We start from the raw sequence: 144,179 nt of genomic DNA on the forward strand, positions 1-144,179 counted from the left end.
CCAAATTAATTCCACAAATATTTACAAACAGGAGGTATTTCCACACGTCACGACTTTATTGGGAATGCACCCAATGCATTTCGGGAAATAAAGATTTCCCTTCATCAGGGGTATCTATAAAAAATCCATAAATACAGCACCATTAATTTTTACAATATTTACAACTTTACATCTGTGCACACACATTATGCCTCTCATAATGCCTCTCAAAAACTTAATGAGCAGTGTTTGTCTTTCCATAACGCTGCATACACATAAAAACTCAGTTTTAACTTTCATGATGGTTCACGTGCTGATTACAACTAAAACCTCTATTCGATTTCACCACTTTTTAAAGAGAAAACACAGCATATCTTTTTGCGCTCTTAGAATAATGCCATTGGCAGCATTAACCCTGTGTCAGTCCCGAAGCTTTAATGCCTCAGATTTATTACAGGCGCGCTCACCGTGACATGTGTAACTTTCTAAACTTCAATCAGCAACCCGAGTTGAATTCATTTGTAGATTTCATCATTATCTTTGTGGCGAGTGCCTCTGCACGTCTTCATTCACTGAGGCTGTTTAAACAAATTCAATCTCTCGCCTCATTCTGTGGCTCCTCCCCATGCCCTCAGGTGTGCAGTCACTTATCTCACAGCTTCTAAATTACGCGCTCTCCCTTGGGTGAAAGGTCAACATTAAAACTTCAGATCCCAGAATACTCTAACCTAGTCTGATTTGCTGGGGTGCCTTTGTCTTGATAGATGCTGCTGGTCTCACACCACTGTCCGTTTGGTGAGCCTGATGGGCCATCAGATATCTGTAATGACTCATCTTCTGATGAGTTAGAGTGATCAGACAGCGCAAACAAAAGAATATCGCCCATATCAGCCTCTGGCAGCTCTAGGGACTTGCTTACATCTCTCACTATTATTGGCAACGTGTGGTGATCTACTTTAAGCATCTCTGGATTGCCAACTACAGAATCTGTCAAGTTTGCACCATATTCCGTCTCCGGAGTTGTCTGTAATGGAGGAGCTTGCCCCCGTGACCTATCAGTGCCCCCTGGAATATACAGTGAAGGATCGCTATTCCCCTGCCCTCCATAAGTCGTTGCTGCCTCCATAGAACAGCCGGAAACCCCTGCATTCCCACGGCTCACCTCTTCCAAGTGCGTGGTTGCGACTACTTCTTCCGTTGAGAGTCCATCCCGCTTAGCACCCTTTACCTTCTTGGCCGCAAGGATAGCGGGGGTAGTCTTCTTTCCAGGCCCCGTATTCCAACTATTCCCAGAATCCATAATCACTTCTTGTAATGGCAGCCACTCCATGTTGTTGTTTCTCTTGGGCATTTTCCACAAACTTCATCGAAATCGTAGCGTCTCCGGCACCGTGCAGCTTGGCTCCTCGAGCGCTCTTTGGGGGGCATCCTTACCTCAACCATTTTTTGCCAATTCCAAAGCAAGGATAGATGAGCTCCTCATGGGAAATACCACACTAGATGCATATACGGGATCGCAGTCCAAGGACCGGGCACCGCCGGTGAACGAAACATGAGTAAAGTCCAAAGCATTTCACACTACATACCGCTGAACACCGTGCACTGTATAAACTCCAATAGCTGGCATTAGTCTTTACTCTTACACCACATCACGTCCAAATAGTTGGGGAGTTGAGGAGGGCGATTGGGTGCAAGTACTCACTCAGCCATCAGAGCGGCCACCATCTTGCCTCTCCAACAAAACACTTCTCTTTACAGCGCAATTTGAATGTAGAACAAGGTTTAGTAAATGGAGCAATGGGAAAAGTTGTTGATTTTGTAAATTTTCAGAATCTAGATGGAATTGAATTTTTAAAGATTACATTTGATGAGATAGAAGAGGTAAAACAGATTGGTTGTTGTGCTCTTCATTCTTTGCTTGTAAAAGACTTGTATCTTTGTAGAAAAGAGTTTCCTCTTTCTTTAGCATATGCAGTAACCATTCATAAATCCCAAGGTTTAAGTGTAGACAGTGCTTTGGTAAATATTGGCACTACAGTGTTTAAAGAGGGCATGGCATACGTTGCATTGTCTCGAGTAAGAACATTATCGGATTTGAATTTGATTGATTTTGACGAGAAAAAGATTAGTGCTGATGCAAAAGTATAATCGTTAAGAAGACTTTATGCTCCTAACTTAGGTGAATATTCAATACATGAGAAACGTGTAGTATGTCCAAAATGGAAATATGAGAAACATTCTAGTGTGATACAGAAAAAGAAAAAAATTCAAAAGAATGATGAAGCTGCAAAGAAAATGAAAATGGAAACCCTTGATGATATTATAGGATACCTGTTAGAAAATAGGTCAGGTATCAACTGCTATGCTAATTTAGTTGTGAATGTTGTCTTTTATCTAGAAGATATTCATCATAAAATTATGGAAAATCGAGAAAAAAGATTCTGTTCTTTATTACAAAAATATTTTTCAAAAGTTGATAACTGATAGAACTAAAATCCATACTGCTTCTGGCATTCGGCATCTTTTGGATATATGTACTAGTTCTTCACAATTTACAATTAATATACAAGATGCACAAACATTTCTTATGTTTATGCTTGCAGTATTGGAAGATGAAGGAATAGAAATTGAAAATGTGTTTGGATTAAGTTACAGATGAGATCATAAATGTGAAGAGTTTTCATTTTCTTCTACCACTGAAATAGACACTGAACAATTCATATATTTCACAATACCAGATTGCAAATCAGTGTCTTTGACCAAATAAGTAAAAACAACTAGTCAAGATATGAAAAGCTCTCATTGTAAATCATTTACAACAAGGGGTGGTGATGGACAGAGTCTCTGAATTAAGCAGAGTACTCTCACCCAGTCAAGAGATCAGGGCTAGATCCAACACCGTTTTTTAGCTCATTGCACCATCCCAGTTTCAGAACCTGGCTGTATGCAAATTAGTCTGTCCCTGGCCCAGTGCATCATGGGAACAGGGCAGACCAGACTACAAAAGCCAATTCTTACACTGAGACGGAAACAAGCTTCCGGGGACCGGTTTCTGGCATTACAGCCGTCTTCGGCCCGGCTTGCTTGAATCCTGATGGTGCAATGAGCAAGGGACTCACATCTGAGTATACCCTTCCACGCTTAGGGTGGACAAAATTATTTACAACAAGGGGTGGTGATGGACAGAGTCTCTGAATTAAGCAGAGTACTCTCACCCAGTCAAGAGATCAGGGCTAGATCCAACACCGTTTTTTAGCTCATTGCACCATCCCAGTTTCAGAACCTGGCTGTATGCAAATTAGTCTGTCCCTGGCCCAGTGCATCATGGGAACAGGGCAGACCAGACTACAAAAGCCAATTCTTACACTGAGACGGAAACAAGCTTCCGGGGACCGGTTTCTGGCATTACAGCCGTCTTCGGCCCGGCTTGCTTGAATCCTGATGGTGCAATGAGCAAGGGACTCACATCTGAGTATACCCTTCCACGCTTAGGGTGGACAAAATTATTTACAACAAGGGGTGGTGATGGACAGAGTCTCTGAATTAAGCAGAGTACTCTCACCCAGTCAAGAGATCAGGGCTAGATCCAACACCGTTTTTTAGCTCATTGCACCATCCCAGTTTCAGAACCTGGCTGTATGCAAATTAGTCTGTCCCTGGCCCAGTGCATCATGGGAACAGGGCAGACCAGACTACAAAAGCCAATTCTTACACTGAGACGGAAACAAGCTTCCGGGGACCGGTTTCTGGCATTACAGCCGTCTTCGGCCCGGCTTGCTTGAATCCTGATGGTGCAATGAGCAAGGGACTCACATCTGAGTATACCCTTCCACGCTTAGGGTGGACAAAATTATTTACAACAAGGGGTGGTGATGGACAGAGTCTCTGAATTAAGCAGAGTACTCTCACCCAGTCAAGAGTTTTCTGCTTAATTCAGAGACTCTGTCCATCACCACCCCTTGTTGTTAATTACTCATTGTAAATCAGGAATGTTGTCAACATTATATATAGAAATATTTGGAAAATATGTCATTTTAATGTTACAACGTTGTAGAGCAAATGGAAGAAAATTTTAAACCAAAATTAAAAGTGTTGTGGCAAGTCAACTATCAATTTCAGGAAGAACTTTATAAGCAGTGGCTATTATTTTCCATGATCTGGACACTATACTGTGTATTTAAAGTGCAATAAAGGATGGGCACATTGCAATGATGCCCATTTGGAATTCAAATGTAGGTTGCCTTTCGAATTACCAGATTCATAACTAATATTTTTTATGCCAAAGTTTTTAAAATATCATTCAGCTTACTGGGAAGATTACAATATCAAAGGATGGTAGTGGTGGTTTAGACCAGTCACACATCAAATTCTCCCAGAAGTACAAAGTTGTATGCTTTCAATTTAGGGTATATAGAGATTACGGTGCCACTCAAGATAACAGAGGCATCCCACTACCAAGGATGTCAGGTCAACAGGTAAAGATACCTGATGTTAAATGTCTTACAAGTTAGTTGTACCTCGGCACTCTAAGATTTACTCTTATGCCATTTGCAGTTTGGTCAATACGTATATGCCAGATGGCCAGTGCTAAATGATCGTGTAACAAGAATTAACTCATGCATAAAGGAACATCATAATTATTGTTCCGAGAAGAGAGAAGAGAACATCATGAAATTAAACATTTGTCTTGTTCCATTTAATGTTGTTTCAATTCAAAACTCTGTAATACCAAACATAAAGAAACTCTAGGCATTGTACTCCAAGAGGTACAAAGACAGTACATAAGATGTTAGCAGGATTGTTATAGTTAATTGGACACTCCATTCATACAAAACCAGAGAAATTCAGCCGTTATATTTAGTTCAGCTAACTATAACTCGCGCCCCAGCAATGCACTGCTGATGACGTCACATATTACATCACTCATGACATGGTCAGTCACATCACTTATGACATCTCAAATGACATCACTGATTACATCACTGATGACATCAACCAGTGACTGTGTGTTTCTGAAAAGTTTAAGTATATTTTATTTATATAAATGCAAAGGTGTATTGAAGAATGAGTGGGTGTTTGAGCGTCTGAATGGGTGATTTAGTGGGTGCATGAGTGACTGTATAAGTGAGTGAATATGTCTTACTATAAGCATGGGTTAGTGACTAATTTGTGTGAATGTCTGCATCAGTCTGTCAGTTGTTGTTTAAGCAGCTACATAGATTGGTGAGTAGCTACATGAGTGTCTATATGGGTTAATGATTGGTTGTCTGAGTACCTGTATGGGTATGTGAGTGTGTGTGTGGGTGGCTGAGAAAATATAACTCCCTACATGGAAGTGAATGGATGTATGGGTTTATGAGTGCATCTGCGAGGGGCTGTATTGGTGAGTGAGTGTGTGTATGGCTGTGTCAGTGAGTGAAAAGATATCTCAGTGGTATATGGGTGAGTAACTACATATGTGAAAGGCAATATATGCAAGTGTTGGAATATATAACTGACTATATGTGAGAGTGGGTGATTGTGAGAGTGGCTGTATAGAAGGAGTGTGTACTTGTGTCAGTGATTGTAGAAGAGAATAACTATATGTTAGTATCTGTATGAATAAGTGAGGTGATTTGTGTATAAATGTATTGGTGAGTAAATGCAGTGTGATTGAGTCTTTGGATTCCTGACTTGGTGTGTGAGTAACTCCATGGGTAAGTGTCAGTATGTAAGTGTCTGTATGGGTGTAGGAGTGCACATATCAGAAGCTGTATACAGTTAAAGTAAAACAATATTAAAATTAATTTAAAAATAACAGTAATTTGTCCTACGTTTTCACCTCTAACTAGTAAGTATAAATAATTTTTGAAAGCAATATACTGTTACGTTTGTTGGACCCTTCTAGTTGCGGTGATATATAGGACTTGTAGGTTCACCAAGAACCCATGGTACCCAGAGCCAATAACTGAGCTGTGCTTCACAGTGGGTTTTTTATTGTACAAAAGGTATATAGCAATTCATTTGGTAAAACATAGAGTGAAAAATAGGTTTCAAGGACACCTATGTATTTACAAAATGGGAACAAAATATAGAGTTTAGAAGCCGTAGTTATTTGCACATCTCCGAAATTGTGGGTACAAATACTAGCATGTGAATCAGAGGTCATTGTTCAAATTGACTTCTTTTTTACACATTGTCTCACATTTGAAAGGCAGAAAGACATAGAATGTCAATTGGAAATAACACTTGTTCTACAATTCTGTACTTTCCTAAGTCTCCTGATACAAATGGTACCTCACTTGTGTGGGTAGACCTAGTGCCTGCGACAGGAAATGGCCCTAAAAGCAACATGGACATTTCACATTTTTCCAGTGAAAAGTGACACTTTTTTCTCAATGTGCCTAGCTGTGGATTTGGGACCCTAGCTTAGCCGGCATATTCGGAAACCTAGAAAACCTGTAAATTTTTAAAAACTGGACATCCAGGGGAATCCAAGATTGGGTGACTCTATCTATGTTATGTTACCCAGAATCCCTTGCAAACCTCAAACTTTAAAAAGAAATCCTCACATTTCTGTGATGGAAAGTTATGGAATCTGTGGGGGGCCACCAACATCCAGCTACTCACCATTCACCAAAGTCTCCCAATAAAAAGTATACCTCACTTGTGTGGGTAGACCTAGTACCAGCAACAGGAAAAGCCCCAAAACGCAAAGTGGACGCATCACATGTTTGGGAAACTGACCCTTTTTGGCAATGTGCCTAGTTGGGGATTTTGGACCCTAGCTCTCCCAGCACCTAAGGAAACCAAGCAAACTTATACATTTTTAAAAACTCCAGAGGTATTTATGATGGGGTGACGTTTTTAGACCCAAAGATATTAGGTACTACTATTAAGAAGGGGACCCCTGGCAAGATACAGGCAGGTAAACAAGGGAAAATGAAAGCAACCAACAACTGGGAAATACCTGCCCAGCACTTTCAAAAAGGCCCTAGGAGAGGGTCATGATACTCGAAAACACACACCGGAGCAGACCAGGGCTGTAATAGACAATCACATTGGGTTTATCAAAGTATATTGCCTCATGGATGGAGGTACTCTAACTCTGTGGAGAAAGACTCAACAGGAATTCTTCTGGTAGGTTCCTTAATTCCCTATTCACTCTGAGGGAGTTGCATTTAGTCTACTAAGGACCTCCTAACTGACAGGATATCTCCTTGTCAAATTACAGTGTGTATTCTGGTTTATGTATTATTTTCTACAGAGTCTTGTTGTGAAGCCCCATTCGTTTAGGCCGGAAGCTGCTCCATGTTGTCTGCATTTTTTAATAATGGGTATGCGACTGAGTGGTACATGTGAACTCTCCCCTTGCATGTTGGATTGGTATATGTTATACACACATCGCTCTTTCTTTCTTATTTTTTATAATTGGCACTGGTTTCGTTTGTAGCACGTAAACTTTCTATGCTCTTTTTTCTTCTAAACACTTTTGACGGTGCTTATCTATATGTTGGTCTGGGACTTTGAAATGAGTTCTGCACGTGGCCTTGAATATGAGACCTTTGGGCATTGTCTATTCTTGCTCATTTTTCTCTCATCTATGTTGTGTAATGATGCACTTTATTCCAGTTTTATTGATTTTGTGTAATACCTTTTATATAAATAGATCACCGTCTTCCCCGGAGCTGATCATGTAGCTATTTGATCTTATTTAATGAAGAATTTTGAGGCTGACAGCATCTGTAATTATCTTGAATGTATGTGTCCTCTCTTATGTTTTTAGGTGTACTGTCCCACACCTTTCGTCCATCTCCGCCCTGATGAAGGTGTAGCCCCGGCTGGGGCAAAACACCGAAATGCACGTTGGCGTTGTTCGTGCGGGGGCAGCTGGATTGTATCTATCCCTACCCCCCTGATGACTTTTTCCAACCTGTCATCCAATCAGTCTGTGGCTGTTGTGTCTACCCTGATGCATTTGTTGATGTGAAGTGTATGTGAAATGTTGGATATCTGATGATGAGTCCTAGAATGTATGATAGTATGATTGTGATGTGTAAATTTGGTGTGTGGGACATGATCTATTTATTAATGTTTTATTAAAGTTTGGCTTGGTTTTGTATCCAACTCGTGTTGAAAAACTGATAAAATGTTACTTGTAAATCTGAAAAAGAAAAAATTAAAAGGACTATATACTTTGATAAACCCAATGTGATTGTCTATTATAGCCTTGGTCTGCTCCGGTGTGTGTTTACGAGTATCAGGACCCTCTCCTAGGGCCTTTTTGAAAGTGCTGGGCAGTTATTTTCCAGTTGTTGGTTCCGAAGATATCAGGTATCAGAGCGCTTTACCTGAGCACCAGTTGTGTTACAGAAGGACACATTCATTTTGTTAGGCACAGGGAGATTAAGTGATTTGACCAGAATCACAGGGTGTTGAGGGTCATTGCCGAAACTCAAACCCGGTTCCCCAGCTTCGAGGTTGACCGCTCTAGCTGTAAGGCTGCATCCTCTCCCCACTTGTGTAGCTCTCACCAAGGTCTGTTACCCAGAATCCTTTGCAAACCTCGAACTTTGTAAAAAAAAGAAATTCCTCACTTTTCTTTGATGGAAGTTCTGCAAACTGCATGGATCTACAAACTTCCACCCACCCCGCATTCTTCAAAGTCTCCAGATAAAAATGGTACCTCACTTGTGTGGGTAGACCTAGTGCCCGCTGCAGGAAATGTTAATACTCTACATGGACACATCACATTTTTCAAGTAAAAACTGATCCTAGCTGTGGATTTTGGACCCTAGCTCAGCCAGCACCTTCAAAAACCAAGCAAACCTATACATTTTTCAAAACTAGATGCCCTAGGGAGTCGAGGCTGGGATAGCTTGTGTGGCTCTCACTAAGTTCTGTTATCCAAAATCCCTTTGCCAACTTCAAATTTTGTAAAAAAAAAAACATCAAATTTTCCTCATATTTCTGTGATGGAAAGTTTTTGAATCTGCAGGGAGACACACACTTCCACCCACCCCTCATTTCCCTAGGTCTTCGATAAAAATGGTACCTCACTTATGTGGGTAGACCTAGTTCCGTTGACAGAAAACGGCTCGAAATGTACTGTGGAGTCTTCAAAATGATTGATAGCAAAACTACTTGGTTTTGCGAGTGGGTCATCTGTATCTTTGGTCCGGGCTTGGCGGCCATCTAGGGAAACTACCAAATGCAGACAATTCTGAAAAATAGACACCAGGGAGAGTCCAGGGGGGTGTGGTTTGTATGGATCTCCGAATGTTTTCCTACCCTGAATCAACCGCAAATGTCAAATGTAGAAAGAACAAAATCTCAATTTTATCACATTTCTGTGTGCAATCACATTTTCTACCAGAATGTGTCTAGTTTTCAGAAATGTCTCGGTTTGGAAGGTTTCAGTAGATGGTGGCAGAGCCTGGGACTAAAAACACAGGTGACTCCCTCCCAGGTAGTTTTGTGATCGATCATTTTAAAGTCTCCACAGTACGTTTTGGCCATTTTCTTTCACGGGCGCTAGGCATACCCACATAAGTGAGGTACTATTTTTATCGAGTGACCTGGGGGAATGCTGGGAGGTATGACATTTGTGGTGGCCCAGTGATCCCACAACTTTTACACACAGAAAAGTGAGGAAAACTTGTTTTTTCAGCTAAGTTTGAAGTTTGTAGGGGATTCTGGGTAGGAAAATGTTGGGAGATCCATGCCAGCCACATCTCTCTAAACTCCACTGGGTCTCTAGCTTTCAGAAATGTCTGGGTTTGGTTGGTTTCCATAGATGGCCACCGTGCACGGGACCAAGGTGACCCCTTTGCAAAACCAGGTCATTTTATCCTAGATGGCGGGGCACGTGCTTTTTTGGTCCTGGGCTCGGCAGCCATATAGGGAAACCTACCAAACCCAGACATTTCTGTAAACTAAACTCCAGAAGGAGTCCATGGAGGTCTAGCTTGCATGGATCCCTCTACATTTTCCTACCCATAATCCCCTGCAAACCGCAAATGTATTCAACATGTCACATTTTTGTCTGAGAAGGTTGTGGGTCCACAACAACAGCACAAATTGTTTACCACTCAGCTCTCCCCTCAGTCTCCTGATACAAATCATACCTCACTTGTGTGGGTGGGCCAAGTGCCTGCGACAGGGAAGGGCCTAAAACCTGTAGAGATTGAGGGGAAACCAAAGTGGGTCCAAAAGTGCAGTTTCTTTATACGTTTTTAGGCTTACTTTGCTTTGTGTACCCACAGAAGTGAGGTATCATATTTTTTGATAGGCCAAGGGAAACGCTGGGTGTTAGAAAGTTTGCACTGGTGGGTTGATCCTACAATTTTCCCACACAGAAGTGTAAGGGAAATAAGACTTTTTAGCTAAATTTGAGGTTTGCAGGGGAATCTGGGTAAAAATACACTGGGGGATCCACACAAGCCAAACAGCCAGTCACGCACAGCCAGGCACAGCCAGTGTGATGGATGAGTGGCGGAGTTGGTGTGGGTGGTGGGCCGGGCATAGGTGCCACACGTGGGTAAAATAAAAAATAAATAAAAGAACTTACCTGCAGCCGACCCCTTCGTGCTCTTCTCCTCTTCTTCTCCAGGAGGCACAGGCTCCCAGAATACCCTGCAGCCAATCCTAAAGCTGCTCTGGCACACGAGAGCGGCTTCAGGATTGACCAGAGAGCCCTCATTTGGCCCTCCAGGACAGACTGTGAGTTTGTGCCTGCTCTCAGCTGTGCTGCTGGGTTACAGAGAGCTTTCACTGGCCATTGCCTCACAGTGGGGGCAGAAATACTGTGGCAATTGTTTTAGAGGGATGGGGGCTTCGGCATGCCTGTTGTGGGCAGCCCCCACCCTTAAATGTATATGAATAAAAGTCCCTGGTGGCTAGTGTGCTTTCTGCACCCCCTGGGGAGCAGATTGAGGGCTATTGCCCCCTATCTGCTCCCCAGGGGGAAAGAAAGACTGTTTCCAAATATGTTTGGGTGGTGGCATGGTCTTGCCCTTTGTGGGCAGCCCACCAACCTCTTTTAAAAAAGATAAATCCCTGGTATCTAGTGGGCTTTCTACCCCCCCGGGGGCAGATCGGGGTAATAACCCTCATCTGCCCTCTGTGAGGGCAGAACGTCTGTGGAGATTGTTTCGGGGTGGGGGCATTTGCATGCCCATTTAAGGCAGCCCCCTACCCCTAAATGCTATAAAAAAAATCCTTGGTATCTAGTGTGCTTTCTGGCCCACCAGGGGCAGATTGGGGGCTACTGAAAGACTATTCCCAAATATATTTGGGTGGGGGCATAGTCTTGCCCTTTGTGGGCAGCTCCCCCTCTCGTCATAAAAAATAATCCCTGGTGTCTAGTGGGCAGAAGTTGCCCAAATGTATTTGGGGGGAACAAAGGCCCTTGCTCAAGAGGCCCCTCCCTGATGTCTTGTGGTGGATTCCTGCATGGAGATTGCCCTCCTGCGTCCATCCCCAGACAGGTGTGGGGTACCACTGGAAAGGAGATATTCTACCCTTTCCAATGATACCTCTCCTGTCTGCCTCTGTGTTCAGGGAGCTGGGATAGCCCCCTGAGCACAAAGGCAGCAAAACTGAAACAAGCCAATTGGCTCATTCCAGTTTCACATTCCCTGAAATTACTTTAGCGAGACGTGCATGCTAATCGTTATTTCAGTGGAAACTACTGTTAGCCTCAGGAGCCGGGAAAGCTATTCCCCGGCTTCCGAGGCTGTTTGGGGGGGGAAGGACATTCCTCTAGTGCCCATACCGAGGGATTTCCTGTGTCATGTGTGCAGATGACCTGGAGCTATCCTACACACATGAGCACTGTAGCGTCGGACAGCTCCTGGCCATCCAACGCATAGAAGGGGTTGAATGTGCAGGTACGTTGCCACCTGCAGTGTAAAACACAGAGCAGCTTCAAAGCAACCACTCTGTTTTTCAGATGAATGCGCTGCTCCCAGGGCAATGTGAGTTCACGGCTGCCCTGGGGGGCAGTGCATGCCATATAATAGGGTGTACTTTCCCTGTTTGCCCCCGGCGCATTTGTTTTAAGGTGCAAACAGAGAAAGTGAGCCCTTCACATAATAGGGCCCATGGTTGCCAATTTATGTGGTCTAATAATTCTATCCACTTCTTTTCTGGGGAGTCTGACTGTCGCTATTCCCGTAAATCTAATTCTGAATATTTCAGTCACAAAACTGTAACACTCAGGAAAAAGATGGGTCTTTATTCTTCATAGCTCACAGATGTCCTGCTACCTAATTTTTTACTTCTGTGCTGATCCTACATACATTTTATAACACTCACATGTTATCTTATATGTGCAGAAAGTGGTATTACAATGAATGAAATCCTATCTCATAAGAATTTTTACTTAGGCAGTCAAGAAAATGTCATGTCATGTCATGTTATGGCATGTTATGTTATGGCATGTTATGGCACATCATGGCACGTTATGGCATGTTATGTTATGGAGATTTGTATAGTACAGCTTATCACCCTTGACAGTATCCAGGTACTCGAGCAGGACTGAAGGCCCAGCTGTGCTCCTAGTTGACCAGCCAGGTCTTCAGTTGCTAGGAAAGGAGAGAAGTGGCATGGCAGACCTGACGTATAGTGGAAGTTGGTTCCAGTATTTGGCGGCAATGAAGGAGAATGCACACCCTCCTGTCTTGTGTCTGTGGATGCAGGGGATTTGTGTGAGGAAGATAGCGGTGGAATGAAGCAGTCTGGAGTTTTGGTAGAGGTGGAGCTGGTCATTGAGGTACTCAGGTCCTGTGTTGTGGAGGGATTTGTATGTGTAGGTGAGCATTTTGAATTTGTAATGTTTCTGGGTCGGTGTACTTTAGTGAGGTAAGGAGTGATGTGAACACTTCTGGGGACATCTAGAATGAATCTGGTGGCTGTGTTTTGGATGGTTTGAAGTCTGTACATGAGTTGGCTAAAGATACCTATGTAGAGTGTGTTGCCATAGTAGAGCCTGCTGATGATGAAGGTCTGTGTGACCATGAGTCTTGTGTGTGTGGGGAGCTCTTTAGAATTCTTGCAAAGCATTCTGAGCATTTGGCAGCAGTATGCAATCACAGCACTGACCTGTTTGTTCATCGTGACTTTGTTTTCAAGGGTGATGAAGAGGTTTCTGGCCTGGTCCGTGGGGGTGTAGAGTTATAAAGGGGTTGGCCCTTGTAACTCATGGACCTGGGTCAGTAAATAAGTACAAGATGAAGGTGGTCCGAGTTAAATAAACAACATTAAATTATTTCATACTAATATACATTTGAATTTGTATTACACCACAATTTCTGTATGGCGGGGTGGGCTTGGGGGTTGGACCTCGGTTCGGTGGCTACCAGCAGGAGTCCCAGGGGGAGCTATTACTTAGAAGACTAGGAACTCTGTTTTGTACGTGTTGAGTTGCATGCAGTATTCTCACATCCAGCTGACCAAGTTAGACATGTAAGCGGCGAAGTTGGTCCTGGTGGTGTTGTTCATGTTGGCGAAGGAAAGGATGAGCTGAGTGTGATCAATGCAGGAGACAAAGTTGATGCCAAGGATTCTTATGATGTGTGCAAGAGGTGCCATGTAAACCTTAAACAAGGTTAGTATTAACATCCAAAACGTGTCATTCTTCAACTGGTTTTAGGAACACTTTATTCAGAATAGAGCCTATAGCCATCAAACCCTCCAAGCAGTGAAGATCCCTCAACTCCCCAACTATTCAGCTTGTCTCTTTTTCCTTCCCATTCTCACCAAGATGACATGCCTAACCTCCCACCCCCTTATGTAATCTCAGTGTACCAATCCTAGTGACATATCTAACGTTCCCAACCTTGCTGCAGAACTATAGTGAGACATGATTGGTCTTCCTTCTTATAATAATAACATTAAGAAAATTAAAAATAATAAGGATAAAATGCATCACGTTACGGAAAAAAACAATCTGTCATCCAGTGTATGAAACTATGAATACAGGAAATACAAATACACATCTGGATACATATTAAGCTCTAAAACATGAGCTCTGGTACTAAATAGAACAATCAAAACATTCACTTTGGCTCAATAAATTTCCCTTCAGCGTAACATAACATTAAGAGGAAAGGTCCGGCGACAGGGGCAAAAGCCAAACACCCTAGGGTTGAGGGCCCAGGACAATGTGCCACCCAACTGCCTCCTCTATCTAAGGAGGACATGGTGGCCATGATGGAAGGTTGGATGGGGACACTGATGACCAACATTGAGTGTAAATTAGACCCCATAAAGCAACATCTAGTCTCAATGGAGCAGGAACATATGAAGATCTCCCTACTCGGACCGGCTGTGCCTCTACATCCAGGTGCGGGCGCCCCTCCTGGTCCATGCTCCGCTAGTACCTCAACCAGGTAGCAGGGTCCCAGCGGGTTTAGGCCTCCACCCACCTTACTTACCTCCACGCATATCAGCGCCAATCTTCTTACACAGCCTACTGAGGTCCCATTGAGTGGAGTAGAGGCATCAAGGTCACTGTGCCCCTCAGTCTGTCCTGACCCAGCCAAACCTCTAGTGGGAGACACAGCTAGGAGTGGGGGGACCCATCTGGAGCCTCATGTACCAGATCCCTCTGAGATAGACCGACACAACGGCTCCCAACGCTACATCTTCCACCTGAATCCTCTTCATATGTAGTGGTACTAGGCAACGTTCTAGCACTCCCTCCGGGTGCTGTTGAGGAATTCGACCAACTTAAGAATAAGGTCCTGCACTGGGTGGATCATAATACATCCCTTGGAATGAGGTTGGAGAAACATATCATTATGGTGCAAAGAATCTCCTGATTGGGGAGGTCAACTAAAAACCTTGCAGGAGTCTGTGTTATTGTTAACTTTAATAGATCCCACCTGGTAGAGAGAACTTTACACTCAGCGTCACCGTATAATTTGGTTGGGGCTGCTTCATCCATTGTGGTCCTCCCCCTAGGGTATTTTTATAGATCTTTCACCCTTGCTCTGACATCCAACAAGGTGGCCACCTGGAGGCCCCCAGTTCATCCTGGGCGTCCTGAGCAGGTTTGCCAGCTGGTAACCCAAGATTTTCCCCTTTCTAACTCCTTTGCTCCATTGGAATCATTGGACACCTGTGATTGACTCACCGATAAAGATCCCCCAGAGACAGCACCATCCCACTGTGGGAAGCTTGGGCCTCCTTTCTATAGAGTCTGGTGTCTGCACAACCTGTAAATATATCTCATGAAACATTGGTGGACTAGCAAACAAGATAAATGACGCAGAATGGAGCACTTTTATTTAAAGGTTTTTCTGTGATTTGCCTCCAGGAGATGTGGTTAACTAATACAATCGTTTAGAATGTTATGCTGCGGTTTAGCAACCCACGATAGAATCTACAGCCAAGATTATTAAAATTGGGTGTCACTACTAAGGGTTGTGGTCATATAAAATTGTACGAAACCAGGAACATATAAATCCACAATTAAAATGCGTGTGTGGGTCTTTTATTGTTTACCCGCGATCGGAAGAGGTGTAGTGTTGATGAACAATAACGTTTTTTTTAAAAAGCGACACACAGCCAATACATCTGACACGTGTAGCGAACAGACAAATCATGGCAGTTGTCTTGCTCGCACCGAAAAGGGTGAGTACATGTGATCTTGTTATCCAATGATAGGAAATGGCTCAGGGAAGAAATAGAAGAAGGGTTATGTGGACGGGTTGAACGCCAATACCGTAAAATAGACATCCGTAGAGCACACGCTCTCCGGATTTTAGGTATGGAGAATGTAGGAGGCTATTTTTAACATACGTTACTGTTGGCACCCTGAACTTACACTTCACTCTCTTCACAACTAAACCTGACTCCTGCAGATAGCCGGGAACCTTTTGCAAAATCATATCATGCTCACATCAAAACCATAGACCAATAGGTCATCCTGAAAAAGCAGCACTTTGTTCAGACCCTTCAAAACCTTCTTCATGAGCCTCTGGAAACATGATACCCCAGAGGCAAGCCCAAATGGCATGCAGGTGAAATGGAATATTCCCAGGGGAGTCACGAAAGATGTGAGGTGTCTAGAATCAGGATGGAGCGTGACTTGATGATAAGTGGAGGAGAAATACATAACACAGACATTTTTTGCATTCTTACTCAGTACCAATTTCTCCAAGATGTCCGGGAAAGGTTGTCTATCAACCCAAATATATTTGTTCAACCCTCTTAAGTCAACATGCGGATCTCTGCCATCATCCTTGGGTGTCAAACTTTTGGCGCAAGCCATTCCGAACAACTATCTCTTCAATCACACCCCTGTTTTTTAGTTTAGTGAATTCTTGCTCAAGTGGTACCAACATCATGTGGGTAACTTTACTAACTATAGACACACTCTCAACACACAACAAAATACCTTTGGGAATTCAGTGCATATTCCATCAGAAGACATTAATCCACCATTACTAACATTTTCTGCTTGGCATTAGGATTAAGGGTTATACCCATCTCCCACTCGTGTCTCCAACCCAGAAGGTTATCTCCTCTTCTGGACACGTAAACTTTTTCCATAGTTTCATGGTCTTCAAATTGAATCCTTATCACAGAATAACAGAGGACATCTATTTTCTTTCCACCATACCCAACTGGATTAATATCAGGATCTTGTAAGGTTATTTCTCCTTTGCCAAAAACCAAATGCCAATTTTTGTCACCAGTCATGGTGTACTGGGATCACAAATCAGCAAGTACCGATATACTCTTCTCATCAACTACAATTTGACACTCGGGTATCTTGCTGTGATCAGCATCAATCATCCCCACATTACTCACACTAAACACAAATGTACCTTCATGTTCTGCTACACAATTCACAATCTGCTTGGAACTTCTGCAAACCCATGTGTAATGTCCTTTTTTCTAAATATTTTGCATATTGCAAACCTAGCACAACACCCTGGACTATTCAAAAAATGCCGCTCACTTCCACACCAGAAATATTTCACCATCCCACTTATGGAATCAACTTACAATTGCTTCTTCTTCACCGCAATGTCCTTGTGATTGTCATTCCTGTCAAAGCCCTTTTTAATACCATTAGTTGACCCTTCCACCGTACCAATCGTTATATCCACTCCAATGGAATCGCCTTTACATTTATCATCACAAATTTCACGTACCCACATACTTCTACTCTCCATCATTTCAACCATGGTTCTGACATACTTCAAACAAGGATTCTCAGACAAGAGTCTCTACTGAACTTTGGGATGGTTAGTGCACCTTACAATCTGGTCCTTCACCAACAAATCAGACAAATGGTTGAAATTGCAAGTGTGAACTAAGGTCTTCAAAGCTCCCACATAACTACCAATCTTCCCATGCTTCCCCTGCACACTCATAAAGAACTTGTGTCTCTCCAACACTACGTTCACATGCAGTCCAAAATGGTTTTCCAACATCATTATTGACATGCCATAAACATCGTTAGGTTCTCCTTCAAATTCCCTAATACCCACTTTGTCAAGACTTTCATGGAAATTTCTGTCTTAAATTCCTAAGTAATGTAAAAGAATTGGCTGCTTCAGGACCGCCAAAAATGTTCAAGCCCCATTGCAATACGGTAGCAATCAAAAATTAGTTTCTATCTCTTTCAAGGCAGAACAAGATCACCCTTGTTGGAAAGAAAATTAGGAGGTTCAGACAAGCGGGTATTCAACAACGTGGCACCCTGACTGTGTGTCAATATAACACGACAAAATCAACACAAGTAAAACAGTGCAACTGCAAAGAATAACTTGCAATTAAAGTCCCAGTCCCAGATTGGCCTCCTGGCATGCCTAACACCATGCATGAAGAGAATACACTATGCCAGCTACAATATTAGTTAATAGAGAAAAGCACAACATGCAGGTGTGCCCATCGCCATGTGGTAAACTGACAATACCTGCCAATATTACAGCAACAAATACCAGGTGTGACTATCACCGTGTAGCAGACCTACTGACTCTGTCAGACTGACAATACTGACAATGATTGCTGACATCACAGGAGAGGTGGAAGCACACAAATGCAAGGTGTATCTATCAATCAGAGCATTTGTATAGCGCGCTACATACCTGTGAGGGTCTCAAGGCGCTAGGGTGGGGAACGCTGCTACTGTTCGAAGAGCCAGGTCTTGAGGAGTCTCCTGAAGGTTAGGTGGTCTTTGGTCTGCCGTAGGCTGATGTGTAGGGTGTTCCACCTCTTAGCGGCGAGGTGGGAGAATGATCTGCCGCCGATGGTAACTCTTCGGATGCGGGGGACGGTGGCGAGGGCGCGGTCTGTGGAGCGGAGCTGGAGGGTGGGGGTATAGAGGCTGAGGCTGGTGTTGAGGTACGCAACTCCGGTGTCGTGGAGTGCCTTGTGTGCGTGGGTGTGAAGCTTGAAGGTTATCCTCTTGTTGATGGGGAGCCTGTGCAGGTCTCTCAGGTGGGGTGTGATGTGGCTGCGGCGGGGGTGTCGAGGATCAGGCGTGCGGAGGCGTTCTGGATGCGTTGGAGCCGTTTCAGGAGTTTGGCCTGGGCTCCTGCGTAGAGCGCGTTGCCGTAGTCCAGTCTACTACTGATGAGGGCCTGGGTGACCGTCCTTCTAGTTTCGGTGGGGATCCACTTGAAGATCCTGCGAAGCATGCAGAGGGTGTTGAAGCAGGAGGAGGAGATGGCGTTGACCTGCTTCATCATGGAGAGTCTGGTGTCGAGAATGACCCCTAGGTTTCGTGCGTGGTCGGTGGGTGTGGGGAGTGCTCCTAGTGCTGTCGGCCACCAGAAGTCGTCCCAGGCCGAGGGGGTGGAACCGAGGATGAGGACCTCTGTCTTGTCCGAGTTCAGCTTCAGTCGGCTGTTCCTCATCCAGTCGGCGACGAACTCTATTCCTTCGTGGAGGTTGGTTTTGGCAGTGTGGGGGTCCTTGGTGAGCGAGAGGATCAGCTGGGTGTCGTCGGCATAGGAGATGATGTTTAGGTCATGCCGTCGTGCGACATAGGCGAGTGGTGCCATGTAGACATTGAACAGCATTGGGCTGAGGGATGAGCATTGGAGTACACCACAGATGATCTCGGTGGCTTCGGAGCGGAAGGGGGGAGGCGGACACTCTGGGTTCTCCCGGAGAAGAAGGAGGTGGTCCGGTACAGGGCCTTCTCTTGGATTCCGGCATCATGGAGGCGTTCTCTTAGTGTGTGGTGGCAGACTGTGTCAAAAGCAGCTGATAGGTCCAGGAGGATGAGGGCCACGGTCTCTCTGTTGTCAAGCAGGACCCTGATGTCGTCGGTGGCGGCGATTAGGGCAGTTTCCATGCTGTGGTTGCTGCGAAATCCGGACTGGGATGGGTCCAGGGTGTTGTTCTCTTCGAGGAAGCTGGTCAGTTGTTTGTTGACGGCCTTTTTGATGACCTTTGCCGGGAACGGGAGCAGGGAGATGGGTCGGAAGTTCTTGAGGTCCTTAGGATTCGCCTTGGGTTTCTTTAGTAAGGCGTTGATCTCTGCATAGAACATCTCGAAGGAGATGTTGATGGTTTTCCGGAGGTGGGGTGTGATGGTGCTGCTGGCTTTGTTGAAGATGTGGTGTGGGCAGGGGTCTTCTGGGGATCCGGAGTGGACAGTGTTCATGATCTTGAGGGTGTCGTCGTCATTGATATTGGTCCAGGCGTGCAGGCAGTTGGTGCGGGTGGTAGTCGTGGGAGTACGGGTGTTGGTGGTTGCCGGTGGTGACAGCGTCAAAGCTGTCTTGGATGTCTGCGATCTTTGCATGGAAGAAGGTGGCCAGGTGGCCAGCGAGTTGCACAGGCCTTGTGACGGTGGGATATCGTTGGTTTTGGAGCTGGGGTTGGAGAGTTCCTTCACGATGCTGAAGAGCTCTTTGCCATTGTGTGCGTTGTTGTCTGTGCGGTCTCTGAAGGCGGTCCTCTTGGCGAGACTGATGAGTTGGTGGTGTCGGCGGGTGGTGTTCCTTTGGGCTGTGTGGCTTTCCGGTGTTCTCTTGCGGGTCCAGTTTTTTTCTATTTTTCGGCAGGTTCGCTTGGAGGACTGGAGGTCTTTGGTGAACCAGCTGACTCTCTTGCTGGTGTGGGTGTTTGGGGGCTTCTTGAGTGGGGCGAGGGTGTTGGCGCAGTCCCTGATCCATTTTCTGAGGCTGCGAGCTGCGGCGTTGGGGTCAGTCGGATCTGCGGGAGGGATCTGGGTGAGGCGGTGGTTAGCTGGTCCTCAGTGATCTTGCCCCAGCTGCGGCGAGGCGTCTGCTGGGTGCGGCGGTGTCTGGTGGGTTTCCGGAAGGTGAAGTGGATGCAGCGGTGGTCGGTCCAGAGGAGTTCGGTGGTGCGGTTGAAGAAGACCTGGGTGCTTGCTGAGAATATGGGGTCAAGCGCGTGGCTGGCGGAGAACGTGGGTGTTGTGACGAGTTGTCTGAGTCCGAGGTTGCCAAGGTTGTCGATCAGGGTGGAGGAGTTGGCATCGTTGTTGTTCTCGAGGTGGAAATTCAGGTCCCCGAGGAGGATGTAGTCTGTGGAGGCGAGGGCTTGTGTGCTGATGAAGTCAGCGATGGAGGCGCTGAACTGCGGTTGGGGTCAGGGGGTCTGTAGATGAGGGTGCCTCTGAGGGTGGTGTTGGGGTCGGTGTGGATCTGGAAGTGCAGGTGTTCGGCGATGCTGAGGGTGTCATCAGAATCTGTCGATATTTTGAGAGTGTTTCTGTGGACGATGGCGATTCCTCCTCCTATTCCGTTGGTGCGGTCCATGCGGGTGATCTTGTAGCCTTCGGGGACTATTATGTGTCCACTTCTCCTCAGTGTTCTTCGAGTCTTGAAGGGAAGGCATTTCTCACTCCCAGAAGGCACATCTTCTACTTCCTGCCATTTGCTCATTGGTTGGATGGAATCTACAAGTTTACTGCTTTTCTCTATTTCAACATTATCCAATGCTGCCATCTAGTGACCACGTTAAAGCTCAACATTTGATGTGGAATTTTTCCTGTGTGTTACTTCTGTGATACACACAAATATTTTTTTTTAAATAACTTTATTTACTCCTGTATTTGAGGAATTTGGCTTTGTTTCTCTTCTGTGAAAAACAAGGCAGTAGTTTCTCATTTTCTGCTCTCTTGCGGAAGTAGTGAATTTCAAGATATTTTTTTTCCTTCTTCTTTTTAGTCATTTTTATTCCACAGGTACACTTTAACATGCAAAGTGTTACTGCTCCAGCAGCTTTTTTACAAGAGCCCGGAGAAGCACCATTAGAATGGAAGTTATGGATTAGATCTATCAAGGCGTACTTAGGTGCCATTGATGGTCAGAGATACAGACCTGAGAGGAAAAAGAATCTGATGTATTACCATCTAGGGTCCGAAGGACAAAATGTATTTGACCATTTACCCCCATATGATCCGCCCCACGATGAAGACCCTGACGAGTTTGAATTAGCTGTAGCACAATTGGACAAGTACTTTACCAAAACAAAGAACATTGTAGTGCATAGATACAAGTTTTTTACAAGGATGCAGAAACCCGATGAAAGCATAGATACTTTTATCACAGCTTGAAAAGTTTTAGCCTCAAAATGCGAGTTTGACAATTTTACATCTCAACTGGTGAGAGATCAACTTGTGGCACGATGCTATTGTAAAAAGATACAAGAGAGACTTCTTACCTGCAAGGATTCCACTCTAGATAAAGCACTTGACATTGCCAAAAGTATCGAATTTTCTATGGATGAGGCAAAGCAACTTGAAACTGCTCTATCTAACTCTACCATTTCAGGTGCTGTCTCCACCAAGCACCCAGGTGCTGTCTCAACCAGGCCGTCTACTGTTGTTCATGACAATGCCATTTGTGACAATATTAGAAGACAAAACATGCCTACGGGTTGGAGAAATTCCATACAAAATAGACAATCTAAACGTAGAATCTATTGCTTTAGGTGTGGCTCATCCTTGCATGTCTCCTCTTTCACAAATTGTCCAGCCATCAACCAACAGTGTGGGCAATGTGGCAAAATGGGCCACTTTGCCAGAGTTTACATGAGTGGCAGAAGAATAAATGTAAGATGTGTTATTAACGAAAGTGACCATTTCTACGATGAGGATGTCTTGAATCAGGAATATGTTGTAGTAGTTAAAAACTGCAATGAAAAACAACTACCATATATTCTTGATCCCGAAGTTGATGTTACTATCAAAACTAATCAGATTCACCTTCTAGTAGATACAGGGCCACACATTGCTATTGTGTTGCAAAAAAAGTATCTTAGATTTTGGTCTCAAAAAAGTTGGCTACCACCTGATGTTTTCACTGTAGCCTTTGAAGGTATTAGAATTGAGTTACTGGGGTATTTCTGGGCTGCCATCAGTGTTCTAGAAGAAACCATCAAAGGCAAAGTGTACGTTGCTAGAAGAAGGATCAATGTTCTCGGTCTCCTTCATTAAGCTGAGATCAGGGTTGACTATCAAACCTGGTTTGGAAAACCCTGTTTCCATTGACAAACAACCTGGTTAAAATCACATCAATTCCACTGAAGATATCAACTCTGCCTAGCACTCAAACGCCCAATGATTGGGAACTCAATATCAGCAAAGTTTTTGAAGACTGTCTTGGCAAGATTACTAATTTTCAACACTTTATAAAAGTTAAAGAGAATGCTAATCCTGTCAAACACAGGTTACACAATGCTCCCTTAAACATTAGAGGTGATCTTTTAAAGCGTTTACAAACATTGTATGATCAAGGTATAATTGAAAAGGTTGAGTCCACTCTCTGGCTTTGACCCATTGTTTTGGCCAAGAAAAGGTCTGGGGACATGAGGATGTGTGTCGACTTGAGAAGCCTCAATGAAGCCATCTGGGTCAATGGTTTTCCCCTCCCATGCATTGAGCATCTTATTGGAAAAGTAGGGTCCTCTTCATGGTTTACCAAACTGGACCTCAAAGCAACTTATCATCAAGTCGAACTTCATCCTCAGTCCAGACACCTTACAGCATTTGTTACTCTGATGGCGTTTTTCAGTTCTGTCTGCTTCCTTTTGGTCTGGCCTCTGCAGCTGCAGTTTTTCAGAGACTTATGACAGAAATGTGTTATCCTAATCCTAATGTTTAGGTCTTTCAAGACGACATTCTTATCTTTACTAAACTTGAAGCAGAACATGATTTAGTTATCGATCAAGTATTTAGTATGTTAGAGAGCAGAGGTGGGACTTTACAGAAAAACAAGTGCAATTTCAAAGTAAAAGAAATTGAATACCTAGGTCATATCTCGCAACATGGCATAAAACCTAAACCGGGTTAATCAAGAGTATCATAGAGGCGCCTGCCCCCAAGAACAAGGAACAACTTATGTCTTTCCTTGGCCTTTGTGAGTTTTATGCAAAGTTCATGAAGGATTTTGCTAAAACTACAGAGTGTTTCAGAGCACTACTTAAAAAAGAGGTAACGTTTACATGATCAGAGGAATGTGAGAAATGTTTTCAATCCATCAAAGATCACATTGTTAAGGCTCCAGCTTTGCACGCCTTTGTGGAAGGTAGGCAAACTGTTGTCACAGTTGATGCCTGCGAGTATGGTCTGGGTGCTGTTCTATCACAATATGCTGAAGGAAGAGAGTACACAGTGGGGTTTACCTCCTGGACTCTTCGTCCTGTTGAAGGGAAGTACTGTGTCATTGAAGAGCTGCTGGCTTGTGTTTGGAGAGTCAAGAAATTCAAGTCCTACTTGTGGGGCAGCTCTTTCCTTCTCAAAACTGATCATCAACCTTTGGTTGATATTTTGTCTGGGAAAAATGTCAAAAGTACTACTGATTGATTGGTCAGGTTGTCAACAAAACTACTGGAGTACACATTTAGTGTGAAATACATCCCTGGAGGAAGGAAAAGCAGAGCAGACTGCTTATCTAGGCTTCACATTTCTGATACAGATGAGCACGATTGGGAAACTGAAAAAGATAAATGTTTTGTAGCATCTATCAATCACAAGAGTTTGTCATTTGCAGAAGAAGAGTGGGTGACTGAAGTTAATAAAGATGCTGTACTCAGGGAAGTTGCTTTTCTGATTAAGAAAGGTTGGCCAAAAGAGAAATGTCTTTCTCCAGACCTCCAAATGTTCTGGAAAATTAGCAACGAGCTTTTGGTTTAAGGCAGAAAAGTTGTTAGGGGTGACAAACGTGTGCCTCCTATGTGCTACAGAGAGAAAATCATTTTAGCTGCTCATTCTGGCCATCTTGGTGCAACCATCACTAAGACAAAGATCAGAACTGATTTCTGGTGGCCTAGGATGGACACTCAGGTTGATGAGTTAGTTAAACAATGTGTATGATGCAATGCTAATGACAACGTTCTTGTACTTGAGGGTGTTGTTGAATCTCCTGTACCTCCCCCTGGGAGAGCCTGGCAGAAGTTAGGTATGGATTTTATTGGGCCTTTCCATGTTCTTCCTACCAACTCAAAATACTTTTTGGTTCTTGTTGACCATCTGTCCAGATGGGTTGAACCTGAATCCATCAGTTTTCCCAATTCCAAAAGTGTCATCAATTGCCTGAATAAGATTTTTCTCAGGGAAGGTTATCCTGAGGAAATTCTTACAGACAACGGTGTCCAATTTGTCTAGCAAGAGATGAATTCCTTTTTGCGCTCTTGTGGCATTAAACACACTAGAACTCCTATTTAACATTCAAAAAGCAATGACAAGACTGAGAGATTCAATAGAGTTGTAGTAGAGTGTGTCTAGCCAGCTTTCAGATCCAAGTCTTGTATTTTCCAAGCTGTAAAAGATCTTGTTTGGTCATACCGCACATGGCCTCATGTTGCCACTAATTTCAGTCCATTCGAACCTATGAGGGGAAGAAAAGCTTCTTCACAGGTTTAACCCTTTTGGATGGGGAAGTCTTTCCACCATGGTGGTGACATGAGGTGCATGTGGAAATCTGCCAACAAAAAAATCACCTGAAACTTGTTTTACAAAAAAATGAACCTACTATTGAGAAAGAAATCCACAGGATTTGAGTTGAAGACTGGGTTAGAGTAAAAAACCCTGTGTCAGTTAGAAAAGGTCTTTCAAAGCTTCTAGATTCTCAGTAGGTAATAGAGATTCACATGAATGCTGTGAAGTTGGCCAATGGAAATTGGTGGAACACCTTTTGTGTGGCTAAGGACCCTTGTTTTTTTACCTAGAAATGTGAAGAATGACAAAATGTTTCAGTGGGGGATGGTGTTAGGAAGAGCACCAGGGTTCATGCCAGATCAAGTAGATTACGAGATTATGTATAAATTTTAATGTGTTTTACTTACATTTGACCTTTGGTTTTATTTCCCCTCTTTCTTTCTGTATTCTATTTTTGTTTTCCATTGTTTCAGTATCTTTTTGTTAAAAGGGGGAGGTGTGTTGGTATGATGCGGATAGAGATCTATGAGAATACTGTGATGTCATCTAGAGTATCGATGAGCATCCTGCCCTGAGTGTTCCCTCCGTGGCAGTTACTGCCTGTGCCTTGGCTGTGCCAGCTGGGATGGCTCTCTGTACCCCTTCAATAACGTCTACTACAGTTTCTATCTACTGCATCCTTTCTACTTTATATCACAAACATCTTAGGGTACAGGGATGCCATCATGGAGCTAGCATGGAGCTAGGAAACTCATAATGACAAGTATATAGCCCATGTATACTCTATGGCTGTCCTGTGCACTTACAAAAGCTAAGAATTTCTCAGATGTTGTAGGGTCATATCTGCTCATGCCGATATGTCCACACATGGGGGTATGCTATACCCTGCCTTAGGGCTGTAAGGCCAGCAGTGGGGTGACTTACTTACACCTCATGCAGTGAAAGTGGGCATGACACACAAGGCTGTGTGCCATGTTGACTCATTGGTTTTCTCTGCTGCAAGACATGCAGCCTGGAATGGCAGTTTGCTTAGTCTTGTTGAGGGTTTTCTAAGTTGGCACAATTTGTGCTGCAGCCCCAGTGGACCCACTTTAGTACCCATGCCCTAGGTACCAGAGATACCATTTAACAGGGACTTACAGTTTTTTGGAAAGAACACTGGTACTGGAAGCCCGATTGGCGGGACTGTAGGAAAGTGCCTGTTTTGACATGGTTAGCCCCCACTTTTTGCTTGATGCCTGATGTGATTTTTGAACTGGAAACCTTTCTTGTCCCAGGTGCAGGGTGATGGTCTAGAATGCCACATATCTAAGGATGACTGGGAAGAACATTTTAGGAAATTGTATTGTTGCTCGTTGGATGTGTCTCATAATACTGCCCCTTTAGTCAGTGGTGGTGAAATGACTAGTTTTAATAGAGGTGAGGTTATTAAGGGAATTGTCGGACTAACAGCTGGGAAAGCCCCAGGGCCTGATGGGATCCCACCGGACCTATTCAAGTCCGAGCCCAATTTCTGGGCACCTATATTAGAGTCTGTTTTTAATGCTGCTGTGAAAGATGGTTGTCCGCAATCATGGGGTGTTTCTACAATTGTCCCGGTCTTTAAGAAGGGGGACAAGGGCAGCCCGCATTGTTACAGACCCATCTCACTAATAGACTCTATGGTTAAAATTGTGGGGAGAATGGTACTGCAGAGACTATCTGATTGGGCAGAGGAAAAAAATATTATGTCCATTGCTCAGTATGGATTCTGTAGCCGTCGTTCTACAGTGCCTGAATCTCTTTTTAATACTAAGTAAGTACACTGTAGTGAAAAGGGGCACCATCCATCTCTCCTTCATGGATTTGTCCTCAGCCTTCGACTGTGTCAACAGGGGAAGGCTGTGGCAGTCCATGAGGGAGAAGGGGTGGATGATGGTCTGGTAGGTTTCTTGGCTGATTTGCATAACAATACCAGAGCTAATGTGAGATACTCCCAAGACCTGCGTGTAACGAATAATTTTAACATTGGAAAGGGTGTTCGCCAAGGATGCATCTTGGCGCCCTTCCTTTTTAATTTTTACATCAATGAACTAGATAACGTGCTTCAGAAAGTGCCGGCAGATTGCCCTAGAGTAGGAAGGCGGGGAATTCCGATTCTTCTGTACGCAGATGATGCGGTTTTAATATCGAGAACTGAGAAGGGACTCCAACCTTTGCTAAACGCTTTTAATTTGTTCATGACAGATAGAGATCTTTTGGTTAACAACTCAAAATCATTTGTCATGCAAGTAGGCCAGCCATCAAGAAGAACTTTCATTTTTAAAATTGGAGAAGCTGTAATCCCTTTAACAAAGACGTTTTCTTATCTTGGGGTTCTTTTTTACACTAAACTCAATTGGGCACCTTATCTTGCAAAAAAGAAAGGAGAACTTGTGCGGGTTAATGCTTCCATTTTCAATTTTGCTGCAAAACTGGGGCAAAAACCTATCTGTGCCATGCTGAAATTGTATAATGCTATGTCAGTGGCAACTGTTATGTACAGGAGTGAAATTTGGGGGTATCTTGGGGGTGAGCACTTGCAGATCGTTGAAAACTGCTTCTTGAAGCGTCTTTTGTGTGTCCCGGTAGGCACCGCCAACTTTTCTGTACATGAAGAGTTAGGGACACAATATTTAAGTGATCTGTTCTCTCTACGTCCCTTGATCTGCTGGCTAAGAATGTGGTTGAACCAGGATATACCACTTACGCATTTGATTGTGAGGGACTTTCTGTGTCAGGATAATGCAATGTGTACCCCTTGGCTGAAATATTTGAAATCTAACTTTGCTAGGCTGGGTCACCTGGATCTGTTTGAACGTCCAAGTAAAATTGTAAAAGGGGATCTGGAGCTCAATAAACGGGCCTTCCTTCTGGACATGAGGATGCAGAGAGAGGAAGTGGAGCTTCAGAAACAAAGTGTGAGGAAATTTGACATGCTGAAAACTTGTGAAACTATAGAACCGTACCTGGCTGGCTCATTGACCTCCCATGAAAAATATCTCCTAACGAGGTTCAGGCTAAATTTATTCCATCATCTGCTGATCAGACCAAAAACAGACATTTTTAACAAATTGGCAGCACCCTGCGGCTGCGACGGAAAGTCTTTGCATGATATGCTGCATTTTATATTTTTATGTAAGTTTTATGAATTCCCACGCAAGCGTTATCTGGTAATACTTTAAAAAAAACTTAATTTTACACAAATCTGACCGGCGTTAATGTATTTACAACTTTTGTATAATGACAGTATCCTCCAAATTAAGGAATTTTTAAAACTGACTGTTAAATTGAGAAACTGTTTGGATCAGTAATGACTCACTGTGAATTTTGCATCATTTTATATCTCCATTATTTGTCTTGATCTTATTTTGTGGAAGAAAGTAGATCTTATTTTTCACTTTTGGCACTTTACATGATATGTATTTACATCTATCTGTGAAATAAGATTTTATACTGTATGTGTACTTTTATATAAAGTTTTTATTGAATTGAATTGAACTGGAAGTAAACTGGACCCCGCAAACTAGGTTCCCAGTGCAAGATCTCTTTCCCAAAACTGTATCATGATTGGCACAACTTCAACCACCCCTGTTAGTCCCTAGTAATTGGCACCTCTGGTACCTAGGGCATGGGTACTGAAGAGTGTCCACTGTGGCCACAGCACAAATTTTGCCACCCCAGAGATCCCTCACCAAAACCATGCAAACTGCCAATGCAGGCTGTGTATCTTGGTGCAGAGAAACCAAAGAGTCGACAGGGCACACAGCCCTTTGGGCCATGCCCTCGTGCAATGCATGAGATATAGGTAAGTCACCGCTACTGCAGGCCTGACAGCCATAAGGCAGGGTTCACTATATCTCATGTGTGGCCCTATCTGCATGAGCTGATATGACCCTGCAATATCTGAGCCAATATTTGGATACTGAAAGTGCACAGGGAAGCCATAATGAGTACATGAGCTGGATACTTGTCATTACGAGTTTCCTAGCTACATGATGGCTTCACTGTATCCTAAGATGTATGGTACCAAACATCTTCTCTTAATAAATCCTCACTGATGGCAGTGCTGGATTTATTAATAAATGCACACAGGAGACCCCCAAGCAACGATGTGGTATCTGCCTAGTCATAGGCAGCCTGCCACCACCAGACATGTTTCTGTGCTGACGTGGTGAGAGCCTAAGCTCTCAGAGGCCAAAAACAAAACCTCCTCTAGTTAGAGGTACTTCACACCTCCTCCAGGCCGGATTGATCTTCGAGAGTGGAAAGCTTCAAAGGTGATGTAGCCCAGGATTCTCTCCCCAGATAGTAGGGGATGCCAACCTCCTGTCCTGCTCCACGTTTTGCAGACGGTCAGGTGGGAAAATTAGACGGATGAGGAGAAGTCACCAGCACCACTAACATGTGGCAGGCGATGTGGACCCTTCTCCTGAAAATCCACCATCTTGAGATGGTGGGAAAACAAATGATCAGGGCTAGGGTAGTGCCCCTCCCCACAGGCATTGACTATTATTTGTCTCCCCCTTTAAAGTCCCTAAATGTAGTATTTAGGTGGCATCCCTGGACCTTGAACCTTAGATTAGATGAACAAGAAGACATGGACAAAGAAGAGCTAAATTGGCACCAAACCCTGCGTGCTGCCTAAAGGACTCCAAGAACCACGGAACTTCTCCAGTCTTTGGGAAATTGCAAAGAACCTCCCTTGGAGTGTAGGCATCACTACACAGCACACCGCAGGCACTGATCCCGCTAAGTCTGGTTTGTCAATTTGCTGCTTCCAAGTGACAGGGTGCAGCACCCAAACCAGAAGATGCACATCAGCTCCAGAGGGTTGGATCTGTCCCCACTCCACATTTGGAAAACCGGGACCTACTGAAGCTGCACTGCACTAATACCCGGGGTACCGGACCCATTCAGCAAACAGCAAGATGAAGAGTCAATTTCAGACTCCAACTACCCCAGAAACAAGCACCCATTGTGCAACATCAAGGCCACTGAGACCCATGTCATAAGTGGCCCAGCTGTACCAAAATCACCTTTCTACGTTGCCTGCTTCTGACTGCAAGGGCAGAAGCAGGCACAGCACCGGGCTGACCTAACTGCTCTGCACCTGGCCCAACCAGCTCTGGTAACCATGATTCAGCTGCACTCCTATGGTCCCAAGACCCTTGCAACCTCCTCCCTCGAGGGTGACCCACTGTATCTACCTTTAAGTCTTTCTGTGCAGTTTCTTTTTCAAAACAATTTTTATTGCATTTTTGTCAAAGAAAAAAAATCAGACTCAAGGCACATTCCGCCAACATGCCCTCACAGGGGTATCCATTAATCAAAGCTCGCAGCTCATATCCACTGGCACACCCCGCGTACGGTCCTGACATATCCCAATATACCCCAGCTCCTTCTGTGGCCATAAGACCCAGGAGTACAGTCTCGAGGAGGCCGAGGTGTAGTTTCCAAGTCCGCTGCGGGTCGTGAGCACCCGGGCCGGCGTTCCTTTACAAGTGTCACTGCGTTGCTCGAATCTCGTAAGCCCCTTTCCCGATCAAGTGTCAGTGTATGCCATCTGTAGGCGGACCCCCGTGGGGCTCCAAGACTTCAAGCTGTGCAGTGTACCAAGAGTCAACCCATAAATATGAAGTAAGCCCCAACTACCCCCCCTTCCCCCAACTCTCACTTCCCTCCCCCCCCACCCTCCCCAGTGTTTTGATGCACTCCAGTAGGATCTTGACCGCATAAAGTACCTCAAAGTTGGAACAAATGCATGGTGCAGTTTCTTTTTAAGTGGCCTACTTCATTGCAGCTCACAAACTACCAAAGCACTCAGCACCCTGATCCTGGCCGAAACTGGTATACTGCTGATCTGCTGCTGCTGGAACATTGAAACTTGTACTGCAACCAATCTAAAATGAGACGATGAAGTTCATGAAAGCTTTGCCTGATTTTATATGCATTTTTCTGCTTTTCTCCAGTACTTTCAATGGTGCACAATTGTACAAAAAGTGATATATTTTGTGAATTCTGAAAATTCTCACCTTTAAAATTACTGTAAATTGAAGTTCTTGGTCTTAAAAATAACACAGAAATTGATACTTATTTTAAATTGGTCTCGGATATATTCTTGAATGGGTGTCTCTATTTTCGCCTGTGTGACTACAACACATGCTTAGCACTACCTTCTGACAAGCTTTACTGCTCGCTAACTCTATCACAAATAGAGCATTAGTATTATCTACTTTTGCCTCTGTAAACCAGTAAGGGACTCATTGGACTCTCAGCACAGTGTACTTTGTTTTATTAAACTATATAGAGAGCCAGCATTCTACATTGGTGGATCAGTGGAGAGGTCTATGGCTGTGCGTTTGCTTTGCTGACACCACTCTGTCAAAAAGTGTCCACATGAATACATTCAAAATTGCATTTAGCCAGTTGTATTTTTTTGATTGGTCTATCTTTCTAAATTTTAACATTAACTGTTAGGACCTTGATTAAGTCCCTGTTTTCAATTGTTAGAATTGAAAGCTGTTACTATAGTTAGGACAAGGAAAAGTGTTAAGGTTTGTTTAACTTTATAAAAAGTCACAACTTTAATCAAAATAATGAGTGACGCCGATATCCAGGATCACAAGCTTGACTGACCCCTTACATGGACCTGTCCTTTGCCAGGTGCAGGAACCACTGTAAAGGTTATGGCAATACTACTGCTGATAATCCAATAATACTGGCGATAACCCAGAACTGGTAGCTCAATCTTTCGAAGATAAGACTACTGAAAATCAGGCTGAGAACGTGGCAGAGTCCATTAACTCAGAGCCAGATGAGGACCCTTCAGCGGAGGTTCTCCTGCTGAAAAGGGTGACCAGGAGATTGAACTTGGAAGCTCAACTCCTGGACATAGACAAGTAAAGAATAGAGATGGGCCTAGGACCTATCTCTGGTGGTAGTAATTTTATACATAGGGAGAGAGACGATTCCTTTGGCTCAAAAATCCTAAAAGAGATTGAACCTAAATACTCAGAGTGTGATGACATCACCAAATTGTTCACTTTTTTTTTAAGGGAGCCTGCCTAGCTAGAAATGTTGTGCAAAATAATTGGGCTTCTTTCTTATGGGTTCTGTTCTCAGGAAAATACTGGGATAGACTTCTATCATTGAATGAGGAAGATGCTGAGTCCTATGATATCATGAAGGGTACCAGGATTGTTGGCTTTTGTTCTCATCACTGGAGGAATACAGGATAAAATTCAGGATGATTCGGAAAACCCAGAGTCAATCCTGGGTGAAATGTGTTGACTTTTCAGTGAAAACATTAGGTGGTGTTAACTGGTAACAATGTGCATGACTATGACAGACTTTACAATTTATTCATGAAAGAGCATCTTCTTCTTGTTAAAATGAGAATTTACATCAGCATCTGGTAAACCTAGGTCCACTTTCTCCTGTAGAGTTGGGGAAGAAGGCAGACTACTGGCTCAAAACAATGGTGTATTTCAAATAAGGAAGAAGGGGTATTAGGAGCTGATAAAGGTTCACTACCTGTGCTCCAAAAGACAACATATGTTTCCAAAATGGGGGGGGACTTTTCCTAATAAGGCACAAAATGTATCTAGAGGAGAGAGGAAGAACTTCTAGGTGCTGAACCAGTTATGAGGGACATTCAACAAGAGTGTTTCTTGTTGTCCTCACACATCCCTGGGGATGTCACGCTTCATCATCAGGTGGGTGCTCCTCATCAGGCCAGTGCTTCAATGCCCTGCAGATCCTCCGAAGGGTCATGTTAGGTGATATCTTTTTGTATGGATGTTGCATATAACAAACACAGCATTTCTCTGCAAAATGTCTGTAATAGACTCTTACACATCTCCCACATTAAAAAATAAATTAAGGGAGTGACAGTATTTAAAACAATCTCTTTGCGAATAATTCAAGGTCATCAGGGAGAGACCCTGCAGAACAGAGCTTGCTCTATCAGGGCTCCCCTGAAAGGCTGGGCCCTGTACCAGAGCCCACTTTGCTCTTGCATTAAAACATCTCTTTCTGGAACATTGGTCCCCCTGTACAGCAGATTACAAGCAGTGGATTCCAATCACTGCCAAAGTTTGTCAGGCCCTCTCATTTTGGTTGGAGGAAAAAATCTGGAGAAGGGAATTTTCTTTTCATACCTAGTCCTAACCATACTGACCACACACAGGAGGTTTTGGGGATGGCAGGTGGTTCTGGTGGGTCTAACAAACCCCTCCCTGGTCTCCCTTGAAAAGGATCAAGTTTTTCAACTGGGGGTGTTATGTGCAATTCTAAAATCTATTTTATTTTCCCCGGGTCACTTGATCCACAAGAATATATTGGTGAGAATAGACAATTAGATGCATGCTGTTATTTGAACCAACAAGGTCGGACAAAATCGAAATCCCTCAATCTGTTCACAACTCAGATATTTGTTTGGCCAAAACGTATGTCTTGGTTTTAAAGGGAGTATAACTCAAGGGGGGAGTTGAGTTTCTGGGCAGAGAGTCTGAGTCACAGTTTGCCGTCTTCAGTGAGGGACTAATTGTCTGCTCAGCCGTTCAACCTCGTTTCCCAGCTGTTCACAATTCCTTGTCTGGATCTGTTTGCCAGTCCAGGAAAAGAAGGTGTCTGACATTTTGTACATAGGAGGTGTTACCCCAGGCTTGGGCGGTAGATGCCTTGCCAATACCATGGCCTCAGGCGTTTATTATATGCATTCCCTCTGATTCCACTGGTACCACAAGTTCTTCAGAAGATCAGAACGGAGGAGGTCAGGGTGATCCTCATTTCTTTATACTGGCTGAGATGGCCTTGGTTTTGGTCTCTTCTGATGATGTCCAAGGAGAGGTTATTTCACCTCTAGGGCAATTCACCACCTTTACCGTTTGTGAGCCTCACTCTTCAGCAGGTCAGTGGTCTCAATCTAACGCCTTGGTTGTTGAACTGTTAGTTTTTCATGGTTTGGGTTGTTCGAGAAAAGTAGCCATGGAGATTCACGCTCCTAGAAAACAGCCTAGGCTTGTTTCTTACAACAAACATTGGAATGTCTTTGTGAAATGGTGTACTGAGCATTCTGCAAAATAACTTAATATTGATCCATTTCTAATTTTGGAATCTCCTAGGTGTGGTTTTCTGAAGGGTCTGGCCCCATCCACTTTGAATGCTCAACGGACAACAATTAGCTCATTTTGCCAGTTTTCTGGGGACCTTTTACAGATTGCTCCATCAGTGTCTAGATTAATTTGGAGCTTTCGGTTACAAAAACTTCCTGTTCACTCTCCATTGCCATCTTGGGATCTAGCTATTGTTATTTGGGGCACAGGAAAATCCACTTTGAACCTTTGATGTCTGCAAATCTGGCCTTATTGTCAGCTAATACATTTTTTTTCTAGTGGCCATACCTTCATTGCCGCAATTGGGTGAGTTTGCTGCTTTGATCATATCATACCGTTATCTCTGGTTTTTTCCTGATCAGCTTGTGTTGAGATTAGACCCCAAATTTGTTCCAAAAGTCTTTTCTTCTTTTCGTTTGTCACTGGAAATCATGTTGCCAGTTTAGTCAGCCCTGGGTCTTCTGTTCCATCTTTTCTAGATGTTAAGAGGGCTTTAACTTACTTATTTGGATCGTACCAAGTCTTTTCAGACTTTCCATTCCCTGTTTGTGGCGCATGATTCTGCAGCTGAAGGTAAAGTGATTTTAAAGACTACCTTAATCAATTACGCAGGCCTATTAAGAGGAAGGGGAATATGTAGAGCTGTTATGTAGTCATCGTACCACACTTTCATCAAGCACTAGTGTCTTGATTTGTCTGGAACAAATGATAGCTCTGGTTCTGCTGTTCTGGCTTCTGCAAAGAAGTAATTGTTGACCAGAATAAAATGTGATGCGTTCAAACGGTAGTGCTTGTTCCTTTAAATCAGACATACTAATGTGTTAGTACTGGGGCGAAGAGAACTCCATGAGGGGGTGATGAGCCCTTTACCTACTGGTCTTCATTACCCCGATTAGGAGTCCTCCTCCTCCCAGTCTACTTCCTTCCCTCCCATTGTTGCATCCCCATTGTTTACTTCTTTTGCGATAGGAGGAGGGTTGGAGGAAGGTTTATTTATATTCAAATGCAGACATAGCAGTAGGACTATTGATATATCCTCTCCAGCTTAAACGTTTTTTGTTTGTAGCGTGAGTATGGGATTTCAGTGAGGTGGTGCCCCATTTCTTAGTACTGAGATGAGAGGACTCGGAATCAGGGTATTAAAGATCACCGGTAAAACAAACGTTCCTTAGAGCTGAGAAGAAAGCTGGAAGACAGGTGGGTGACAGTCACAAGTGAAGTCGAAATAAAGGCTGGTGGCACACGATTGCAGAAGATAAGACCATGCCACAAGGCAAGTGAGGGGATGGAATTAGTCCCGGGTAGATCATGTGACATCTAACATACATCAGATGAGAGAAGGGATTAAAGCATAAGGTCAATCAATGAAGCGATGCAGACATGTGAGACAACAATGAAATAAATGCAAGAACAAAACGAGTATTTATTAAACTTTCTGTTTTCTTCATCATTTATTTTATTATATTAATTCTGTTCAATTCAAAGAACTTTATTCGGTTAAATAAAAAGAATAACCAAAAAAGTACAGTTTATAAATCACACAAAAGTACCACAGTTAGGATAAAAGTTGTAGGTAGGGCTGAGAACATATAAAAATCATATCTTTTTGCAGCGCCAAAAATGCAGGGCGACATCATCTCAGTTCCAATCTTTTTAACACAGGAACAATTCATCTTTTTCTAGGTATGGAATAGAATGTGCAAAAAAAAGTACATGTATAGATGACTGGGCTGATACCTCATCGCATGGGCAGTTACAACGTGTTCTCGACCAATCATTTACTTCAGGAAAACTTAAAGATCTATGCAGTATGTTCAATCTGAAGCACGTTAGCAACAATCTATCAAATCTCTAGTGATTAGCAAGATATATGGTTGTATGTTTACAGAAGCCAAAGTAGGATGGTGTGCTACCACTGTGGTTTTGGCCATTTCACTTGTGATTCTGGATTTGCTCATGTATAACATACATGTATTTTTAAGGTCCTTTCTCGGTACCCTGCACATAGTAAAGGGGTCTTTGTAATATTCTATGTGGCCTATTTGAGTAAAAAAAGTTTTAACATATTTTAGCCATCTGTGTTTGGCCCCATCAATTCCCAGTGCATCCTTTAAAATATGGCGATTAAAAACCGACTCTTCAGTTGTCCAAACCCTGTGCCACAGGAGAACAGGCTGAATCTTAATCACATCCTCTAGGTATGGCAGGCCCAATTCTTTATGACAGATAAATGTTGACGTATTGTCCGGGACTGCCAAAAGATACCTGAGGAAGATTTTTTCTGCCATTTGGAGTGAATTAACTTTAGAGTATCCCCAGATACCTGCTCCATACGTGGCAATTGCTACACATGTTGCCCTATATATGCGTAACAGTTCCCATGGAGGGCGTCTACCCAATTTCCTACTAAAATCTATTAATGCCATCATTGATTTACTAAATAGCAGCCTTCTTGCTTTGATAGCCCTGCTCCAAGAACCTGACTGGTCGAATAGGATCCCTAAGTAAGAAAAAGTATTAGTATTCTCTAATGCCTTAGTGTTAATAAAAATGGTATTTTTCTTTTTGTTTGCCCCAATCCCACAGTTCATAGAGAACGTTTTTGAGCAGTTAATCGTAAGGCCCAAGTTTGTCATAAATTTTGTGAAGGAAGTTACTACCCTTTGGAGACCAATGGGCGTATGGGCCATCAAGACCGCATCATCTGCATAAAGGAGTGCAGGGATGGGGCGAGTAGCTACTAGTGGCAGATCTCTGTACTCCTTGATTAAAGTGCATTCAAGGTCATTTATATATAGCGTAAATAGCAATGGGGCAAGTACGCAGCCGTGCCACACTCCTCTCGATACTCTAAAGTTCTTTGTGCAAACTCCACCCTGTCCAAAGCGGACCCTTGCCCTTGCCCTTGAATAAAGCTGCCTTAAGAAAGAAATTATAGAGTTGTCTACCCCAACCCTTCCAAGATTACCTAAAGCTTTTCGTGGATGACACAGTCAAATGCTGATGTGAAATCAACAAAAGTTAAAAACGGCCTTTACCTTTTAGCTTTGATGTGTTTATCTAAAAGAATATGTAAGTTTAGGCCCTAATCAATAGTGCCAAGGCCCTTGCGAAAGCCGTATTGCAGATTACTTCAAATTAAGTGTTTCTCCACCCACATTTGTAATCTGTATAAAACCACGTACCCTATTATCTTGACTGTGGAATCCAGTAATGAAATTGGGTGATAACAAATTGGGTTTGCCCTATTGCCCTTTATAAAAATGGGAACAATTATGGATTCATTCCAAGATTATAAAAACCCTCTACAACATCAGGCATTAAAAAGTTGTGTTAAAAGTGGTCCCCACAGTGCCATATTGTTTTTAAACAGGTCAATTGGGATACCATTCAGGCCCGGGGCCTTACCGCCCATGCTAGCTGTTATGGCCAAATTAACCTCGCTCAAAGTAAAATCCATTGTAGAGTTTTGAAAAGTGGTTGAAGACTCATTATTGGCCTCAGACACCAAAGTTCCCTGATCATCTAATGTTTGGTTGGTATAGAGCTTAGATTAACGGGAAACCCACTCTGATTCTGAAATGGCGATCGCTATAGTGGCTTTATATTTTTCAACAAAAAAAGGCGCATTAACCGCCTTCCAAAATGCAGCACAGTCTTGATTAATCGATGCCTCGTGCAAGGCATTCCAAGCTTTCCCCTTTAGCTGATTCTTCCTTACAATTAATACCCTCTTGTAGTTTCTTCTGGCTTCCCTGATAAGGTCCTGATCCTTCACTGTGGCTGTTAATACATATTTAAGTTTATTGTAAGCCTTAGTGCCAGTTGTAGTCAAACCACTCTTCACCATGATTGTTATTCCTTTTAGCATTTACCCAGAGAATTTCTTTAATTTGGGTTGAAATTGCTATGAAGTTCTCTATGATTACTGGATGAGAGGAATTTTCATCGAGGAAGGCATCGACCATATTTTTACACCTCGTCAATAATTTGGTAGCAAATTCCTCTGGATTCACTTTTGCCCACTTCAGTGCGTACCCGTTTTGCCTGCTCAAAGTAATATTCTTCAGGAACTGCGTGGATCTGCCTTGTGTATTAAAATCTTGGTTAAACTCCATGATATCGATGCGTAATGGAAAATGATCGCTTAGGGCGATGCCATGAGTAATAACATTCTTGACACGGGGGAATATCTGCTAGATATCAAAATATATTCTATTGTTGAGAAGACACCTCGCCAATTAAAAGTTGGGCTAAATGGGACCATGGGTAAACATAAACTGTTAGCAAACCCCATATCACATGAGAATATGATGTCATTCAAAAGTTGTATGGGAGAAATGCAGAAAACTAGTGTCTTTTCCATAGGTGATCCCGCAGATCCCCTTATCACCATTATGACATAGAAAGAAGTTAAAATCCCCACCCCATATAACAAAGACATCTTTGGTTAGCTTAGTTTGCAAGTTAATCACATCGCTGCTTAAATTTTTAAGTGTTTCCTCCAACATTTCCGTAGAGGCGTTGATGTAAAAATTCAGTATTATCAGACAAGATACCTTATCTACGTGCATGCTAATAATTATGATAGTATCGATTACTAACAACTAGTTCAACTTTCCTTGTTGTTAGGTGATTGGAAATGTAAGTACAAAGATCCCCTTTTGCTCTACCGTGAATCGATCTAATTGCTGGGGTGTGGAATTTTTTAAATCCACTCATATGGATTGGCTCCTCCACCCAAATTTCTTGCAAACTAAATATCTTGTAATTGTTCACATAATCCACCCATACTTTATTGGTCACTTTTGTTTTCAAACCAGCCACATTCCAAAACATAATCCGGCATTTAACATTCCTCGCTTTGCTACCAGTCTTTCCCCCTGCCCCCTCAACATATGAGAGTATAAATTAATTATGGGGCATTGAGGCATGTTCCAAAACATCCACCTTCTCTATATTAATGGCGTCAGCTGCTTCTATATTTACCGATGTCACTTGAACTGGTTGTTCATCTATTGTGACACTGGATCTAGTTATTGAAAGGCCCTAGTTACCAGAAACGTCCAAGCCTTTAGCTATAACAGCTTGAGTGGGGTCCTCAAAACTCAGTCAATCCACTTCTTCGAGATATTTAAGTCTATCGAAGCGGTTTTGAGTAGGAATATTGAACTGCCTCCTGTAGAACGGAGTATGATTTTCCCAATTAGACCTGGGATGATTCCTATGTGGAGGTTGATAGAAATATCCCAAAGGAACAACACTAATATGTGAGCCTCCCATGGAATTATCTCCAATTTTACTCAGTATCAATCTCACTACATTTGGGGTTTTGAATGACAACACAACACAACACAGTCCCCTTGGAGGTTTTTTGGCCCTCTGCTTCGCCATCCCACTCTCCTTGCCATCTTAAACTCGTCAAATAATTTCTCATTTAGACCCGACCTGGAACCAAGCCACTGTAAGGACTTGTTCCTTAAGTTCTCCCAGGATTCTACCATCTCATCTGCTAATGTTGGGACTTTAACTAACACCACTGTATACGGTGTAACAGCTGGCGGTAAATCTAAACATGTGGTGTGTTGTGTCCCCTGATTCACGGTCGCTCGATTAGTATTTACTGATGGTGGAATAAATGTGGGCTTAATCACAGCTGGTGCGATTATTATTTTAGTGGTCATCATTAATTGTGTGATCAGGCAAACGCATTCTGTCAGGTACTGGTGGCTGAAGTATGTCCAAACATTTGGCTACGGTTGCCTCCATAGTGCCTATTCTGGTTGTCAAACTGCATAGACTTTCTCTGATCAATGTATCCAGAACATCCAATGTTAATTTTAAGTTTCCCACCTCACTCTGTGCGCGCATATTAGAGCTAATTCATGATTTTTCCCAGTTTTCGGATTTATTAGCTGGTGTGGACTTTGTCCTCTTGGGGGCCCTTTTGCAGGTTTTATAGGAGTGCCTCTCAGTTGAAGGGCCCGGATCCTCTGAAGTACTAAGGCAATTATCCATATTCCTGGTGCGCTTATTTCGTGGTTGCTGTTGCACATCGTACTCCTGCTCGCTGCCTGACAGGTGGTCGGAATGTTCACCACACAGCCATTTGTACCCGATGTGCTTCTCTGTGCCTCAAATAGATTGGAACTAGCTTTCACTGTAACACTCTCATCCGCCCCAGGGTTTAGAGCCTCTTCGACCGTAGTGATCTGCCGTTCTATGGCACCTGCAGCTCCAGTGAGATCATTAAGAAGGGACTGGCGGGAATGTTCCCCTGATTTAGCTATTTTTTGTTCTGAATGCTCATCATTTTTCTCTTCCCCATACTGTGTTTCTCACATAAAAATCACGGATATCAAAATATAATGCAAAAAACTTTTACAAAAATCAGAAGGGAAGATAGAGGTCGCTATATCAGTAATTCTCAGAAATCTTTAAGTCCTTCGGAAGCTCCCTTAGAATTGAGTAACGTCAGAGCAAGAATCGAGGTTGGTTCAGGGTCAACAAAAAATGACTACAAAGTTTCTTTCCGTATTACTTCTTTATCAAGGTTATCTCCAAGTCACAGTACCTTGATACGTAGGTGACAGAGCTGCGGCCCAGCCCCAGCCCCGGCCTCGGTCGGTCTATACCGGGCCCTTCTTGGCCCAGTTATCGCCCGTGCCGAGCCCGCGCGCGTCCTGCATCGCGCGTCAGCGCGCTGCCTTTCAAGCCCCTCCAGGGGGTCTGGGTAGAGTGCTTCCGTGCATTGGGGCCGAGGGCTGGGCAACAAAATACAGTTCCACAAGAGCGGTTTCAAGTGTCACAGGTAATAATGCGTGTGAATGACACGAAAACATATACCACTTTTTCAGATTCTTATTCGTAAGCTCTGGTCAGCAAACAGAGTTCTTTCAATGGGTAACGTATCTTCTTTTGACGAGCTATAATGTATGCTGCAAAAACATACAAATAACACTGAAGTGGAGCTGTTAAACTTATTTTGCTTCCGGTTTCCAGGCATTGGCAAATGTTAGGAATATTTTTTTCCCAATCCAAGTTGCCTTTGTCCAATAACAGTAAATCATTTTGAGCCACCTGTTCTGTCATGCTGGATAAGGTTTGGGTACACTTCTATTCCATATGGCAAAACAATTTCATTAAGCAGAAATCCAGAAAAAGTGAATTCTTTAACACTTAAACCTCAAAAGTTAATCATCCATCTGTAGGCACTCATTGATTTCATTAAGCCGTATGGCTCTGTCATTTTCTCAAATAGTTTACACGGTGCATTGTTTAAATGGGAAACATATTTCTTCGGCATAACGAGATTTTTGAAACCTCTCCAAATCTCTTCCGAACAAGTTATTTAAAATGTAGCAGCCATTTATTAAATATATTCAGTTAGAACATATCGTGAGCCAAAGCAAACAGAAACCATGTGTCCTTTATCATTGAAAGAAACAACAACGTTAGGATTGAATTGGCGCAAAACAAGAACTCATTTTACTGGTTCGATTGTGATGGAAAACAATTTAAAAACAACGTATCAAACATTTCTAGTGAAGAAAATTGTATAATATACATGAGATGAGAAGTGCATTTGTTAGTCGGGATAAACGACACTATTACCTGCAAACCTCACTGGTTACGAATTTTGAAAGATACTGTCACCCAATTATGTTTTTGAGCCAGCAGTGCTTTTTTTTTTTTGCAGATTTATATAGCGCAAACTCTACTCAAAAGTATTAGAGTTGTTGTACATGAGCAGCAGATACGTTACACAAGAACTCGTTCATCTTTTTGTGGTAGGCACGGGGAGATTAAGTGATTGGCCCAGAATCATATGATCAGGGCACAAGTCCTAAAAAAAGAAATGGGGGGACTAACCTAATTAATCAGTTAATCAGTATACTAGTGGCATCACGGCACATGACATCGTGGCGCATGACATCACACCATGTGACATTACAGGAAGTGGCATCACAAGAAGTGATATCAGATCTTAAGCCCTCACATATATGTTTAGCAGGTCTATCATTACTACATTTGAGCACATTTCGACTATACTTGCAAATCCTCCTGATTTAGACAGAGGATTCACACTTTTGTAAGCTTCACATAAACCAATGTTGCCTTTTCTCAGCATACAGCTTTCTCTAACAAAAGTGCTTTAAAAGAAAAAATAGTGATATTTAAAATATTACAACGCCTCCTCAGGGGTAGTAAGCGCTATATAAATCCTATTTATGTTGTGCAAATACTAGGAAAGACCAACACATCTGACATTCTAACAGTGCATGCATATCTCCTTAACCGAGCCTGAACAAAGTGAAAAGCTGCTTCTCTTAAGTATGTGTGAAGTGCTAACAAGGTGTGAACCTTTGTTTCCCTACTGCTGCATTTGCTTCTAGGTGTGAGGCTCCTGACTGCGGCCAGCAAGGAGACTCAAACAAAAGGAGGCCTGATGACCATCTCAAATTCGACCTTTGTTATGGGCCCAGCCGGACTCAGAAATAAGAGAGCTCCATCCGGTCCCCGCCTGCACGTTGTTGCGACTGAAAGCAGATAACAACGTGCAGGTGCTGCTGAAAGTGTCTCGGTGTTTGGAAATTACCCCGGGATGAATTCAGCGTCTTTTTAAGTGGGGCCCAACTTTTTGGCAGGGTGGAAGGCGTTCACCCTGTGAAAAAAGTGGGTGGACACCGTCCACCCATGTGTTCCCCCGACTCGTGATCTGCATATGATGTGGAGTCGACCCGAGGCTCGAACCTTGGTTTCCCAGCTCCAAGGTCGGCAGTCTAGCCGTGAGACCACATCCTCTCCCCTGTGTTAAGCACCCTGGGACATTTAAAACATATTCCTCTGGTATTTGCCGTACTGGTAGAATCTTGGTATGCCCGGATGGCACGTTGACAAACTCCACTGTGTGGCAGGCACCTGGTGTGAGAAGTTGGCCTGGCATATGATGTCCACTATTCTAGTGGGCACCTTGAACCAGGCCAAACGACCCTTATTGATGGTAGGTTTGAAGTCAACCTTATAGAAAGCTATCCTAGTGGTAGCTGTGGAGAGCAGCCTTCAGGCTAAGACTTAGAGGCGAGTTAAGCGAGTTGTTTTACCAGTTTATAATCTCTTGAATGATCAAATAAAAGTTCACCACACAAGGTATATATCAAATATATATGTATTAATTCTAAACACAACCCCTCTGGACTCTTCATGAGGTCAGAGGTAAAAGTACATTACAAGGTACTTAATTAGCATACAATAAGTTGCACAGTATTCTTTATGCCCTGGGGGCCTCACAAACCATATACTAAAATAGTGGTATAAGAACCACGTGAGGGATAGAAGTCAGGCATAGGGACTGTAGAACCGCTGGGGCAACCAGGAACCACCCAAGGTAGAGTCACATGAGACCCACGGGGGACTCGTGCAGTGTCTAAACACACAGCAAATCACCGTTGACTTTCTATGGAGAACGATCAAGTTACAATTTTAAAGATTAAGGACACTTACAGGTGAACTACGATGGATCCCTTTTAGGCTTAGAGACTTTGAGAGTCAAGACCCACAGGAGCACCAGAGTACCCGTGTTACCTCACCCACGGAATTCGGGAGCATAGGTGTATATTGGTGTCGGGTTTCGTAGTCGATTCCAATGAAGAGCTGCGAAGAGATGCTGCAGGCAACCAGAGGAAAAGTGTCCGGGTGGATCCAAGGGTGGATCGGAGATGTGAAGAACCTGAAAGCAGAGGGGATAGAGTCTGGGTCACTAGCCAGTGACCAGGATGGTGACAGAAAGATGCCAGCCGATGTCGGGTACTTTCAAGTGAAGTAGGTGAAGCTTGAAGCTTGAAGCTCTTCAGCCACGAGGACCAGGAGGCGTCGATGATGACCAGGAGCTGGATTAAAGCCTTCCCACAAAGGATGTCAAGTGCTGCGGCATCAGAATCCATTGAACCCAACAACCCTTGGCAACAGCAACCCATGCAAGATGACAAGATTGGATTTGGTGCAAACCAGCAAGGTCTGAGGGACTCACCCTTTAGAGGGGAGTCCGAGCACATCTGGAGCAACCAGGATAGCTCAAGAAGCAAAGGATTCTTCTTTGTGGGGGCCCACTAGCCAACGGACTAGGAACCGCAAAGGAGCCTCAAGCTGCGGTGAAGAAAGGGGACTCACGGTTCACCCGTGGAGTGCTGGCCTCTGTACTTTGGTGCAAAAGGTCCTTGGGGCAGGGTCTTCAGATACCCCAATGCACAACTTCGGCAAACTTCGGGAAGTAGGTGCAGTCGGAAAAAGGCAGAATGTCCAGGAGTTCCGGTCCCGCGTCTCTCATGGGATTGGGCGGGAGCCTCAAAAATGCAGACTGGCAAAGATGCTTCGTTGGTGCCTGTTTGAACAGGGGGGTCACTCCTTGACCCCAAGGGAGATTCTTCAGTCTTCCAGACAAAATGAAATGTTGAAGGTCCAGGATTTCTTCTTCAGAGGTTCATCCAGGGTTATCTAAAATCCTAGGGACTGAGTTCCTATACATATAAGTTTAGGGGTTGGGCTAACTCTAAGGTCGCACCTATGGGTGGACCTGGGGAGGGGGTGGTTACGCCCCTTCCCCTTTGTCCAGTTCTGCGCTAGAGCTGGGGCTGAGTGCCCCAGCAACCGGTTTGAACTGGGAAATGCATGGAGCACCTTGTGTGCCCCAGGCAGTGTCTGAAAAACATTCACTGAATGAAACCCACCCTGCTCCAATACACTAAAGCCTGTCTGGGGAGGTGCTGGCACCTCTCTGGACAGGAAACCTATTGTCCAGGCCTCCCCTGCTGGAGTTTTGTCCAGCAGCAGGAAGTCAGACTCGTGTCTGTGGCAGCAGCATCCCTTTTATGATGCTGGGGCTCTGTTTAACTTAAATGTCTTTTCCCTCTAGAAGGGTGGAATGCTACCCCCGCCGCCAGAATTGGCGGGGCTAGTATTCCAGATCGTTTGTCACCTTACACAACATGTTTTGATAAAGCGAAACCAAAGTTAGTATTTAACCGGGAGGTTCATAATGCAGTTAAGAGTATATGGTTTGGCTATACAACAGAACAGCTATAAGTAGATATTTCTGAAAGCCGCAGAGGGGCTCAGCTCATGCTAGGGCACCCCCTCACACAAAACCAAGCAGTCTGCCTTCAGGATTGTCAAGGCCTGCCATAGGAGTGACTTATAGGGTAATATGTGTCTATATGTATGGGTAGATATAGGTATACTATATCTAAGTAAGGGGTGCTTACACCACCTTACTCAGGCTGCAAGTGCAGACCTGTGGTGTCATTTTGGAAGGCTCACCAGGGGTGGTATAAAAAAGTTGCTTCAGCCCCTGGTAGGCCTCTGGGGTCCCTATGCCCTGGGTATCTAAGGTACCATATACAGGGAATCCTAAGGGTGACCCAGTAACCAATCTGTTATGCACCTAAAGTATATGGTATCAATTTAGAGAGAGAACAGCTAGGCTGTGGTCCTGATTAGCAGGGCCACAGCCATACTAAAGTCGACAAACCAGTAAAACACAGCAAAAAGTGGGGGTAACCATAGGAAGCAGACCCTACTCTCCTACACCTGGGAGCCCCACACTCAGCACAGCGACACAATAGGGTACAGAAGCAAAACTTCTGACCAGGACCATGGCTGCCAGAGCACAGTTCAAGGCCATGTGCATTCCTCACAAATCCTTCCACCGAACAGGCCCTACCATCTTGTTCCCCTTAGTAGCTCCGACAAGAGCCCTCCGCTCTAGCTCACTGCATCTCGCAACTACTACCAAAAATAACAAAGCCCGATGGGGCGGCCGCTCCTTTTCCCACACCGCCGCGAGGCTCTGGAATTCTCTCCCCCTAGTCCTTAGAGAGAATAATAACCGGATGTCATTTAGGAAAGCTCTGAAAACTAATCTATTCGCAAAAACGTGCTGATCCACCCTATAGCTTGCCACAGTAACCAGTCAAAGCGCTGCGAGGCCTCCGGGTAGTTACACGCTATATAAGTGCAATTTTTCATTTAATTTCATTTCACACTATATACATGGGTAGTATGTGGTGCAGATAGCTGGATATGTGTATTCACATAATTCATTGTTGCTTAATTCAAAATACCCATGATGATACTGATGTGCACAGATCATGGATGGGGTCTCCAGGAGTGTGGGGGAACGAGAGCGGGTGGCACCCCGGTTACTTTAAACTGAATTATTTTTTTCATGATTAAAGCCTAGGCTTCATGGTTCACCTAGCGGGAAGTTCTGCTTTTAGTCACACGCTCGTCAAAGCGAGAACTTCATCAGATTACCTATCGATGATCCGCTTGGTAACCGCATCTGTAGTTCGTTATGTGAGTCTGATTCTGTCTCTATGTTGATATTGTGGAGACTCCTCCTACAACGATTTGACAGCAGGCTCTTGTCTGAAGAGTAATGCTCCACCAGTTTTGTGGAGTCGTCTAAATTGAGACTTGAATTCCAAAGGTACATTCAATTATTGATTTCATTGTCTTAGGTGGCCTGTTATACAGCCTTCCACTTCTGGTTCTTGGATGCAAGTATTGTGTTGGTATCCAAGGGCCCAAGGTATGTGCACTGTCTCCTTAAATAGAGCGAGAAGAATAGACTATTAGGTATTTTACAAACACACGATTGGGAACTGAATGAAGTGCGTTTTCAATTCCCCTGCCAAGTAAAAGGCCCTCACCTAAATCACCGTGAGACAGATGGTTAATTTTTCCAATGAATGTGTGCGTTTTCTGTCTATATAAATAAATCCATCAACACAACCAATTACATTTTTTGAATTACATTTTTTGAACGGCTGTGTCAAAGCTTGTAGCATCTCGACGGGAATACAGCAAAAGAGTAAGAGTGCCTCGTTCTGTGGGCGCTTTAAGCGTATTTGCGTCCGCATGTGACCCCGTGTCCACCTAATACTTCCGGGGCCCACAGAACGAGGCATTCTTACTCTTTTGCCACATTCCCGTCGAGACGCTACAAGCTTTGACACAGTCATTCAAAAAATAGGTAAGAAGGTGCGCATCATTAGTAATTGAAAATATGGGTTAGTGCGCTCTAATATGGGGGTACAAAGAAATCTTGAGCCGTACTGAGAATGCTACCTACGCGATAACAACCTGATCTGGTAGAACGAAGAAGGCATTGAATTATGTGGGTAGGCACCATAAGTATTAGATAGAGTTTTGTGCATAATGGAAGGTAACTGTACGTTTTAAGAAAAACAGGATTAATGTAAATTGTGAAGTAGACGCACGGGAAAGTGCGCTTTAGTAAAAGAAGGCATGAGCGTTTAAATAGCACGTATCGAGATGCGAGAAACATCGCTATATGTGATAGAAAAGAAAAAAGCAACCTTTAAATAGTTTAAGTACGGGCAGGATCCAAATCGTTAATATTTCCTTGTTACAATAAAACAAACAAGGGGAGCAACAAATGAAATAACGTTGGAATGCGCAATATAAATAAGACAAAATGCTGCGCAGTAGGAAATATAAATGCATGTTTTACATATTTCGCAATTGGGGAGAACACATCACGAGCCTTAGTATAAATGTAAAGATTCCTATTAGGGACTCATTTTGCACCTTAAGCACATTTACGGGCCTTAGTTTACATTTTAAAGATTTCTATTTGGGCCATAAGGAAAGGGACTTTTTATTCATCAGCCCTTACTAAAATAGTGAACTGTATGTATAAATTGAAAGAAAATGTATAATTGAGTCAACTCTGATTATAGCATATGTTGCTTTTCCAGAATCATACACTGTGAAATCTCCGAAAGTAAGGAGGGTGATGATAATAAAACTACCAGTAAATAAAATAACTGATGTGATCGATTTTGAAAAAAAAAGCAACGACAGGTGAGCTCACCCATTCACGAAATAGGCACTAGAAGAAGATGTTTATTAGTAAACAATGGGGGCCTAAAACGTGTTTTTCTTTGTTCTTATTCATCAGGGAATACATCCATTTTTAATGAAGAAAGGAACTATGCTATAAATTTAACATTTGAAAAAACAACAGTGGGTGGACAGAATGCAGAACATTGTCATGCATTTACCCCAGTACAGAGATCTGGGCCTGAATCCATAGTTTTTTGCTCACCAAGCCACCCCAGTTCAGACATGGCCAAATGCAATTCAGCCTTGACCCTGTGCCTCATGGGAACAGTCCAGCCCGAACTGCCAAGCCATGTCTTCCCTGGACCGGAATCAAGCATCCTAGGACCGGTTTCTGGCTATCAGCCGTTATCAGCCAGGATAGCTTGACTCCAGTGGCGTGGAGAAGACAGGACTCACGTCTGAGCATACCCGTCCCACTCGGGGTGACAAATGCAAAAACAACAGTGGATGGACAGAATGCAGAACAATGTCATACATTCGCCCCAGTACAGAGATCTGGGCCTAAATCCATAGTTTTTTTGCTCACCAAGCCACCCCAGTTCAGACATGGCCATATGCAAATCAGCCTTGACCCCCTGTGCCTCATGGGAACAGTCCAGCCAGAACTGCCAAGCCATGTCTTCCCTGGACCGGAATCAAGCCTCCTAGGACCAGTTTCTGGCTATCAGCCATCATCAGCCAGGATAGCTTGACTCCAGTGGCGTGGAGAGCACGGTACTCACATCTGAGCATACCCGTCCCACTCAGGGTGACAAATGCAAAAACAACAGTGGATGGACAGAATGCAGAACAACGTCATACATTCACCCCAGTACAGAGATCTGGGCCTAAATCCATAGTTTTTTGCTCACCAAGCCACCCCAGTTCAGACATGGCCATATGCAAATCAGCCTTGACCCTGTGCCTCATGGAAACAGTCCAGCCAGAACTGCCAAGCCATGTCTTCCCTGGACCGGAATCAAGCCTCCTAGGACCAGTTTCTGGCTATCAGCCATCATCAGCCAGGATAGCTTGACTCCAGTGGCGTGGAGAGCACGGTACTCACATCTGAGCATACCCGTCCCACTCAGGGTGACAAATGCAAAAACAACAGTGGATGGACAGAATGCAGAACAACGTCATACATTCACCCCAGTACAGAGATCTGGGCCTAAATCCATAGTTTTTTGCTCACCAAGCCACCCCAGTTCAGACATGGCCATATGCAAATCAGCCTTGACCCTGTGCCTCATGGAAACAGTCCAGCCCGAACTGCCAAGCCATGTCTTCCCTGGACCGGAATCAAGCATCCTAGGACCGGTTTCTGGCTATCAGCCGTCATTAGCCAGGATAGCTTGACTCCAGTGGCTTGGAGAGCACGGTACTCACGTCTGAGCATACCCGTCCCACTCGGGGTGACAAATGCATAAACTACAGTGGAGGGACAGAATGCAGAACAGTGTCATACATTCACCCCAGTACAGAGATCTGGGCCTAAATCCATAGTTTTTTTGCTCACCAAGCCACCCCAGTTCAGACATGGCCATATGCAAATCAGCCTTGACCCTGTGCCTCATGGGAACAGTCCAGCCCGAACTGCAAAGCCATGTCTCCCCTGGACCGGAATCAAGCATCCTAGTACCGGTTTCTGGCTATCAGCCGTCATCAGCCAGGGTTGCTTGACTCCAGTGATGTGGAGAGCACGGGACTCACGTCTGAGCATACCCGTCCCACTCGGGGTGACAAATGCAAAAACAACAGTGGATGGACAGAATGCAGAATAATGTCATACATTCACCCCAGTACAGAGATCTGGGCCTAAATCCATAGTTTTTTTGCTCACCAAGCCACCCCAGTTCAGACATGGCCATATGCAAATCAGCCTTGACCCTGTATCTCATGGGAACACTCCAGCCCGAACTGCCAAGCCATGTCTTCCCTGGACCGGAATCAAGCATCCTAGGACCGGTTTCTGTCTATCAGCCGTCATCAGCCAGGATAGCTTAACTCCAGTGGCTTGGAGAGCACGGGACTCACGTCTGAGCATACCCGTCCCACTCGGGGTGACAAACGCAAAAACAACAGTGGATGGACAGAATGCAGAACAATGTCATACATTCACCCCAGTACAGAGATCTGGGCCTAAATCCATAGTTTTTTTGCTCACCAAGCCACCCCAGTTCAGACATGGCCACATGCAAATCAGCCTTGACGCTGTGCCTCATGGGAACAGTCCAGCACGAACTGCCAAGCCATGTCTTCCCTGGACCGAAATCAAGCATCCTAGGACCGGTTTCTGGCTATCAGCCATCATCAGCCAGGATAGCTTGACTCCAGTGGCGTGGAGAGCACGGGACTCACATCTGAGCATACCCATCCCACTCGGGGTGACAAATGCAAAAACAACAGTGGATGGACAGAATGCAGAACAACGTCATACGTTCACCCCAGTACAGAGATCTGGGCCTAAATCCATAGTTCTTTTGCTCACCAAGCCACCCCAGTTCAGACATGGCGATATGCAAATCAGCCTTGACCCTGTGCCTCATGGGAACAGTCCAGCCCGAACTGCCAAGCCATATCTTCCCTGGACCGGAATCAAGCATCCTAGGACGGGTTTCTGGCTATCAGCCCATATCAGCCAGGATAGCTTGACTCCAGTGGCATGGAGAGCACGGGACTCACGTCCGAGCATACCCGTCCCACTCGGGGTGACAAATGCAAAAACAACAGTAGATGGACAGAATGCAGAACAATGCCATACATTCACCCCAGTACAGAGATATGGGCCTAAATCCATATTTTTTGCTCACCAAGCCACCCCAGTTCAGACATGGCCACATGCAAATCAGCCTTGACGCTGTGCCTCATGGGAACAGTCCAGCCCGAACTGCCAAGCCATGTCTTCCTTGGACCGGAATCAAGCATCCTAGGACCGTTTTCTGGCTATCAGCAGTCATCAGCCAGGATTGCATGAGTCCAGTGATGTGGAGAGCACGAGACTCACGTCTGAGCACACCCGTCCCACTCGGGGTGACAAATGCAAAAAAAACAGTGGATGGACAGAATGCAGAACAATGTCATACATTCACCCCAGTACAGAGATCTGGGCCTAAATCCATAGTTTTTTTGCTCACCAAGCCACCCCTGTTCAGACATGGCCATATGCAAATCAGCCTTGACCCTGTGCCTCATGGGAACAGTCCAGCCCGAACTGCCAAGCTATGTCTTCCCTGAACCGAAATCAAGCATCCTAGGACTGGTTTCTGGCTATCAGCCGTCATCAGCCAGGATAGCTTGACTCCAGTCGTGTGGAGAGCACGGGACTCACGTCTGAGCATACCCGCCCCACTTGGGGTGACAAATGCAAAAACAACAGTGGATGGACAGAATGCAGAACAATGTCATACATTCACCCCGGTACAGAGATCTGGGCCTAAATCCATAGATTTTTTGCTCACCAAGCCACCCCAGTTCTGACATGGCCATATGCAAATCAGCCTTGACCCTGTGCCTCATGGGAACAGTCCAGCCCGAACTGCCAAGCCATGTCTTCCCTGGACCGGAATCAAGCATCCTAGGACCAGTTTCTGGCTATCAGCCCTCATCAGCCAGGATAGCTTGACTCCAGTGGCGTGAAGAGCACGGGACTCACGTCTGAGCATACCCGTCCCACTCGGGGTGACAAATGCAAAAACAACAGTGGATGGACACAATGCAGAACAATGTCATACATTCACCCCAGTACAGAGATCTGGGCCTAAATCCATAGTTTTTTTGCTCACCAAGCCACCCCAGTTCAGACATGGCCATATGCAAATCAGCCTTGACCCTGTGCCTCATGGGAACAGTCCAGCCCGAACTGCCAAGCCATGTCTTCCCTGGACCGGAATCAAGCATCCTAGGACCGGTTTCTGGCTATCAGCCATCATCAGCCAGGATAGCTTGACTCCAGTGGCGTGGAGAGCACGGGACTCACATCTGAGCATACCCGTCCCACTCGGGGTGACAAATGCAAAAACAACAGTGGATGGACAGAATGCAGAACAACGTCATACGTTCACCCCAGTACAGAGATCTGGGCCTAAATCCATAGTTCTTTTGCTCACCAAGCCACCCCAGTTCAGACATGGCCATATGCGAATCAGCCTTGACCCTGTGCCTCATGGGAACAGTCCAGCCCGAACTGCCAAGCCATGTCTTCCCTGGACCGGAATCAAGCATCCTAGGACGGGTTTCTGGCTATCAGTCCATATCAGCCAGGATAGCATGACTCCAGTGGCATGGAGAGCACGGGACTCACGTCCGAGCATACCCGTCCTACTCGGGGTGACAAATGCAAAAACAACAGTGGATGGACAGAATGCAGAACAATGTCACACATTCACTCCAGTACAGAGATCTGGGCCTAAATCCATAGTTTTTTTGCTCACCAAGCCACCCCAGTTCAGACATGGCCAAATGCAAATCAGCTTTGACCCTGTGCCTCATGGGAACAGTCCAGCACGAACTGCCAAGCCATGTCTTCCCTGGACCGGAACCAAGCATCCTAGGACCGGTTTCTGGCTATCAGCCATCATCAGCCAGGATAGCTTGACTCCAGTGGCGTGGAGAGCACGGGACTCACATCTGAGCATACCCGTCCCACTCGGGGTGACAAATGCAAAAACAACAGTGGATGGACAGAATGCAGAACAACGTCATACATTCACCCCAGTACAGAGATCTGGGCCTAAATCCATAGTTCTATTGCTCACCAAGCCACCCCAGTTCAGACATGGCGATATGCAAATCAGCCTTGACCCTGTGCCTCATGGGAACAGTCAAGCCCGAACTGCCAAGCCATATCTTCCCTGGACCGGAATCAAGCATCCTAGGACGGGTTTCTGGCTATCAGCCCATATCAGCCAGGATAGCTTGACTCCAGTGGCATGGAGAGCACGGGACTCACGTCCGAGCATACCCGTCCCACTCGGGGTGACAAACGCAAAAACAACAGTAGATGGACAGAATGCAGAACAATGTCATACATTCACCCCAGTACAGAGATCTGGGCCTAAATCCATAGTTTTTTGCTCACCAAGCCACCCCAGTTCAGACATGGACATATGCAAATCAGCCTTGACGCTGTGCCTCATGGAAACAGTCCAGCCCGAACTGCCAAGCCATGTCTTCCTTGGACCGGAATCAAGCATCCTAGGACCGTTTTCTGGCTATCAGCCGTCATCAGCCAGGATTGCTTGACTCCAGTGATGTAGAGAGCACGGGACTCACGTCTGAGCATACCCGTCCCACTCGGGGTGACACATGCAAAAACAACAGTGGATGGACAGAATGCAGAACAATGTCATACATTCACCCCAGTACAGAGATCTGGGCCTAAATCCATAGTTTTTTGCTCACCAAGCCATCCCTGTTCAGACATGGCCATATGCAAATCAGCCTTGACCCTGTGCCTCATGGGAACAGTCCAGCCCGAACTGCCAAGCTATGTCTTCCCTGAACCGAAATCAAGCATCCTAGGACTGGTTTCTGGCTATCAGCCGGCATCAGCCAGGATAGCTTGACTCCAGTCGCGTGGAGAGCACGGGACTCACATCTGAGCATACCCGCCCCACTTGGGGTGACAAATGCAAAAACAACAGTGGATGGACAGAATGCAGAACAATGTCATACATTCACCCTGGTACAGAGATCTGGGCCTAAATCCATAGATTTTTTGCTCACCAAGCCACCCCAGTTCAGACATGGCCATATGCAAATCAGCCTTGACCCTGTGCCTCATGAGAACAGTCCAGCCCGAACTGCCAAGCCATGTCTTCCCTGGACCGGAATCAAGCATCCTAGGACCAGTTTCTGGCTATCAGCCGTCATCAGCCAGGATAGCTTGACTCCAGTGGCGTGAAGAGCACGGGACTCACGTCTGAGCATACCCATCCCACTCGGGGTGACAAATGCAAAAACAACAGTGGATGGACACAATGCAGAACAATGTCATACATTCACCCCAGTACAGAGATCTGGGCCTAAATCCATAGTTTTTTTGCTCACCAAGCCACCCCAGTCTAGACATGGCCATATGCAAATAAGCCTTGACCCTGTGCCTCATGGGAACAGTCCAGCCCGAACTGCTAAGCCATGTCTTCCCTGGACCGGAATCAAGCATCCCAGGACCGGTTTCTGGCTATCAGCCGTCATCAGCCAGGATAGCTTGACTCCAGTGGCGTGGAGAGCACAGGACTCACGTCTGAGCATACCCGTCCCACTCGGGGTGACAAATGCAAAAACAACAGTGGATGGACAGAATGCAGAACAATGTCATACATTCACCCCAGTTCAGAGATCTAGGCCTAAATCCATAGTTTTTTTGCTCACCACACCACCCCAGTTCAGTCATGGCCATATGCAAATCAGCCTTGACCCTCTGCCTCATGGGAACAGTCCAGCACAAAACCCCAAGCCATGTCTTCCCTGGACCGGAATCAAGCATCCTAGGACTGGTTTCTGGCTATCAGCCGTCATCAGCCAGGATAGCTTGACTCCAGTCGTGTGGAGAGCACGGGACTCACGTCTGAGCATACCCGCCCCACTTGGGGTGACAAATGCAAAAACAACAGTGGATGGACAGAATGCAGAACAATGTCATACATTCACCCCAGTACAGAGATCTGGGCCTAAATCCATAGATTTTTTGCTCACCAAGCCACCCCAGTTCAGACATGGCCATATGCAAATCAGCCTTGACCCTGTGCCTCATGGGAACAGTCCAGCCCGAACTGCCAAGCTATGTCTTCCCTGAACCGAAATCAAGCATCCTAGGACTGGTTTCTGGCTATCAGCCGTCATCAGCCAGGATAGCTTGACTCCAGTGGCGTGAAGAGCACGGGACTCACGTCTGAGCATACCCGCCCCACTTGGGGTGACAAATGCAAAAACAACAGTGGATGGACAGAATGCAGAACAATGTCATACATTCACCCCGGTACAGAGATCTGGGCCTAAATCCATAGATTTTTTGCTCACCAAGCCACCCCAGTTCAGACATGGCCATATGCAATTCAGCCTTGACCCTGTGCCTCATGGGAACAGTCCAGCCCGAACTGCCAAGCCATGTCTTCCCTGGACCGGAATCAAGCATCCTAGGACCAGTTTCTGGCTATCAGCCCTCATTAGCCAGGATAGCTTGACTCCAGTGGCGTGAAGAGCACGGGACTCACGTCTGAGCATACCCGTCCCACTCGGGGTGACAAATGCAAAAACAACGGATGTATGACGTTATCACGCATACTATTACTCCGCAGACCATTACAACGCGACTTTTACTCCGCATACCGTTACAACGCATAGCGCCTTGGGGCGCTGGATAGTGGTAAGTATAATTTTCTATTCCAACACCAGTCCCCGTGGACACTAGGGAAGGTGTTGGATAGAAAATTAAACTTATTCCCTATCCTACAGCGCCCCCCAGCGCAATGCGTTGTAACGGTATGCGGAGTAAAAGTCGCGTTGTAATGGTAGTGCGGAGTAAAAAATGCGTTGTAACAGGTGTATACCAAAAACAACAGTGGATGGACACAATGCAGAACAATGTCATACATTCACCCCAGTACAGAGATCTGGGCCTAAATCCATAGTTTTTTTGCTCACCAAGCCACCCCAGTTCAGACATGGCCAAATGCAAATCAGCCTTGACCCTGTGCCTCATGGGAACAGTCCAGCACGAACTGCCAAGCCATGTCTTCCCTGGACCGGAACCAAGCATCCTAGGACCGGTTTCTGGCTATCAGCCATCATCAGCCAGGATAGCTTGACTCCAGTGGCGTGGAGAGCACGGGACTCACATCTGAGCATACCCGTCCCACTCGGGGTGACAAATGCAAAAACAACAGTGGATGGACAGAATGCAGAACAACGTCATACATTCACCCCAGTACAGAGATCTGGGCCTAAATCCATAGTTCTTTTGCTCACCAAGCCACCCCAGTTCAGACATGGCGATATGCAAATCAGCCTTGACCCTGTGCCTCATGGGAACAGTCAAGCCCGAACTGCCAAGCCATGTCTTCCCTGGACCGGAATCAAGCATCCTAGGACGGGTTTCTGGCTATCAGCCCATATCAGCCAGGATAGCTTGACTCCAGTGGCATGGAGAGCACGGGACTCACGTCAGAGCATACCCGTCCCACTCGGGGTGACAAATGCAAAAACAACAGTGGATGGACAGAATGCAGAACAATGTCATACATTCACCCCGGTACAGAGATCTGGGCCTAAATCCATAGTTTTTTTGCTCACCAAGCCACCACAGTTCAGACATGGCCATATGCAAATCAGCCTTGACGCTGTGCCTCATGGGAACAGTCCAGCCCGAACTGCCAAGCCATGTCTTCCTTGGACCGGAATCAAGCATCCTAGGACCGTTTTCTGGCTATCAGCCGTCATCAGCCAGGATTGCTTGACTCCAGTGATGTAGAGAGCACGGGACTCACGTCTGAGCACACCCGTCCCACTCGGGGAGACACATGCAAAAAAAACAGTAGATGGACAGAATGCAGAACAATGTCATACATTCACCCCAGTACAGAGATCTGGGCCTAAATCCATAGTTTTTTGCTCACCAAGCCATCCCTGTTCAGACATGGCCATATGCAAATCAGCCTTGACCCTGTGCCTCATGGGAACAGTCCAGCCCGAACTGCCAAGCTATGTCTTCCCTGAACCGAAATCAAGCATCCTAGGACTGGTTTCTGGCTATCAGCCAGCATCAGCCAGGATAGCTTGACTCCAGTCGCGTGGAGAGCACGGGACTCACATCTGAGCATACCCGCCCCACTTGGGGTGACAAATGCAAAAACAACAGTGGATGGACAGAATGCAGAACAATGTCATACATTCACCCCGGTACAGAGATCTGGGCCTAAATCCATAGATTTTTTGCTCACCAAGCCACCCCAGTTCAGACATGGCCATATGCAAATCAGCCTTGACCCTGTGCCTCATGGGAACAGTCCAGCCCGAACTGCCAAGCCATGTCTTCCCTGGACCAGAATCAAGCATCCTAGGACCAGTTTCTGGCTATCAGCCGTCATCAGCCAGGATAGCTTGACTCCAGTGGCGTGAAGAGCACGGGACTCACGTCTGAGCATACCCATCCCACTCGGGGTGACAAATGCAAAAACAACAGTGGATGGACACAATGCAGAACAATGTCATACATTCACCCCAGTACAGAGATCTGGGCCTAAATCCATAGATTTTTTGCTCACCAAGCCACCCCAGTTCAGACATGGCCATATGCAAATCAGCCTTGACCCTGTGCCTCATGGGAACAGTCCAGCCCGAACTGCCAAGCCATGTCTTCCCTGGACCGGAATCAAGCATCCTAGGACCAGTTTCTGGCTATCAGCCGTCATCAGCCAGGATAGCTTGACTCCAGTGGCGTGAAGAGCACGGGACTCACGTCTGAGCATACCCATCCCACTCGGGGTGACAAATGCAAAAACAACAGTGGATGGACACAATGCAGAACAATGTCATACATTCACCCCAGTACAGAGGTCTGGGCCTAAATCCATAATTTTTTTGCTCACCAAGCCACCCCAGTTCAGACATGGCCATATGCAAATCAGCCTTGACCCTCTGCCTCATGGGAACAGTCCAGCACAAAACCCCAAGCCATGTCTTCCCTGGACCGGAATCAAGCATCCTAGGACTGGTTTCTGGCTATCAGCCGTCATCAGCCAGGATAGCTTGACTCCAGTCGTGTGGAGAGCACGGGACTCACGTCTGAGCATACCCGCCCCACTTGGGGTGACAAATGCAAAAACAACAGTGGATGGACAGAATGCAGAACAATGTCATACATTCACCCCGGTACAGAGATCTGGGCCTAAATCCATAGATTTTTTGCTCACCAAGCCACCCCAGTTCAGACATGGCCATATGCAAATCAGCCTTGACCCTGTGCCTCACGGGAACAGTCCAGCCCGAACTGCCAAGCCATGTCTTCCCTGGACCGGAATCAAGCATCCTAGGACCAGTTTCTGGCTATCAGCCATCATCAGCCAGGATAGCTTGACTCCAGTGGCGTGAAGAGCACGGGACTCACGTCTGAGCATACCCGTCCCACTCGGGGTGACAAATGCAAAAACAACAGTGGATGGACACAATGCAGAACAATGTCATACATTCACCCCAGTACAGAGATCTGGGCCTAAATCCATAGTTTTTTTGCTCACCAAGCCACCCCTCTTCAGACATGGCCATATGCAAATCAGCCTTGACCCTGTGCCTCATGGGAACAGTCCAGCCCGAACTGCCAAGCTATGTCTTCCCTGAACCGAAATCAAGCATCCTAGGACTGGTTTCTGGCTATCAGCCGTCATCAGCCAGGATAGCTTGACTCCAGTGGCGTGAAGAGCACGGGACTCACGTCTGAGCATACCCGCCTCACTTGGGGTGACAAATGCAAAAACAACAGTGGATGGACAGAATGCAGAACAATGTCATACATTCACCCCGGTACAGAGATCTGGGCCTAAATCCATAGATTTTTTGCTCACCAAGCCACCCCAGTTCAGACATGGCCATATGCAATTCAGCCTTGACCCTGTGCCTCATGGGAACAGTCCAGCCCGAACTGCCAAGCCATGTCTTCCCTGGACCGGAATCAAGCATCCTAGGACCAGTTTCTGGCTATCAGCCGTCATCAGCCAGGATAGCTTGACTCCAGTGGCGTGAAGAGCACGGGACTCACGTCTGAGCATACCCGTCCCACTCGGGGTGACAAATGCAAAAACAACAGTGGATGGACACAATGCAGAACAATGTCATACATTCACCCCAGTCCAGAGATCTGGGCCTAAATCTATAGTTTTTTTGCTCACCAAGCCACCCCAGTTCAGACATGGCCATATGCAAATCAGCCTTGACCCTGTGCCTCATGGGAACAGTCCAGCCCGAACTGCCAAGCCATGTCTTCCCTGGACCGGAATCAAGCATCCTAGGACCGGTTTCTGGCTATCAGCCATCATCAGCCAGGATAGCTTGACTCCAGTGGCGTGGAGAGCACGGGACTCACATCTGAGCATACCCGTCCCACTCGGGGTGACAAATGCAAAAACAACAGATGTATGACGTTATAACGCATACTATTACTCCGCAGACCATTACAACGCGACTTTTACTCCGCATACCGTTACAACGCATAGCGCCTTGGGGCGCTGGATAGTGGTAAGTATAATTTTCTATTCCAACACCAGTCCCCGTGGACACTAGGGAAGGTGTTGGATAGAAAATTAAACTTATTCCCTATCCTACAGCGCCCCCCAGCGCAATGCGTTGTAACGGTATGCGGAGTAAAAGTCGCGTTGTAATGGTAGTGCGGAGTAAAAAATGCGTTGTAACAGGTGTATACCAAAAACAACAGTGGATGGACACAATGCAGAACAATGTCATACATTCACCCCAGTACAGAGATCTGGGCCTAAATCCATAGTTTTTTTGCTCACCAAGCCACCCCAGTTCAGACATGGCCAAATGCAAATCAGCCTTGACCCTGTGCCTCATGGGAACAGTCCAGCACGAACTGCCAAGCCATGTCTTCCCTGGACCGGAACCAAGCATCCTAGGACCGGTTTCTGGCTATCAGCCATCATCAGCCAGGATAGCTTGACTCCAGTGGCGTGGAGAGCACGGGACTCACATCTGAGCATACCCGTCCCACTCGGGGTGACAAATGCAAAAACAACAGTGGATGGACAGAATGCAGAACAACGTCATACATTCACCCCAGTACAGAGATCTGGGCCTAAATCCATAGTTCTTTTGCTCACCAAGCCACCCCAGTTCAGACATGGCGATATGCAAATCAGCCTTGACCCTGTGCCTCATGGGAACAGTCAAGCCCGAACTGCCAAGCCATGTCTTCCCTGGACCGGAATCAAGCATCCTAGGACGGGTTTCTGGCTATCAGCCCATATCAGCCAGGATAGCTTGACTCCAGTGGCATGGAGAGCACGGGACTCACGTCAGAGCATACCCGTCCCACTCGGGGTGACAAATGCAAAAACAACAGTGGATGGACAGAATGCAGAACAATGTCATACATTCACCCCGGTACAGAGATCTGGGCCTAAATCCATAGTTTTTTTGCTCACCAAGCCACCCCAGTTCAGACATGGCCATATGCAAATCAGCCTTGACGCTGTGCCTCATGGGAACAGTCCAGCCCGAACTGCCAAGCCATGTCTTCCTTGGACCGGAATCAAGCATCCTAGGACCGTTTTCTGGCTATCAGCCGTCATCAGCCAGGATTGCTTGACTCCAGTGATGTAGAGAGCACGGGACTCACGTCTGAGCACACCCGTCCCACTCGGGGAGACACATGCAAAAAAAACAGTAGATGGACAGAATGCAGAACAATGTCATACATTCACCCCAGTACAGAGATCTGGGCCTAAATCCATAGTTTTTTTCTCACCAAGCCATCCCTGTTCAGACATGGCCATATGCAAATCAGCCTTGACCCTGTGCCTCATGGGAACAGTCCAGCCCGAACTGCCAAGCTATGTCTTCCCTGAACCGAAATCAAGCATCCTAGGACTGGTTTCTGGCTATCAGCCAGCATCAGCCAGGATAGCTTGACTCCAGTCGCGTGGAGAGCACGGGACTCACATCTGAGCATACCCGCCCCACTTGGGGTGACAAATGCAAAAACAACAGTGGATGGACAGAATGCAGAACAATGTCATACATTCACCCCGGTACAGAGATCTGGGCCTAAATCCATAGATTTTTTGCTCACCAAGCCACCCCAGTTCAGACATGGCCATATGCAAATCAGCCTTGACCCTGTGCCTCATGGGAACAGTCCAGCCCGAACTGCCAAGCCATGTCTTCCCTGGACCGGAATCAAGCATCCTAGGACCAGTTTCTGGCTATCAGCCGTCATCAGCCAGGATAGCTTGACTCCAGTGGCGTGAAGAGCACGGGACTCACGTCTGAGCATACCCATCCCACTCGGGGTGACAAATGCAAAAACAACAGTGGATGGACACAATGCAGAACAATGTCATACATTCACCCCAGTACAGAGATCTGGGCCTAAATCCATAGATTTTTTGCTCACCAAGACACCCCAGTTCAGACATGGCCATATGCAAATCAGCCTTGACCCTGTGCCTCATGGGAACAGTCCAACCCGAACTGCCAAGCCATGTCTTCCCTGGACCGGAATCAAGCATCCTAGGACCAGTTTCTGGCTATCAGCCGTCATCAGCCAGGATAGCTTGACTCCAGTGGCGTGAAGAGCACGGGACTCACGTCTGAGCATACCCATCCCACTCGGGGTGACAAATGCAAAAACAACAGTGGATGGACACAATGCAGAACAATGTCATACATTCACCCCAGTACAGAGGTCTGGGCCTAAATCCATAGTTTTTTTGCTCACCAAGCCACCCCAGTTCAGACATGGCCATATGCAAATCAGCCTTGACCCTCTGCCTCATGGGAACAGTCCAGCACAAAACCCCAAGCCATGTCTTCCCTGGACCGGAATCAAGCATCCTAGGACTGGTTTCTGGCTATCAGCCGTCATCAGCCAGGATAGCTTGACTCCAGTCGTGTGGAGAGCACGGGACTCACGTCTGAGCATACCCGCCCCACTTGGGGTGACAAATGCAAAAACAACAGTGGATGGACAGAATGCAGAACAATGTCATACATTCACCCCGGTACAGAGATCTGGGCCTAAATCCATAGATTTTTTGCTCACCAAGCCACCCCAGTTCAGACATGGCCATATGCAAATCAGCCTTGACCCTGTGCCTCACGGGAACAGTCCAGCCCGAACTGCCAAGCCATGTCTTCCCTGGACCGGAATCAAGCATCCTAGGACCAGTTTCTGGCTATCAGCCATCATCAGCCAGGATAGCTTGACTCCAGTGGCGTGAAGAGCACGGGACTCACGTCTGAGCATACCCGTCCCACTCGGGGTGACAAATGCAAAAACAAAAGTGGATGGACACAATGCAGAACAATGTCATACATTCACCCCAGTACAGAGATCTGGGCCTAAATCCATAGTTTTTTTGCTCACCAAGCCACCCCTCTTCAGACATGGACATATGCAAATCAGCCTTGACCCTGTGCCTCATGGGAACAGTCCAGCCCGAACTGCCAAGCTATGTCTTCCCTGAACCGAAATCAAGCATCCTAGGACTGGTTTCTGGCTATCAGCCGTCATCAGCCAGGATAGCTTGACTCCAGTGGCGTGAAGAGCACGGGACTCACGTCTGAGCATACCCGCCTCACTTGGGGTGACAAATGCAAAAACAACAGTGGATGGACAGAATGCAGAACAATGTCATACATTCACCCCGGTACAGAGATCTGGGCCTAAATCCATAGATTTTTTGCTCACCAAGCCACCCCAGTTCAGACATGGCCATATGCAATTCAGCCTTGACCCTGTGCCTCATGGGAACAGTCCAGCCCGAACTGCCAAGCCATGTCTTCCCTGGACCGGAATCAAGCATCCTAGGACCAGTTTCTGGCTATCAGCCCTCATCAGCCAGGATAGCTTGACTCCAGTGGCGTGAAGAGCACGGGACTCACGTCTGAGCATACCCGTCCCACTCGGGGTGACAAATGCAAAAACAACAGTGGATGGACACAATGCAGAACAATGTCATACATTCACCCCGGTACAGAGATCTGGGCCTAAATCTATAGTTTTTTTGCTCACCAAGCCACCCCAGTTCAGACATGGCCATATGCAAATCAGCCTTGACCCTGTGCCTCATGGGAACAGTCCAGCCCGAACTGCCAAGCCATGTCTTCCCTGGACCGGAATCAAGCATCCTAGGACCGGTTTCTGGCTATCAGCCATCATCAGCCAGGATAGCTTGACTCCAGTGGCGTGGAGAGCACGGGACTCACATCTGAGCATACCCGTCCCACTCGGGGTGACAAATGCAAAAACAACAGTGGATGGACAGAATGCAGAACAACGTCATACGTTCACCCCAGTACAGAGATCTGGGGATAAAATCCATAGTTCTTTTGCTCACCAAGCCACCCCAGTTCAGACATGGCCACATGCAAATCAGCCTTGACCCTGTGCCTCATGGGAACAGTCCAGCCCGAACTGCCAAGCCATGTCTCCCTGGACCGGAATCAAGCATCCTAGGACGGGTTTCTGGCTATCAGTCCATATCAGCCAGGATAGCTTGACTCCAGTGGCATGGAGAGCACGGGACTCACGTCCGAGCATACCCGTCCCACTCGGGGTGACAAATGCAAAAACAACAGTAGATGGACAGAATGCAGAACAATGTCATACATTCACCCCAGTACAGAGATAAGGGCCTAAATCCATAGTTTTTTGCTCACCAAGCCACCCCAGTTCAGACATGGCCATATGCAAATCAGCCTTGACGCTGTGCCTCATGGGAACAGTCCAGCCCGAACTGCCAAGCCATGTCTTTCTTGGACCGGAATCAAGCATCCTAGGACCGTTTTCTGGCTATCAGCCGTCATCAGCCAGGATTGCTTGACTCCAGTGATGTAGAGAGCACGGGACTCACGTCTGAGCACACCCGTCCCACTCGGGGTGACAAATGCAAAAAAAACAGTGGATGGACAGAATGCAGAACAATGTCACACATTCACCCCAGTACAGAGATCTGGGCCTAAATCCATAGTTTTTTTGCTCACCAAGCCATCCCTGTTCAGACATGGCCATATGCAAATCAGCCTTGACCCTGTGCCTCATGGGAACAGTCCAGCCCGAACTGCCAAGCTATGTCTTCCCTGAACCGAAATCAAGCATCCTAGGACTGGTTTCTGGCTATCAGCCGTCATCAGCCAGGATAGCTTGACTCCAGTCGCGTGGAGAGCACAGGACTCACATCTGAGCATACCCGCCCCACTTGGGGTGACAAAAGCAAAAACAACAGTGGATGGACAGAATGCAGAACAATGTCATACATTCACCCCGGTACAGAGATCTGGGCCTAAATCCATAGATTTTTTGCTCACCAAGCCACCCCAGTTCAGACATGGCCATATGCAAATCAGCCTTGACCCTGTGCCTCATGGGAACAGTCCAGCCCGAACTGCCAAGCCATGTCTTCCCTGGACCGGAATCAAGCATCCTAGGACCAGTTTCTGGCTATCAGCCGTCATCAGCCAGGATAGCTTGACTCCAGTGGCGTGAAGAGCACGGGACTCACGTCTGAGCATACCCGTCCCACTCGGGGTGACAAATGCAAAAACAACAGTGGATGGACACAATGCAGAACAATGTCATACATTCACCCCAGTACAGAGATCTGGGCCTAAATCCATGGTTTTTTTGCTCACCAAGCCACCCCAGTTCAGACATGGCCATATGCAAATCAGCCTTGACCCTGTGCCTCATGGGAACAGTCCAGCCCGAACTGCCAAGCCATGTCTTCCCTGGACCGGAATCAAGCATCCCAGGACCGGTTTCTGGCTATCAGCCGTCATCAGCCAGGATAGCTTGACTCCAGTGGCGTGGAGAGCACAGGACTCACGTCTGAGCATACCCGTCTCACTCGGGGTGACAAATGCAAAAACAACAGTGGATGGACAGAATGCAGAACAATGTCATACATTCACCCCAGTACAGAGATCTAGGCCTAAATCCATAGTTTTTTTGCTCACCACACCACCCCGGTTCAGTCATGGCCATATGCAAATCAGCCTTGACCCTGTGCCTCATGGGAACAGTCCAGCACAAAACCCCAAGCCATTTCTTCCCTGGACCGGAATCAAGCATCCTAGGACCGGTTTCTGGCTATCAGCCTGGAGAACCGGGCCTTATGGGCCTAGCGGCGCAGGGCACGCTTGAGATCTCCCAGTTTACCTGCCTTATCAGACAGAGATACGAGACATTCAGTTAGGCGTAGGAAATCAGGTTTATTAGCTGCAGCTAAGCACAGTTGTCCAAGAAGTTACAGAAAGTAGATTCTTAGGAGACTGCCACTTCATTCCATGGCGAACAGTCTTTTATACCATACATATTTACAATACCCACTCCCAAAACATACAAATCTGACAAATGAGAAAAGTTAGAAAAGAAGCTATTGAGTATCTTGAATACGCCCTTCTTTCAGACCCCGTGTTTTCCCCTCCCCTCAAGTTAATCAATGCTAGTGCATGTAATTCAATTTGCAGGTGGCAGGATGTATTTGTGAGCCTCAAAGGACAGTTGTGTAACAGGAGAATACACAGAGAGAATAGTGAAGGCCAGTTAAACAAGATAAAATAAAGAAAGAATGGTGGGACCCAAACAGAAAACTGAGACAAGGATCAATCGGTCTAGACATGGATTAACTAACTCGGCCAGTCCCTGACACCAGTTTTATAAACAAGGACAAAGGGTTACTTTTTAACAGGAGAGGCGAGCAGCTGAAAAAGCAAAAACTCTATGTTCGCCGTGTCGCCTGAGTGAGGGCAACACAAAATGGCGGCTGTCACAAAATGGCAGCTGACTAGGAAGCGAAGTCAAAAATCACGGAACCTCAGCCCTCCTTTTTCTATTACTCAGGCAAAACACAAAGGACTCACGCTAGTCTGAGTCAATGTCAATGGTCATGAGGTCATTGAGCTGTTGCTGCAACATCATCTTAATATTTTATGTTTGCTGTGACACAGGCTTTGGAACACACAAGGTGGCACAAAGACCACAGATGGCGGGACCACATTGCAAACAGAGGCAACAAGAGAAAATGATGGCTAAAATCATTCCAAGGAAAGTTAACACTTTCCATCCCCATGTGGACAGTAGTCCCCAAAACCATCCCATCACAGACCAATCTCCTGAATCCTGATGAATAGACTCGGAAATCACATGTAACGTAGAAATGGCTTGGTATACTGTAGGGGTATTATCAGGAATGTAAATGCAGCAACTAGACCCAATCAGTTTACAAACTCCTCCTCTATCAGCAAGAACAATGTCTAAAACCATTCGGTTTTGTAAAGTCATGAGACGATCCGCCTGAAGTTCAGCCGTCAAGTTACTCAAGGCTCCGGAAGTTACATTTATCGTAGCCTCGACAACGCGAACCAACTGTCTAATATTTCCGCTATTGACCATTGGGCCCCAAAAGGGAAGAAACCCTTTAATAAAGTCTCCTTCCTCTTGTCCAGCTGTGTCTCCAGGATCAATAACCCCTCTATCATGTCTTTAACTGTGGTATCCTGAAGGAGGAGTGTATGTAGGGGGAAGAAGAAAAGCTATATAACATGTTCCTGAAAAATAGGCAGGAAGCCATGTATAGGCCCTATCGTGACAAACAAAATCTGTACCTTGAGATGGTACTAACGGAGAAGAAATCAAGGGAGAATAAACATAGGTATGTGAACAAACACTCTTTTCCTGTTTCTTCTTATTATTCTGACCAGTTACTTGCAAACATAGAATACCTTTATGAGGTACAGTCCAAATTGGTAAGGATCTTCTTTCTTTAGCCCTGTCAAGGAGGCTAGTAATGTAACGAGTCACATTCCAACCATCATATGCTCGAAACTCGTCCACGGGAATCTTACTAATGTCGGCAATTTTAGCCATAGTCACTTTTCCCTTTATCAAAGGACTATGACTATAGGCTGATCCTCCAGTATATATATCACCAGGAGGATATCGAAGTTGGTTCTGGTATGCATTGGAAAACATAGCCCAATAAGCCCAAGCAGAACCTTCATATGAAAACGGGAGAACTAAATATGGCATCCCTTTCTCAGCCTTATGGGGCATAAGCCCGCAAACCCAGTGTTAACTACCAGTTGATGCTGGTGTAACAACTGGATGAATGAATTGTTAAAAATTTCTGGTCTCCTAAGTTGTTCGTGGTCTGGGAGTGTGTAGAACTTATGCGGAGAGTTAGTAGAAGAAGAGGGCAAAGGAACAGAAGTTGGAACAGGTGCTTGCTGCATAGCATGGATAACTCATCCCACACAAGCTAATAAACTACATAAACACACTAGAATACATAATGCTACGCCACATCGACTAAACAACAGTTTCTTGTACTTGTTTCTTTTTACAATCATAACATCATTCCCTTCCATCTCAGTATCCATTTCTCTAAAGGCGTTGCTCACGGTAATCTTCCTAGATCACTTATGTGTGATTATTAGCCGTCCTATGACACTGCAAGTCCTGTTGACCTTGTCACTATTCAGGTCACAGCCTAAGACTCCTACCGTCACCCTGCAACTTGATGGATAGTGGAAAGGAAATGTCTTTTCAAAAAAGTAATCAAAGGAAAAGAAAACACAGTTCAATTTTCTTTTGACAACCTAGGTCTTAGGTTGTACAGTGTCTTGCCAGGTATCGTTTGGTCCCGGAACAGAGTCTCTGGGTTAGTCGTGTCCAGTTTTAGATGTGGTGGTACAGCTTCTTGTAGCACATCAACATCTTCTCTCTCAGAGTTTGTCCAGTCCAGGCGTGCACTACTAAAAGGTACAAATCGGGGAACTTTCTCACATTCACTATCGCCAATGCCTTCTTGAACCCACTGATCATAAGGTAAAGGCAACAATGACCTGCCGGAGTTGGTGTTCCCTTTCCTGGATTATGCATTAAAAAAACAATACAATGCTTCACCACATTTTCCGCACATTTAGGAATACCTTCATTCTGCCATACTGGAGCCAGAAGCTTACATATTCCTATCTCATTGATATGAGCTAGACCATGCGCCATAGTAACTACAGGTAGTACGTAGGCGTCTGGTAACAACCATCGTTGGTGTTCCGACAATTCCGTCCAACATCCTGTCTCAACCAACATTCCCATACTTTCTCTCCACTTGCTTAATTCCTTCTCAGTCACTTCAGCTTGAATCATTTTCACACTTTCTACTGTGTCCTCACACATACCTCCTTCTCTGACCCAATTTGCAGGGCCTGCAACATACATATGGCTCTTAACGTTCTTCGCTGTTTCTTTTGCTACTTCGTCTGCAAATGCATTCCCACAACCCACATCATCAGTGATCCTTTTATGGGCGCTGCACTTTACAATCGCTATTTGGGTAGGCAAGGCAAGTGTTTCAAGAAGGTCAGTAACCAACTGACCATGCTGTATTTTAGTCCCATGGGAAGTAAAGAATCCTCTTTCCTTCCACAAGCGACCGAAACTATGAGCCACGCCAAAGGTGTATTGGCTATCAGTGTAAACAGTCACTCTTTTTCCTTTTGCCAACACACACGCTCTCGTCAGTGCAATCAACTCAGCTGCTTGTGCTGAATTGTGTGTAATACGTGCAGTTTCTACTACTGTATGCAAAGTGGTAACAGCATAAGCTACAGTCTATCACCATTAGGAAGCTTAAAACACGAGCCATCTACCCATAGGATCCCATCCGGATCCACGAGTGATGTATCTTTTAAATCTATTCTGCCTTTAGTTTCCTCCTCCATTTGGAGAAAACAATCATGCTGATCTTGTGTACCCTCCTCTTCTGGAGTAGGTAACAACGTTTCTGGATTCAAAACATTGCATCGTTTGATGTGTATGTGGCTTGCTAAAAGCGTCAACTCATACCCAGACAAGCGAGCACTCGTGAGATGTTGCGTTTTCGTTCTGTTAAAAAGAGTATCTACTGCATGTGGTATCATAACAACAAGAGTGTGATCTAATACCAATCCAGCAGATTGATGAATAGAGATCGCCGCTGCTGCTGTTGCTTTGATTCAACTAGGCAGTGCCTTGACGATTGGATCCAAAGTAGCCGAAAAATAGGCACATGGCCTTTGTTTGACTCCAAATTGTTGTGTTAAAACTGACAATGCACAACCTTCCCGTTCATGCACGTAGAGTGTAAAAGGCTTACTATAATCTGGAGTACCCAACACAGGAGCAGAACACAAAGCAGTATGTAGATCATAAAAACTCTTCTGACATTCGTCAGTCCAGGGAAGAGGTTGGGGTGTGTCTTTCAGAGTAAGTGCCAACAGAGGTTTAGCCAATAAAGAAAAATTCTGGATCCACTGTCTGCAATAAGAGGTAATGCCCAAAAAGGCACGTACTTCCTTTTGCGTGGATGGTACAGACATTCGTGAAATTGCATGAATACGTTCTGGGGTCAATCGCCTTCCCTCCTTTGACAAGAGATGACCTAAATAGGTAACTTCTTGGCGGCTATATTGTAACTTAGAAGGTGACACCTTATGCTGTAAATCAGACAAATGCCGTAAAAGCAAAACAGTTGCATTTTTACAGACATCTTCTGAATCAGCAGCCACTAACAAATCATCCACATACTGAATAAGAGTAGCACCTGGAGGCAAAGAGAAAGCGTCCAGCTGGGACTTCAAGGCTTGGCTATAAATGGAGGGACTCTCACAGTAGCCTTGAGGTGCACGTTTAAATCTAAAGCTTCGGCCTCCGAGAGAGAAACTAAAGAGATCTCTACTTTCCTCAGCAATAGGAATGCTAAAGAAAGCATTCTTGAGATCGATAACTGAGAACCAAGCAGCCGAAGCAGGTATCATTGTGAGCAAAGCAGTAATATCTGGGACAACAGGAAACTGAGGGACAAAAATGTTGTTGACCTCTCGAAGATCAATCACAAAACGATACACAGGTGGTTTAGAGGGATCCGTATGTTTAAGCACAGGCAAAACAGGACTATTGCAAACATTTCCTCTCGTTTCTTCGACAACACCTTTCTGAACTAAATCATACACAAGAGCCAACAGAGCTCTTTCACCATCACTAGAAATCTTGTATTGAGGAATACGTGGCAAATGAACATCTGGCTTGACAGTGATCACGTAAGGTGGGATTTTGAGCAAACCAACATCATTCGGACCCGTGGCCCAAAGCGTAGCAGGAAGTGAACGCAATTCAAGTGGTAGTTGATCTTTAGACAGATACATAGGAGAAATCAATTTATCTCCCAACGTAAGATGTACACCAGAGGGGGAACAATACAACGTTGCATGTAAACATTTCAATAAATCCAAACCCAACAAATTCTCACCACAACCAGTCGTTAAAATTAGCGGGGCTTCCAAATCATAAGGACCAATAGAGATGGGCAAAGGACACGAAACTGGGTTACTAACTGGGGCACCAGAGAATCCTACGGAAACATTCGTTAAGCCAGACAAAGGTGCCCCAGGGAGTTTGGAGTGAATAATAGAACTTCTCATTGCACCAGTATTCAAAAGAAACGGCTCTGAATCACCCAATGTAACAACGTTAACATAAGGCCCATCCTGATCCACTGGAACTGATACCACTCCCTTGCTTTGTCTTCGGCTGTCCTAGCTAGTGGAAAAGTCAGAATTTTCATTCTCAATACAATAATCGTCATTGTAATATTGTGCAGACTGAGAATTATGCTGATCAAAATAATTCATAGTATTCTGAGGGGGTAAGGAACGCTGTCCTTGAGACGGCGCACCTCGCCCTCTACCCCTAGGTGCTGACTGAAAACCACCACGGCCTCGTGGCCCTGATAGTCCACCATTACGCTGCAATAAAACCGGACAACTATTCTTGAAATGACCTTCCTCTTTACAATAGGCACATTGATTGGGACCCAATGGAGGTCGCGGAACAAAAGGTGCAGGTCTCTGTAACAATCTCTGAAACAGTGGAGGTTGTTGCAATTGACGCTGAGCAGAATTAGGGGGATAGGCTTGTTGCAATAGAACCTTCGTTTTCAACTCTTTAGTCTTTTTCTCTACTTTATCCTTTTCTTCCTTATCCCTATTCTCGTAATACTGAGCAGTAGCTAATATCTGTGCAGATGAAGAAACAGCCCACAAACTTTCGGAGTCTTTCAATTTATGCGACAATTCAGGAAGTAAATTAAATCTAAATTTATCCACAAATAATCGCTGTCCACCCTCCGTACTCATATCTTGACCACTGTGGTCGATGAACGTTTCCTCGAAACGAGTAAAGAAGTCAGAGACACTCTCATCTTTCTTCTGTTTACACACAGCTAACTTATCCCAATTAACTCGGAGGGCAGGCATCATCGTTTTCATTAGAGCTATTATTCTACCAGGCAATTCAGTGATCAAATCATTGGGTTCAGCACCACCTACTTGTGCAGTATTGGCGGCAGTTAAAGCAGCCCAATTACCACCTAAAGCTTGATCGTGGACCTCCTTACGAATCCGAGCCCATAATGCTTGAGGGACTACATTTCCCATCAGCAAATCAATATCTGCCAAATTCATAACGCACGCATCAACAGTCTGGGACAACTCTTTATAATACCCAGCAGGATTCTTACGAGGGTCCGGTAGAGACTGTTTAAGCGCCAGAACTTCAGATCTTTTCCAAGGAATATGTACCCATATAGGCTGAAAATGAGCAGGGATAGGCGGAACATTACCTGCCTGTGGAACCACATCCCTCCATATAGGAGGAACTTCTCGCATAGGATAGTGTTTCACTTTATGCCTTTCCGCAGGATCCGGTTCAAGAGAAGCTTGAGAGAAAAAGGAAGACCTGAAAGCGATAAGAGTTTGAACAGCCTCTTCGACATCAGAACCCACAATAAGACCCTTATCAAAGTTAGCCTGTATATCAAACAAACCCTGTGGAGGTAAATCCAAATCCATATCACCCCATCCTTTAATCAAAGTATTACACATAACATTAAAAACATATCTCTGCCTGGGCGCATTCCACTGGAGAAAAGTATCAAAAATATCGCGCACGCTATACTGTGGACCACTCATGATCCAATTATGAGCGAGAGAGTCTAACCTAATTCGTTCATCAGTATCCCGAATTTGACTACGGGATTGTCTTCGGGACGAAGCAGGAGTCAAATTGAGAGACCCGAAGAAAGGCAACAGAAGACCGGAAACGGTATCAACTAATCGTTGACGAGCCGTAGGAGAATCAGACAGTAAGACTGGAGACAACGTATTAAGCACAGCAGGAGAAGAACTATCAGTGGTAAAAGAAACTGACGGTGAAGGAGACTGAGGTATAGAAGTCGGTGGCAAAGGATGTGGGGGTGGAATTACTGGAAGAGGCAATTGTGGAGGAACCGGAATAACTGGTTGGACAACGGGTTGCTGAACAACAGGTTGTAATGGAGGTGCGTTATGTTAAGTTATGTTATGTTAAGTTTTATTTCTATAGCGCACGGCTACTCAATGAGAGTGTCCCGGCGCTTTATTTAGGCAGCTCAGTGTAAAAAAACATAACACCATAAAACAAAAACAGACAGGGGAAAGAAAGACCTACTAAAGGTTAAAAAGCCAGGTCTTAAGGCTCTTCCTGAACAGGAGCAGATTAGGTGTGCGCCGCAAGGCCAGGGGCAAGGTGTTCCACAACTGAGGGGCCCTCAAACTAAAGGAGCGACCCTCGGTACGGGCCTTCCTCACTCAGGAGACCACGGCCAAAAACAGAGATTCCGACCGCAGGGATCGAACCGGGCGATAAAAGACGAGCCTGCGCTGTAAATACGTTGCTCCAGAGCCAAAAAGCGCTTTGTGAGCCAGGGTCAGCGCTTTAAACATAATCCGCTTCCGGATGGGCAGCCAATGAAGAGACTGTACCAACCCGGATGCTCTCGCTCGCCTATGAAGGCCAAAAATGGCGCGAGCCGCAGAGTTCTGCACAACCTGCAGCCGCTGAACAAGATAGTCCGGAAGACCTAAATACAGGACGTTAGCATAGTCCAGTCTGGAGCCAATTAAGGCTTACACAGTGATCTTTCTATGCTCTTCTGTGAGCAGAGGTAGGAACTTCCGGAGCATCTTAAGAATGCCAAAGCAGGTGCCCGTCAAACCAAGAATATGTGATCTCAGCGTCAGATTATTATCAATCTTAACTCCCAGGTTTTTTACCACCTGGGATGTCTGAGCAGGGGGACACATATCCATTGGCCACCAGGCCAGCCAGTCAGGGTCCAAGGAACAACCAAAGAACAGTACCTCCGATTTGTTGGAATTAGCCTTGAGGCCGTTCTGCTGAAACCATTTGAAGACCATCCCTAAGCAGCCCCGAATGCTCTCTCCATCAAAAGCCTGATCTTTCCTACACGTGAAGAGCAATTGAGTGTCATCAGCGTAGGACACAATCTGGGCCCCAAAGGACTCCACCAGTGCCGAAAGAGGGGTCATAAAGATGTTAAAAAGAGTCGGGCTCAACACAGAACCCTGTGGAACTCCGACTCCCAAAGGCGGCATCTCGGCGGAGCTCGGGGAGGCCCAGACCGTTTGTCAGCGGCCCTCAAGAAAAGATGTAAACCAGTTGAACACCGTCCCCCTCAGACCGATGTCATAAAGTCTGGCGAGGAGTGCCTCATGGGGGACGGTGTCAAAGGCCGCCGACAGATCAAGCATGACAAGCATGGCCTTAGCACCTAATACATAAGGTGGAGGTAATCGCAACAGATGAGACATTAAAGGATCTTCGTCAAGATCTTTACTCTTTGTGGGAGGAGGCAACACCGGATAACATCTAACTATTGCCATGCGATGGTGTCGTTCTGAAATGTCAGTCATTTGATCAATTTCATTATTTGTAAACTGTTGAGCAGCCTGTAGGATCGTCATATCATGTGCTTTCTTATCTTTCTTTGCCTGTTTAATTTCTTTCGGTTTGGCTTCCTTATGCCATAGGCGGAAAGAGTCAAACATTGCCAGCCGGGCTTTTCGCTTAAATAAAATTGCTTCTAAATTGTCTAATATGTCAGGCTCAAAGCTACCATTTTGTGGCCACTGCAGAACACCATCTTTCTTCGTATATCGAATCCATGTATCATTAAAAATAATAGGATCAAGACCATGTTTTGAATAGAGATCATAAGTGGGAGTTCCAACCGGAGGAATTGGACAAGAGTCCTCTAGCTGGGAATCCCTATTACAACTAAAACAGCAAAATTTCTTAAATTTACTAAGTCCAGGCATTTCGTAACGAACTGGACTAATCTCTTTTTTTTTAAATTATATTTATTGAAGTTTATGTCAGCAAACAGATACATGATAGCTCATACAGAAAAGAAAAGAAATACAATCATCTTTCAAGTATAACCATTACAAAACATTTACACAAATTAAAAATGTCTTATGAGAGGTCCTCACTATTATATTACAAGGTGTTTTTTTATGGCTATATGTGGAGAAAATCATAAAATGTCTTCCAACGTTTCTTAAAGTTACCAACCTATCCATATTGCAATGGGGTGCCATAATGTAATCCCCTGTTCTTTCCTTCGAATACCCTTAGTACTGTACGGTGCCATCTCGAGATGATATGTGGAAAGCAGTCTAGTTTGCCAATTAATAAAAGTTGGCGGTAACTCGTCCAGCCATTGGGAGGTGATACATAAACGGAAGATGGCCATACAAATAAACACAAATCCCTGCACAGGGGGAGACCAGTCATTCACCATATTCTCTTGACAACCCAGTATCACCAATGTTGGTGAGATTTGTATTGGTATATGCAGATTGACCGTAATAAAAACCTCTATGTCTTTAATAAATTTGGAAAGTTTAGCACAAGTGAAGAACATATGAATGGCATCTGCCGCATATAAACCACAACGACTACAACTGGTCCCCCTTCCTGTATTCCACTAGGCCAATTTCCCCGGTGTATAATATAATCCAAAAATGGACAAAATGCTGCGATTTTAGGGGACCATTATAAAGAACATTCATTGCAAGGTCAATGCTTCTTATAAAATTAGCCCCTTCTAACCCTTTAATCGTCCATTTCCTCTCACATACTTCTAAATCATCCCCCATTTTAGCTACAAGCAGTTGATAAAGGAACCCCATTTTAGCCCTTGATCTAAGTGCTCCCACAATCTCGATTTTGTTTACTATAATCTGGACTGGACTAATCTCAAACTTCAAAGGGTTTAAGGCAATTATTACAGCACAAACATACTTACCCCTCGGCTTCGACTAATGCATTTGTCGAATAAAAAAACTAAACAAAAGAGTGGGAGCTACCCATGTATACTTAACTAAATATTTTCTTACGCCAACAGGTGTCCGTCTAACGTCTCGCGAAACCAATCATCACCAGAGGGCCAAGGCAGGGCGACAGTCAGGGCAGCAGTAGTCTGCAGCCATCGGAAAGGAGTAGCCGTGCTGAAAAAGACCTTCGGTCCACTTTCGACATACAGGGGTCGCTTGACGTGGTTCGCGAATCCTCCAGAATTTTTTTGCGAGGCTCCTCACAACCTTTGGGCTGAACCTGTCAGGGACTGTCCGGGACTATGTGGGGAACACAGTCAGGGACTTGGGCAAGGACTGGGAACTGGGTAGAAAACTTACACAGGAAGAGGAATACAGCGCTGCCCAAGATCATACAGGAGTCAGAGGAGAAAAAGGGATCCAAAGGGGAAGCATGTACAAGTGAACAAGATGGGTAAGACTTAGAAAGGAAGGGCACTCACAAAGCAATTTAGCATTCATAATAACTACACCCAGGATGAATGTGCAAGACATATATATGAAACAACATTAACAATAAAGAGGGGTGTGGGGTAAAGCACTCAGGAGCTCCACACGGGAAGACTGAAGCTAAGTAAGTTTCTTACCCACAGTTGCTGTTACAGATACTGACTGCAAATACCCACATGTAGGATATGCATGCAAAGGCAGGGTCTGTGGAGCTTATACCCATGGTGATATTATAAATGTAACTCAAAAACAATACTCACAGTGAACAAGAAACACCCCCTAGGTAGTCAGCTGTGCCAACGGATCCTGGCGATCAAACAGGAACATGCAAGGCAGTAACAGCAAGGGGGTAGAACTAAAAACAAGCACAATAGACAAGGAGCTAGCAAGGAAGAGTGCTTAACAGGAAAGGAAGGAAATCACAGGGCACACTTGGCTGAAAGCAGGTAACAAACATACAAGGCAACAGAAGCAAAATAGCAGAATAGAAAGACAGCAAACTAGGAACTGGAATCAAGGAATTGGGAAGAAAGGCAGGGACTGGAGAGGGATATACAGAAGGGGAGGCTACAGGGGAATACTAGAATAGTGCAGGTCAAAGAATCAAGAAAACAAAGCATAGAAGGCAGTGCTGGGGCAGGAACAAGAAGTGAGCTAAGGCTCAGGAGTCAAGGTAGCACTGCAGACAGTGCAGGTTCAGGAACAAGGGATTACCAAAGCTTCAGGCATCAAGGTAGCACTGCAGGAATGCTAGTTAGAAACAGGACATAGCTACAGCTCATGAGTCAAGAGAGCACTGCAAGCAGTGCACATCAGGAACAAGAAATAGCTGAAGCCAGGAACAAAGAATAATTATAGCTCAGGTACTCAGGAAACAAGAGCACTGCATGCAGTGCTAATTCAGGCACAAGAAGTAGCTATAGCTCAGAAACTCAGGAAACAAGGTAGCACTGCAAACAGTGCTAATTCAGGATAAGGGAAACTGCCGTAGTTCAGGAACAAGGAATACTGAGGCTATGGGGTCAGGGTAGCACTGCAGGCAGTGCTAATTCAGGAACAGGGAAAACAGCAGCAGGTCAGGAAAAAGGCATAATTAAAGCTCAGGAAACACTGAAAACAAGAATAGCAAAAGCTCAGGGAACTCTGGAAACAAGGATTGGTCTCCCCTGTAAACAGCTACAATGACCAACCTTGGTCTGAAGGGAGCTGGGGCTTAAAGGAGCTCACAGTAATCACATGCAGCTGGTGTGAGCAGGCTAGCAGCAGCCAGCCACAGGTGAGCTGAATTCCTCCACCCATCCTTGGCCTGCAGGGGTGGAGACAAACCAGTGAGCAGGGAATTCTGGGTAATGAAGTTTCAGGCATGAGTATGCTGGCTTTAAGTCTAAGCCGGCTGGCTTTCACAAAACCCGGCATGGATTGGGAATGGATGTCAATTCCCAAATAGTGTCCAAATGGCTGGAAGTCAAGATATGCATGCAGGGGAGTGTCAGGAAGCATATTAGAACACTGGAGAGTCCCACAGTTCAGCCCCTGATGGTGGACACGAGAGCACAGAGAGCGAATCGTGACAGAACCGCTACCACTGAAGTCGCCCCACGTTTCCGACGCCAATTGGAGAACCGGGCCTTATGGGCCTAGCGGCGCAGGGCACGCCTGAGATCTCTGGGTTCACCTGCCTTATCAGACAGAGACACGAGACACTCCGTTAGGCGTAGGAAATCAGGTTTATTAGCTGCAGCTAAGCACAGTTGTCCAAGAAGTTACAGACAGTAGATTCTTAGGAGACTGCCACTTCATTCCGTGGCGATCAGTCTTTTATACCATACATATTCACAATACCCACTCCCAAAACATACAAAACTGACAAATGAGAAAAGTTCAAAAACAAGCTATCGAGTATCTTGTATACGCCCTTCTTTCAGACCCTGTGTTTTCCGCTCCCCTCAAGTTAATCAATGCTAGTGCATGTAATTCAATTTGAAGGTGGCAGGACGTATTTGTGAGCCTCAAAGGACAGTTGTGTAACAGGAGAATACACTGAGAGAATAGTGAAGGCCAGTTAAACAAGATAAAATAAAGAAAGAATGGTGGGACCCAAACAGAAAACTAAGACAAGGATCAATCGGTCTAGACATGGATTAACTAACTCGGCCAGTCCCTGACACCAGTTTTATAAACAAGGACAAAGGGTTACTTTTTAACAGGAGAGGCGAGCAGCTGAAAAGGCAAAAACACTATGTTCGCCGTGTCGCCTGAGTGAGGGCAACACAAAATGGCGGCTGTCACAAAATGGTGGCTGACTACGAAGCGAAGTCAAACATCACGGAACCTCAAGCCGTCATCAGCCAGGATAGCTTGACTCCAGTGGCGTGGAGATCCTGGGACTCACGTCTGAGCATACCCATCCCACTCGGGGTGACAAATGCAAAAACATCAGTGGATGGACAGAATGCAGAACAATTTCATACATTCACCCCAGTACAGAGATTTGGGCCTAAATCCATAGTTTTTTTGCTCACCAAGCCACCCCAGTTCAGACATGGCCATATGCAAATCAGCCTTGACCCTGTGCCTCATGGGAACAGTCCAGCCCGAACTGCCAAGCCATGTCTTCCCTGGACCGGAATCAAGCATCCTAGCACAGGTTTCTGGTTTTCAGCCGTCATCAGCCAGGATAGCTTGACTCCAGTGGCGTGGTCCAGGGAAGACATGGCTTGGCAGTTCGGGCTGGACTGTTCCCATGAGGCACAGGGTCAAGGCTGATTTGCATATGGCCATGTCTGAACTGGGGTGGTGTGGTGAGCAAAAAAACAATGGATTTAGGCCCAGATCTCTGTACTGGGGTGAATGTATGACATTGTTCTGCATTCTGTCCATCAACTGTTGTTTTTGCATAAATTTAACATTTAGCACCATAAGAGCAGGGTAAGTGCTAAGTGCTTGAAGTCAAAGGATTGATTAAAAACATTTTTTTAATAAAAAGGAAGGATTATAAACAAATGTATTTTTGCTTTAGAACAAGAGCATTGGGGTGCCCACGGATTCCCAAGACTGTATGCAGGGACACTACTCTGTGTTATAAAATTACAAGGATTGTGGAATACAGCTACCTGGGTCAGAGAATGTGAGCAGTAGATTGTTAAGGCGGAGATGGGGTCTTAATACCGTGGCACGAATATTAGCGTAAGCAGATGGATGGAGGACTGTAGTTAAATAAGGGGCATTAGTGAATAATAGTGCTTAACACTGACAATGTACGTAAAGCGTATAGATAATAATGCATAAAAAGTGGATGTATATTAGAATGTAAAAGTGAATATGTGTTTGTAATCTTTTCACAGAATACACTATGTTTTTAAATATTTGTCCTGAGGAAGGTGGAGAATAAAAGACAGCAACCACGAAACGCTACGACACACGAAATATCCCTTCTTGGGAGAGGGTTCGAATTTCGACACATTTATTATATTGTATTTCTTTCTTTTTTGTATAAAGAAGATTTTAACTATTGGAAAGGTTTTTAATAAGCGTAGGAAATAGAATTTATTCATGAAATTGTGTTTTTTTAACTGCATTACATGATTATGTTTAGGAGATGGATACAATAATGTTGGAAACTGCAAACATATATGCATTATGATTGTTTTTCTTGATATTCAAGATCAATTTGAAAACATATTTTAAAATAATATTTTTGTAAACGCAATATACATTGTCAGGTTAATAATGTTAGTGTATCTAGCCCCATTTAAGTCAAGATCTGGATACCGTGATAGGATCCTTGGGTATGAATGTGTTTTTTGCCTATTCTCAATTAAGTGAGGGTATGAGATAGCCAGCTTTCATAAATACTGCAAGTAGAATTCGCTTGTGGGTTGAATGAATGATAAATGTAAACAGACAGCTCTCTAATGAGTGGGAGCATTAGAAAAATCATGATCGGGGAACAATTTTAATATTACACTGTTAATTTACCCAGTTCCCTCTCGGGTTATAAGGGTCACTCTCTTTTTATTGTAATTTCTACATGATGGAAATCACAAATTTCACCACCAAAAATGCCTTTTGTACATGCTGAAATGTCCTTTTGCCTTTACTAATGGCCTGGAAATGTGATGTGTGCTGTTATGAAATGCAAAATGTCTTAGTACATATGTGTCTAAATCTACAGAGTAAAAAGATAGACTGATTTGTGGATGTATCAGAGGTACATGTCCTGCATGTGCAGTTCATTTTTTAGCTTGTTATATGGTGCTGTGCAAGAGAGTTCTTCTTATATGTAATGGGACTACAAGACACATTAGAGAAAGACACATCTTAGTTACACTAGTACATGTATTTGCCTGTCTGTAACACAGCACTGAGAAAGAGGAATCATATTATATGTTCTGAAACCACAAGACATATTACATGAAGGCACAATAATTTACCTTGATAAAAGATTAAACCTGTTTGTTGCACAGTAGCAATAGAGAGAGTGATTAATTGCATGTCTTCCATGCCACCATAGAAATCATAGTTGATGGCTCTAGTCAACCTGCCTAAAATGTGTTTGCCTGATCTTGTAAGGCCGGGACCATACTCTGTCACAGAAAGTTAGAATGGTGCGTACCACATATAAATCCCTAGAGTCGCAAACATGGCTTTAAGATGTGAACTGTTAATTGGCAGTGGTGAATCCATTGCCAGTATGTGAAAAAAAGAATCTAGCCACCCCGCTTACCACTGAACAGCCAACACTCCCAGCCCAGGGAGGGGACATGAAAATCCTGTTGAACAAAGCAGAATGCAAATGGATGACTCTCTGTAACTCGGTCACTTCTGGCCTGAACACTCTGGATGAGTGGAACAACACAGTCACCACCTAGCCACTTGGTACTACATTCCCACTGTCACCATCCATATGTAGTACCTTCGCTACTGCGATACCTGCTTGGACTCCCCCGGCTTCATCTCTTTGCCTCCTCCACTAGAACCTGATTATGTTAGGCATACTATTGACATACACCCTGTTTATAACGTGCATCCACTGCCTTTAGGCTGCGACCCTAACCAGATGTGTTGGCACGTCTCATTAACTGTTGTACTAATCGTTATGCAGCTGCTTTGTCATTCTTGACATCATTCACCACCCTGGCTTCTGAAACCCTGCGAGTACCAGTCCAATAACTGGCTGTTACTTCGCCCTGGGTTCTTAATCTAATGCCTTTATACTGTGACCTATACCAGACATGTTGCCCCGGGATTTACTCTCCTGCTAACTTTGTTACTCTCCTGATAATTGTTATATTGGTACCAAATGTATCTCAGAAGTTTTGGACGCCGTGCATACCTAATCATCAATGTCATAAGTCATCATGTAAATAGGCTATGTCACTTTAAAGCTCATACCTACCTGCAAACCTCTTTACTCTCCTGCTAATTGTTATATTGGTACCAAATGTATCTGAGTTTTGAAAACTGTGCACACCTAATCATTAATGCTATATGTAACTATGCAAATATGCTCTGTCACTTTAAAGCTCATGCCTGCCTCGGGTCCTGCATCTTGTTTTTTCTGACCCGCCCACTCCGTTCCCTCCCCGCCCCAGCTCGTCATCAGGCCACGCCCCCTCTCCAATCATCTTTCCAGGCTCGGACGGCCCAGTGATCTCCTAACACGGAAGCCTCCTCCAGCCTTACCCTCGGCTGGCTAGACCGCTCGGCTTCACTCCGAACATCGACCCCGACTGATCCAGGTAATCCCCCTCTACCACCACTCACGCTATTCTCCCCCGGTTGCCCGGCATGTGCCCACCTTGAATTGGCCCCTTTATTCTTCCAGGTCCAACCCACCTAATCTACTTGACTGCCGCGATCGACCCAGACGCCCGCTCCCTAAACGCTCTGGTCTCCAGTGTTTTCAGGTATTTATCTTTTTCCCGCGCCACCCGCACACCCCCGCCACCTCCTGATAGCTTCTAATTGCCAACCTGGGCTTCCCGTTTTTTACAGATCCCCTGCGACTCTATGCTCATCCTCGCTGGATCCCACCGACCGGACCGAGGCTTTTCTCCAATACAGGTACCATTTCACAGACGCACGCCTGCTCCACGTGCTTTCTCCCCCCAGGGGACGACCACGCGTACCTTCCTGGCCGGACCTGCCACACGTTCAATTCTCTCCCCCCCCCCTGCCCCGACTGGGTGTTTTTCCTAAGCCGGCCCTTCCACCCGCACTCGCACTCCATCAGAGGCAAATTACGTAGTTCACACGCGTAACTTTCTTCTAGCAAAGCCTTACCGCTTGAGCATGCCATTGCTTATACCCGACCCGGGCCACATTGCTTCCACCCGAACCGAGTCACATTATCTGGGCACTGCAACCAAGGGCTGATGCACCTACAACGACCCACTCGCCCGCCTGACACCACTATATGGTCTCTTGAGTAACTACCTAGCTCGGTAATTGGATCTTATCTTGCAGCGCCTCCACCACGAACCAGGCTGATCCCTTCACCTATTCACTTCCTGATATATACTAGCCACCCACCCTCAGACATTTACTATTTAATGTATATCAGACCAATGACCTACGATAGCCATAGCCTACATGGTTGTCATACCCAGCACTCCAACTCGGCCCTGCCATTCGCGGGTTCTGGCCCGAGCCCTCCGCCTCTCAGACCCAGTACCTCCGGGCACTGATTGTACTTGTTAGTTCCCCACCACACTTGTTCCCTACTCCCGTGTGCCCCCGCCCTTTGCTGCCTCCATTCCCAGCGCAACCCTTACATGTCCTTTTCGCCCCACAGCACCGAAAACGAGATAACCATGTCCTGAAGATGGTCCCAATTGATCAAGGACCGAAACGTCGTCGACTCTACAGTGCTACTATAGGTGTATCTTTCATCGTGGCTCTATTGAAATTGTGAATTGTGATATAAAGTCACTATAACTTTGTCACGCACTGAGCCACTCACTGTACAATTATTTCACCTTGTTCACATAACGCCGTTCACGCTGTCTACCCCCTCACTTGCGTCGCCACAGACCACTTGTATATATTGAGCACCAAGTTTTTTCGGTTGTCATATGAATCTTTCAACTTTGTGCTGTTTAAACTGTTTGAATATGACATTACCCTTTTTTGAATACTAGAATACAAGAATAATTACTATATCGAAGTTATCTGAATAAGTGTCTCCTTTTTTCATGTCCGTGTAATGCTTTATGCATACAAGAACAATTGTCTTTTGAATTTCACCTGTTGGGATATTGTATTTTCTTTATACCACAGAACAGTAGCACACTTTTGATAAAGCTATACAAAAACAAAGGTCTTCAACCCCTACTTTCTTTGGAGTCAATCAGTACTTTCTCACAATTCACTTAGTTATGGGATATGTCTCACAGATCAACCCTGTACATTCAATGTAATGTAGCGTATACAAAATCCAGAAAGAGCAACAGAAAATCGGCGTTCTACAGCAACCGATGCGTGTTCGCCATCTTAATGTCCGTATACAAAGGTATAGAAAGCGGACTGCATTGGATTTGCCCACACCGAATCCCAAGTCATGGAGACACAATTCTAAAAGTACCGGCATGTCAGATAGGGGAATATAAATTGGTGCAAATGAAACTCCGCAGTTGATATAACATTATTGAGCGCATTGCGGAGTTTTCAAAGAGGCGTTCAAACTTTTAAGAGCCGCCATCTTGGATTGGGTATTATTTGGTATGTCCGAGGGGACGCTGTCCAATAATATTGGAATACCCCATTTTTGATAATGGTTACACTTTTGATAAAAGCATATTGTTGATGTCTGGATTTGGTGCTTGATGTTTTGATCACTTAACAGTAATCCATTTACTCTGGTTCCATCTTCCTCGTCTCAGTCCTTACTTGTTTGAGGTATCTGCACCTTTCAGACAGGTACCTTACTTCCCACCTTAATAAACTGCCCTAGGTTCTGACAGTGGGAGACGCCCCCATCCAATGCCTCAGGCACAATGTAGCCAGTGCAGGTACACCAACCAGTCTTGAACATACTTCTCAGGATTTAAGTAGGCACAGACCCATAATACCACTCTTCTGTAAAGGCTGGGAACAGGAGGAGGGAACTTGACCTTTTCAGCTAAAGTGTAGTTCATTGTGTATCATCTTGCCAAGAGGAGGTTATAGATTTCAAGAATGGAAGCATGTGAACAGTTGGTAAGTCCAACCTGCATTCTTCCTTACGTTAGGAACTCAAAGCTAATATGGTTGGTCCTAGTGCTGTATGATAAGCATAACTCTCACCCCGATATGTGTGCAAGCTGCTGTGCTATGATGTGCAGTCCTACTGACATGCCTATGAAAGATGATCTTTTGATACCCATTTGTTGCACCTTGCCTTGTCACCTTTGTTCCAATGATTGATTATTGTGTGTCCCATGCATATGTTCTCTTCATTCGACCCTGTTCTTCAAAAAGACCTGCAAGGCCTCTGCAACAGAATTCTACATTTAATGTTCTTCTTCCAAGTAACTGATTATCATGTGGGATCAGTACACCTGAATTTACTGCCATTTTTCAAGAGGCCCCTGATTATGTCAGGCCCATGCACATGCACCTTGCTGTCAGCAGCATTCTTTAAGTCAATAATGATCATATAAGCCCATGTACTGCCCATTGCATCTGCACTTCTTCCATGACTAATGTTGCATGAGTGTAGAAACTAGAACACCAGCACCTCTCTTCAAAGGACCCGCTTCTCTGATTCCCACGACAAGGCAGCAACAACTTACAGGTTCACATTCCCACATGCCATTGCTTGTTCATTTCTCTGGCCAGGAAGCCAATGCTGCATCCAAACTAACACAACAAGAAATGTGTGAACAGATTCAAAGCTGTTTGATCCCCAACACACAGCTCCAGCGACCTCACCCAAGAGCCTGGTTTGTTCAATATTGTTCATGCTAAACACTTACAAAAATGTACTGTGCTGGGATTTTAAATAAATGGGTTCTACCCCATTTGTGTATAGTAGCCTCTGTTTAGCTGGGCACTAGATAAATAATGAATTTGCTAAGCTATTCCCGGCAGGGGGCTAAATAGTACAGATTATTTACTATGTGACCGGTGTCCTTTCAAATACTAGAAAAAGGTAATTGTTTACCCAGCAAATGGCTAAATAGTAGATTCTGCACTATTTGGAATGCAGCTGTGGAAATAACAAGGACTTCATATAACCAGCGTCTGCTACATAGCAGAGATTATGTATTGTTTGACAAGCAATCGAGCAAACAGCACAAAAAAATCACTATTTATCCAGGCAATGGATAAATAGCACATATGTTGCTCTATTTATCCACTTGTCATGCAAATTGCCCAGAAACTTCGCTCTCCAGACGTATGTGGAAAAACAGACATTATATACAATCTGGCCAGTAGCCAAACAAATAGCAAATAAACTTCATTATTTTTCTTGCTGCTTGCTAAATATCAGTACATGTAGACCAGTAGATTTGCGGACAGCAAATAGATTTCAATACTTACCCGACTGCTGGCTAAATAGTAGACAGTAAGAACGGATTGGCTGGGTGGAGTCTCACCACAGCCCAAGATGAATGCTTCCCCATGACTTCTACCCAATTCGGGAGACCGTGAGGCCTAAACTACTACTTCCAGCACCCTCACCTTTCAGGAACAGTGGGTAAAGCTTCATGACACCTGAGGCACCCAACAAGACCATGTAAGCAACACCCCCATCTGGCTTTCACCTCTCCAGTGGCTCCTATTGCCCAACATTGAGGACTGACTTCGGTATCCGTCTTCATTGCCATGCATGCCACCAATTGCTGCAGCTTTATCTGTCCCCCCAAGACCTTCACATTACCAGGGGGGGCATGTGCAGCAATCACAGATACCTCCCCTAGCTATGGAATCCCATTCACTGGACACACATAGGGCCTCCCGTTGTGCAACTGATCACAGCATACCAGGGATCCCAAACCCTACCTACCCCAACTAAGGCCATATTGCAAACCAGGAAGGGCAGCAAAGAGCGCTGCTCCACCCTTTGAACATGAACCAGCCCTGACAGATGGTTCTGTTATGCATGATAATTCCAAAAAGATCTGGCACCACTAGCCCTGCAGCCTCGCAGCTATTAACCACTCAGCCAAAGCCCAACCCCTTCCCTATCCCCCATACTGCTCCTACTACTAGAATTGTTTTATGTTTACCTGGTTGAGCAAGGTATCCATGCTTGTGAATTTTGGACACCTGAGGCACACCTGAAATCTCTACCGGGGCCATCTACCTCTCTGTCTATCCCACCTTTGGACTCTGGACTACCTCACCTACTTAGGCCTTCATCGCAGAGGCTGTTTGAAACAATGGGGGCTCATCCTTCTACTACTATCTTCTTCATCTAGGTCTGTACAGTGCCTCATGCTCTGTGATGGGCCTTGGGCCTGTGAACTGCATCCCTTTCTTGGCAGCTGGCCCCAAGCTAGGCAGGAGTTCTGGTTGTCTTCCTTCCTTACCACTGCCTACATTAACAGGACAGCTAGCTCATTTCCTACAGATAGGACCTGGCCTACAAGAACCTCCCTTCTCTATTACACCTCATACTTAAATGACAATGGTGGCACCTACATTTTCAGTTGCCTGCTCTACCACAGCACCAGGCCTTCCCACCACCACATCCAATGGCAATATTATTACGACCTGCCCACTATTCCCCTCCCAATGACATCTGACTAAACCTTCCAAGAAGCTCCTATTGACCGAGGTGGTTGGAGGGAGACAGACTACCCCTTCCCCAGCTGCACAATATCACAAACCCTGGTAGAGACCTACTTGATACCATCCTTACAGAAATCACCACAAACAGAGTCCATCTCATTGCCATGGAAACAAAACTCCCTGACGCAAAGACCATCAAAACTAACATGTAATTAATCCATGCCAAAGTGGCCTATTTGGACCAATGCCTCCTTGCGATGGAGGAGAAAATAGTAAAGTTTGAGACCTTGTGCTTGGGTATGTGGCACAGCAAACAGAAGCTGATTGATCTTGAAGGTCATATTCTGAGGAATAACAGAGAAGATGGATTCAATCAGACATGTTAGCCTTTCTACTCAAGTTTATTTTAAATGTTTATCATTCACAAACCCTCTTGAAATCCAAATGTCGCTACGATCCTAGCAGTTGTCCATGGAGGAGGAGAACAAACTTTGCCCTATTATAGCATGCTTCCTGCAACATACTAACACCCCTCAAATTTTCCTGGAGGCAGGCAAACACGGAAGTACGACATCGAAGGGAGAAGGGTCCACATAACAGTTTGACAGAACGGCGGACTTCTCTGCAGACACCAATGTTCAATGACGAGCTATTTTCACTCTAAGGCCACAAAAAAAGGATATAAAATATTGACTCCTGGGACGGCTGTCATGTGGATCGCCGTAGATGAATATTCTAGGGGTTTCCATAACCCTACAGACTTTCTGGTCTCCTTGGGCGACACCAGCATGGACTTTGTTGTCTCTTAATCGAAAGACTCAGGTGTCACCACTACTGCCTGAAACAACCCTCGTGGCAAGGGCAACATGATCACCCATTCCAAACACAGTTGGAGAGGGTGATAAGACCATAGAAGAATTGACCTCTGAGATAATTCAAGAACACCTTTTAATCCCTCTTCCCACCTTAATGAGACCTCTGCTTTATCCCCCAGGAACTGAGCTGTGGGCTTTGCATACCTGGATCTACTGCCTCTGGGACAGGTGAGTATTGCACCTGTGAGGGGGCCTTGATCCTTTTACTCCCTCATTTTGTTGGTATTTGCCCATCCCATTCATAACCCCCTCTTGTATCTGCAATCCCCCTTTCCCCTTGCTTGTTTCCTTTCCCCTCCACTTTCTTCTCCTTTCCCCCTCCACCCCCTCGGGGAGATATGTTTCTTGCTGCACAATGTTTTTATTTTTGAAGCACTATTTTAAGTGGTTGTGGACCAGTCTTCTATTTCTCCTCGAAGATGTTATGACCAATGTTGTGAATGATATGGTTTACCCCACAATCAACATTCGGTTGGAGAGAAGCATGCAGAAACACTATGCAGGATGGTTTAAAGCCAATAATAAATCCCTGTCCTACATTTCTCCACACCATGATGCAAATGAAATGCATATTCAAGTTATAGGTCTAAGGACCATATATAACCATGTTCTGTCTGGAGCAAAGTGTGCTCACTGACGAAGATGGGTGAGTGCTTCCACTCAACAATAACACACTATCCGGGTAGCCTTGAAGTATAAGGCCTCCATACATATTTCTTCGGTCCTGACAAAGGTCAAGGACCCATAGGTGCTGTTCCATGCCAAACCATGTCGTCTCGACCACTGGGTGTCATGGACCAGTGACTCATCAACTAAACACTGGTAATTTGAATCCACTCACCACTGTCAACATCCAGAGAGTCTCCCTCCTGGTAGAGGTTTTGCTGTCACTTGCTGAACGGGACACTCAAGTGACAAGACCCAATGATGCCATCCACCGAAGCACATTGAGCGGAGATTACATACACCGCAGTCTGTGAACATGTGGTTGAGGATCTCTAAGACAAAAAGAAAGCTCTGAGACTCGGGTATTGATATTTATGTCGTCCATTCCCCCCTTTCTGATTTGCTACCACTTTGATACTTGTCATTGGCCCCCCAACACCACCCATGCCCCCACTTCCCTCTTCCCCTACAACACATATGGTGTCAGATAGGGCTTTAACTACACTTTTAAGGTCCCCAATCTATTCAAGACAGACACCACTTTTTGAACACTGCATGCAACTGCAGCCCACAGTACCCACAGCACACCAATGTTTTCTTGTTTGGAGTCCCTGCCATATTCCCTCTTGGACTATGGCCACAGATGAGCCCTATCCCTCTAGTCTGGAAATGCACATTTCTACCTGCATCCACCTTCAAGACCCCAGGCATAAGCCTCCATACCCCCTGCAGATGTACGACCCTGCTACTGCCATCATCCCCTTCTGCATGGTCTGACTGACTGGGACAGAAGGTATTGATGCAAATATAAATGACTAGAGTTCCTGGCCTCTCCCTACCTCACACCTTTATGTGGCCTGCTCCTAAGCTTCACACCACCATCTACACCACAAACACCATTTTTCAATCTCTTTCTCCTTCTCCAGTCTTAGTGCTTTTGAACCCTTTTTCCTGGCCATTGTCAGTACCCAAAGGCGACTCTGGACCCTTGAAAAAGTTGAGACCCGCCATTGATAGCCACGACCACAGTACGTACACCTACTGTTTCACACATTCATACCCTCTCACCTTGACACGATCCACCAACTCTCTCCCTTGCCTACTGCTTCTTCTAGTGGGACATTTTCTCACTCACTGCCCATTCCCTTACACCCCCTCCCACTCACCTATCTAGTGTCTGTGCCAAATCGCACCCCCCTTCCCATTGACTTTCTGCAACAATCTTACAACCTCAGGAGTAATCAATCACTACCCAACCCATCCCTGCCCCCTCACACATTACCACACCTAGGCATGACCACCACACCACCACACCTGTAAATATGGATTTCCAAGCGCTGACCATCATTACACTCAATGTGAATGGTCTGACAAACGATGTGAAATGTAAAAATAAATTGTCCTATCTATCCTACCAAGAGACATACATCATTCTCATACAAAAGACACATCTCTCGTTAAAAGAAATGGAGAAATTCAAGCAAGACTAGGTGGGGAAGGAAATTTATAACTGCAGATCATCTGACACCTCTGCCGCACCTACACCCCATGGCACAACACTGACCTCTAGGAAAAGTAGCATGCCCATCCTTATCCACAAAGCCCGCCCCCTCTACAGTTATCCAAGCATGGACAAATCGCAAAGGATATTATGTGCTCATGAAACTCAGAATCCGCTCTAAAATAGTCAACGTGGAATCCTTCTACATCCCTGATGGCACCAAACTCACTTTTATGCTCAGCCTTCACAGACCACTGTCTGTGCTTAATACCTTTAATGTTGTGATAGTGGAGACTAGAATCTGGTACCAGATGCTATACTGGACTGTACAGATCCCCCAGACAAGACCGATGATAAGGATAGTGCCCTCATGTGTGATTTCTGTGTTCACTACGGATTGCTTCATATTTGCCATCTTCACCCTGCAGAAGAGGACTATTCATTTCATTTCATTTTCTTTACTTTGGTGCATTAGAACCATAATAGATACATAAAACATGAATTCACATTATTACAAGGTCCATATAAGGAGGCTGACAAATTGATTTTACAAAGTAAAACAGGTACAGGTAGGAAATTGTTACATTTAAAAACTTAATTTAAATAGATTAAAAAGGGATCAAATAAAATACACGTGCAATTCATTACTTGAGTCCCTAATCATCGAAATTTTCTAATGCTGCTAATTTTAAAATATATATATTAATATATGTACACATCATAATTCTGGACATAATTAGCAGCAACCTTGTGTAACGAATTGCTCCAAATATCCATTCATAATATATAATTTCTCTAAAATTTCAGGCCCACTTTAGCACGTACAAAATGTATTGCTAGTAGAAATCTACTAACGCCAAAAACTATCACCTGACTAGTGTCAGGTTTTAAAATTCTTTCCGCTTCTTTATATGATCTCACTCCTAGATTCAGACAGAGAGGTTTAATCCATTTTTTTCTGGCTACCTCATAAACTGGGCAAAAGAAAAGAACGTGTGACTCGTCTTCTTTTGTTTTACATGAGCACATGGTACATAGATCTTTAGACTTTTCTATGTGGTTACTTGACCACCTGGCTACAATCATATTTGTTTTCAAAATTCCATACCTATATTTCATATATAGTGTTTTGGCCAAGGGTGGCTGTACCTCATCCAAAAACTGCTCAGAATGAGCACTATCTTTGAACGCGAGGAACTTGCTTATCAAGGTTTCAATACCCTTTTTGAGTTTTGGGTCAATGCCAATGGCTCATCCCAAAACTGCGCTAAACCAATCCTGTTTAGCCATATAAAAACATGTTTTAACCATATATTGTTATTATTCCGATCTAATTCCATTATTTCTTGTAGACCATCTCTATAGTCTACCAACTCCGGTGTGGACCAGAGTCTTACCCAAAATGACAATGGTCTCAAGATAGTATAAAGATCCATATGGTTCATATTCATGTCAATCATGATTGGTATTAATGGTGTACTTATGGGCAATCTTAGGAGTGCTCTATAAAGTGTATTTTCACTAGTTGCAAAAGCATTTTTACTCGAGGTACCCCATATTTCTGCTCTGTATAGCGCTGCAGACTGAGCTTTAAATTTGAAAACCTCGAGTGCCAGGGAAACAGCCTTACTATGACTGTTCCTGTGTCTTTTCGTAATTGGTAGAATATTCTGCGTTAGAATCATTTTCTACTTGGGTTTTCCATGATAATTTTGAATCCAATGAAACGCCCAAGTATGTAAAATTCTGTATGTGTTTCAGCTTTTGACCATTTAAAAACAAATTTCCCCTAAAGGTTTTATGGGGATTTATGGCCATGTATTTAGTCTTATTAGTGTTAATCTCAAGGCCCTTTCCATTGCAATATGTTTGGAATGAGTTTAGTAAACATTGTAGTCCACTGGGCGTTTGAGATATTAATATAGTATCGTCTGCAATAAGGGGGGCTGGTACCCTTTCTCCTCTCAATTTCAGTGCATCATTTTTGCAGCCCTCCAAATATGATGGGATGTCATTAACAAACATTGAAAATAATGTGGGTGCCAATACACATCCTTGGCGAACCCCCCTCTTTATAGGGATCGGGCTTGTCAGTTCGCCCCTTGGGCCCAACCTAACGTTTGCATAATTATTTTTGTGCAACCTGATGATCTCTTGCAAAAGACTAACTGGCAGCTCTTGGCAATTTAATGACTCCCATAACAATTCACGAGGAATAAGATCAAACGCAGCCCTGAGATCTATAAAAGCAACATACAGAAGCCCTTTCTTATTTTTACATACTTCCAACATAAACAACAAAATCTAAAAGCCTGGTCTATGGTACTTATTTTGGGTCTGAAACCTGCTGGAACTTGGTGAGGACAGCATTTTCCTCGATCCATGTGTTCATGCGATTTAAAATATGCCTTGCAGAGATTTTTTGTAAAATATCCATTAAACTAATTGGGCGATAGTTAGCTGGATCATTCCTGTCGCCCTTTTTACGCCCTTTTTAAAAATTAATACGATTTCCGACCCCCTCCATGTTTCCGGAAAATCCACGCCGGCTGCTACAGCGTTGCATAGATAGTTAATATAGGGGCCCCAGACACTAATTTCATGCTTATATAGGTCGCCCGGAATTTTATCCAGTCCAGGTGCCTTCCTATTTTTAACTGCATTAATAGCTAATATTGTTTCATCAAGATCAAATTCTAGTTTAGCTTCACTAGGGCGTGACAATAGCTCATCCTTGTTTATCACCCCGACGTTATCCGGTGCTCTATATAACTTGGTAAAGTGCTCAATCCAAGTTATCTCATCAAGGAAAACATCCTTAACTACTCCTCCCATTTTTTTCCCTTTGGCCACTAATCTCCAAAAGCCCACTTGATCCTTATTTTTGGGAGCAAAAATCAATTCTGACTAAATTTCCTCGTCCCAACTTATTTTTGCCTTCTCTTGTATTTTCCTATATTCCCATCTGGCATCTTTTATTTCGACCATATTATTTGTTTTTATGGTTTGAAGTAATTTGGCCTTTCCATTACGACAGTCCTTTTGGCATTTTTGTTACCAGCGATAATAATGATTTAAAGAACCCCTTGTGTAGGTCTACGAATATACTTTCTTTGAGTGGTATAGTCAAATATCCACAAAAAGTATCAGCAAATGTACTGTAAATTTTTGCTAATACTTCGCCATGCTCCAACATGTAAGCCCATTTTAGTGAACGCCGATTATTACTGGCTAGGACATCATCAAAGCTTGCATGAGCTACTTCATTATTCATAGTTCATAGTGGTGGCTCCCCCAGAACCCCCGGCAAGCAGCGGTGGTAGTTCCAGCAATCAGGCAGGTGCGGGCTTAGCAGTTCAAGCCGTGACGTGTCAATGGCAAAAGATAAGTGATATAGAGCCCCCGCTCCTGGTGGGGCTCGTGCTTCCTTATAAGTGCCTCCTGTGGTGTCCTAGCGCGTCTCTGACGTGGTGGCGTGGTGCGCTCCGCGAAGGACACTGGGCAATGCAGCCAGCTGACTCGTGGCAGTGACGGCTCCCCCCAGAACCTCCGGCAAGCAGCGGTGGTAGTTCCAGCAATCCGGCAGGTGCGGGCTTAGCAGTTCAAGCCGTGACGTGTCAATGGCAAAAGATAAGTGATATAGAGCCCCCGCTCCTGGTGGGGCTCGTGCTTCCTTATAAGTGCCTCCTGTGGTGTCCTAGCGCGTCTCTGACGTGGTGGCGTGGTGCGCTCCGCGAAGGACACTGGGCAATGCAGCCAGCTGACTCGTGGCGGTGGCGGCTCCCCCAGAACCTTCGGCAAGCAGCGGTGGTAGTTCAAGCAATCCGGCAGGTGCGGGCTTAGCAGTTCAAGCAGTGGCGTGTCAATGGCAAAAGAAAAGTGATGTAGAGCCCCCTTATTCCTTTTTCTCTGATGCCCAGGGTACACAATCCCACTTGAATTATTTATTCGTGTCCCGCCCAGTCTCCCCAACAACCCAAGACTGTACCATTCTGATGGCTCCCTCTCGGAAAATGCCCCAGTCTGATTGGACTTGCATGTCACTCTTTGAATTCCTTGGGGTTTTACTGAAGCCTGTTATAGATCACTCCAATATGAAATGAGATTGTAATCCTATATTTCTGCTTACCTGAAGGATAATCAAGGCACTGACACATTGGCCAAAATTCTATGGGCCACCGCCAAAGCCACCCTTTGAGGGCAACTGATGAGAGACCGAGCTCTAGTTAACAAACAGCAAACACAACAACAATTTATCCTATAATGAGACACCAAAATACACACACATGAGTGTGCACTGCTAGGTCCTCAGCAGCCAATATATGTGCACTAGAGAATGTTAAAACTAAACTCAATTTGCTATACACATCAAAAGGCAAATAAGAATTCTACAGACTCAAAGCCTATCATTATGAATGTGGCAAGAAGGCAATTAGACTACTGGCTGTGCAACTCCAGAAAATGAAACTCACAATAGCCATCCCAGTCTTCAAAAACAGTTCTGGTCGTACCGTCACAAACCTATATGGTAGTGCTGATGCCTTTGGGGCCTTCTATGCTAACCTATATAGCACCAAAACCAAGATGTTGAAGCTTTTATTTGCCAATATCACCCTGCCCAGCCTCAATAGTTATGGCAGAGCTTTTATGGATGGGACGACCAGCAAAGAAGAAGTGGCACTGACCATCTCCAACTTCCCATATTACTAAGCCCCTATAAAGGATGATTTCTAAGTGAATTTTTCTACTCAGTCAAAGATGGCGTGGTGGACATACTTCACTCTGCCTTTCAGGAAGCAGAAAGAATGGGGTCTATTTCCCATGTGTACAATAAAGGTGTTATCACAGATATACCACAAATACAGGAAAAGGCCCCCTATTCTGTAGCAGTTACTGCCTGCTCTCCCTCCTGAAACTACACACACAGATCCTCGAAAGTATCCTGGCTACACAATTTAAACAGGTTATTTCAAGCCCGATATATGACACACAGGTGAGATTTGTTTCTGGAAGGTCCTCTCATACCCATCTACGCACCCTAGCCAGTAGCCCATCTCCTGTGGTGCTCCAAGGATTCTTTTGAGGCTCTGTTCGCCCTCTCCCTCAACGCCAAGAAGGTATTTAACCTCATAGACTAGGGGTATCTGTTTAGCGTCCTTCACTGACTGGGCCTGGGGTGAGATTTCCTCCCAAATGTCCATTGTCTCTACACCAAACCTACATCCCAAGTCAACTGCTGGGGGTTGCTGCCTGATTCTTTTCTGCTCTGTAGAGAGACTAACACACAAGAACCTAGGAGGTCTATAAGCCAAGCAAATTGGTAATTGTAATAACATTAATGCTTAATAGTGTACATCAATTGCTGTCCTGGTAGTTGTAATTAAGCATGGGCGGATTTTGCGAATTGGCAATCCGCGAACTTGCGTATTTACGGATTCGCAATCCGCAAAATCCGCGAACTCTCGCGAATTTGCGTTTTTTTTTGTGTGTTCGCAAGGGTTTCTGCCAGTTCGCGAGGGTTGTGTACCAGTTCGCAATTGCGAACTTACTTGTCGGCTCGCAACGGCCGCGACTATGTTGTTTCTACGTCTGGTTCATCATCACAGGTTCACAGCACCCTCTGTTTCACCACTGCCACCCTCTGGTACACCCATGCCACCCTCTGGTACATCACTGCCACCCTCTGGTTGGTTTATCACTGTAGATTATGGGGGTGAAAAAAAGCAAGCACACCTGCCCTGCTTCAACTGACATGAATTAATTTGGGGTTGATTAATGTGTCACTGAATTTAAACTTCCAGTCTGGCTGGCACCTGCTTCCTTATCTGTAATTTGCTTTCTGTTGCAGTGCAATTTTTTTTCACAGGACCTTTGCGGCCTACTTGTAGCTATTCTCTGAGCCTGCTGTGAGGGTCAGAGCAGGGTCATAGAATAGTTGCAAGCAGGCAACTGAACTCTGAAGGGGCCCCTCAGGAAGCACTACAGGGAATGGTTACTAATGATAAGATTGAACTTTTGCACCTGCTGAGTGCTTTCAGTTTTGTCTGTAATTGCTTTCTGTTGCAGTGTAATTTTTTTAACAGGACCTTTGTTGTATACTTGTAGCTATTCTCTGAGCCTGCTGTGAGGGTCAGAGCAGGGTCATAGAATAGTTGCGAGTAGGCAAATGAACTCTGAAGGGTCCCCTCAGGAAGCACTACAGGGAAAGGTTACTAATGATAAGATTGAACTTTTGCTGAGTGCTTTCAGTTTTGCAAAAATCCAAATATCCAGCAGCATTCACAAAAAGTAACCCTTCCAGGTCAAGATCCAAATCAAAGTGACAAGCACATGAAGAAAGCACTGGGAGGAGCCTGCTGGACAGGAACAGGAAGTTGGAGACTGTGGGGCACTTCCTTCCTCCCCCTCCCCAAAATGGACTCCTTGCAAAGAAAAAGTCAAGGCAAATGTCAACTTGAGGAGTTATTCTGATAAAAATCATAATGTTCAAGGTTTATGCTGCCTGCTGGTGGATTTCTTGTGCGAAATTCCAAATTTTGCAATCTCGCAATTGAGAGATTGTCGCTGCCCGCCGCATCTACGTGTTCGCAAGTGTTTACTCCCGCGAAATTGTATAGTATTCTAGTTGGCAAGTGCGACCAAGCAAAAAATCCGCTTCGCACGGATTTTACGAATTTTCGGCAAGTTCGCGAGAGTTCGCGGATTGCGAATTTGCCGAAAATCCGCAAAATCCGCGAGCGGAACGGATTTTACGCCCATGCTTAGTTGTAATAGCTTTTTGAATTGCTGTTGATGTTTTCACAACATCATTTTGGACATTCCGAATACTCGCGCCGCTGGAACTACAAAAATGGACGTTCTGACGTCATTTTGTAGTTCTGCGGATGGATACGGGCGCTCGACGCTCCGAGTGAAGTGCGGAGGGTCACGCAGAGTCTACAACGCAAGTAGGCATCCTCGTGTGAGTTTTTACTGCGATTTTGGTAGCGCTAGGGTTATATGGCATAAAATACCCTTTACCACTAACTTTGAACAGAGTTTCGATATTTATTAAAGACTTGCACGACTATTTTCGAAACGAAGGAAAAGTAGTTCCTCAGTATGTAACACCACACCTCCTCCACGTCGGTGCCTCCCCCAAGCCTCAGGCGAGTTTGGTGGCACCGACGGAGAGGTAAGTTCAGTACCTGTTGTCTGTGGGTTGTCTGTGAGTTGGGTAATCTTGTAGAAACAGAGATTACTAGGTAGGACCACACATTTTTTCCTGTCATTTCTTGACAATTCAGGGGCTTTAATTTAGATCTGTTAATCAAAAAGGGATACGAGGGGAAAAAAAGGCTATCTAGGGCAGTCCCCCACTCCACAAGTCTACAACAAGAAGCCCTCTTAGCCTGCATGTAATGAATCTCAGACTCAGTAACTTACGGGGTCATGCCTCCCGTCCACACACCAAGTGGCCAGATCAGGTCAGTGCTGCGTTACAGGTCCAGACATGCGTTCAAACATACCAAAACCACTGTGCACAGGATACAACACATAAAGAAAATATGTGTGAGAGCAAGGAAAGCACCTCACGGACGTAACACCCGAGGGGGTTCCCGGTTTATGTATGTCCGGTTTACCCACTTCTCATCATCGGTTGCTTTCCTTGCAGGGAGGATGAAAATGTGCAAAGGAAGATGTGCACAAAACAGGATAGAGAAACAGGAAGGAAGTGTACAAATACACTACCTAGTAGGATAGAAATATGTGTTCAAAACTAGCAAGTACCTACACCCAACACCAACAAAACATAAAAATATATATAAAATAGTGTGGTTTGGCTGGCTGAATCAATTTTATTCTGGTGCTGCCAAACTGCACTGTTTAAAAAAATGGTTAAATTGATACCATTTGATGTTGTAATTGGACCAACATGTTTCATTGCCTTGTCATTGGCAATTTCATCAGGGCAAATGGTTGGGTCTCTTATTCATAATCCTCCATTTGGAAACCTGTGCACATACATACATAAAAACAACAGAACACAGCTGTGGTAAGGTGATGAACCAGTGGGAGTCTAAATATATCTCACACTCATACCCTTGGCTATTACCTTGTGCTCGCAAACACTGGGAATACCGGCGAGCATCAACTAGGACGGCGTGTCAGCTGATCACGAAACCGTCTTGGAGACTCCTCAAGGTGAGTCACCTGCATAGAGAGACATAATTCGCCCGTTTCATGTATCTCAGAGTATTCGATCTCATTCATTATTCACATGTTGCTGCTTGCGCAAACAAGTTGCCTATAATGTACCAACAAGTAGCTGTTATAAGTCGGTTTTGCAAAATCCACAACCATTGTCAGGTCGGTAAATAGTGACGCTACATAAAAATTGTGTCGCCATGTGGGTTGTTGACTTCCTCCCCCCTACAACAGTTACACGGAGCTTCCGCTCACCTTTTATACTCACTCAGTATGCGGGGAGAGCGCAAAAGCATAACCCGCTCGAGCGAAATGCCCGGGGGGTGCGCGCCTACCAGATTCGTAATTGACGCGCATGGACCGGGACGCGGAGCCAACGCTCCTCACTTTAACATACCACTGCCGAGTCCCTCCGGCGCTTCCGACGTCTCGCAATCCAAACGTGGATTGGGACGCGGAAGTAGCCCGGGGGGGACTCCGCCCCTCGCGCTACCTGGCGGCCATCTTGAGTAAGGGGTGAAGTCAGAGTCAGGAATGACCTGACTTCATTCGTGTTAAATGTTAAAAGTGAGGCGACCCAATTGAAAGAATGAAGGCAACCCAATTTAAAGGACTAAATCAGAGGTCTTACACTGTTTATTCTTAAAGAATAAAATTTAATAAACCGTCCAGCGAACCTGCGCGACAAATTGGTACATACAAGGACGACGACTAGTAACCTTCAGACCAATTCTATCCCGGCGGGTCACTACCCCTGTGGTGGCTGCTCTGTATGTCCACTGACCACTGCAACCAAAGAAGTTAAACTACACAATGGCAAAACGTGGTATCTGACCAAATTCAGTAACTGTAACACCACACACGTTATCTATAGGATTACCTGTACGTGCGGGTTGCATTACATAGGCCTCACTACACGTAAAGTGAAAGTGCGCATTCAGGAGCACCTTAGTACCATCCGAGCGAGAAAACTCACCACACGTCTGGTCCAACATTTCATAGAAAGAAACCACGGGCCCAGTGATTTGCAATGGACAGTACTAGAGAAGGTGATGGGTAACACACACAACCTAGATGCAATACTTGCCAAAAAAGAAGCACGCTGGATTTATTCTGAGAAGGCTGACAAAGAGGGTCTTAATGACTCTATCGAATGGAATAAAGTGAGCAGGCGGTAGATATATTACAGGCTTGTCTTAAATATTCCAACCTGGCAGCAGCTTAGACTCAGCATGGCTATTTGTATTGTTTCTCTATGAATCATCAATGCAATGGGGTGGCTGTACGGCAGTCAGAACGTGACATTTTAGCATTCTGCCTGGCACGAGTATGTGCTTTGATCCCTGATGGCCCCGTTTCCCTTGAATGTCTACTTGCCGGTGGGCTCCGTCTGTAACCAGCACCGGCACACTCGATTGGTTTGGTCACAATAGTCGTCCACTGGACGGTTTATTAAATTTTATTCTTTAAGAATAAACAGTGTAAGACCTCTGATTTAGTCCTTTAAATTGGGTTGCCTTCATTCTTTCAATTGGGTCGCCTCACTTTTAACATTTAACACGAATGAAGTCAGGTCATTCCTGACTCTGACTTCACCCCTTACTCAAGATGGCCGCCAGGTAGCGCGAGGGGCGGAGTCCCCCCCGGGCTACTTCCGCGTCCCAATCCACGTTTGGATTGCGAGACGTCGGAAGCGCCGGAGGGACTCGGCAGTGGTATGTTAAAGTGAGGAGCGTTGGCTCCGCGTCCCGGTCCATGCGCGTCAATTACGAATCTGGTAGGCGCGCACCCCCCGGGCATTTCGCTCGAGCGGGTTATGCTTTTGCGCTCTCCCCGCATACTGAGTGAGTATAAAAGGTGAGCGGAAGCTCCGTGTAACTGTTGTAGGGGGGAGGAAGTCAACAACCCACATGGCGACACAATTTTTATGTAGCGTCACTATTTACCGACCTGACAATGGTTGTGGATTTTGCAAAACCGACTTATAACAGCTACTTGTTGGTACATTATAGGCAACTTGTTTGCGCAAGCAGCAACATGTGAATAATGAATGAGATCGAATACTCTGAGATACATGAAACGGGCGAATTATGTCTCTCTATGCAGGTGACTCACCTTGAGGAGTCTCCAAGACGGTTTCGTGATCAGCTGACACGCCGTCCTAGTTGATGCTCGCCGGTATTCCCAGTGTTTGCGAGCACAAGGTAATAGCCAAGGGTATGAGTGTGAGATATATTTAGACTCCCACTGGTTCATCACCTTACCACAGCTGTGTTCTGTTGTTTTTATGTATGTATGTGCACAGGTTTCCAAATGGAGGATTATGAATAAGAGACCCAACCATTTGCCCTGATGAAATTGCCAATGACAAGGCAATGAAACATGTTGGTCCAATTACAACATCAAATGGTATCAATTTAACCATTTTTTTAAACAGTGCAGTTTGGCAGCACCAGAATAAAATTGATTCAGCCAGCCAAACCACACTATTTTATATATATTTTTATGTTTTGTTGGTGTTGGGTGTAGGTACTTGCTAGTTTTGAACACATATTTCTATCCTACTAGGTAGTGTATTTGTACACTTCCTTCCTGTTTCTCTATCCTGTTTTGTGCACATCTTCCTTTGCACATTTTCATCCTCCCTGCAAGGAAAGCAACCGATGATGAGAAGTGGGTAAACCGGACATACATAAACCGGGAACCCCCTCGGGTGTTACGTCCATGAGGTGCTTTCCTTGCTCTCACACATATTTTCTTTATGTGTTGTATCCTGTGCACAGTGGTTTTGGTATGTTTGAACGCATGTCTGGACCTGTAACGCAGCACTGACCTGATCTGGCCACTTGGTGTGTGGACGGGAGGCATGACCCCGTAAGTTACTGAGTCTGAGATTCATTACATGCAGGCTAAGAGGGCTTCTTGTTGTAAGCTTTAATTTAGATCGTCTGGAGTGTCTAATAGTAGATTTTATAGCATGACAGTCATTCATTTTACACCTTTTTGGGACTTCATGACTCTTACTACTCAGCAGCCATTATTTAGTTCATCTTGTACTGCCTTATAGCGGATTATATATTATCTCTATGAGAAGGTATTTATGATAAACATGACATTGTCATTACTTTACATTTGTCCAATGGGTACTTGCCGTATGCCTAGGATGTTACTCCATCTCTCAGTCTATAGGTGGACAGATGTGACGTTTTGCCACAGGGTATGTAATTAGACATTTTAGACTCTACATGAAACAGTGAGTTTTGATGCCTTTCCCTGTCCGCATCTATCTGTTCCACAGTGCGGGGCCTCGTATACCTGAGCACGGTCCAGGTGAGGTGAGGTACAGTCCCCTGTCATGTTGGGTGAGCTAATTTATAATTTTATTATATATTGTTTTTTGAAAGGTTTTCCATGAATGTAAGAGAAGATGAGAGCTCGAGTGGGATAAACTCTGTTACTAATATGAGTATAACATATATGTGTTTTAGATCGCGTTGAGCACCTACTGACAAGGAGGATGAGTAATTAACTGTAGGAACAGGTTGTATCGTCCCTACTCTTGTACTCTTGTTCACTGATTTGTCATATACATTTTTGTTTTCTAACACATATAACAGTAGCAACCTTTTAGAGCAGTGGCCCTGACGAAAGCCAAGGGACGTGTTGCCCGGTAGGCAGAAACATGTTGGCCCTATTTGCGACAGTCATTTGTTCCATACTGTCGTTTGCGCTGTTCCTATCTTTTAACTAGGGGATGTGCCTGGTTTCTATTAAAGTATCTGTTTCAGACATATCACCCTATTTTAAGACTCACCACTTTTTTGTATGTTGCACTGTTTTTCACCACTTCCTACTGACCATCACAATCTGACCAATGATTGGAGGTACACTGTGGACCGTATCCAGCACTTATTATGACTGTGTGGCATATGGTCTAGATGATCTAAGGACCTGCCAGGTCACAGTGTGGACGACCAAGTGATAGGACTGATCATTTGGTTTGTTTGATGGTTATCCCCAACATACACATGTACTGGATTTGGTTTGATCAGCTCTCCAATTGATTATTAGATATCACTGCTCCCCCTTTTTTCTTCTCTACTTCTTTATACATTGTTATATGGTGACTGGGGCACTAACTGACATAGAGATAACCCTGCCAGTTTTTTGCCAGCAATTTGCTTGGCTTATAGACCTCCTAGGTTCTTGTGTGTTATTCAATTGTTGTTACTGGGGAAGTGAACCAGTAGTAGGTCTTTAAACTGCTTCCTTTTGACCCCATTCTCCCTGTATGTTTTTGACTGTAGAGAGACTAGGCAGGGCTGAACCCTCTCACCCCTATTGCTCCTACTAGCAATGGAGGCAGTGGCTTTCCGACAGTCTTCTCAAAATAGAAGAGAAATCTACCACTGCAGGTGTTACCAAATTGCTTCATATGCAGCCATATTCTGCTAGCACTCATGGACATAAATAGGTCACTACCAGCTCTATTGTCCCTTATATGATCCTTTTCTTTGACCTCGGGAGAAAAAATAAACAAGATCAACTGGGACAATAGTGAAACATTGCCCATGTCCCATATGGGGTGGATGAAATATTCTGTTCCCTCCTGAGGAATTGGTGGAATCTTTTTAAGGCAAATTCAGTCAAACTCCTGTAATCACTGCATTGTGGCATTTTTAACTGTAAGTTAGCTAGCAGAAGTGAGATTTGGCACCCCCTAGCATGATTTCTGGTCATAAGGAAGACATCTGGTGAGAAATTTCTACCACGGGTGGTCAAGAGCAGTCGTGACCGTTCACAGTCAGAATGCTGCCACTCAAGTAGAAAAACTACTTGAGCAGCAGCAAAAAAAGAAAAATGTAGTAACTTTGCCCTCTGGTGCATTGCGAGGTAACATTCATGCTGATTTTTCAGCATGGAACAAGCTCCCGCCACAAAATTACAGCACGAACAGCATGACGTGCTTATTTCTGCTCATTGGCGGAACTCCGCAGAATCTTGTTGAGTTTTTATGTAACTCCGCAGAATTAAGTGGAGTCAAATTCCACAAGTTCTGCCCACTCCTATTCCCGAACTATGACGAAGATGGATGTCACTGGCTTCCCATTTCAGTGGAAACATATAAGACTCAACTACCTGGGCATTCTGATCAATAGGAGCCTGTATGGCATGCTTTCAGACACCTAGATCCCCTTATCACTAAAATAAATGCTGATTAAGTGACCCGCAACATCTCAGCTTATCCTTGTGGGGTAGAACACAAGCGATTAAAATGGTCGTAGTCCTCTGCATTATCTACGTCCTCAGTATCCTGACACACTCCAAATCCCACTGCTATGGGCAAGAGAAAACGGTAATAAAGTGCATAGAAAGTGTGGTGGACTGGGGGTGCCTTGCCCAAAACATTATTATCATGCTCTACTTCTAGCGCAGCTTTCTTATATGGAACCCTGGGCGACAGACCCCTGTCCTGGGTTTGTTAGGAATCTGCCATGACTCATAGCATCCCAACACAAAATGCCCTCTGCCCTATTACCCAACCCCCAAGGGACATACAATGATGAAAGTAAACTCTTACAAATCCCTGTCCCAATGCACCTCTAGGTAGTCTTTTGGAATGATTCCACCATACAGGGAGGCAATCACCTGCTGGTGCTAAGGTGGAGGAAATAAGAGACAGAGGGATTCTGGCCCTGTCTGAAATTATCCGCAATGGTGACCTGAAATTCTTTGACACCCTATGAGAAAAATTACCCCTACCACAGTCACACATATGCAGCTACTTGCAACTACAACACTGTCTCCGTAGTATCTTGGGGAATAGACCATGGACTCTTATACACTCCACCTACACCTGACACTCTGGGAAACCTATAAAGGAGTCCAACATCTACACTTGTGATGCCTATTTTCTGTCCTCCACACCTCCTGGTAAGACACTTTCAAATTGCAATAAACAGAAGAAAATTGGGCGTACTTTAGAGGATTTAGACAGAAGGCACATGAGGCCAGAATTAAATACTTCCTCTTTGACATGATACAGAAGTGATATTGGTCCACCCAGAAATTTGTGACTTCAGGTCTCTTCTCCAACTCGCAGTGGTGGAGGTATACCCAGCCCGACTGCATTACGACGCATATTCTGTACAACTGCCCTGATATCTTCCGCCTATGATCCTAAATAGGCAATACTCTCAGTTTCATATGAGAATGACCCCTTTCATTGCCATGATCTCTGTTCATGCTACATGACACATGGTACATGCTTGATCGACTTCTGGAGCACCTTAATTTGACTCTGCCCTTCCACATCACCATTTACATTTCTTTAGTTTGTGTGTTCTGGTTTCTAACAAAAACACATGTGATTTCAAAAGTATTACTGAAATGCTCTATGATAACTTAGCAGGATTCTACAATGTGTGTATACTAGTGTTGGATAGAAATGTACTTTTTGTTCATAGTGATATGAATGTTTAACAATGTAATTTCAAACTTTATGTAGGTACGAGGCAGCACATGAGTAGGGCAACGCGCATCAACAGTCCATGGCACAGAACAGGTACATCTGAGGCAGCACATGAGAGGGGCTAAGTGCATTAACAGTCCATGGCACAGAACAGGTACATCTGAGGCAGCACATGAGTAGGGCAACGAGCATCAACAGTCCATGGCACAGAACAGGTACATCTGAGGCAGCACATGAGAGGGGCTAAGTGCATCAACAGTCCATGGCACAGAACAGGTACATCTGTGGGTCTTGTCCCCGACCTCGCCTTGTACCTGCCCTCGTGTTCATGAGCTGTGGCCTCACCTGTGTCCTCCCCCGTCCACTCTCCCTGCTAGCCTGTGATGTTGATGGTCCATCATCGTCCGATGGGTCAGGCAGGATGGCACTGGCAGGAGTGGTGGTGGTGGAGGTGGTGGTGGTAGTAGCTGCACAGGTCACAATGGCATTAGTTGCTGTTGTTCCGCTGGCCGAGGTGGTCAAGGCAGGGATGTCCGGGGAGCCTGATGGCCCTGGGAGTATAGTTGGACCGGCATCGTCCTCCGCACCTGAGTTGTCCAGGGAATCATCACAGGAGAGTCCAGGCTGTGAGGGGGTGGCCTGGTGCTGGCGGCTGGTGTTTTCTCCTGTCAAGTCTCGGTCACCTGAGGGACAAGAATTTAAGAATCAATGCTGTGGACATGACAGGTTTCTTGCCTGTTGGGGGCCTGTTGGGAGCTGTAGTGCTGGACCCACCCTCACCCTCCCTGTAGACATGGGGGCCTGTTGGGAGTTGTAGTGCTGGACCCACCCCCACCCTCCCTGTAGACATGGGGGCCTGTTGGGAGTTGTAGTGCTGGACCCACCCCCGCCCCCACCATTAACCTCCCTGTAGACATGGGGGCCTGTTGGAATTTGTGGTGCTGGACCCACCCTCACCCTCCATGTAGACATGGGAGCCTGTTGGGAGTTGTGATGCTGGACCCACCCCCACCATCCCTGTAGACATGGAGGCCTGTTGGGAGTTGTAGTGCTGGACCCACCCCCACCCCCACCCTTCCTGTAGACATGGGGGCCTGTTGGGAGTTGTAGTGCTGGACCCACCCCCACCCTCTCCCTCCCTGTAGACATGGGGGCCTGTTGGGAGTTGTGGTCCTGGACCCACCCCCACCCCCCCTGTAGACATGGGGGCCTGTTGGGAGTTGTGGTGCTGGACCCACCCTCACCCTCCCTGTAGACATAGGGGCCTGTTGGGAGTTGTAGTGCTGGACCCACCCCCGCCCCCCCCCCCCCTCAACCTCCCTGTAGACGTGGGGGCCTGTTGGGAGTTGTGGTGCTGTACCCACCCCCACCCTCCCTGTAGACATAGAGGCCTGTTGGGTGTTGTAGTGCTGGACCCACCCCACCCCCACCCCCACCCTCCCTGTAGACTTGGGGGCCTGTTGGGAGTTGTGGTGCTAGACCCACCCCCACCCTCCCTGTAGACATGGGGGCCTGTTGGGAGTTGTGGTGCTGTACCCACCCCCACCCTCGTTGTAGACATGGAGGCCTGTTGGGTGTTGTAGTGCTGGACCCACCCCACCCCCACCCCACCCTCCCTGTAGACTTGGGGGCTTGTTGGGAGTTGTGGTGCTAGACGCACCCCCACCCTCCCTGTAGACATGGGGGCCTGTTGGGAGTTGTGGTGCTGGACCCACCCCACCCCCACCCTCCCTGTAGACATGGGGGCCTGTTGGGAGTTGTAGTGCTGGACCCCCCCCGCCCCCCCTCAACCTCCCTGTAGACATGGGAGCCTGTTGGGAGTTGTGGTGCTGGACCCACCCCCACCCTCCCTGTAGACATGGAGGCCTGTTGGGAGTTGTAGTGCTGGACCCACCCCCACCCCCACCCTCCCTGTAGACATGGGGGCCTGTTGGGAGTTGTAGTGCTGGACCCACCCCCACCCTCTCCCTCCCTGTAGACATGGGGGCCTGTTGGGAGTTGTGGTGCTGGACCCACCCTCACCCTCCCTGTAGACATAGGGGCCTGTTGGGAGTTGTAGTGCTGGACCCACCCCCACCCCCACCCTCCCTGTAGACATGGGGGCCTGTAGGGAGTTGTAGTGCTGGACCCACCCCCACCCCCACCCTCCATGTAGACATGGGGGCCTGTTGGGAGTTGTAGTGCTGGACCTACCCCTACCCCCATCCTCACCCTCCCTGTAGACATGGGGGCCTGTTGGGAGTTGTGGTGCTGGACCCACCCCCACCCTCCCTGTAGACATGGGGGCCTGTTGTGAGTTGTGGTGCTGGACCCACCCCCACCCACCCTGTACACATGGGGGCCTGTTGGGAGTTGTAGTGCTGGAACCCCCCCACCCTCCCTGTAGACATGGGGGCCTGTTGGGAGTTGTAGTGCTGGACCCCCCCACCCCCACCCTCACCCTCCCTGTAGACATGGGGGCCTGTTGGGAGTTGTGGTGCTGGACCCACCCCCACCCTCCCTGTAGACATGGGGGCCTGTTGGGAGCTGTGGTGCTGGACCCACCCTCGCCCTCCCTGTAGACATGGGGGCCTGTTGGGAGTTGTAGTGCTGGACCCACCCCCGCCCTCCCTGTAGACATGGAGGCCTGTTGGGAGTTGTAGTGCTGGACCCACCCCACCCCCACCCTCCCTGTAGACTTGGGGGCCTGTTGGGAGTTGTGGTGCTAGACCCACCCCCACCCTCCCTGTAGACATGGGGGCCTGTTGGGAGTTGTGGTGCTGTACCCACCCCCACCCTCCCTGTAGACATGGAGGCCTGTTGGGTGTTGTAGTGCTGGACCCACCCCACCCCACCCCACCCTCCCTGTAGACTTGGGGGCCTGTTGGGAGTTGTGGTGCTAGACCCACCCCCACCCTCCCTGTAGACATGGGGGCCTGTTGGGAGTTGTGGTGCTGTACCCACCCCCACCCTCCCTGTAGACATGGAGGCCTGTTGGGTGTTGTAGTGCTGGACCCACCCCACCCCCACCCCCACTCCACCCTCCCTGTAGACTTGGGGGCCTGTTGGGAGTTGTGGTGCTAGACGCACCCCCACCCTCCATGTAGACATGGGGGCCTGTTGGGAGTTGTGGTGCTGGACCAACCCCCACCCCCACCCTCACCCTCCCTGTAGACATGGGGGCCTGTTGGGAGTGTAGTGCTGGACCCACCCCCACCCCCACCCCCACCCTCACCCTCCCTGTAGACATGGGGGCCTGTTGGGAGTTGTGGTGCTGGACCCACCCCCAGTCTCCCTTTAGACATGGGGGCCTGTTGGGAGATGTGGTGCTGGACCCATCCCCACCCTCCCTGTAGACATGGGGGCCTGTTAGGAGTTGTGGTGCTGGACCCACCCCCACCCCCACCCCCACCCTCCCTGTAGACATGGGGGCCTGTTGGGAGTTATAGTGCTGGACTCACCCCCATTCCCACCCTCCCTGTAGACATTTTGGGCCTGTTGGGAGTTGTAGTGCTGGACCCACCCCCACCCCCACCCGCCCTGTAGACATGGGGGCCTGTTGGGAGTTGTGGTGTTAGCTGCTTGACCACATGCAAGCCTGGGAACATAGGAGGCTACATTTGTGGTTGATCATGGTGGGTGCATTTGAGCCCTGGCCTTCACATTTGGGTGACTGTGTGGTCCACATGCATGGATTGGAGCCTGGGAGATGTGTCTTAGCAGTTGTGCAAGGCAGAACATGACAGTGTGATAGTGGTCATTGGTTTGTACTTACCAGCCTCAACTCCCTCTTCTATTCCTTCCAGACTCTCAGGGTGCAGTATGCCTAGCACCTTCTACTCCCATTCGGCATATGGTATTTGCTCCGCAGGACCGCCACCGCCAGTGTCGTGTGAATGCAGGTGGTTCTTATACCTGATGCCGTTCACCCTTGCTTTGAGGTCGTGCCACCGCCTCTGGATGTCGTGTTTAGTATGTGGCACGGTCCCTGAAGCATTGACTCTGGTCACTATCCTGTCCCACATAGTGGTTTTAGTTGCCAAGGTGGTCTGCTGCAATAGGGTACCAAACAAATGTGGTTCAACACGGATGATTTCATCCACCATGACCTTCAACTCACTCTCTGTGAACTTGGGGTTTTTCTTGGGTGCCATGGTGTGTGATGTGCAAGGTGTTGGTGGTGTGGGGTGTGCAGGTGTGTGGTATGTAGAGATGGGGTTGTGGGGGTTTGTGTGGTGGGTGTGGTGGTGTGCAGGTTGTATGTGTGTGTGTGTGTGTCTGTTGTGTGTGATGTTCTGCCTCTTTCTTCCAGCTGTGCTGTGTTGCAAAGGATTGTGGTTATGGGAGGGATTCCTTTTATACTCTGTGTGGTGCTTGTGTCCCAATGGTTTTTAGCAGTCAGGTGTTCTGTGGGTGTGGTGACTTGTGTGCTCTTGTTTGTGCTCGGGGGGGGAGTCATTGGGGCGTGTAGTTGTTGGAGGTGGGTGTTCCACGTGGGTGGATGTCCTGTTTTGAGGGTTTTCTATTTACTTCCGTCCGCCATTTTTTAATCAGTTTGACGGCAGGGGTGATGTTCGTTTGGTCCTTCCGCAGTCATGCTCCGTTTGTCGATGCTTTTTTTCCACGGCGGTCGAGGCCGGTGGTGAGTTCCGTTGGGATGGCGGGGTTATCCTAATCGTGCGCCCGGAACCTCCACTGGTCTGGCGGCGGTTGGGCCTGTTTCCGCGGTCATTGCGTCCGCGGCGGGCGGTGTTTCTGTGGTTCCATCCACGTGTGGCGGTCTTTGATGTGATCAGTCCGCCGCGGGCGGTGTGTGATGACAGAAATATCCTAATCGCACCCGCGGTTTATCCGCGGTGCGCTCTGGAGTATATTTGCCGCGACCATGGCGGTCGGACCAGTTTCCGTCCTCCATCGTAATCGACGTCTAAACGTAGATTGGAGTTGGAATAGTAAATTAAATAGGTTCAGTGTCCAGCACCTACCTTAATTAAATGTAGATTGGAGTGGGAATAGTAAATTAATTAGCTTCAGTGTCCAGCACTTACCCTAATTGAATGTAGATTGGAGTGGGAATAGTAAATTAAATAGATTCAGTGTCCAGCACCTACCCTAATTAAATGTAGATTTGAGTTGAAATAGTATATTAAATAGGTTCAGTGTCCAGCACCTACCCTAATTAAATGTAGATTGGAGTTGGAATAGTAAAATAAATATTTGAAGTGTCCAGCACCTACCCTAATTAAAGGTAGATTGGAGTTGGAATAGTAAATTAAATAGGTTCAGTGTCCAGCACCTACATCAATTAAATGTAGATTGGAGTGGGAATAGTAAATTAATTAGGTTCAGTGTCCAGCACTTACTCTAATTAAATGTAGATTGGAGTTGGAATAGTAAATTAATTAGGTTCAGTGTCCAGCACTTACCCTAATTAAATGTAGATTGGAGTTAGAATAGTAAATTAAATATTTTAAGTGTCCAGCACCTACCCTAATTAAATGTAGATTGGAGTTGGAATAGTAAATTAAATAGGTTCAGTGTCCAGCACCTACCTCAATTAAATGTAGATTGGAGTGGAAATAGTAAATTAATTATGTTCAGTGTCCAGCACCTACCCTAATTAAATGTAGATTGGAGTGGGAATAGTAAATTAAATAGGTTCAGTGTCCAGCACCTACCTCAATTAAATGTAGATTCAAGTGTGAATAGTAAATTAAAAAAATATTTAAGTATATTTATTTACATTTTTTTATATGAATATATATAAATTTTAAAATAAACAATTATTGGTATATTGAGTAGTAATTTTTTTTATAGGTAGTAGAAAAAAATTGCAGTTTTTTAAAAAGAAATGTATTGTATTATTCATACAGTACATAAATCAAATAGTATATTTTTTATAAATGACTGTATACAATTTTAACAAATATATATACTTTATTATTTTTTCATTTAAACAAAATATTTGTTTTTTGTATAGTTGTTGAGTTAAGTACATTATAGGTACATATAAACAAAATAGTAAATGAAAATATATTTAACATTAGAAGATATATAGTACATACAGTTGGAAACATTTTTTTTTTATTTCAAAATTTTTATTACTGTACATTTTATAATATTTTTAACATGTATTTTTTTTTTAATCATGGTATACATGTTGATATACTATACTTTTCAAGAAAAAGATTGGTATCACATATTGTTTATATTATACAATACAATTTTTCCTAATAACATTTTTGTATTATATCAGTGACATTTTTAAATTGTAGTCATATTAGTATTGTATTATTAATATTAATAATTTTAAAAAAATTGTACATTTTTTACAAAATACATAAAAAGTATACATTGTTTTTAGCATTTTTTAACATACATATTTTTGGATAAATATAATATTAAATATTAAAGTGTAATAATATTTAATTTTATATGTTTACAATATATGAATATAATAATATATTTTTTAATAAATAATACATAATTTACATGCACTTGGAAAAATAATTTAATAAAGTTTAACTAAATTTTTCAATGTTAAATCATTTTTAGTCATTTATTTTTGTGGTGATATTATTATTATTTGGGTCTTTTATTTTGTAACCGCTCTTAGTCTTTTTGGGTCATTTGGGAAGATTCAATCTCGCGGTTGGAAGCTACTTTGTGTCTGAGAAGGTAAGAGTTTTATTCTTTATATTTTAACTATTTTAAGTATGTTTGGAAGGTAGTTTCTTATTTAGGGTGTGTGGACTTGTGTATTAGGAGTTAGGATGTTTGTAGTTGGTTATTTACATTTTAATTTATCTCAGCGTTTTCTCTATTTACGGCCTAGTTGGAGTTATTGTGTTTGTGTGTATTTAGTTACTTTTTGTGTTAAATATGTATGTGATGTTGATTAATCATGTATAGATTTAAGTTTTCTGTGGATGGGATTGTTTATTTTTCTATTCTAGGTTTTTGGATACAGCTTATTAGTTTTTGAAACTTTTCCAGTTTTTTTATTAAAACAAAGTGTGTTTTAGTTGTTTCAACTAATATTTATTTTACACTTACTTTATTTTTCGGGTTTCCTGGAGAGTTTTTTATTATTTTTTAACGTTTTCGATGAATTCTGGATTATCGATTTATTTGGATGTTCGATGGATTTGGCACAGTTGTATTTTTTCATTTTACTGAGTTTTCTTTTTTTATCCTGTGGATTTATTACTACCTGGATTTCTTTGGACCATTTGGATTTGCTCTTTACGTTGCTGTGAAAGGTATGTGATTTTATATTAATTTTTTTGTGGGTTGGGAAATGTCCTATTTTTATACAGTTTTTGTTTAGTTAGATATTTATTTTGTCTATATATTTTTAGAAATTTAAATATATTAGACAAAATAAATATATAATAATTTGTAAAGGAAATGTGTATGTTTATATTTTAGGGATTTTTAGCCTTATTTTTAGTTTATATGGTTTGTGTTTTTAGATTAGTGTTTTGGTAATCATTTTTAAGTATTCTAGTCCTCTTGTTGTAGGATAAAGTTCTAATTGTTGTTGTAAATATTGGTACATTTGGGCAGTTTGTCGTGATAGTTTAGGTTTTAATTGTAAGACAGATTGGTCCATTCTTAATTCTTGAAAACTTTTTCTTTTTGTATTGCTATTATGAGTTTGTGTAGTGTAGGAGTTGTTCGGCCAGTTGAAGACAGGAAGGCATTATGCCAACCCTCCACTGCGTTGTTTTGTTTTGGCTTCTTGGTTTAGATATACATTCCACTAAGGTATTTGGAATTTCGGTTGGCGTCTGTAGCCTGACCTGTGTAGTCTCCCCACCCAGGTGTCCTCGAAATAATCGAGAAGTGGAGCTAGTTTTTATTCATTTTTTGTATAGAGAGGACTTTCTATTAAAATGTTATAGTGCTCAGCCAAGTCGGTGATTGGCATGTATGCTAGGGCTATCAAGTGTTTTATTTGGTATGCAAATGTGATGTTGGTTGCATATTCAACACTACAGGGATCATTAGGATGACGGGCGGACTTTGTCCGCCTGCCATCCTGTCGGTATTCGGGACCGCCCGCCATAAGGGCGGGGGTCCCGTGGGGGGTATTAGGATGTGCCCGCCACAGTGGCGGGCACCTCCTGTATTTTTAGCATTGTGGCGGGCGGTGCTCTCTGCACCGCCCGCCACAATGCTAAAAATGCATTTCAGCAATTGCATTTACAAAGCGGCAGGCACTGCGCGGTGCCTGCCGCTTTGTAAATGCAAATGAAGGGGGGTACCACAGGTACCCCCGTGTGCACCTCCAACTCTCCTTCACTCTGGGGGCCCGCAGGGGGCCCCCAGAGTGAAGACCGCATGCCTTTCCATGGCGGCATCTCCGCCGCGGAAAGGCACCTTAAAACAACGATCATATTATGGCTGGTGGTGTCTGATAGACACCGCCACCATATTATTCCTTTTCCTTTTTCGGCGGAAAAGCGGCAGACGGTCTTTCCGTCCGCCGAGGTTTTTCCCCTCTTCCCCATTTCACCTTTTATGGCTTTGACCTGTTGGGTGTTCTTGATGACTGAGGGAAGTTGGGACCTCACCTCACAACTTGTATCTTGCCCCTTCAGAAACCTCAGGTGAGAATTACAAGCAGAAGGTAATGGCTCTGATCAACTTCCCTGCCGGTGTCCAAGGGGGAGGGAGATTGCACACTGCGTGCAGTCTTAGAGGTATACCACAGAGGCCCATTTGTAGATGCAGAGGTAGATGGCCACTCATCACATTTTTGATTGCCACTGGTGCTACATGTTCTACTGTGAGAACATTGGAAGTCTGAAACCTAATCCTAACAGGAATAATAATCCAAGTTGTAGGAGTGGCAAATAAGCAGATGTCAAATCCTGTGACAGAGGACCTACCTGTGAAGGTAGGGTCCTTTGCAGAACAAAGATTGGTTTATGGTGCCTTATTCTTGTCCTGTATCTCTTTTGGGACGTGACTTGTTGTGCTAGTTAAATTGCATAATTTACTGCACGCTGAAGGGCGTAGAACTTCAGAAAAATTATGAGGACACTGCATTCAAGATAGCGAATCAAAATCTAGCTGTTACTATGTCCCCAATGATGACAGTTGATGAGTTGCCCTTTGATCTTAGAGATGCTGTACAGATGGAAGTTTGGAATTTCTCAATGAAGGACAGTGATCTCATTAAAGGAGCTGTGCCTGTTCAGATACAAGTAAAGCCAAATTCTGAATAATCAAGAACATCACAATACAATTTGACCCCGGAAATGGTTGCTGGTATCACTCCAGTGATTGAGAACATGATACAGCAAGGAATTGTGAAGAAAATAATTGGGAAGTCCCTGTAATTCACTCATTATGGGCCTGTAGGAGCCAAATTGTAAATACTGCATTGTGCGAAACCTGAGAAAGATAAATAACATTGTGGTTCCTTGTGGTCTAGGGGTACTGAATCCAGCTGCGATATCATTTCAAATTCAATGTGATGCTGAATGGTTCACTGTCATCAACCTTTTACAGGCATTCTTCTCCATACCGTTGCATGAGGACAGTCAGTTACCCTTCACTTTCGGTTTGGCAGCCGTGTTTTGGCATGGTGTAGATATCCTCAAGGGTACCAGAAGAGTCCTTCTATCTCCATCCAGATCGTGAAAAAGAATTTAGAGGCTTTGATTATGCTCTGCAATTCAATATTGATTCAGTACATTGATGACCTCCTGAGTGCGTCAAACACTTGTAAAGCTTGTAAAATTGATACTAATGCCTGTTGAACCATTTGGCTCAGAATGGACTTAAAGAATTTCCCAAATAAGTTACAGTATTGTTTGATAGAGTTCCCATACTTAGGGCATCACATTGTGAGAGGTACAAGGAAGGTGCCACAGGAAAGACTATCAGTGATCATGCAGATGACTTGCAAATGACTTTGCCAATGACTCACAAGGAGGTCAGGATATATCTGGGAATGATGGGTACTGTCGCCAGTGGATACCCAACTTTTCGCAAGTGGCTAAGCCTTTACAGAGGCTGATACAGAAAGAGGTGTTGGATCCAGTGCCATGGGACAATGACTGTTTAGTTATATTTCTGGAGTTGAGAGAAAGCCTCTTCCATGACCCGGCGCCAGGAATACCTGATTACAGCACTTTCAACCTCTAGTTGTTGTTGTTGTAATACTTTATTCGATATTATCATATCATAAAAGTACATATATTCAAATTTAAAAAAGCATATGTAATAAAATGTTCCATTCATAGGGTAAAAGACAATAAAAGTACTATTTACACTTTAAAAACAATCTAATAACAGTACTAAAGTGCAACAACAGTAGGGTACATATAGGGTTTCAGTGCATGCATGAACTATACTTTGATGGTATTTAGCAACCTGGTGCGAGTAAGCCAGGCACTAGATAGATACTGTGCAACTCCGCATACAACGAAGAAAGATGTTGTGTCAGTACAAAGAATGCGGAGGGCAACCCTGAAATCTCTAACCCCCAACTCCCTGCATACTGGTTTCAACCATCTCGATCTCGCCCTCTTGTATTCTTTACAACCAAACAGAAAGTGTGGTAAGGATTCCGTCTTACATGGACAGCTTGGACAAGTACCATTTGAGACCCGTGGACCCTTCGATCTGTCTTTTGGAATTTGGATCAGGTCTAGGAATAGTTCAAACCTTCTGCTGGGCTTGTGTTAAAAAAATTGAGTGGTTAAAGCTCCCCATTTTTTTACTCTTCTGTTCCTCTGTATGCACCCACTCCCAATAGATTTTCTTAACAACTTGCTTTGGGGGAGGGGACTGTGAGGTCCAGGAGTCAACCAATCCCAGCTTCATAACCATTTGCTTCAGTTTGTTTAGCCACTGTATTTTATTTGTACTATTCAAGCTGATCAATTCATCCATCACCAGTGCATAGTTTGCTAGCTCGGGGGTCCTCCTCAGGCGCACCCAGAACAGCAAAGGGCGAAGGCGAACTATATCTAAAATAGAGCTTTTGCCCATATCGTGGAAAAGGGGCTTCAACGGAGTTGAGGTAGGGAGGGAGACAAGATCCCTTATGAACTTGTTCTCAGCTCTGACCAGATCTACTACATTTTCACAGCCCCACAGTTCAGACCCATCAACACTCCGGAGGACAATGCCCTCCCTTCATATACAGCAAGAGCCTCTAGTAAGAACGGACTGTTTCAAGTTTTAATCCACTCCCTTCCCGAGTGTTAACACCACTCGGAGCAGAGTGTCTGCTGTGCTTTGTGTGTGCACTGTAAGTTTTATTTTCCTTGTAGCACTTAATGCTAGGAGATGCCTGGCTCCCTTGTAGTCTTTTCATTTTATTTCTTTTTTAACACCTAAGTAACGGAGCTATCTGGCGCCATTTTTACTTTCTTACCTTGTAGCATCCAAGTGCCAGAGTTGCCTGGCTCTGTTTCGGCTCTTGTCCCGGTCCTTACCTGATCTAGCTCACGTGAGGATGGAATGGTGTGTGATTTCACCGCCCGTCCTGCTCTCACTAGACTGGTGGAAACTGGGCCACGCATGGACGTGGCGTGGATTTGCCGGATCACGACCTCCAGTAGGAACGGAGTGTTTCAAGTTATAATTCACTCCCCCTGAGTGTTAACACCACTCGGAGCTGAATGTCTGCTGTGCTTTGGGTGTGCACTGTAAGGTTTAGTTTGCTTGTAGCACTTAATGCTGGAAGGTGCCTGGCTCCTTTTTTTTTTTTTTTTATATATTTTCTGAGATCGTCAGTGTGCAGACACATTGTTAATGCACAACCATGTTTAACATCTCAAATTGAATGAAACCAGTCAGTTTTTTGACAAAGAACGAAATTCAAACAATAAAACAGGGTACAAGTATATAATCAGTTGCACATTGTGCACATAGCATTGAGACACATACGTCTCAATACTCAGTGATAAGTCACTGCGTGTTAGTGTCTCCAGGATACCCATTGCAGCGTATTAATTTCCATCCAGAGGGTGTACCAATAAATAATTTTTCAAGGGTTGCCAGATGTCTTGTGGGCGTGAAGTCGATGGCAGCAGGGTAGCATATATCTCACTCATGGTGTAACAATATACCATGACTCGAAGCCAGGCCCTTAACAGTCGGTGTTTGTGTTCTGCCCCAATGTAAAGAGGTTTGTCATTTTGCAGTGAACAGAGCTATTGCTGTGAACCTTCTAATGTTCTTTTTTTTATAGATTGGACATATCCAAGCAAAGCTGTCAGTGGCACAAATTGTACTGTTTGTTCCACCATAGCAGACAAATGGTGAAAAATCCCTCTCCAGTATGTCTGCAATGGTGCGCAGTGCCATGCTAGATGTGAAAAATCCGGATTTGGAGCCGAGCATCGAACACACGTATGAGAAGTGCTTGCCTGGCTCCTTTTTAATCTTTTTATTTTATTTCCTTGCAGCACCTATGGACTGAAGTTGAATGGCTCGGTTTTTACTTTCTTTCCTTGTAGCACCTAAGTGCCGGAGTTGCCTGGCTCCATTCCGGCTCTTTACCTCGTCCATACCTGATCCAGCTCATGGAAGGAGGGGTTTGAATTTGCTTTCACCACCCGCCGTGCTCTCGCTGGACTGGTGGAGATTTGGCCACGCCCTTGGAGGTGTCTATTTTTGCATGGACGAGGCACGGACGTGTGCAGAGGGTGCGCATCTGGCACGTCAAAGGCATGACAAAGGCAAGCCTGTCTGCGCCGTCTGCGTCCGGCTGGGCCCAAAACCTCTGCAATTTTTTCCCTCCAATCTAGGATTACATATTCTTCTGACTACCTCAGAAGCTTAGCACCTACTATAGCTGCAGGGTGCACAAACAGTTTAATAAGGGAATACTCCCAACCGAAATGCCCACACTGTGAGTTTGACCTTTCACTAACTAAACTTTCCAGGCTTAAAGATAACAATAACTGCTTCTTATTGCTTAATTGTCGGTCGCTAAGCAAACACAAAAACAAAATCTTTGAACTCCTTAGTGATAATCAACCTGCTGCCCTCTTTTTAACTGAAACTTGGCTCAAAGGAACTTTAGTACCTGACAATCTAGATGCAATCTGGGTAGGCTACGGGAATTTTAGACAAGACCGCCTCCTAAAAAGAGTTGGAGGGATAGCCATTGTTCATAAGCTGACTATTAAATGTACCATGAACGAAGCCAATATTGAAAACTGTGAAGGCTTTTCATTCTCGCTCACGTTAGCAGGTAATGCCACCCTCACAGGATTTCTAATTCACCGTCCTCCTGGCCCCGCATCGCAATTAATCTCAAGTCTGGCAGAGAGGATTTTACAATCCGGCCTTATGCAATAATAACGTGTTAGTCCTAGGTGACCTGAATATGCATTTCGAAAAAGATCCTAATTCAGTTGCTTTAGTTCTCTGCAATGAGCTGGATACAGTGAATCTAACCCACAGAATATGCTCACTGACTCACCAACTGGGTCACACTCTAGACCCTATCTACGCTAACTTCCCTAATATTAAAATCAGGGTACCACTAGTGGTCCTCTGGTCAGACCACTATGCGGTGTTGTTTACTTTGCTGTTGCATAGGAATATTTCTAATAACATAACGGAATAAATGCCTAGGAGAAGGAAATGGAAGTTGCTGGATTCCAAAATACTAAAGGGTGCTCTTTTACGCAACTCGCCCCAGTTGGGGGACAATGCCTCTCTAGCTAGTTTCCGGATTGAAAATTTGGATTTCGGCAGCATTTGATGAAGCCATGCCATGGACATCAGGGGATAAATACAAGGGCCCAGAACTCTGCACCCTGATTTACTGAGGAACTTGGCTTAGCCAAAAAAGAGTGCACGCGCTTAGAACTCATCTGGAGGAAAGACTACAGCCCTTACATTAAAAACACCTATAATCTGGAATCTGGAACTTAAAAAATATCATGTGCTGATTAGGAGAACCAGATGTAGTTTCTAGACCCATAAAATTGAAACAGCAAAAAGTTCATCGAAACAACTTTTTTCGATCCCACAATCTTTGTCCTAGTGAGATTGCACTAAGGCGCCTGCTCCAGGTTCGGTGGAGAACTGCAACCTGATTGCACAGTTCTTCTCATCTAAAGTAGCTAAAATCTATGACACCTTCCCTCCTGAAATTGATAGTCCCACTAAGTTTGATGCTTTGACAACTGAACCAGCCAAAGCCTTTAGTCTTAAGGAATTAGCAATCCCTAATCTGGAAGATCTGAAGAATATAGGGTCCGGTATTACATTTGGTTCCCCTTTCGACCCTGCTCCACCTAAGGTTTTGGTGCAGCGGCTTATTACTATGGCTCCTTATATTCAAGGATTACTTGCACTCTCTTTTGGTGCTGGAGAGGTTATTATCATGGGGAGATTACCTGCTAATGATTTTGTAAACATCACAGATGATTTAATTCTTGACTACTGCACGATTGATGCGTCCATAGTCCCTTCTCAAAAGGAGCAGTGCCATCACTTTAGTTGCGGTGACTGGGTCTTGGTGAAAAAACATGTACGGAAGAGTTACCTATACACTCATTGCTGTGGCCTCTAACAGGTGATCCTTGTCACTATAACTGCAGTGAAGTGCGGAGGTCTCCCCAACTTGGTTCATGCTACTCACACTCACCAAGTTCAGTGTCCCCTTGATAAAATTACGGTCCCTAAAGCCCCAGTGGTGGTCAAGAGGCCACAGGAGCAGGTTAGTCAAGCTTTAGGGGACCAGGCGAAGCTTGAAGCAGCATTTTATCAGTCAGAGGGGGTCTTGACGACACACCAGGTGGTATTGGGGATGGAAAGGTCTGTCCTGTAGTGGTAAATTAGAGGGAGCCAGTCTCTAACTGAGGACCTTATGCTGAACATTCGCAAGTAATAGATCATGAATGCTGGCCAAGGAGGCAGGAGAGGGGGAAACTGAAGTTGTCAACTGAATAAGAACTTCCAGTTGTTCCTGAAACATCTGGGGAATCTGATCTGATTGGTGACAAAGGAGGGGAACCTGCTTTGAGGAGGTCAAAGAGATTGAGGGTACCTTGTAGGAGATATTTTTCCCCTGAATAAAATTGTCTGGCTGAAAATGACTGAGGAGGAGAACCTAAAGTTTTTGTGGACAATATTGGCAGTTTATCTGCTATTAGCTGACTTTCTGTATCAATTATATCTGTTATTTGACTTTCCTATTCCAACAAGAGCTACTGAGTCATGTATTCCTGGAAATGTTTGAGTTTCCTATGCTGGATCCCCACAAGTTTCCTGTGGAAATGAATGAACTGTGTCCATCTCTTATTGAAACATTTTTCTATAGACTGTTGGTCAACCCTATAGTTTGGAATCAGCTGTTGTTGTTAAGAGACTTTGTACATTTTATTAAAGGGACAGGAAGACTACCTAGGCCTAAACAGAAGAATACAAGTCAAGTCAATAAGTTTTTATTCAACCAGTATAGACAATAAAGGCACAGATGAAAGAAGAAGAATACATTTTAGATTGCTTTGAGAAGAATGTGGTTTAGGGTTAGGGAGGTCTCACAAGGATGTACATAATGCTGCTGCACATTACGGACTATAGTTTTGCTTTTCCACAGGGGGAGCCTGACAGAGAAGTCTCCGTTGCTGATATTCTCAAACTTGGCAGGCCTTATTGAAGTCATGGAAATTAACCAATATTACAGTAGACATAGGTACATAGTAGGGATTACATTGCTAATCTTAGTTGTAGTATTAAGTTAGTTTCTTGTAGTGCTTCATTCAACGCATTTACTGCTTTAGAGGAGATGGTTAAGTCCAAACCAAAAATCCTCACCTGCACCTGATAGAAACATTTATTATTTATATGATTCTCCCATTACATTCAGATTAATCTAGAGGAGATTATAAATTAAATGCATACACCAGATTGCTGCAAGAAACTGTTGACACCATGGATGCAGGAGATTGCTGCATTTGTAGGAAATTAGCAAATACAAGAATTGATGGCTGGGTTACACTTGCGCTGGGTCACAGTGATATCTGTCAGGATTAGAACAATCTGGAAAGCTCCAAGGATACGGTTTAGGCCATCTCTCTAAACACAACAGGCATGATCAAGTCGATGCCCTTTTATAAAGAACAGTGTTTATCCTGAGCTAACATCGAAAACAAATTTTCAGTTAAATGAACAGATCACAAATCGCTGTTTTTTCTTCTTTTTCTTTCTTTTATTTCACGTGATGAATGTTCATAAAATTTCTCTAGCCGACACGTGTTTCGTCTGAACTGGTGTTTATCCACAGACTTCTTCAAGGCTAGAACAATGTAATTTTATAATTAAAATCATCAAACATGTATGTTTAAATGTGATATTATCATTAAGGAGAGCTCTAATTATACATAGTTCCATTTAAGTTGTTTAACCGATTTCAACACTTTTAAACCAATGCGTTTACACCCAAGTATAAGGTGCTTGAAAATAAAGGGAGAAATCTAACTCCTAAGGAAACAAGGTGTAGAAGTACAGAGAGAAACGAGAAGACCCCATCACCGGATTACTATCGTGTCATCTCAATATGCTGACATTATTTGAGTCTGCCCTGTCATAATTTAGAGTTGAGAAAAAAATGAGGTAAAAAATAGAAGTGCTCAAATTAAATTAAATAAAGTGTTTCACGTCATGATTATGATGTGAAGTGAAAGTTACTTGAGTAATGTGTACCTTTTTTTTCATCCAATTCGACCTGTAAAGTTTCTTTCTTTTCACCCCTACTGCAATGTTTTTTGGGGTTGATATATCCAATAAGCTGACAAGAAAAACAGCTATTTAGAACCTGACTCTTGTACATTTATAAGCACGTTTTAAAGGCATTGGTAGTATTCTTGGTGAATTACTCACTCAATTTTCCGCGTTCTTCCAGCCCGTTAATAAAAAGTGGTAGTGTCAGTCTATTTTCTCCGTTCTATATCACTCGGGTATTTTCCTCCTACAACCAAAGTGAAGACAGACGGAACCCTGTTGGTTAGTAAATATGTTCCCATCGTCACTAGAGACTTTGTCTTTTACCATTAGAGTATTTAAAGTTTAGCTGTTCGTAATACCCATATTCGCGTCAAGAACATTCGCGGCAATTTCATATGTTAACCTATTACATTTGATTAAATCCTTAAACGCGGCACTCGCCAACTTCACGACCCAATTCTGCTTCCCATGTTTTTGTGGCATCCCGTATTAAATCGGATTGTTACTGCCCCTATGAAATCCACCCTATTGATCCTTACATTAAGTGTACATGTAGACGCTATCTCACCTGTGACGATTTCTCGTCTCCAACAAAAAGTCTCTCTGGCGTTCAGCACCCGCGCCATGTTGCGCTATCTTAAAATACCCATGTCCGGTATCAGACACAAACAGCGGACTAACTACATTGAGTGTCTTCCCCTTTCCCTTGTTAGTCACGCCATCTTGCAATAGGCAATTCCCGTTTTTTTACCACAGAATAAAATGTATCCAGAAGGGATAATAATAATGCTCCTAATTCTATTTCCATGGATTATTGAACATATTTTACCGTCGTGTAAGAAGATTAAAATGGGAAAGCAACCACCGAAAAGACCTGTCACCAAGTGTTTCTTCCATTACTATTGGTCAGTTACATCATCTCGACACATTTCTCATTTTACTTATCATATACATCATCCTAGTTGGTACTCCTTTTCTACTTAACATCAACTTATATTACAAAGAATCTATCGTATTATCATATTGTATCAGCATCACAAAGACGTTTTCTCGAAACAGGGTTGTGTATCTAAGCAACATTATACCAGACAACACAGTGGGTAAAATTCAATGTCATATCTCAGTATTATACTTGTATACATTGTCACATGATTACAGCACCATAGTATAGATTTACACGAAATGAGGTTTAAGATACACTGATCAGTGTATCTTATACAGTTAGATATTTAGTCATCTGTCAAGTTGATACAGTGACTATCCCTTTAATCATCAGTCTTAGGGAGAGTCATTTCCAGATGATAGTCTAAATTTAAGCATTTGGTAGGTCTAATCCGGAGTGCGTCCCAAATTAATTTCCCAGAAAAATTTGGAGCTCATCATCAAAATTGAGACCCCTCTCCACCGCATGAACCCGCATTATCCATCTTGCCTCAAGTTGTCTGAGTCTGAGCTCCCTATCACCTCCCCTCACACCCGGGGGCATTGTTTCAATCCCATGAAAGGACATGGATAAATGTTCAGTTTGCAGTTTGCACTCCATGGCATGTGCTGTCAAAGGGTGTCTCATGTCCTTATTTTTAAGTGCTCTAAAGTGTTCTGCCATGCGGTCCTTAAGTCTGCGAATGGTACTGCCAATGTATACTTGGTCACATTTGCAAGTTATTGCATATACCACATAGGTGGTGTTGCAGTCAATATGTGATCTTATATAATAGATCTTCGATCCATTATATGTAAAATGTAATGTTCCATGTCGTGACATCCTACACATGCTACAATCACCACATCGAAAAGAACCCTTTGCAAGTAAATGTAGCCAATTTGGAGTCTTTTCGGGTAGTCTTGGGTAACTGGGGCTGATCATGTTTTTAATTGTCATGCCCCGTCGATATGTAATAGAAGGTCGTGAGTTGATATGGTCTTTTAGAGTATGATCTGAACTCAAAAGGAACCAGTATTTCTTAAGTATTTGATAGATTTTAGATGACCAAGGATTATAGCTGGTTATCAATCTCACCTTATCCCTGTTCTTGTTTCTATCATGGGTTCTGGTGCTCGGAGTTTCTTGTCTTTTAAGTCTAAGTACTCTGTTTTTTGCTCTATCTAATACCTCTGACCCATAGCCTCTCTTTAGAAATCTCCTTTCAATGTCCGTTACACATTCAAGGAATTCACAATCCTCGCTGCAATTACGTCGGGCCCTGTATAGTTCGCCATAGGGGATTGAATTTACAGTAGATCTGGGATGTGCACTGTCATTATGCAAAACCGCATTACAAGATATAGACTTTCTGAATAATTTACTGCACAATTTGTTGTTTTGTACATACAAAGTTAAGTCCAAAAAAGTGATATTATCTTTAGAATATTCCATAGTGAAGGTCATATTATACACATTATCATTCATATAGGCAAAGAAATCTAGAAGTTCTACCTCACTTCCAGTCCATATGAATATAAGATCATCTATGTATCTTCCATAGTAGTTAATATTGGAGTGCCATCGTGCTCCGCCAGGGCCCCAAATGTGCACCGCCTCCACCCATCCCATGAAGAGACAGGCAAACGACGGCGCAAATTTCGAACCCATAGCGGTCCCACAGATTTGCTTGTACCATTGGTCTCTGAACAGAAATACATTTTCTTCCAGAATTAGTTTCGACATCATTAGGATCATATTGGTATGTTCCAACAGTTCAACTGGTCTCCTGTGTAAAAAGAATTCCAGTGCTTTGAGACCCAAGTCATGTTTAATGTTTGTGTATAGGGAACATACATCCATTGTAACTAGTATCATCTCTGGTTCCCAATCAAAGTCATTCAATACATTTAATACATGTTTTGTGTCCCTGATGTTAGAAGGTAAGTTTAAGACATACGGTTGAAGGAATAAGTCTACAAACTCAGCAAGTTTTTCTGTCGGCCCGCCTATTCCAGAGATAATAGGTCTCCCTGGTGGAGACCGGAGACTCTTATGAACCTTTGGCAAGGTGTATATACAGGGAAAGTGGGGTCGATGGACAGTGAGATATTTTAATTCTGTATCGTTCAGTAGAGTATCTTGATGCCAGGTCTTTAAGAAGGTGTTGATTTTAGCTACAACCGCAAAGATAGGGTTGTGTGGTAGTTTAGCATACCAGACTTCATTATTCAGTTGTCCCATAATCTCCTCATTGTATTTTATCCTGTCCATTAAAACAACATTTCCCCCTTTGTCTGCCTCTTTCACTACAAGGGATGTATTTTCTGATATTGATTTAAGGGCACTTCTTTCTCTAATGGACAGATTGTCATAAGGGTACGGGTGCTTGGTATTACGTATCTTGTTCTCAAGAATATCCAGTTCTTTGTTTACGCTCTTATAGAAAGCATCAATATTACTTCCACTCCCCAATTGTGGGGTCCATTTGGATTTCTTTTTTAGTCCACTATCCTCACTCAGATTGGTACAACATTCTAGGTCTTGCAAGACTTGATGTAAAGTTACTGGGTCATTTTCTTGTTCTGTTATTGATAGTAAAATTCGAGTGGCATGCACATCCTGTATAGTGATATCTCCTACAATGGGGGGTGGTTGACAATTTTGGACCGAGACATTTGCAGAAAAGAATTTTTTTATTTTTAATTGCCGAACAAATTTATAAACATCAATCTTTACATCATTAATGTCACATCTACTTGTAGGACAGAAGTTTAAGCCTTTACACAGGACAGATGATATATCATTAGTTAATTCAGTATCTGACAAATTGATCACCTGAATCTCATTGTCACCTGTCACTTCCCCTGGTTGGCCTTCCAATATCGGGTTTGGTAATGTGCCCTTTCGTCTGGTTTTCTTGCCTCCCCTTTTTCCTCTCTTGGTTTTACCACCATGTCCACCCTTTGGTCGCGTTGTCTCGAATTCCCTATCCGGATCATCTGAACCTCCTTTAAAAAAGATGAAGAGTTATTTCCTGTTTGGTCTACACTGGCATTAGGGACCCCATCCTCTCCACTCACAGAGACATTGCTTGAAGATGCCGTGTCTATACTGCTCATGGATGGTATTTTTTTACCCTTTGTAAGGGTGTCATTATTAATCAATGCATCGAATCTCTTGGCAAAAGTGAAGACCCTCCCAGAGGCGTAATCTTGTTCGTCGCGCTTCAGCTTGCGCGCTTTCCTCTGTTTGATATCCTCTTCAAATTTCTCTAAGATGTTATTCAAGATCTCATAGTTTTTTTTGGTACCCTCTGTTTTATTTAGGTCTAGTATCTCTTTCTCCAGAGCATCTACTTCTACAGTAATTTTTTGGACTTTTCTTTCAGAGTTTTCTATTAGTAGGTTCATTAGTCTCATGGAGTTACCTGTTAGTTCTTTCTCCCATATTAGCATTAGGTCTTCCTCTAGGTCATCATACGTAGGAAACAGTTGGGATCTTAAACCTCGGGGTATCCTATCTAGTCTTTGATATTCCCTTAGTGTTGCTCCATCCCACCATTTACTAATTTCGGATTTTTTTAGACGTTCCAACCGAATGAATTTCTGCTTTAGGCCTTCATTTGGTTTGCTTGTCCCTAGTGAAACCGCCTTATTGATTGATGCACCTGCATGTAAACTCTTAAAGAGATCATTTGCCACCTTGTTTCTCTCATTTCTAGAACACATTCTCGTTGATTATTAATAGCCAGGTATATTACCCAAAACACCGCCCTGCAGCACACCCACAATAAATAGCAAATACAAGAATTGATGGCTGGGTTACACTTGCGCTGGGTCACAGTGATATCTGTCAGGATTAGAACAATCTGGAAAGCTCCAAGGATACGGTTTAGGCCATCTCTCTAAACACAACAGGCATGATCAAGTCGATGCCCTTTTATAAAGAACAGTGTTTATCCTGAGCTAACATCGAAAACAAATTTTCAGTTAAATGAACAGATCACAAATCGCTGTTTTTTCTTCTTTTTCTTTCTTTTATTTCACGTGATGAATGTTCATAAAATTTCTCTAGCCGACACGTGTTTCGTCTGAACTGGTGTTTATCCACAGACTTCTTCAAGGCTAGAACAATGTAATTTTATAATTAAAATCATCAAACATGTATGTTTAAATGTGATATTATCATTAAGGAGAGCTCTAATTATACATAGTTCCATTTAAGTTGTTTAACCGATTTCAACACTTTTAAACCAATGCGTTTACACCCAAGTATAAGGTGCTTGAAAATGAAGGGAGAAATCTCACTCCTAAGGAAACAAGGTGTAGAAGTACAGAGAGAAACGAGAAGACCCCATCACCGGATTCCTATCGTGTCATCTCAATATGCTGACATTATTTGAGTCTGCCCTGTCATAATTTAGAGTTGAGAAAAAAATGAGGTAAAAAATAGAAGTGCTCAAATTAAATTAAATAAAGTGTTTCACGTCATGATTATGATGTGAAGTGAAAGTTATTTGAGTAATGTGTACCTTTTTTTTCATCCAATTCGAACTGTAAAGTTTCTTTCTTGTCACCCCTACTGCAATGTTTTTTGGGGTTGATATATCCAATAAGCTGACAAGAAAAACAGCTATTTAGAACCTGACTCTTGTAAATTTATAAGCACGTTTTAAAGGCATTGGTAGTATTCTTGGTGAATTACTCACTCAATTTTCCGCGTTCTTCCAGCCCGTTAATAAAAAGTGGTAGTGTCAGTCTATTTTCTCCGTTCTATATCACTCGGGTATTTTCCTCCTACAACCAAAGTGAAGACAGACGGAACCCTGTTGGTTAGTAAATATGTTCCCATCGTCACTAGAGACTTTGTCTTTTACCATTAGAGTATTTAAAGTTTAGCTGTTCGTAATACCCATATTCGCGTCAAGAACATTCGAGGCAATTTCATATGTTAACCTATTACGTTTGATTAAATCCTTAAACGCGGCACTCGCCAACTTCACGACCCAATTCTGCTTCCCATGTTTTTGTGGCATCCAGTATTAAATCGGATTGTTACTGCCCCTATGAAATCCACCCTATTGATCCTTACATTGAGTGTACATGTAGACGCTATCTCACCTGTGACGATTTCTCGTCTCCAACAAAAAGTCTCTCTGGCGTTCAGCACCCGCGCCATGTTGCGCTATCTTAAAATACCCATGTCCGGTATCAGACACAAACAGCGGACTAACTACATTGAGTGTCTTCCCCTTTCCCTTGTTAGTCACGCCATCTTGCAATAGGCAATTCCCGTTATTTTACCACAGAATAAAATGTATCCAGAAGGGATAATAATAATGCTCCTAATTCTATTTCCATGGATTATTGAACATATTTTACCGTCGTGTAAGAAGATTAAAATGGGAAAGCAACCACCGAAAAGACCCGTCACCAAGTGTTTCTTCCATTACTATTGGTCAGTTACATCATCTCGACACATTTCTCATTTTACTTATCATATACATCATCCTAGTTGGTACTGCTTTTCTACCTAACATCAACTTATATTACAAAGAATCTATCGTATTATCATATTGTATCAGCATCACAAAGACGTTTTCTCGAAACAGGGTTGTGTATCTAAGCAACATTATACCAGACAACACAGTGGGTAAAATTCAATGTCATATCTCAGTATTATACTTGTATACATTGTCACATGATTACAGCACCATAGTATAGATTTACACGAAATGAGGTTTAAGATACACTGATCAGTGTATCTTATACAGTTAGATATTTAGTCATCTGTCAAGTTGATACAGTGACTATCCCTTTAATCATCAGTCTTAGGGAGAGTCATTTCCAGATGATAGTCTAAATTTAAGCATTTGGTAGGTCTAATCCGGAGTGCGTCCCAAATTAATTTCCCAGAAAAAATTGGAGCTCATCATCAAAATTAAGACCCCTCTCCACCGCATGAACCCGCATTATCCATCTTGCCTCAAGTTGTCTGAGTCTGAGCTCCCTATCACCTCCCCTCACATCCGGGGGCATTGTTTCAATCCCATGAAAGGACATGGATAAATGTTCAGTTTGCAGTTTGCACTCCATGGCATGTGCTGTCAAAGGGTGTCTCATGTCCTTATTTTTAAGTGCTCTAAAGTGTTCTGCCATGCGGTCCTTAAGTCTGCGAATGGTACTGCCAATGTATACTTGGTCACATTTGCAAGTTATTGCATATACCACATAGGTGGTGTTGCAGTCAATATGTGATCTTATATAATAGATCCTCGATCCATTATATGTAAAATGTAATGTTCCATGTCGTGACATCCTACACATGCTACAATCACCACATCGAAAAGAACCCTTTGCAAGTAAATGTAGCCAATTTGGAGTCTTTTCGGGTAGTCTTGGGTAACTGGGGCTGATCATGTTTTTAATTGTCATGCCCCGTCGATATGTAATAGAAGGTCGTGAGTTGATATGGGCCCTGGCGGAGCACGATGGCACTCCAATATTAACTACTACGGAAGATACATAGATGATCTTATATTCATATGGACTGGAAGTGAGGTAGAACTTCTAGATTTCTTTGAAACAATGCCCCCGGATGTGAGGGGAGGTGATAGGGAGCTCAGACTCAGACAACTTGAGGCAAGATGGATAATGCGGGTTCATGCGGTGGAGAGGGGTCTTAATTTTGATGATGAGCTCCAATTTTTTCTGGGAAATTAATTTGGGACGCACTCCGGATTAGACCTACCAAATGCTTAAATTTAGACTATCATCTGGAAATGACTCTCCCTAAGACTGATGATTAAAGGGATAGTCACTGTATCAACTTGACAGATGACTAAATATCTAACTGTATAAGATACACTGATCAGTGTATCTTAAACCTCATTTCGTGTAAATCTATACTATGGTGCTGTAATCATGTGACAATGTATACAAGTATAATACTGAGATATGACATTGAATTTTACCCACTGTGTTGTCTGGTATAATGTTGCTTAGATACACAACCCTGTTTCGAGAAAACGTCTTTGTGATGCTGATACAATATGATAATACGATAGATTCTTTGTAATATAAGTTGATGTTAAGTAGAAAAGGAGTACCAACTAGGATGATGTATATGATAAGTAAAATGAGAAATGTGTCGAGATGATGTAACTGACCAATAGTAATGGAAGAAACACTTGGTGACGGGTCTTTTCGGTGGTTGCTTTCCCATTTTAATCTTCTTACACGACGGTAAAATATGTTCAATAATCCATGGAAATAGAATTAGGAGCATTATTATTATCCCTTCTGGATACATTTTATTCTGTGGTAAAAAAACGGGAATTGCCTATTGCAAGATGGCGTGACTAACAAGGGAAAGGGGAAGACACTCAATGTAGTTAGTCCGCTGTTTGTGTCTGATACCGGACATGGGTATTTTAAGATAGCGCAACATGGCGCGGGTGCTGAACGCCAGAGAGACTTTTTGTTGGAGACGAGATATCGTCACAGGTGAGATAGCGTCTACATGTACACTTAATGTAAGGATCAATAGGGTGGATTTCATAGGGGCAGTAACAATCCGATTTAATACGGGATGCCACAAAAACATGGGAAGCAAAATTGGGTCGTGAAGTTGGCGAGTGCCGCGTTTAAGGATTTAATCAAACGTAATAGGTTAACATATGAAATTGCCGCGAATGTTCTTGACGCGAATATGGGTATTACGAACAGCTAAACTTTAAATACTCTAATGGTAAAAGACAAAGTCTCTAGTGACGATGGGAACATATTTACTAACCAACAGGGTTCCGTCTGTCTTCACTTTGGTTGTAGGAGGAAAATACCCGAGTGATATAGAACGGAGAAAATAGACTGACACTACCACTTTTTATTAACGGGCTGGAAGAACGCGGAAAATTGAGTGAGTAATTCACCAAGAATACTACCAATGCCTTTAAAACGTGCTTATAAATGTACAAGAGTCAGGTTCTAAATAGCTGTTTTTCTTGTCAGCTTATTGGATATATCAACCCCAAAAAACATTGCAGTAGGGGTGACAAGAAAGAAACTTTACAGGTCGAATTGGATGAAAAAAAAGGTACACATTACTCAAATAACTTTCACTTCACATCATAATCATGACGTGAAACACTTTATTTAATTTAATTTGAGCACTTCTATTTTTTACCTAATTTTTTTCTCAACTCTAAATTATGACAGGGCAGACTCAAATAATGTCAGCATATTGAGATGACACGATAGTAATCCGGTGATGGGGTCTTCTCGTTTCTCTCTGTACTTCTACACCTTGTTTCCTTAGGAGTTAGATTTCTCCCTTTATTTTCAAGCACCTTATACTTGGGTGTAAACGCATTGGTTTAAAAGTGTTGAAATCGGTTAAACAACTTAAATGGAACTATGTATAATTAGAGCTCTCCTTAATGATAATATCACATTTAAACATACATGTTTGATGATTTTAATTATAAAATTACATTGTTCTAGCCTTGAAGAAGTCTGTGGATAAACACCAGTTCAGACGAAACACGTGTCGGCTAGAGAAATTTTATGAACATTCATCACGTGAAATAAAAGAAAGAAAAAGAAGAAAAAACAGCGATTTGTGATCTGTTCATTTAACTGAAAATTTGTTTTCGATGTTAGCTCAGGATAAACACTGTTCTTTATAAAAGGGCATCGACTTGATCATGCCTGTTGTGTTTAGAGAGATGGCCTAAACCGTATCCTTGGAGCTTTCCAGATTGTTCTAATCCTGACAGATATCACTGTGACCCAGCGCAAGTGTAACCCAGCCATCAATTCTTGTATTTGCTATTTATTGTGGGTGTGCTGCAGGGCGGTGTTTTGGGTAATATACCTGGCTATTAATAATCAACGAGAATGTGTTCTAGAAATGAGAGAAACAAGGTGGCAGATGATCTCTTTAAGAGTTTACATGCAGGTGCATCAATCAATAAGGCGGTTTCACTAGGGACAAGCAAACCAAATGAAGGCCTAAAGCAGAAATTCATTTGGTTGGAACGTCTAAAAAAATCCGAAATTAATAAATGGTGGGATGGAGCAACACTAAGGGAATATCAAAGACTAGATAGGATACCCCGAGGTTTAAAATCCCAAGTGTTTCCTACGTATGATGACCTAGAGGAAGACCTAATGCTAATATGGGAGAAAGAACTAACAGGTAACTCCATGAGACTAATGAACCTACTAATAGAAAACTCTGAAAGAAAAGTCCAAAAAATTACTGTAGAAGTAGATGCTCTGGAGAAAGAGATACTAGACCTAAATAAAACAGAGGGTACCAAAAAAACTATGAGATCTTGAATAACATCTTAGAGAAATTTGAAGAGGATATCAAACAGAGGAAAGCGCGCAAGCTGAAGCGCGACGAACAAGATTACGCCTCTGGGAGGGTCTTCACCTTTGCCAAGAGATTCGATGCATTGATTAATAATGACACCCTTACAAAGGGTAAAAAAACACCATCCATGAGCAGTATAGACACGGCATCTTCAAGCAATGTCTCTGTGAGTGGAGAGGATGGGGTCCCTAATGCCAGTGTAGACCAAACAGGAAATAACTCTTCATCTTTTTTAAAGGAGGTTCAGATGATCCGGATAGGGAATTCGAGACAACGCGACCAAAGGGTGGACATGGTGGTAAAACCAAGAGAGGAAAAAGGGGAGGCAAGAAAACCAGACGAAAGGGCACATTACCAAACACGATATTGGAAGGCCAACCAGGGTAAGTGACAGGTGACAATGAGATTCAGGTGATCAATTTGTCAGATACTGAATTAACTAATGATATATCATCTGTCCTGTGTAAAGGCTTAAACTTCTGTCCTACAAGTAGATGTGACATTAATGATGTAAAGATTGATGTTTATAAATTTGTTCGGCAATTAAAAATAAAAAAATTCTTTTCTGCAAATGTCTCGGTCCAAAATTGTCAACCACCCCCCATTGTAGGAGATATCACTATACAGGATGTGCATGCCACTCGAATTTTACTATCAATAACAGAACAAGAAAATGACCCAGTAACTTTACATCAAGTCTTGCAAGACCTAGAATGTTGTACCAATCTGAGTGAGGATAGTGGACTAAAAAAGAAATCCAAATGGACCCCACAATTGGGGAGTGGAAGTAATATTGATGCTTTCTATAAGAGCGTAAACAAAGAACTGGATATTCTTGAGAACAAGATACGTAATACCAAGCACCCGTACCCTTATGACAATCTGTCCATTAGAGAAAGAAGTGCCCTTAAATCAATATCAGAAAATACATCCCTTGTAGAGAAAGAGGCAGACAAAGGGGGAAATGTTGTTTTAATGGACAGGATAAAATACAATGAGGAGATTATGGGACAACTGAATAATGAAGTCTGGTATGCTAAACTACCACACAACCCTATCTTTGCGGTTGTAGCTAAAATCAACACCTTCTTAAAGACCTGGCATCAAGATACTCTACCGAACGATACAGAATTCAAATATCTCACTGTCCATCGACCCCACTTTCCCTGTATATACACCTTGCCAAAGGTTCATAAGAGTCTCCGGTCTCCACCAGGGAGACCTATTATCTCTGGAATAGGCGGGCCGTCAGAAAAACTTGCTGAGTTTGTAGACTTATTCCTTCAACCGTATGTCTTAAACTTACCTTCTAACATCAGGGACACAAAACATGTATTAAATGTATTGAATGACTTTGATTGGGAACCAGAGATGATACTAGTTACAATGGATGTATGTTCCCTATACACAAACATTAAACATGACTTGGGTCTCAAAGCACTGGAATTCTTTTTACACAGGAGACCAGTTGAACTGTTGGAACATACCAATATGATCTTAATGTTGTCGAAACTAATTCTGGAAGAAAATGTATTTCTGTTCAGAGACCAATGGTACAAGCAAATCTGTGGGACCGCTATGGGTTCGAAATTTGCGCCGTCGTTTGCCTGTCTCTTCATGGGATGGGTGGAGGCGGTGCACATTTGGGGGAGGTGATAGGGAGCTCAGACTCAGACAACTTGAGGCAAGATGGATAATGCGGGTTCATGCGGTGGAGAGGGGTCTTAATTTTGATGATGAGCTCCAATTTTTTCTGGGAAATTAATTTGGGATGCACTCCGGATTAGACCTACCAAATGCTTAAATTTAGACTATCATCTGGAAATGACTCTCCCTAAGACTGATGATTAAAGGGATAGTCACTGTATCAACTTGACAGATGACTAAATATCTAACTGTATAAGATACACTGATCAGTGTATCTTAAACCTCAATTCGTGTAAATCTATACTATGGTGCTGTAATCATGTGACAATGTATACAAGTATAATACTGAGATATGACATTGAATTTTACCCACTGTGTTGTCTGGTATAATGTTGCTTAGATACACAACCCTGTTTCGAGAAAACGTCTTTGTGATGCTGATACAATATGATAATACGATAGATTCTTTGTAATATAAGTTGATGTTAAGTAGAAAAGGAGTACCAACTAGGATGATGTATATGATAAGTAAAATGAGAAATGTGTCGAGATGATGTAACTGACCAATAGTAATGGAAGAAACACTTGGTGACGGGTCTTTTCGGTGGTTGCTTTCCCATTTTAATCTTCTTACACGACGGTAAAATATGTTCAATAATCCATGGAAATAGAATTAGGAGCATTATTATTATCCCTTCTGGATACATTTTATTCTGTGGTAAAAAAACGGGAATTGCCTATTGCAAGATGGCGGGACTAACAAGGGAAAGGGGAAGACACTCAATGTAGTTAGTCGGCTGTTTGTGTCTGATACCGGACATGGGTATTTTAAGATAGCGCAACATGGCGCGGGTGCTGAACGCCAGAGAGACTTTTTGTTGGAGACGAGAAATCGTCACAGGTGAGATAGCGTCTACATGTACACTTAATGTAAGGATCAATAGGGTGGATTTCATAGGGGCAGTAACAATCCGATTTAATATGGGATGCCACAAAAACATGGGAAGCAGAATTGGGTCGTGAAGTTGGCGAGTGCCGCGTTTAAGGATTTAATCAAACGTAATAGGTTAACATATGAAATTGCCGCGAATGTTCTTGACGCGAATATGGGTATTATGAACAGCTAAACTTTAAATACTCTAATGGTAAAAGACAAAGTCTCTAGTGACGATGGGAACATATTTACTAACCAACAGGGTTCCGTCTGTCTTCACTTTGGTTGTAGGAGGAAAATACCCGAGTGATATAGAACGGAGAAAATAGACTGACACTACCACTTTTTATTAACGGGCTGGAAGAACGCGGAAAATTGAGTGAGTAAGTCACCAAGAATACTACCAATGCCTTTAAAACGTGCTTATAAATGTACAAGAGTCAGGTTCTAAATAGCTGTTTTTCTTGTCAGCTTATTGGATATATCAACCCCAAAAAACATTGCAGTAGGGGTGACAAGAAAGAAACTTTACAGGTCGAATTGGATGAAAAAAAAGGTACACATTACTCAAATAACTTTCACTTCACATCATAATCATGACGTGAAACACTTTATTTAATTTAATTTGAGCACTTCTATTTTTTACCTCATTTTTTTCTCAACTCTAAATTATGACAGGGCAGACTCAAATAATGTCAGCATATTGAGATGACACGATAGGAATCCGGTGATGGGGTCTTCTCGTTCCTCTCTGTACTTCTACACCTTGTTTCCTTAGGAGTTAGATTTCTCCCTTTATTTTCAAGCACCTTATACTTGGGTGTAAACGCATTGGTTTAAAAGTGTTGAAATCGGTTAAACAACTTAAATGGAACTATGTATAATTAGAGCTCTCCTTAATGATAATATCACATTTAAACATACATGTTTGATGATTTTAATTATACAATTACATTGTTCTAGCCTTGAAGAAGTCTGTGGATAAACACCAGTTCAGACGAAACACGTGTCGGCTAGAGAAATTTTATGAACATTCATCACGTGAAATAAAAGAAAGAAAAAGAAGAAAAAACAGCGATTTGTGATCTGTTCATTTAACTGAAAATTTGTTTTCGATGTTAGCTCAGGATAAACACTGTTCTTTGTAGGAAATTACCTGTGCCTTTGGCAAAAGGTATCACCTACTACCACATACCTTAAAAGTATGGTGTTACTTGTAGTTTGATACTTAGTCTTATTTATATAGGCAGAGCCATTTTAAGAAGTATTCTTCAAATTATGATTTGCTTCTTTCGGAAGTTCTTGTGTTGAAACATTTGAGTCAACATGCATATTCCCAAGTGATAATATTACACACAGCTTTTGCTGATCTACATAATTGAATTTGTTTGTTGACTGATGTTGAGAAGAAATGTATAGATTTAGTAGAAGATAGGTTCCTAGCAGTATTAGCTACTGTCACTGGATTGACGAGAGTGCCCAAATGGGCACAAGAGGAGATGAACCATCCAATGGCAGAAAGTACAGGAGCACTATCCTTAGATTGGAAACATAAAGAGAAATTGTGTATACAGAATGACATGAATGATTTGGATACTTTGTTTCTAGGGAAGAGTGAGTGTGATCATACCTTAGAAGCTAGCGCTTAATGGGATTTATACTTAGATGGAGACAATCCTGCGATTCCTGGGGTTTATTTTATTTGTGGGTAAAAATACATACTTCAAATTACCCAGAAAAGGGTATGGCACATATTATTTAGGTATAGTCTTCCCCAAGATATATCATGTAGAGAAGTTTGCTCATACTGTTTGGAAACAGAAAAGTAGATTTAGGAAAGGAGCTAGTGCTGGAGAAATTATCAGAGACTTTTTTAGTGCAATTATGCCAAATGTAGGGGTAATATTGAATGATATTAAGATTAGAAAGATGTCTACTGTAGTGGATAATCTGTCTATTGGGACGGCAGGAGCTTTTTTGCTTCTAGATGCCGAATGGTTGCTATTAGATTAATAATTTTGCAGAATAGACTTGTGTTAGACAGCCTTCTCTCGAAGGAAGGAGGAGTCGGCCGATTGGTGAAGGTTCAGCAAAGGAAATCGTCAGAATGTTCCAGCAAGCTGCCTGATCTTTAATCTTTTGGATTTCATGACAATTATTTTCCCAGACAAGCAATATCAGGCCACGATTAATCATTTTACCCAAGTATTTAACTGGCTCTTCGCACCACAATAGGGGAAATTCAATAGCATGTTTAGTTGTGCCTGGTGCGTCTCTCTTAACATGCTGATTAGTGACAAATTTGCTATAGCACAAAATATTGATAATAAAGGGCATCCTTGCATTGTGCCACGTGAAACTGTAAAGGAAGAGGATAGACAGTTAATAATCCTCTCAGCATAGCAATAGTTTCCCTACATAATAATCCTCTATAGAATATTAGTCCTTCCCTCATGCCATGCAATGAAGTCTTGCAAACGTCTTTGGTCATGATAAAGAATCAAAAACCTTAACGCTGTCGAGCAACACTGCTGTGACAGGAAGCTGGTGGGAAAGTGCAAAGAATACAGTAAAGTTATTTGATGTTGACCTACTGGATATAAAGCTTGATTGCTTAGTCAACACTATCTCTCCCCTTTGTGGATGTATTATTCTTGCCACTGTTTTTGTAAGTATCTTCATATACAGATTTGACAGAAATAGTGGATGATGTGACGAGCAGTGTTTGGCAGACTTTCCAGGTTTAAGTAAAACTGCAATCAAGAGGTGTGGACAAGGCAGTAAAAATGGTGGCCGCAAACTGAGATTGCTCTCCACTTCCTCAAGAATCCTGCATCATAGGCTACCCCAGTGCATATAATCAAACGCACGTACCCTTCTCTGCACATTGTGAGTTCCTGGCTGCCCATTGCTGGGGTCCAGAAGGCAAGGGACTACAAGGGGAGGCTGAGAGCTGGGAGCATTAGAGCATTAGAGCTGAGTGACCGGCCCTTGAAACACGGCAGCTTTTGGGACTTGGTGCTTGGCTGCTGTTGCGCAGATTGTTTGAGGAGCTGCTGACTGTCTGGGAGGTAGTGATCAGGGAGGCACAGGACTTTACCAGCCTGATTGAGAAGTTGCAGAGTGCTGCCTGAGAACCAGTGCCTGCTGGCAAGAAGTACCCGGGGGTGGAGGGCGGCCTCACGGGGTCTGTCTTTCCAAGTTCTTCCCACCTTAGTCACAACTTGTCTTCTCGCCCGAGTGGGGGCTCTGCTCTGACCTATGCTCTGCCCATGCTGGCTCCCAATGGCCTGAGATGGCTAATGTCTGTGGGGGTGTGGATGTGATGCCTGATACAAGAGGGGCCTGGTGGTCACTCTGATTTTGGGCCTCAACTGGGTGGACCTTGTCTTTCATGTGGGGCCCTGCTCTCTGGGTCTGGCCTCCTTGAAATATCACCAGCCAGATCATTGAGGATGAGGGATGAGTGTCTTCAGTGGAGGACAATGTAGTTACCCTTAAGAAACAGGTCTCCAAACTGCTGGCAGTGACAGTGGTACTGAAGAAGTACGCCGAGGACACTGAGAACATATTGCACAGAAATAACCGTTGGTTTGTTGGGTTCCAAGAGATTTCGGGGGCCCCAGAGACATACTGATTCTTGGAGCGCTTGCTGCGGTCCTAGATTTCTGAAGACAAACCATCACTGTGGTTCTTAATCATCGTGACAGGGACACCATCCTCTGCAAAGCCAAGGAGCAATCGGACCTTCACTTCCAAGACTCTCAAGTGATGATTTTTCCAGATTACACACAGGATAACCCAGCAGCGTAGGAGTTCCAATGATGACGTCAAACAAAAGCTCCATGTCCGCATCTTCAATATATGCTCATTTTACCGGTGAAATTGAAAGTGATTTTCAACTCAAAAACGTATTTCATTAAGACACCCGAGCAGGCCTGTGTGTGGGCAGCCAAAAGGACTGAACTTTGCCGATTAATCAATAAATCGATCAATCAATCACTCAATCAATCAGTCCGTATTTGTAGAGCACAGCATTGTCACCCGTTGGGGTATCTGGGCACTGGGGAGCGAGGTCTCCATTGGAAAGCCAGGTCTCAGAGTTTCTTTCTGAAATCCACAAGGGTGGGTGCTGTCCGAAGGTAGAGGGCCAGTACATTCCAGATCTTGGCAGCGATGTAGGAGAAGGAATGGCGAAGGATGTGGCTAAGATGTATACATGTGTGTGTGTGCGAGGGATAGTGAGAAGGAGAGCATGTGTCTGCCTGGTTGATGAAAGTTCAGTCGGTCATTGATGTAGGCCGGCCCTTGATCATGTAAGGCCTTGTTGGCATGCATGAGGAACTTGAACTAGCATCTCTTATGGATGGGGAGCCAGTAGAGGTTTCTGAGATGGGGGGATGTGGGTCAGTTTGTGAGGCCCATGATGAGTCTGGCTGCTGCGTTCTGTATGGTCTGATTGAGATTTCGGGGGCCCCAGAGACATACTGATTCTTGGAGCGCTTGCTGCGGTCCTAGATTTCTGAAGACAAACCATCACTGTGGTTCTTAATCATCGTGACAGGGACACCATCCTCTGCAAAGCCAAGGAGCAATCGGACCTTCACTTCCAAGACTCTCAAGTGATGATTTTTCCAGATTACACACAGGATAACCCAGCAGCGTAGGAGTTCCAATGATGACGTCAAACAAAAGCTCCATGTCCGCATCTTCAATATATGCTCATTTTACCGGTGAAATTGAAAGTGATTTTCAACTCAAAAACGTATTTCATTAAGACACCCGAGCAGGCCTGTGTGTGGGCAGCCAAAAGGACTGAACTTTGCCGATTAATCAATAAATCGATCAATCAATCACTCAATCAATCAGTCCGTATTTGTAGAGCACAGCATTGTCACCCGTTGGGGTATCTGGGCACTGGGGAGCGAGGTCTCCATTGGAAAGCCAGGTCTCAGAGTTTCTTTCTGAAATCCACAAGGGTGGGTGCTGTCCGAAGGTAGAGGGCCAGTACATTCCAGATCTTGGCAGCGATGTAGGAGAAGGAATGGCGAAGGATGTGGCTAAGATGTATACATGTGTGTGTGTGCGAGGGATAGTGAGAAGGAGAGCATGTGTCTGCCTGGTTGATGAAAGTTCAGTCGGTCATTGATGTAGGCCGGCCCTTGATCATGTAAGGCCTTGTTGGCATGCATGAGGAACTTGAACTAGCATCTCTTATGGATGGGGAGCCAGTAGAGGTTTCTGAGATGGGGGGATGTGGGTCAGTTTGTGAGGCCCATGATGAGTCTGGCTGCTGCGTTCTGTATGGTCTGGAGTCTTTTTTTTCTTCAAAACTCTGTTCATTGTTGTTTACATACAAATGAGTATTGAAGCAAATCTCCGCACAATATTACAGGTGAACTATAAATGTTATGTTATGTTATTTAGCACTTGTAGCGCGCACAGATACTCAGGAGTGTCCCAGCGTGGGAGCCAACTGCAAGAAACGGGAGAAGCTATGGACGGAAAGAGCTGCCTTTTTAGTTAAAAATCAAGGTCTTTAACAGCTTTTTAAACAGCCTGAGATCCTGTGTGTGCTGCAGTTCATATGGGAGGGCATTCCACATCTTGGCCGCCTTACAGGAAAGAGAGCTGCACCCCGTTCAAGCCAGGCAAAAGCGGGGGATAACTGCAAGGCATTGTGCTGCTGATCTCAGATGTCTTTGGAGCTCATAAAAGTCAAAGCGTCTCCTCAGATATGGCAGCCCAGATTTGTACACAGTGCCGTGAGCAATGGTCAGGGCCTTGAACAAAACGCGTTGTGCCACAGGGAGCCAGTGCAAATCTTGGAGGTTGTGCCTTGTACTAGATCTGCCAGGGATGCCCAACAGCATTCTTGCTGCTGCGTTTTGAATGGTTTGTAGTTTTTAGCTGGTATTTGGGAAGGCCAATATATAGCGCATTGGCGTACTCAATATGTGACAGGATGAGGGCATGTGTCACCATTTCCTTAGCCGATCTAGGCAGCAGTGGCAGAAATGTTCTCTGTGATTTTAGTGTGCCAAAGGATGCTCCAGTCAATTTTCTTATCTGTGGTGAGAATTTGAGGTCCTCACTAATCCAGACCCCCAAATTCTTTACCAGGCTGCCAATTGAGTTTGGCCTGGGGTAGTCTGCCGGCCACAGGTCTTCTCTAAAATGGGGAGGAAAGGACCCATAAAGAAGGAACTCAGACTTGTCCTCATTGCATTTGAGCTGAGCCCTAGCAAGCTAGCCAAACGGCTGAGAGACAGTTTTTGGCTAAGTCCGGAGACAAGTCTTTTTCCTTCCACGTAAAGAGGAGCTGAGTATCATCAGCATAAACTATGACCTTGGCTCCCAGCTCCTCTGCCAGATATATTAAAGGCTTGATGTAAACATTGAAGAGAAGGGTACTCAAAGTGGAACCTTGTGGAACTACCGTAGTCACCTTTCTTGGAGACGAGGAAAACAGGAGCAACCATACCTGCTGTGTTCTATCCTCTAAATAAGATTTAATCCAATCCCAAGCTGAGCCCAAAATACCAATGTTAGAGAGACGGGCCAGGAGATGACGATAAGGCACTGTGTTGAAGGCGGCAGAGAGATCCAAAAAAATCAGGGACGCTCTGCCACCTGCATCCAAGCATTCTCTAATAGCCTTCGACATATCCTCAAGTGCTGTCTCAGTTCTGTATGTGGGCTGGGTGGAGGGCACTGGAATTCTCAACAAAGTTGGAAAGTTGTTTGTAGAATGCCTTCTCACACACTTTCGCCACTGCCGGGAGGAGATCGATGGGTCGGTAGCTAGCTAACAAAGCAGGATTTAAAGAGGGCTTTTTCAGCAACGGGAGCAGTTTAGCCTGTTTCCACTTGTGTGGAACTGTGGCAGTCTGAAGCGATATGTTAGTAATATTATTAACTTTGGGATTGAACACCTCGGCAACTGCTGCTAAATACCTGGCTAAACCGGGATCGGCTGGTGAACCAGATTTCAGGGATTTGAGAATGACTAGAGAATCCTGCGAGTGGATGGGTAAAAAACTCATCAGAGAGACGGCAGCTGAATCCGGGACGTTCTGAATAATGGGTCCCTCCTGCCCGTGAGTACTTGTTCCAAAACTATCCTGGATCATATGAATCTTATCTATATAGAAACCAGACAGCTTCTCACACCAGGAGTTGGAGGCAGGGAAGGCCATACGTTCTGCGCAAGGGTTCAGAAAGCTTTGAACAATTGAAAAAATTTATTTTTAGTTATTTTTGGACAGAGCAATGTGTTCCGTGTAAAATTTTCCTTTATCCTCCTTAATAGCAGAATAGTACTATTTTTGAGATTTCCTAAGCGCTATTTTAGCCAGTGAGCAGTAGGCCTGTCTCCAGCTATGCTCCAGTTGTTTATAGGATTGCTTTAGCTCGTTAAGCTCACTGGAGAACCAGGGTTTGGAAGGGGTGTGGCTCACTCGTTTGTTAGAGAGAGGTGAGGAAAGATAATCCACAGCCTGAGAGAGCCAATTATTATAATTCTCTATAGCGTCAACCAAATCCTTTGGGAGCGATAGGGCGGGAGTCGGACAGAACTCTGCATAGTGAATTGGGCTCTATTTTATGAGATGGTCTGTCCTGAGTGTTTTTTTTTGCTGGATAAGGCACTTGAAAGGTCCAAGAAAAATGAATTCAAAAGTGTTCTGACCAAGAAACTGGAAATGGTTCTTGAACGCTTAAAGGGAAACTGGAACAGATTGCATCTAGCGTATGCCCCCCCTATGAGAAGGGGAACTAATCCATTGGGACAATTGAGCCAGGTTCAAAGAGTCGCCCAGTTCCCTTGTGTCATTGGCCTCAGCACAGTCCAAATGAATGTTGAAGTCTAATAGCAACAAAAAGTTTGAATAATGCAAGGCCCTTTGCACAATAACTGCATCTAGCGCCTTCAGGAAGGTGCCTGAAGGGCCCGGAAGATGATATACCAGGGAACCCCCAGCGTAGAGTGGGGGGATATGATGAAGGAGGTCCCCCTCACTGATACCATGGGTCTCGCCCTGTGTAAAGACCAAGGAGTCCCTAAACACTACTGCTACCCCTCCTCCTCTACCTACTTTATGGTCAGGCCTTACTATTTTATACCCAATAGGGATGGGCAGAGCAATGACCAGGGCTGAGAATTGATTAGACCAGGTCTCTGTTATGAACAGTAGATCCAGCTGAGTGTCTGATAGGAGCTCAGAAATGTGCGAGGCATGTTTTACCATGGAGCTGGCATTTATTAGAGCCACTCGTATGCACCGAACATTTTGAGAAGCTGTGGGTGCGGGATTAGGCAGGGCACTATCTGCCATGTGGAAGCCAAAGCTGAAGTTGCACTGCTTGCATGTACTGTTAAGATTGTCCAACACCATCCCGTGTCTCCCACACCTACCCGTGTGAGCGCCCATACTAAACAGTCAGCGCGGCTATAGGTCAGACGCCCGTGAGACAGCATGGCTGGCGTTGGTCGCTTCCGGGGTGCTGACAGGCTTGCCTTAGGTGCGTCTTCGTTGCGCCATTGGGCGCGTCCATGCAGCGCGCATTATTTAGGCAAAAATGCCCCCTTAGCAACTTGAGCCCACCCTCAGCAAAATGGCAGCCTAGATTATCCAGCCGGGACTCCCTGTGATGCGTGGTGAGTGTGTGTGAGTTCGTTTTTAAGTAAATATAGTAGCTGGTGGTGAGTGTGTGTGAGTTCGTTTTTAAGTGAATATAGCAGCTCAGGTTAGCAGCAGAGTTCAATTTAAAATTAGAGAAACAGCACAATTAATAGCATTAACGTAAAAACATATCTCCTCACTCCTAATGGCGCTGGCGTCTGTGCAGCACGCATTATTTATGAAAGAATGTCCCCATAGCAACTAGAGCGTGCCCTCAGCAAAATGGCGGCCTACATTATCCAGCTGGGACTCCTCGTGATGTGTAGTGAGTGTGTGTGAGTGATCCTTCGTTTTCAATTTAAAAAAAACAATCTAGCAGCAGAGTTTGTTTTAAATAAATATAGCAGCTCAAGTTAGCAGCAGAGTTTGTTTTTTAAAATGGGAGTAGCAGCCCAGGTTAGCAGCAAAGTTCAATTTAAAATTAGAGAAAAAGTACAATTAATAGCATTAACGTAAACACACTCTCCAAACACTCTCAGAATGAGCCAAGAGCAGTACGACAAGAGTAAGACAGCCTACTAGAATCTCCTCACTCCTAAATAAAGTGATAATCAATTTTCCAGTGTGCTGCATAAAGGTGTAACATTGTAGAGACAGGCTTCTCCCAATTTTTCTGAATACTCAATGTTTCCCTCCCCCACCCCACTGAAATCCAACTTTGGAACATGGATTTAAACTTTCCCTTAAATTATAGTGTGTCTTGTGGAGGGCTCTTGGAGGTCGTCCCAGCATACGGCTGTAGTGCTCTCTCCCCCTGTCGGCGGGTCTCCCTCAACAATACATCGATATAGATAGAATTGAAACAGTTGCAGGGCTCTGGTGCGCGTCAAGCATACAATGAGAGACAATCCCAAGGAGAGGTAGCCCACTAAGGCACCCCAAACGTTCTCGGAGTTGGGCAGCCTTATAGTAAACGTGAAAGTCTGGTAGAGACATGCCCCCCACCGCCTTGGATGCCGGCAACACCTTATAGGGGAGCCAAGCCGGTTGTACCTGCAAGATGAACCTTATCACCATGGAGCAAAAAATAGTGAATAGTCCACTGTCCAGGGTGATAGACAGGCCTTGAAACAAGAAGAGAAGCCTAGGCAGTACTGTCATCTTCACAGCCTGTGTGCATCCCATCCATGACAGGTATACCGGCGCCCATCATTTCATGTATACTTTCAGCTATTGTACCAACGAGGTATAGTTAGCCTTAAATAGTCCCTTGATTCGCTGGATTATTTTTAAGTCCAGATATGTTATGTCCTTCTAGGACCACTGAAAGGGAGCGGATGCTTCTAGGAATTCCTTGTCAGCCTAGAACAGAGTCAAATTAAGTATATAAGAGTTCACTAGTTTGATTCGAAACCCCGCCACCTTTTCAAACTGCCTCAATTCTACCATTAGAGGGGGCAGTGATGTATGAGGGCAGGTCAGGGCAAGCAGAACATCATCTGCAAATAAAGATATTGTGTGTTCCGTAGCACCGAAATGGCCCACTTTATCTGTTGTGAGGAGCAGATGTTAGTGGCCAGAGATTCAATGCTCAATGCAAATAGGAGAGTTGACAGTGGGCACCCCTGTCTTGCTCCCCGCCCCAAGGTGAAGAGGTTGGAGCTCACCTCGTTAACCAGTACCCTTGCCTTTGGTGCTGTGTAGTTCGCTCCGACCATCTGTATAAATTGCTCTCCAAATCCTAACCTCAGAAGTGTAGAAAAAAGGAATTCACAATCCTCCCGATCAAAGTTTTTTTTTGCGCATCTAGGTCTACTAAGATTGCAGGAATCCCTTTTTTTGTCTTTCCAATTAAGTGTACCACCCTCCTAATGTTGTCATGCATTTTCCAACCTTTAATGAACCCTGATTGGTCCCGATGCATTAAATTCGGTAGTATGGAGACTAATCTAGCGGGCAAGATTTATGAATATAGTTTGACGCTGAAGTTTAAAAGAGCAATGGGCCTACATGAGCCACAAAGTTTGTTTTTTGCCTGGTTTGAACAAAGTCACCAGATGGGGAAGGAGCTCTGTTCCAAATGTCTTTTAAAATGAGCCGTCAGTGCGTCCGGCCCCGGAGCCTTGTGAGGTTTCAAAGTCCTCAGTGTTACCCGTACCACGTCCTCTGGCTGGCATTTCCCATCCATTCGTTTTGTGTTTTTGTTATTTGGGGTAAGGTAATATCGGCTAAATA

This window comes from Lissotriton helveticus, chromosome 2_1, assembly GCF_964261635.1.
Source record: "Lissotriton helveticus chromosome 2_1, aLisHel1.1, whole genome shotgun sequence".
In the NCBI taxonomy this organism is placed as follows: Eukaryota; Metazoa; Chordata; class Amphibia; order Caudata; family Salamandridae; genus Lissotriton; species Lissotriton helveticus.